Consider the following 144,179-nt stretch of genomic DNA (forward strand, 5'->3'; position numbering starts at 1 on the left):
TGGTTGGTAGTAATTTGTATGGGGCCTCGCACCTCATTGGTGGGAGAACTGAGCACTATCTGTATAATCCGGCAGGGAGAGGAGAGCCAGGAGCTCAGGCCTGCCTCTCCCGGACTCCAGCCTATGCACCTTTCTCCTTTGCTGATTTTCATCTGTATCCTGTTACTTCTAAACCATAACCACCATTAAAACAGCTTTTCTTTCATGAGTCCTTCAAGCAAATCATGGAACAACGTGTGTGTGTGTGTGTGTGTGTGTGTGTGTGTGTGTGTGTGTGTGTGTGTGTGGTCTCTGTCCCCAGTTCCTGATTAGCAGGTTGGAGCTTTCAGCCTCTGACGTCTGCGGAGTGGCGAGGCGCTGGAGATTGTGATCAGTTACCAATGGCCAATAGCTTAACCAAACATGTCTATGTAATGGAACCTCCAGAAAACACCCTAATGACAATCCTTGGGGAACTTTGTAGTTGGTGAACATACCCACATGCTGAGAGGGGGGCACACCCTCACTCCACAGGGACAGAAGCTCCTGCTTTCAGGGTGCCTCTGGACCTTACCTTATGTCTGTCTTCATCTGGCTGTTGGTTTGTATCCTCTATAATAAACCAGTAAACATAAGTAAAGTGCCTTCCTGAGTTCTGCAAGCTATTCTAACAAATTATCCTTCGCTGTCATGGCTGACCTGTTAGAACAGGGGGCCCAGGACTTGCAGACTGAAGGGAGGCAGTCTTGTGGGAATGAGGGCATTGCCCTTACTCCAGGTAGTGTCAGGATTAAACTGAATTGTTGGACACCAGCTGGTGTCAGAGAGTTGGGAGAAGTGGTGTTGGAAAAACACCACATAGGTGTCAGGAGGGGATTAAAAAAAAAAAGGCTCATTTGATGTTCAATGTGACATGTGTAAAAACAGTTCAAGCTTTTTATCCTGTTTTGAATGTGGGCTTTGGAGTCAGACTTCCTGGGTTTGAATCCCATCTCTGCCACTCACTAGCCGATCTTGAAAAAGTTGTTTTATCTGTGAGGCCTCCAGTTAGTTACCCATTCAACAGGAATGATAGCTGCTTTTATTCTGAGCCCTTGAGAGGTGAAGATACCTGTGGAGTGCTTAGACAGTGCCTCACAGGGAATTAGTGAAACCTTTTTTGCTAGTTATAATTATTGTTATGAATAAATATTATTTTTATCTTCTTGACTTCATTTTTTTCAGTCTTATTATTGATGAATTTTTATTTAACTTTGCTCTTATGTACTGGGTTTCCAGCTTGCTGACAGCAGATCATGGGGTTTCTAAGCCTCCATAACTGTGTGATTCCTTATGATAAATATCTTAATTAAGGCTTCATAATCATGTAAGCCAATTCCTTGTGTCTTTCTAATAAATAGTGCATATATATACACATAGTGTATATAGTAAATGTCTTCCTTGTAAGTATATAGGTATATACACACACTATTGGTTTATTTTTCTGGAAAACCCTAATACAGAGCCCCAATTCCATTACTTACTGTAATAAGTTCTTTGTCTCTAAGCCTCAGTTTCATCAACTCTAAAATAGGATAGGACATTTAGAACCAGGTGGTTTTAAAGATTAAGTCGGCACTATGTTAAGTGTCCAGCATAGTATTTGACATATAGCAAGGGCTGTTAAATGACAATAACAATTATTATTATTATGTAAGTGGTTGAATATTCCTCAGCCACTTGAAGCTCTGTCAGGTGAAAGTAAAATATAGAAAAAGTAAAAGTAGAGGTATTCCTCTATGGCCCCAGCATGGAATTTGAAATGTGCAACATCAGGGACTTGGATTTCTACTAAGCAGAAGGCAAACCTTTCGGACAGTCAGAGCTGAGCAAGGACATACTGAGTTCCTTTTAAGGTAGTGAGTTCCCTGCTACTTAAGCTGTTCAGGCAGACACCACTTGGTGAACGTTCCGCACACAAACCCAACCCTGGCAGCCCTGTCTATGAATTTACTTCAACATTATCTGCAGCTGTAGGATGTTCTGTGGACCTCTCCCAATGTCTTGACTCTCGCTGGTCTTTGGGGCTGCTGCAGGTTTATGACACCATTTTCCATATAAACTGGAGGAACCCATTCAAGCTTCAGGCACTGGTGGACATGTGGTCTAATTTTAACACAGTCATCATCTGGCCACAAGATCAGGTAGGAGTGACTGTTCTTTTATGAGAACCTCCTTCCCCTGTGATACACCAGAGCTGAACTGAACAAGTTTTCTGTTTGCATAGATTACCCAGTGTTCCAATTCTTTTTCTTTTTCCTAACCCATCCAAATGATAGATGACACTGGTCACTACACCAACACTTGGCAAGTCTGTTGAAGACTTAGGGCATTTACAAGAGCTCCCTGGCTGGCCAGGAATCACCAAATGGAAGCAGCATTTGCAGAGTCAATGTAAGGACATGTTTGGAGCCATTTGTGGGAAAGAGCTGGGTCCAGGGGGACCCAGCCTTTGGTAACCAAGGCAGAGGAATGAAATCCCACTAGGCTGGCTTATGAATGACCCTTCTATTAAAACAGTCTTCTATCCACTCTGTCTAAATCCTATTCATTCTTCAAGTTTTACTTGAAGCCCACTTTCTAAAAGAGGTCTCTTCTGACTCCCTACAAGAGTGTAGACTTGGCCCAACTGCAGTAGCAGGTCCCAAACGGGCAGCAGCTGGAGCTGTCAGCTCACCACAGTCCTCACGACAAATTCTTGCAGGCAGACGTGCGTTGTACCCCACCATTAATGCCACTCTAAATGTTTTGAACGTGAATCTCTTTTCTTTCTTAAATCAACTCTTTTAAATGCATGGCCAGACCTGGAAACACCGAGTTAAAGAGGGAGTTAAGAACGAGTCCCCTTTTACACATGTAGCCAGAATGCCCTTTGCAGGGACCACTGGTGAATGAGTGTATGCATTTTCCAGCTCCTCTGCACCGTCTGATAATCTCATGTATTGATCACCAGGCAGTACAGTAAATACATACATGTGGCTGGCACAGCCTGGGAGTTGAAGGGAGGCACTGATGCCCCACTTACAAATAAATGACATACCAGGTGGTGTTCAAGTCAAGGAAGAGGAGATTTGTGCCATCTGTATATTGTACAAAAGGCAAAAACAGTCATTTGGTAAAGAAAGGAAATTCTGATTTCTACAGCAGGGATGCACCTTGAAATGACTTGTTAAGCGAAATTGAGTCAGTGAAAAAGAGACAAAAACTGTATGATTCCACTCATCTATTGAGAATAGTCAAATTCATAGGAACAGAAAGCAGAAGGTGGTTTGCAAGCAGCTGGTGGGGAGGAGACAGTGGGGAGTTGCCTAATGGGTGTAGGGCTTCAGTTTTGCAAGATGAAAAAGTGCTGGAGATTGCACAACAATGTGAATATACTTCACACTACTGAACTATACTATTAGAAATTGTTAAAATGGTTATTTTTATGTGTTTTTTTTTACAACTAGTGAGATAAAAAAGCAGTTTCGCAAAACAGACTGCAGTGATGTCTCTTGCTGTCTGCACTGCCCTCTGCTGGTCAGTGTTGCCACCGCAACGAGGAACCCTGGGCTTCCAGGATCACCGCAACCCTTCCCACTAAAGGAGCCTTTATTTGATCATCATCACCTGGCCTTGTTTTGTACTGTTAGTACCTCCTGTTTTTAAATCATTTTTATTGGAATATAGTTTATACATAATATCATATTGGCTTTTAGGTGAACAGCTTAGTGATTTATCAATTATATACATTACTAAATGCTGACCATGATAGGTATAGTTGCAACATTCACCTGGTTTTTAACACAGGCATAAAGTCTGTTCATGGGGTAAAAACTTAGCCAAAAGCCTGTACCATAAACCAACAAGATTGAAAGCCACCCCCATCCTTCCCTTTTCCCCTTATACTTACCCCTGCGGTTATGCCTCCACAGCCCCCCCAACAAAAGTTATCTTAACTCTACCAGATAAACAATAACCTGGGGGATTGTAAATATTAAAAGTTATGCTTCCTCTCAGGATAGCAGCTTTATCTCTGTAGGTAGCATGGTTGATCTACTATGGTAAGTGTTGAACACAAATTCTTCTGACCCTTAATGGGTAGGAGTTGTTCCTAAATTACGGGGCTCACCCAAAATGGCGCGATGGCCATAAAAGAGCTTGAATTCCTGGCATAAGGTGACTTCTACTTTCAGCTATAGAAATGGGAAAGCAGCTGAGTGGGATATTGCAAAAAGTTCCATAAAGGAGAGGCTTGGAGGTAATTAAGCCATGAAAGTGTGTGTCTGGTTGTCTTTCACTATTTAACAAACTACCAAAAAACTTAGTGTCTTAAAACAACCTTTTTTATCCCTAGTCTGTAGTTTGACTGGGCTCAGCTGGACACTTGTGTTCCTTGCGATGCTGGCTGGGAGCTCACCTAAATATGCTACATGCAGATGGCCTGAGGGCTGGGCTAAGGCGAGATGCTGGCAGAGCAAGGCCCTCTCTCCAAAGAGTCTATGGTCTCTCCCTCTCCAATGGCCTCGCCAAGCAGAACAGCTGGATGGCTCAGGGCTCTCAGAAGCACAAGCTTCCTGGCCTTCTTAGATTTAAGCTCCAAACTGAGAACACAGCTTCATGTCTCCCACATTGAATTGGTTACAGTCAGTCACAGGGCTAAACCAGATTCACTGCGGGATAGGACCTCACAGGGGCATGAATCCTGGTGATTAATTGGAGACTGTCATTGGAGACCGGTTACAACAACTAAGGAAAAAGATGGTGAGATGCAGAAGGATGAGGAGAGAGAAAGGCCCAAATAAGAGCACAGAATTCGTAAAAATACAAGAGAATGGGCTACTTTAAAGTGAGATTTGTAAAGAGTAAATAGACAATTGGCTTGAAAGTAAAGCAACAGCCAGACTGCTGGGGCATTTGAGCATTAGGCTCAGCAATTTGGACTTAATTTTGTCCAGGAGCTCTCAAATCCAACTGTGCCACAGAACCTCCTGGCGACTGTGGAATGCCAGCCTCCCCAGTATCATCAGTGCGACCTGCTGACGAGACAGGGGAACACCATCTGAGCAGAGGTCTGGCAGGGCAGTGCCTGAGAGCAGAATAGGCAACCTTAGAATCTACTGAGAATTGGATGGTGCATTTAAGGCGGGTCCCTCAGTGGAGATGGGGAAGATCCTGATCAGGATTGGGCGGCGATGATAACACAGCAGTCAACGGTTGGTGGCAAAAGCAAAATAAAGCAAAGGACTCACACAATCGGAGGCACAAACCATCTGTTTCGCTTTCATTGAGCCCATCTTGCCAATGGGATTCAGCCCCAGGCAAGTCCACTATGGATTCAATGAGATCAAAGAATGACAATGGAACATTCTTGGGGTGAAAGGGTTTATACCCAACTTTATTCCCACAGTGGCAGGTCGATCACTAGAATCCCGTCCACTCAGAGCGAGTCTGCGTGCAGCAAGCTGGTCTCTGCCTCTGGGCCTCTGTGCCCCTCAGCTGCCTCAGTGTCTGCCCTCCGCGCTGCCACCACCCCAGTCTCTACTCTCCTGCAGCCTTGCAGCCCAGAGCACTGGGCAGAGCTCTTTATATAGAGTCAATAACAACGTATTGCCCACACGTGTGTAGTGAGCTAGCTGACCAGGGACAGCTGAGAATCCTGGCATAGAAACCTTCACTTTGACCCACAGAGCAATTTTTGGAAGTTTTCTATTTTGGTATTTGAAAAATTCCTGTTTCGAATAATCAAGCCATTTGTCTAGGCAAGAATCTCCTGGAATAGGAGTTATGCTGATGAAGACAATGGAACAGCCACGTCAAGCTCTATGGAGTGTGAGTTGTTTGGTTCTAAGAACTCTGTCAAGATATTCTCAGAACTCATCCTCAGAAGTTTTCAATGAAACCCTTGAGTCTCTATTTTCAACAGGAAATTCATTGGAAATCAGTACTGTAAACTAATGGGTGGTAGGGCATGCCACCTTAAAATCTGCTGGTTTGATCCACTGCTTATTTTGAGCTAAAGGCATCTGAAAAAACAGCAAATGGCTAAAAACAGATTGTCTTGCCAATGGGTTTCAGCCCCTAGCAAGTTCCCTATGGAGTTAGTGAGACCAAGGAATGACAATGGAACGTTCTTGGGGTGAAAGGGTTATACCCAACTTTATTCCCACACTGGGAGGTCAATCACTAGAACTCCGTCCACTCAGGAGGTTGCAGGTGGCAAGGCCATCTCTCTGCCTCTGGGCCCCTCTGCCCCCACAGCCGTCTTGGTCTCTGTTCTTGGCACTGCCATTACCCCAGCCTCTGCTGTCCCGCAGCCTTGCAGCCTTGTCCCCATGTCTCCCAGAGCACTGGGTGGAGCTCTTTTATAGAGTCAATAACAATGTATTGCCCACACGTGTGTAGTGAGCTAGCCGACCCGGGCCAGGTGAGAATCCTGGACACAGGAACCTTCACTTCACCCACACAGATCCTCCAAACAAAACTCAGTTTTCATAAATCCCTCAAGGGAGATTCACCTCCCAGGGAAGAGTGATACTTGTCACAGAAGAGGAGATTAGAAAACGACACCACACCCAGACACACTTTCTCACAAATGACCTACCTACCATCTATTTTCAAAGGGCCCATTTACCTTTCCTGGAAACCATTCACTCTCTCCACAAGGCCTCCATGGCCCCTCTCCTTTCCCTGTTAAGATGGTATTTAAGACTAAATTCTAAAGCCACCTCCTGCAGTTGCTCATTTTTCCCTGGTTATCTCCCACGTATTCATGCAGTATACATGTTTAAGCTTCTGTTTTTCTCTTATTAATCTGTTTTTTTATTACAGGGGTTCTCAGTCAAGAACTCAGAAGGGCAGAGGGGAAATTGTTTTTCTTTCTCTATAAAGCGATGAACCAACGTGCGGATTTTCTCTAGGGTCTGCCTGGATCCCAGCTGTGCTGCAGAAGTAGGGACACCTGTGCTGGGACCTAAGCTGTCATCCAAACGAGACTCAACAATGGTGTAAACTGTGAGTTCCTAGGACACCGGAGAGTTCACGATGCTGGGCAGGGCTTTTCTCGGCTCCGTCTCCCCCTGCCAGCTTTCCTCATCTCTTTGGTAATTCTGGATCTTTTCTAAGCTAAGGTGCAGAGAATGTATGGATCCATTGCCAGGTGAGGCCAACCCAGAAATCCTTGAGGAAAATCATCACAGGAAAGGTGGGAAGCAGGGACTCCCAGGTGCCTTTGGAAGGAGCGGAGAGGGACATGGGAGTTTCTTTGAGCCTACCTACAGGTTCTTGGTCAGTGACCCTTGGGTGAGCAAGGTGGGAAGGTGGGGGATACACACAGGGAACAGAGTTATTTAGAGGTTTAACCCCCATCAACTTGGATTCAGGGTGAGAGAAGGCTTAAGACTCCATCTGGCATTGAGGCCCCCTGGGTGGCTCCTGACTTGAAGTATAAACCCATCAGACTATGAGTGCCCCAGGCCTCTCAGCCTATCTTACCCTTCATTCACGTAATTGTGGTTAAATTACTGTATTCCTCTCTCCCTCTTCACATTCACAGCTGTTTACAAAAAGGAATTCAAGGAGATTAAGTCACTTGTCCAAGGTTACTGAACCATTAAGGGCAAAGCTAGATCCCAAATTCAGCTCCACCAAAAGCCCCTCCCTGCTGTTCATTATGACCTCTTCCCCTTTCACAAGAAGCATAATTTTCAAGCAGCATGATTCCTTGTCTCTTGTCCTTATTTTAAAGAGAGAGAGAGAGAGAGAAAGAGAGAGAGAGAGAGAGAATGCTTTAGTTAGGAACATGATTCTACTGAAAGAACCATCATTCTTCCTGGGTGATACTATTTAAGACCACTGTGCATCCTCATTCATTCATTCATTCATTCATGTATTCCCTCCCCAACCTTGCATTGACAGATATGAAGACCTTGAAATGAGACCCCTACATGCAGAGCCAATATTTAGCCAGTAACCCCAGGAGGGCCATTTCCAGCCGGCGTCCGTTCTGAATGGCTGTGCCTATAACTTGCAGTGTGTTAAGTATTTTGACTGTCCCCTCTGTTGTCTGCAAGGGTACGTGCAAGCATGAACCCTAATGTGCTCACCCAGAATGAGTACAGCCCCAGGCTTGAGGCAGAGTGGGGCTGGACTGAGCTGGGACCTGGAGTCAAGAGGCAGGGACCCAGAGCTGGCCCTGCTACAGTCTATCTTTGGGTGACCTTGTGCACACCTTCCTCTGGGAATCAGCTTTTCCACTGGAAAAATCCAAGAGTGTATAGCCTGCTGCCATTTCTGTAAAAGAAAACAGTATGTGTATATGCACCTGAGTGGACACATGGAAACACGCCTGAAAGGATATGCACCTATTCACAGCCATTATCTCTGGGAAGTGGACTGAGTGAAGGAGGCCTGCTTCTCTTTAACCTTTTTACTCTTAATTTTCCAAAACAAGCATGTGTTGTACATTTTTAAAGTTAATAGCTAAAAAAAGACCTATTTGTTCATGTTTTGTAGGAAGCCATCCTTCTGATCCGAGGTCACAAGGGGTGTTGGCATCTGACTCAAGGCTGTCTACCTGTACGTTCCATGTGCTGCCTCTGAACAATTGGGGGCTGTGAGTGCTGGGCTCCCTTGGACCCTCCTAATCCCAGGGCCTCAGAAAACACTGCCCAGGGCTTGTAACAAAACATCCTCACATAGTTTTCCTTGCCCCCATCCTGATGGCATCTGATGCACGTCAGCAAATGCTTAACCACCGTTCTGCCAAAGGATGTTTATCTTCTCTTATACCCACTGCTGTCAAATGCCCCCAAACCTACCCCAGGTCCTGGGAAAGAGCTATCCCCAAACAAGATGAATTCCCAGAGTCCTTTGAATTTATGACATGAGGTGTTTGTTCCTGAGTCACAAGCCCAGAGGACTGAACAGGAGGACATAGGGAAGCAACATGATTGCTTGTCCCTGTCATAGGAAGGTACACTGAGGGAGGGAAATAAATCTTTGCTGTTTCCCCAGGGAACAGTCTTCTCGCTAGCAAATAATCCATCCCCAATTACCTTATGATGTATCAATCTCGCTTGTTAATAAAAGCAGCAGAAACTGCGATTGGAAAGAACCGTGTGGTGGTAGAAAGAGCACCAGGCTTCAGATTCAGACCATCGTGGATGCAGATCCAAACCCTGAGCAAGTCGCTCAACCCGCTCTATTGAATGAACCCCCTATTTTTGCCTTAGGCATCTCCTGGACATTTCATATCCAACAGCTCAAGCCTGAAGAGGTTTGTATTGTTCTCATCCTGTAGCAGATGAGGGAAGCGGGATTCAGGGAAGAAAGCCATGTTAGTGGGAAGGCGCAACTCATGAAATGACAGAACCCAGATTCCAAAGCAGATCTTCAGAAGGCAAGGCCACCCCCTGTTCCTCTGGGTGGCGCAGCCTCTCCCATACATGATGGGAAGAAAAGATGTCCAGCTCTAAGCACCCTGCGGCAACCAGGTCTAACCAGCAGAGACTCCACCGGCTTAAGCAATCCCCAAACCAAGACCCTGGGTGGGGGTAGGGGTGAACAGATGGACCCCTAGAGGGCTCCAAACAGACGAATATTCTTGGGCCCTGGACTGTGCTAAGCCTCACTGAGAATTCTGTCCTGCTCACATACCAGGGCTACGGAACGTCAGCACAGCCACCCCTCCCTCTCAGAGCTGCCCTGAGCCTGTCCCAGTCCAGGGGGGCTCCTTTCTGCAATACCTGCTTCAGGCCCACAAGGAAATCAGCCTGGAGTGAATGTGACCTCCCCGCCACAGTGCCTCACAGGCTGCCTGGGCAGCTGCGGGGAGGCCCTGTTTTCCAGCCTGGGCCCCTGGGGGCACCTTCTTCAACCAGTCTAGGCACTCCCCTTTGGGGGTTTCTTCAGCTGCCCGGTGGGCAACCCCTTGGCTGGCCTCATGAAAGGCCAGAGCCCTGGGCTCCTGAAGGAGCTGTTCTACCAGGCCAGCTCCATGGTCCACCCTGTGAAGTGCCCAGCAGGGTACAGCAAATACCGGGCTTACCTCAGCATGGCTGCCAAATTCTCTAACGCCTCAGGGCCAGCAACAGGCAGCTGTCAACATGCCCCCATTTCTTTCCCCATCCTTCCTGCTCAACAGCAGAAGTGTCCATGGGCCGTCTGTCATGGCAGACTCCAGTGGTCAGTGGGTCTGGGTGAGGCTCTAAGATCCCCACCACTGGCAGGAGGTCAACATTAATGACCAGCTCCCACTGGCCAAGATGCTGAGCCAGATTGGCCCAGGGCCCAGCCTCCGGGCCATTGCTGGCATCTGAGTAGGCATCCCAGTGGCTGCAGTAGCTGTTGCTCTGGATATAAGCCGTGGCTTCAGATGCTATAAGAAAGGGGGCTATGGGAAGACTTCAGGGGGCATCCTGACATAGGAACAGGGGGCCTATGGGACCCACGGAAACAACCACAGAGCCCAGCTCAGTTTGAATGCGCAATGACAAGAATTCTGTCTAAAATACAACAAAACCAAAACCAAAATATATAAAAACCAAATAGGATTTTTATCATTGTTGCTGCATCATTATTAGTTAAAGCTTTGGCTCATTCTGTTTGTTCTACCACCTAGATAAAAAAATCAGACACCCAACCACAGAACTGGCCCCACTCTCTGCAGGTACCCCTGTAGAACTACACTCTGCTCCCTCAAACCCTCCTCCAAGCTCAGGCACATTGGAGAGACCCTAGGCGCTGGTAGTTGATAATTGTGGCCTCATGGGGTTAACAAGACCCTACTTCCCTGATCTGGGTAACTTTAAATGAGTCATTTTACTTCTTGGTATTTTGACTAGTCTATCTACAAATTGGGATATATCATACTACTGACGAGATACTATTGCAGAAAACTCCAAACCCTGACAGGAAGAGGCAATTTAAATCCAAATAATGAGATGTTGGAGATCATTTCTCTCACTGGTCTGATGTGTGCACATTGCATCTGACTGTGAGCTAAGGACTGACTGGCTGATGGCTCTCCTAAGCCTTCTCTGAACTTCCGTTCACTACTGTTTATAGAGACTGTTTCTATGTGAAAGGTACTTAATAGCATCTCACTTCATCGTCACAAACTCTAGGTAGGTAAGTTAATTCTCATGTTACAACTGTGAGGACTGAGGTTCAGAGGGAGTAAGTGACTGGTCCAAAGTTACACTGCACAAATACTAAGAATACTAATAGCTAATTCCTACTGTATTTAGAATTTGCCCTTTGCAAAGATTATTTCATTTTATTCCTTGACAAATGAATTTTTGTTAGGTACTGGGAATATCCCTATTTTACCAGAGAGGCAGCTGAGGCTCAGAGAGGTTATTCAGGGTTTTACAGGAAACTTCAGCTGAGCATAGCAGCAAAGCTATGGGCTTGGTCTGGGCCAGATACTGGCCTTAGTAATTCCTTGTGCCTCAGTTTGGTCCTTTATAAAATGGAGTTAGCCTGTTAAATTCCTAGGTTACTTGAGAAGATTAAATGAACTAATGGACACAAAGCACTTTGGAACACTCAAGTCTAGCATGGCTGTTCAGTAGCTCTGAGACCATGGGCAAATTGTCTCACCTCTCTGAGAATCTCATCCCTTAAAATGAGGAGAATGTGAGTCTGATGTCATAAATTCTTACAAGGATTAAATCATGTAATGCAAGGAAATCCCTTAATATAGTGCCTGGTATGTCACCATGAGCTGTCACAGTGTGGAGATAATTCTGGTGGGGATGTGTGGAGGGGAGCAGCAGAGAACTGGGTATACAAAGATGTATGATCAGGGCTCACAGTTGAGTGGATCAGATACCCACAAAATATAAATTATTGTGAAAATATCATAGAACTTCAAATGAAATATTAAGGGAAAATGAATGAGGGACAAAAATTCTAACTGGGAGAAGTCAGGCAAGGCTTCTGGGATGTGACTGGACTCTTGGTCTCAGCCAGGCACATTTTTAGATTTGTTCAGTTCTGCTAGCTTGGAAAGATCCTTTCAACAGCAACTTACTTCCCCTTTCTGATGGTCTCAATTTATTTTCTGGAATAGACCCCACAGGCTCTGAACACTGAGCTCCCCCACTGAGAGGGGTAAGGTGGAGATCAGAGCAAAATGGCAGGTTTGGCCGGGGGATAAAAAAGAAGAGTTGCAGAACTGACCACCCTGTAAGTTGGTGGCCATGTTGTTTATCATCCAGGTCTGGACTCTTCGAGACCGAAAGGAGGCACTATTAATTATTATACAGGACATGTTAATCAGAACATAATGTCACTCCATTTTTTTTGTTGTTATCATTAATCTTTTGTCACTCCATTTTTATAGGTGACTGTTTGCCTTTGAGATTACCTGCCCCCCTTGGATTCCTAAATGAATTATTATTTCATTAATAAACCAGTTTTAAGCCTCATTTTGCCCATTATAAGTGCTTGAATAAATACAAAGATGAATGAAGTTTTCACTATATCAAAATACTGTAGACAAGGAGACAAAAAATAAAAATAAAAGGAATGGGAAAAGGGAGGTGGTAGCATGGCCTAACCGTCCAGTCTCCAAGTTCCTTTTAGAACTCTGAGGAATAGGGTGGACAGGCTGCTGGAATTTCCATTGCAGCGGATGAGAGCATGGAGACTGCCGGCCTCCTGTCAGGGAGGTGTTGCTTGGACATCACCCAGTGTCTTCCTGAAACAGGCTTCTCCTGGACTGTAAGTTGCTATCTTATGGACACTGTAAGTCATGTAAAACAAAGAGGTCTTTCTCCTTATTCTGTCTTCTAGAAAACTTAAAACCAAATTCTGGCCCTTTCTACAACATTTTTGTTGCTGAACTTAATCTTAGTTCCAATTTTTATGCCCTTATATTTCCTCTTGATTAACTCATTTTTCAAATGTTTATGTGTATTTACATAGAACACCACTTTTTTTAATAGAGATGGACCTGAGTAGTCGTAGAGGGAGACTTTCAAACCTTAGAGCCCCATCCCCCAATCCCACTCCTTATCTTAGCCGCAGTCTCACACTACCCTTAGCGTTAGGTTTAGTTCAAATCCATGCTTCTCATGATTGTTCCTTTACTTCTTAGAGAGGGCCTGTTGTAAACCAGATAGTCCCCAGTTATCTCAAGGAGTTCCTGAAAATTTGGCCATGAAAACTAATTTTAAATTCAGTTTTAAAACTATCTCAGGCTTTTGGTTTTTTAAGCAGGTTAGGGGTACAAATAAAAGTGGGATGTGTGTATATTGTAAAAAGACTGATGCCAGGCATTGTTATAGCACGTTACAAATGTTAACTAATTTTAATTAAATTGTCACAACAATCCCATGAGGCAAATACTGTATCATTCTCAGTTTACAAAAGAAATACTCAAGTTAGAAAGGTGAAATAAGTCGGCCAAAGACACATGGCTTATAAACGGTCATGATGGGAGTCAAATCCAGGCAGTCTGTGATGGTATAAATGAAGACTTTATACTTCCATATCTCCCTCATCAGTTTCCCATACATTTGCAAAATACCAAAAACGTAGTTTTCAAACAAAATAGTGGTCCAAACTTGTAACATTGAAATACCATTCATTGCAATGCTGGTATGTAATACATTCATGTTTTAAAATAAAAAGAAATACAATTTTAAAAAAAAGAATGTATTGCACTATCAAAAGGCTGGGAATCACTAAATTATAGGCAAACAAATCAGCCAGATTGGGAGCTCAAAAATCAGACAGGGGTTCTAGGAATCTCTCCTGAGCTTCATGGTTTGGAGAATCCAGACTGGGGAGAACAGGGGCTAAAAATGGTAAGAAAGAAAGACAGAAAGGTCTTCTTTCTTTCCTTTAAATTATTCATTCATTCATTCTTAAGCAGCTCCTAATAAGGATGACACTTTACAAGTGCTGAAGATGAAAACACCACAGGGGAAAATATAGGAAAAAATCTTTGTGACCCTGAGTTAGGCAAAGATGTTTAGATGTGACAACAAAAGCACAAACCATCAAAGAACAAATTAATAGACTTTGAAGGAAACCAGAATATGTCATCCCAAAATATGCCCTTTGGCATAAGGATTATTTTGAGTTTAAGGGCAATTAAGAAGCAACAGATGCAGAAAAAGCTCTCCCTTTTCTGCCTAAAGGCAGGATATAAATGGTTTTACTAGAGACAGATTTACCAGCTCAGAGAAGGTACTAGAGGAGTCCGCAAACAAACCTCACTCCATTAGTTTCCCCCCATGTACCTCCCCACAATTTGCCGCCCTTGGAAGCCTAGGCTTTCCCTTGTACTGTCACTTCTCTACAAATTTATTATTCCTTGTTGAAGATGCTGTATAAACTGGAATTCTGAACTACCATTTTGTGATCCTTTGGGCTTAGATTTCTCCTGTGTGATGCGCATCCGTGTTTAATAACTTTGTTTTTCTCTCTCTTGTCATTCTTTTTAAAGAAATGTTAAAGAGTCCCAGCTGAAAATCTAAGATGGGTAAGGATAAAGCTTTGCTTCCCCTACAATTTCATTAAAATTTAAAACTGAGGAGAAAGACCGAAAGCTCTGAAGCATAATGTTCAAATAAATCTGGGGTCAGCTCAGGCTGGACACCTGTTTTTGTAAATAAAGTTTTATTGGAACATAGCCACACTCATTTGTTTACGTATTACTGCTTCCATGCTGCAGTGACAGAGTGGAATAATTAAAACAGAGACCTCATTTCATTCTGAAATATTTACTATCTGGCCCTTTAAGAAATAGTTGGCTAACCCTTCATACAAAACATAGACTGTCCAGAGGGTCCAAGAAATATTGATCCCCTCAACAGTAGAATAATGAAATGGGGACTGAGGCTGACAGACATATGGTCCCTACCACTGTCCAGTTCCCTCCAGCCTAGAGCAGCTTCCTCCTAGAATCTGGGTCCCCTCCAATTTACCCCAGTGAGTCAAACATTATCCTTTCTGTGAAAAAGGTTGGAAAACATTGGTGTAAAATAGTAATTATTCTTCCACTACATACCACCTTCTGTTCCCTTCATCACTATCTCTATCTGCCTTCTTTCCTTTCTTTCAGGTTTCATTTGGTGAGCAATCGACATTATGCCAGAGAAGACACAGCCCCTGCCTGCCTTCAAGGAGCCCACACTTCAGCAGGACAGAGGCATACACACAAATAATTAACAGGCCGTTTGGCAAGCCTGTAACAGTTCTGGGAAGAAAAAATATGGCTTGGACACCCAAATACCTCGATTTGAATCCCAGCTCTGCCAATTACCAGCTGGGCAACTTTGGGTGAGTCATTTAACCATTCTGAGCTTCAGTCCTCTCATCTCTAGAGTGAGAATGATGATAACATCACATGCCATGGTTGTTGCAAATGGGCTGCTACACGCAGAGACCTAGTTCAGTGTCAGGGAGCTCGATTTTATTCTCTGTGGCAGTAGCCGTAATAGTAATCAGTAGTAGAAGCAGTGTTGATGGTAAAACCATATAAGGTGCAAGTCACAGTAGAGGAGAGGGTGGTGGTACAGGTGTATTGATCAGGTATGTTTTCACAAAGAAAGCGACATGTGATCTGGATCTTGAAGCAAGAACAGGAGTTGGTCATGTGGAGTGGGAGGTGGGGCACAGAGAGCATAAAATAAAGAAAATGAAACCCTTTTTAGGGTATTCAAATTGGGAGACGCAATCTGCCTCTAAAATGAATCTGAATTCCTTAGCCTGGTGTTCGAAGTCTTGGCTGAGCCCTAAGCTTCCTCCTGTCTAGCTTCGCTCCGTCATTCACCTCCCCACTCCCTCCTTCGTGCTTCGTGTGCCCCACATTCAACTCAACTTATAGAAAAACCAGACTGGTGATCTTCTATGCTACTGTCAATATCATTTCCCCTTCCGTGATTCTTACCTCATTTACTCACTACCCTCCTAGATGGGAACGGGTACTCTTTCATTTCTCCCTTTTCCTTAAACTCACTGTTCTCTCCCCACCTTCACATGTTAACTCCTCTGCCATGGTTTCCAGAGCTGTTGTCTTTTCTCCTTCCTACTGTCCCTTTAAACCCACGTTCCCCTGGGTGCTGTCAGAAAGCAGGTTCCTTTTGCCTGGAGTTTATGATTCACTTTTATCTAGGAGGGACAGCTCTTTGTTACTTGTGCACACTGACTTCTGCCAGGGTTGGTTGTGTGCCCATTGTCTGTGTTCAGCCGTTAGGATAAAATCCAAATTCCTTTCCACATTGTCTTATTATTAGTGAGAGAGGAAAAAATGTAGCGCCTGGTGTCCAGAGTTGACCTGATGTTCACAGCTGGCCTGCGATATTACATAAGCTGGTCTGAGGCTCACGGCCAGTGTGTCTAACCAATCTAACCAATCTCATAGAATAATAACCTCACACAAAGGCACCCTGAGACCATGATAAGTGAAACAAAACAAGGCCACTTCATAATTTTATCATAGACAAAAGCAAGGTCACTGGGCCATCCACAAAATACACACCCAGAATTGCCCCCACAACAGACAGCAGCATATCTAGAGCAAAACTGTGCTTCCCTAGGCCTCCCCCAAGTCACCCAACCAAATCCTAAATCCTGTAATACTCCCTGAGGCGTCCCATAGTTCCCCCTGGTGTGTGCTCTTCCTCGCCGCAACAAACCAGCCCCCCTGTGTAGCTGCGGCTGTGTTTCCCCTGGTCCTGGCTGAGGTCTCTGGCTTCACGTTGCTCCCTCGCTCGCCTGGTTTCAGCCACATCGGCCTCTTCCAGATCCTGGAAGCCTGGAAGCTCATCCCGCCTCAATGCTTTTCACTCAACTGCTCCCTGTGACCAAACTACCCGACCCTCCAGTCTGTGGGCGGCGGGCGCCTCCTCATTCAGATCTCAAGGGAAAGTACCCACTAGAGAAAGGCCTTCACGGCCTCTCCTCTCAGTGACTCTCTAGTATCACTTTTGTGATTTCCTATGTAATTCTCAAAACTCTCTAAATTGTGTTAATTGTGTGTGTCTGTCTTCCCCATCAGAAAGCAACTTCTGAAAGATCAGGGGCTATGATTCTGGACTTCGTGCCTCTAACATTTCCATGAGTAACTGAAACATATCTTACCTTGAGATTAATAGCATCTTCTTAATGGGCCCCTCTGCCTCCCGCCCCTTGCATCTCTTACGTAGCTGCCTGAATTACCTTCCGAAGGCAAATGGCACCCTTGCTCTTCAGAGCCCTCCCTAGCTTCTCTCTTCAGGGCTCCACTGCCTCGCTCCTCTAGGTCACCTCCTGCTGCGGCTCTTGCGGACCCCTGACGCTTCGGTGTGGTGAACGCTCCCAGACACGCCGCAAGCCTTGCAGCAGCCACTCCTCGACAACCGCTGCTGCTTCTACCCATTTCGTTCTTGCCTGTCCCTCCCCCTTATTTTTTTCCTGAGGACAAAACTAGTCATTTTTTTCAAGCCTCCCTCCCAAAGTGTCCCTTTTGGGAGGCACTCTTCAACCCTTCCTTCCTCCGGCTCCCCAGAGCTCATTTTTGTATTCGGGGTATTACTGACCATGCCCCACTTCCATGGCGGTGGCTCGTGTACCTGTTGTCCTTCTCAGGGGCCCTGGAGTCTTTTCAAGGCAGGGAAATACCAGCAATCCAGGCCTCTGTCTCTTCAGTTGTAAAATAAGAATCTTGGTACCGTGGGGAGGAAACCTTTTCCTGTCTTCCTTTCTAGTTTGACTGGTCTCATTAATTAAATTGACATAAGACAGAGGGACATGAGAAAAACAAATTTAATTTCATAGATACAGGAGCTCATACAAATATGAGACCCAAAAAAGTGACCAAAGCAAGCACCTTTTACACCTTTCAGACAAAGAAACAATACATTTGTGAAGAATTGACGAGACAAAGAAGTCTGGACAGAGGTAGTGAATCAGTAAAGTAACAAGGTGTGGTAGGCAGCCTTCTGGGCTCTGAATGCCTGGCGCAAGCAGATCCCTTTACCTCCTGGTGCAGGGAGGGGACCTTTCACATGGGAGTTTTTCCTGCTTTCAGGAGGACAAAGGAGGGTATCTTTTTTGCACTGGCTGTTTCTTAAGGTCATTTAATTAAAAATAATATGCCACAGTGGCACATTTTGGGGTGGCCCACTCTCAACTCCATCAGTACCTTCCTTGTAGGGTTCCTGTGGAAAGCAAGTGAGGTACTCCATGTAAAGCAAGTAGAGTGAATAGTGGTATAGAGTGAACACTGTATAACTATCTGCTACTCTAATACTCATTTCTATATCCTTAGTACTAGTGCACAACAAAGTAGGTATCAGTATCTGTTGCCGTTGAGTTTGATTGGACTGGGGCAGGAAGCTTCTGAAAGACTGAAATTGGAAGCTTAGAACGAGGTTGGAAATTTTTTTAATGACCCAGTAAGTTATGTATGTAATTCCCAACCCTCCCTCCACCCCAAGCTTTGGAGATAGGAGCCAGGGATCATTAAGAGAAGGGAGTCCTAAACCTTACCCAGGGGTGTGGTGAAGGGTTGGTCTGAACTAAAGTACAGACATCTGCTTCAGAAGTTTTTTAAAAAGCTTCCCTGGGTCCCTTGTTCAAATGACACTTACCCTGAAAGGAGTAACATAGTTAACCATTCCTTCAGAATGTATCCCACTTTTCCCGTATCAGGGGAGGGACAGGACACAGGGCCATCGAATTACAGTAGAGATGGGGGGTTGGGAGGCAAGAGAGGTCTGAGTGATGAGTTGCCCTTCCCAGAGCTCGCCGAAACTTATTAGAAGAAAGGGTGCTAGAGAACAATGGGTGCAACAGATACTAGCTGCTTCTCAAGAGGCAGTTGGCCTAATGGAGAAGCAGGGAGGTGCAGTGGGGAATGCCCTGGACTAATGCTAATTCCTCTCCTGAGCTGGGACAGTAGGGCAGGTGACTGAACCTCTGTGGCTCCCCTGTGCTGTTTGATAGGACTGAACTAGTAAATTGGAGTTCCTGCATGAGGAAGAGGGTGCTGGTGTCCGGCAGAGGGACCCTCAGTCTGAATGAATGCTTTACCACAACCTGGCTGTGCCTTGGTTTGCCCATTCCCTTGGCTTCTAGATCGCCTGCCAGCCTCATCCAGAATGTGCCCACCTCCGCCTACTATGAAAGCCCTCTTCTGGGCGTAAAGAAGCCTGAATCTCAGCTCTAGAGGTGGGTGATTCCTGGAGGCTGTATGCCTGACTGGGTTGGCCTCTAGTGGACAAAGGCCCACAGGCCCACCAGGGTGAACTTTAGGCTCTGACCGAATGGATCCCAGGAAGCAACTGGCATTTCTCTGAGATACTCAATAGAGCTTTCTCCTCAGTGGAAGGCCTAACATTAATCCAAGCCATTTGAGATGGTAGATATTCTTGATGTTTGTATGTCATTTACAAATATCTTTAGATACTCAGTTTGTCTAAACCATGTATCAACCTGTGAAGTTAGTTGTCATTTCCATTTCATAAGTGAGGAAGCTCAGAAGTGGCTTGTCCCAAAGTTTGGAAGCTTAAGAGGTTTTGTCACAAAGATTTGGTACAAGTCTGCACTGGCTTTATCCTTTGTCACAAAGATTTGGTATAAGTCTGCACTGGCTTTATCCAAGGGAAGTGAATTACAGAGATGGATAATAGCCTTTAGGCAAGATGACCTCTATTGCTAGGTGTCCCGTGGCAGTGGGGTGCAGTGGAGTAAGCCTTTGAGCCAAAGCCAAAGCTCCCCTCCTGTCGTGTATGAGAGGGAATCTGGGCAAGGTTATGCTCATTCTCATTCCCCTCATTCTTGAGGTAACATCTCAGGGTATTAAATCATAAGTACAGTACCACCTAGGACATGTAGATAAAAATGCACCATCTATTACCAGTTTTCCTCTTTTCCCTACTTCGTTTCTACCTTCAAACTGACTACAAGTGAGCTAGTCAGCATTCTTCTCTGTCCTTCAAAGGCTTGATTGGGACTCATATAATTAAGCCATACAAAAGGAAACCTTCCTTACGTGCAGGCTAGCTGGTGGGGTGGGAACGGTTGACGTTTCTGGGCTGACTGGCCTTGGGAGTTCTTCCCTAGGGGCCTGGCATCATCATTCACCCAGCACGCTTGACTGAGCCTAGCCCTGGCTGGGAGGATTACATCTCACCCAACATTGAAATCACTTAAAATTCCCCTTGTTCATCCAAAATATACAAAAATAAAAGCAGCACCTCATGATCTTACTGAGGCTAGATCTTTATTGTCAGCCATTCTTGCATCTTTTATTTTCTGCCAGCGATAGATGGATCTAAGTAATGTATTTTCAGAATCACATGCACATGTATTCATGTATTTTCTTATCTCATACACCATACACATTTTATCAAAAGATCAAATTATATTTTTACTCTGTCTTTAGTTGTAGGTGTCGGAGTTCTATAGAAGCTTTTGCTCGGAGAGATGAAATATTTTCACTTTCACCGTTTGAATGTACCAACATTCAGAGTGCTCATTCTTGGGTCTGGTAGTTGAAGCAGAGGATGGGGCAGGAAGCCAAACCAATATTTTTAAATGCCCTGGCCTTCCCTTCCCCGACCCCCACCCCCACCAACTGAAGTGATATCCAAATTCTTTTTCCTATTCATGAATCCTTTCATCATCCTTGTGGAAGCCCCTCTGCTTCCTGCATTTCTCTCTTCTTAATTCAGGGAGAAGGTATTACTTACTTCACCTAAGGAGCTAAGGATTCACCAAGTCATTCTAAACACCTTTTCAGGTACATCTTCCTGAAGTATTTACTCATCCTCCCATTTGACCAGTGGGCACATCATGAGTCATCCATTGGGCTTTAATCCGGAGCAGCCTGAAATAACAGCAATGCCAGGGCTATGACCTCACTTTATTAAAACTCTCACGTCCCTCAAACCTGATTATCTTAAAGCTAATTTTATTCCGTGCTTAGTCTTCAAGTTTGTGCCAATTTACAAGTCCGCCAAACCACCCTCTTAAATCAATGCAAGAATTTATCAACTCTCATACATGCAGCTCCTTGACAGACTTAGGAAAACTGAAGCTTTCTCCCCACAGATAGAGGACTTTTCTGGAGGCAGTGAATGGAAGGAAACCTCTTACAAAATAAGAGTTAGGGACTAGGAACTAAATTTCTCCCTTTTCATATACATACACATACTTTATGTATATATAAAAATATGATTCCCCAGAAATTCTATCCATACTTAGATCTAAGAAACAAGGGAACTAAAATATAAAGATATCACTTCTAGGTTGTGGATCCTTAAAAAAGACATGCTTCCGGTATCACCATTATCCCTATTTGTATTGTATCGATACACAGGCCTATTGTCAGTCCCTTATTTCAATGTCTCATTTGTTTCATATAAGCATGATGCAGTGTCTCTACATTCAGATATACACATGTGTAAGTCTTTGTCATTATGGCTAAGTGCTCATTTCCCCCTTTATTTTTTCTAAGGAGTTTCCCCACACTTCTATTGAGGCATATTGCAAGATTTTGGAAGAAACTGATAGCCAGCTCTTAGCAGTGGGGTGCATTCAGTAGACCTGCTGCTTTTGTGGCCTAGTTGAGGCATTCTCTTCTCTTTCTGCCCATTCTACTGTTGGTACGTATACCTTTTCTGGACCCTCTGGCACTTCAAATGTTGTTTCTTACACATAATATTCCTTCATATGCAACTTAGCAGAGCTTAAGCCATGCTTTATTGATTTCTGAAACTTCTGCAGACATGTGCTCTGTCGCATTTTCTGAATATAAAAACAAAACATTTGGAGAGGTCACTTCTTTCAGATTCACCCAGTTTGTCATCAGTTATTCCCCATTAAACAAGAGCCTAAAATGCTTTAAGAGCTTCATATTTATAAGCAGATACTTTACTAATAAAAAATACTGCTTTTAAGCCAAAGAAACCATTTAAATGAGGAAAAGCTTGAATGAAATAAGCCTCTATGCATTCACTGGGGAAGTATCTACCTAAATCAAAATCATAAATAAAGTAAAACTGAACCATAAACCATAACAGCAGCTGGGTCCAAATTTTGATTATTGCTTTACTTTCTGCTAGCCAAGCAACTGTTCCGTTTTCTTCCTGATCTCTCTTTGGTACAAAGCCAACTTCTGAGACACAGCTGAACTCCCCTATACCCCGGGAAGTGATTTCTGGTCCTCACTGCACCCCTTCCCTTAAGACTATCTTGACACTCAAACTGGTGCCTTCCAATTCCAACCTAGTATTGATGCCCTGTATGCATAGTCTTGTTTCTCTACACACACACAATAGAGAGCAGGGCCTTCCTTCCCCTGTACTGCCACAGTGCCTAGCCCAGAGTCCTCTCCTAATACCGACTTCAAGGAATTTTGAATATGAACCCCTGTGGGAAGACACAAGTCACCCATCCCACCCCACGCAAACCATGGTAGCTACTGTCCAACCATTGGTTCACGTATGAATATACAGAAGCCTCAAATAATTAATTGATCTCCCCCACCCACCAATCCAGATCTTGTTTTAATTAATTGGTAAAATAAATGATACACCTGAGAGCTTTGGGATCCACACTACACCACTAGTTCACAGGTCTGACTGCAAAGACCTTTCCTATTAATGCCCACATTGACTAGCTGATGCCTTTCATACTGTGTTTCTACAAAACATTAAATGCAGAGCCCAGCTCCTTTGTTATAAACCAAGAGGGCTTTTCTGTGTATTGTTTCAGAATCGCTGGCATTCCCACTGGGAACAGAATGGGCTTCACCCTCTCCTCATGACTAAGCCCAGAGAATGTGTGGTGAAGGTCTGAGACTTTTTAACACCCATTGTCCCTGGAAGCTTGGGTTAGCACATGATTACAATGTGAGGTAACCTGGTGTAAGCTGTCTCCACCGCTATACTCAGGAACATTAGGGGGCACTTTAACACAGGCTGTGTTGTACACAGCCCCCAGCTTCCTAAATTTGTAAGTCTGGTGGGCCTCATCTTTTCCCCAAACAGAATGTTGAGATCTCCAGTGTTCCATCCTTTGCCAAGCACTGCCAGCAAGCACTGCCTTTAACACTAAACTGGCACTGTTGACCTATCACGACATGTAATGGGAAATGGGAGTTGCTTTTTCAGTGATGGGAATAGAATACATGGATACATTTTCTAACCCTGTGTGGCAAAGAAGTGCAGGGAAAGAAGTTCACAAACGGGCCTCAAAAGCGAAGGGCATATAGGCTTTGGAATGAGAAAGATGTGTTCAGACTTGGTGTTTTGAACCCAAACGCCTTGAACAAGTCATACATTTCTGTGAGCCTTTTCTCTCATCTGCCAAGTGGGAATAAGACCAGCTCCCTCAACACTGTAGTGAAAATTGTACATAAAACCCTTGGCATACTGCTTCAATGTAGTAGACACTCAATAAATGTTAGTTACTATTTTTTATTATCCAAGAGTTTCAACTGGCTAGAGTTAAAAAGATGTTTATCCTATGAGGCTGTTCAATGCCTGTAAAGGTTACTTAGTGAGTAGGAAAGGTTAAAGCACTGAAGTGGAAGGATGTTGCCCCTGCCCCCAGTCCCTTACAGCCCCAACAGACACACAGGCACCATCCCCATCCCCCATTCCCCTGAAAACCCATATGCCTATCTGTCCAGGTCTCTAACCCTGCTTGATGAAAACTCCTGTGGTCTCAATGGTTTTCAGTACTTAGGAATGGCAGCATGAGGCCTCAGAGAACAACGCACATCCCACTAGAAAAGAAGAGGGTCACGAGTAACCTCTACATCTTCTTGTCTTCGGCAATGTATGGGCTCCCATGTGCTGGGATCCCAGTCTGAGGACAAGAAATGACTCGAAGGTCATGGATGGACCTCACTGTCCAATGTGAAAGCTCTTGCAGCACCTTCAGACCCCACAACTTCTTCTCAAAGAGATCACCATCTCCAACGGTAACAGGCGTGCCACCAGACTCACTGGGAGGGATCTTGTGTTCCAGGAGCACCATTAATTCCTCTATCTGGTAAGCAAAGGCGGCAACTTGGAGTAGAAGCATATGTATTGCTTGATGGAAGTCGCCTTCAGCTGGAGTAAAGTGCACCCGCTGGTCTTCTAAAAGCCTGGCCAACATGACATGGAAGGTGCGGTAAGCTTGAAGGCTCTCTTGGAGCCGCTCTGCCTCACTCAGCTCGCCCCACCGATCTGTGCTGGCTGCTGGCACCCCATCCACGGAGTCCAGGTTTATGTTCTCGCTCAGGCCCTGATGCTTCATCTGGCCAAGGATACAGAAAAAACATCACATCTTCAGTGATTACCCAATATTCCCTAAATCTCACACAAAATCTTACTCGCCGCCCCCTCCATGACCATGGTCAAGGATCCAGACTAAATAAAATAAAATGTCTAGAATAGGAACTCTTCATTTGGGGTCCAGGACTGGACTATAGGACGATCCTCCTCGTCCTGAATCATACTACTTTTGACTACCTGCTCATTTTTCTTGAATCTGCTTCTATTCAGTTCTTAAGATTGAAAACCACTGGTTTAGAGTAACTTTCCCTTCCCGCTTCCCACTCACTCCTGGGAACTGCAGCATATCGAGCGTACTGGAGGTTTAGGCATTGTGAACATACTTGAAGACGCTGGCCACACCTAGGATGCCCTAGAATTTTCCTAACTACCCCTTCCTTCATTGTCCCCTTCAGTGGTGAGACCAATGAATGGTGATTTTTGACTGGTGGGGCTGTATGAAATAGACCATTTCTCAGAGAACCTAAGCTCAGAACTCTCCACCGGGCCTGGAGTGTTTCTCCAGCAGGCCCTAGGTAGAGGCGGATGGGGATCTCCTTGTCAGAGAACCAACCTGGAAACTCCATGGTTAGCTCCTTGATTTGACACTTCCCAAGTCCCCAGTGATTCTTCTAGGGGACCCTTTTGATAGTATAGGTGACCTACTTAGACAAAGGAACACTTTTGATGTACATAATTAAAAAGTGGGTGGCGAATCCTTTGTGAAATAGGTTGGCTTTACACTGCTCTTCTCCCAATTCCATAAACCTCACTCTGCTTTTTGTTTACATAGCTCAAAAATTCAGAACAACGTATATGAACAACTCAGACATAGAGGGACCATGGAATCTACTGGCAGAATTCACATTGTGGGCAATTAATTAGGAACAGCCTCCCAAGACATGCAGCCAGTCCCACCTAGAACTCCATGCACATTTTCTTATTCAAGGAACAACTTTCTCCTAACAGCCTAGAGAAAGAGGTAAGGGCACATGAATTTCCTTAAGGTAAGAGGCCATGCCAAATGGTACGTGTCCATATATGAATGCCTGTATGATAAGGCTGTCATGATTGGTATGGAACTGGATCAGAAGATATGAAGTAAAAACAGACAAAAGAAAAATAGGCAACTTACATAAGATTCCATAAGAGCAGTCAGGTCTGAACCAATCTTCCTCGCTAGCCAGATAGAGCGGCTACAGAGGTCCCGGTGGTGAGAGGTCAGCGGTGAATGCGTTGCGAAAGCCATTCCCTAACTCAACTGTCCCAGGAAAGTGAGCTGGGTTTGCTTCTGTCTACACCGGTCCAAATAAGAAATGTGACTCTCAGACTAAATCCACTGGGCATTCTCTACTAATGGGATTGTGCACCCCACCCCCACCCTCTGCCTGACTCAGAGGTGGCAGCAAATTCCTGGCTGTGGATTTTTGTGCCTGTGGAATCAAAGGCCCCTTTTTAATCAGCCTTTTTTCCTGCAGCGTCTGCCTCCATCTCTCCCCCCACTCAAGTGCCCAGCCTACTTGTTTTCATGTCATTGTTTTGCCTTTGCACTTAGCAACAAGGTCATTATCACACTAATTCTCATGACACCCCTGCCTAACATAATCTATGTTATATACACATGTAATCAGTCATCTTATTGTCACCTGCCTTGTTCTCCCATATCCTTTTCTTTCTTTTTGTAGCCTGGTAGTCAATAATATTAAGTTATTATTATCAATACAGCTGCCATTTACTAAGGAGCTCCCTGGGCAAGACACTGTGCTAAAGGCTTTAGAACTTTTATTTGATCTTTAGAATAATTCTATGAGATAAATATTATTTTCCCCATTCTAATAAGAAATCAAAACTTAAAAGAAATTGATGTGTACAAAAACCAATAACTAAGCACAAAATTTAAATGTAGGCCTTTGATTCTACATCTGTTTCTCACACTGACTTTCCAGTTTCATTCTTTGGGTTGTTCACATTTTGTTTGGAAGCGAAGTTTATGTGAGATAGGTCCTTTTAAAAAACAGCATTTTTTCAACTCCAATCCTTTTACTTTGTGTTTAAATGTTAGTGTAATTTACAATTGATTAAAAATCAGGTAGGGAGACATCACTGTTCTCAGTCATGGTGCCTCCCTCAGTAACAGGATGAGGAAGGTACTGTTTTGACCTGTTCTCTTCCAAAGGACAGGAAATATCCAATTCTGACTTGGTAACATTTCTGAGGCAGTGTCTCTCAAGTGACAACATGCTTTTCTTTTTGTTCCTATCCCATTCATACCACTTTGCTTCTCAACAAAATGAGAATGAGCAGGGCTTTTAAATGCGGGCAGGAGTTTGAAAGTGCTTGCAGAGTTGTGTTCTCTTACACTTGACTCAACAGGTTAGAGGATGATGCTAAACTGGGTAGAGTTGCAAGTTTCATCCCCAAATCCAAATGCACCAATTAATTTTTACTATTTCATATAGGCATTGCCTCTAAACTGAAACACATGCTTCTCAGGGGCAAATTTCCATCGGTAAACAATAAAGAGCAATACAAGGGAGAAAGACACAAAGACTGGGTAGCTGTCAAAGTGATTCTTTTTTTTTTTTGCAAAGTTAGTACTTGTCATGGACAATGAGTTTTGTGAAGCATTGATAGTAAATGCTTTCAAAATGTTGTCATTGTGGAGTGAAATTAACCCCACAGCATCCTTCTTGTTCTAACAGATTAATATGGCCACCTTTCTTACAATTAGAAGTCTGTCTAAACATGGGAGGTTGGTCTAACTTTGCCAATGACTGTAGAATAATATGACATCTCAGCATTAGAAATCAAGAACTGAATCAAAAGTTAACTACCTCTCAGCAAGAGCAAACAATAGTATCTGCCACATAAAACCTATGCTGAGGGCACCTGGTCTTCTCATTTAGCAGCGTCAGTTATTTCACCTCTAGGATAACTGTAACTCAGTACAATCAAGGAAGACAAGTTGCTTCCATGAAGACAACTTTTATTTTTCTTCTGTACATATTTATTTTGGATATGCCTTACCTAGATTAAGAGAAAACAACGATTTGAAAAGCAGAGTATCCCTTTTATTATAATTTCTTTTTACATAACCTTTTCAACCTAGATTCAGGTTAACTACCTGTCTCTCCCATCAGAGAAGGGTCCTGCACATTACAACAGGCAAAAAAGGCTTTTAGGAAATGTTTTAAATTGATCCATTACAATTTTTCAATTTTCTTGAGTACACTTGAAAGTGGGAAAAAGACAGAAGGAAAAATGGTACTTCAAACAACCAGATTATAATAATCTTAGTTAGGTTTAGTACACTCTAATTTTTCTCCAAACAGGTACAAAGGAGGTTCAAGTGCTCTATATGGGTGCTTTTCCTTATCTTATTTACTTACTTTTTTTTCAGTCCAGTAATCCTGGCCAGTGTTTATCTAAACTTCTGAAGCATATTAAGTCTCAGGCAAAATAAGCCTGGGCAACCACAAACAATGGGGAAGCACATCTCCCAGAAATAATACTTGTGTCTCATCTACATTTTCAGAATTTGGAAGTGCCAATTTGAGATGGAGAATATGCAGTGAGAAGGTTATCAAAAGGTAACACAATTTGACTAAGAGTACAAAATGCAGAATTTTAAGATTAAAAGAGCTCCTTGGAAGGACAATGAAGTAAACAGCATGAGCAGAAAGGAAAAGGGAAGAGGGCCTAGGAGAGTTTCCTTATGCCCAGTCCACTATGCTAGCATCCCTTTCTCAAAGGAGAAAGAAGTCCATGAAAAGTGCTTTAAATTTTATTGCAAACTGCTACAATCATTTATTGAAGCAAACTGTAGGTAAATGGTAGCTATGAAAGGGACCCATAAAAGGAGAAAGAACAAAGTTTCTAATTGTTAGAACTAATTTGTTGCTTCTGGCAGGGAGAGGAGGGTGATATAAGGCAGAACATATTTTCCCGCATCTCATAGTTTTTTTTAAAAAATGCAGTTTGCTTTTGTGTAGGTGGGTAAAATATCTGATGACCTACCACTGCAAATGCATGGAGACAAAGGATAAAATAAATGTGACAAAGACAGAAGGCAAGTTGTGGAGTAGAGATGCTAGCTAGTGGGACAGTACCAAAGGGACTTACACTGGAGTGGAACAACTTTGCTGTAAACCCATCCAATCCATCTCAACCTACCCAAGTCAACTCCAAGTCCTTACTGTGGGTGGGAAAGCATATTCTACATCTCTTCTATCCTTATTCCATTTTCTACCCCCACATTAGAGGGATGGCAACTCTGCTACACTCTGGAAAAAAAACAATAGTGCATTGAAGACTGTTCACTGTAGGTGTCTGACTCCCTATTCTCCAGCATCCCAACCACTGACACTAGTGGGTGTGAAGTAAGCCTCTTTCAGAAATGACATTGTTACCCTTTCTGGGAAAAAATAAATCAAAGAGAAAACTGATAAACTTTGTAGTTTTAGTGTTTGTGAAAAACAAGCTGTTCCTTATTTGGCTCTCAGCAAAACTTCATTCTTTCCAACAGTCATCATACATTTCTGACAAACAATGAATAGGGCGAGCCTTCAATTCCAGCTTCTGAGGTACACAGGATAGAAATAGCCCTTCTAATTATTCAAAGAGGAGTCAAAATAGGTTTTCAGTCCTCTGGGAGTTAGGAACTTGAACAAAAACACTAGTCTCCTCCATGGACAGTAATAAGCAATCCACCCCATGAAAATCCCTCTTTCAAGGAAATGGTAATTCCCAGAATTCCAGGTAAAAGCCACAGCCATTATTATACAGATTATTAACTTTGTCTATTGAAGCCTTTCCCTTTTCTGAAGTGTTAATAAAGGGAAACTAAACAGCACAATTTTCTTTGACCTAAAACTGTACGCACATAGCTCATAGACTATTCCTTCACTAATAGCAGTGTCCTTCACTAATCGGGAGCTGGAATGAACCAACAATAAAGCAAAAAAGACAAACTTAAAGCAAGGGGCCAGAGTTGGGCCAATAGGGAAGGTATGTAAAAGATGGGGACAAAAAATAAATTCACAAGAGAAAACCTTTTCTATGTAATTCAGACCCTAAACAATCCTTCCTCATCCCCCAAAACTCCCAAATCTCAATGCTCTAAAAACTCAGAGCACTAATAACCACAAACCTAACATCCTTCCCTAAAAGGCTTCCGAAAAAGCACTAGGCTACTGTAGTGATTTTATTAGTGCTGAGGACCAGCTTTCTTAAAAGGCCACTGGAGAGCTATGATTTTAGAGGCTGGCTATGCTTCTTCAACCTTGTATCTTGCCTTCAAAACTACCTCTTATGGAAAGGACCCCATGTCAAAATAATCTAATCTCTCCCAGCCCCACAAAATATAGCAACGAATAAAAAAAAAAAATCAGACTTTCCATTAATAAATAAGGAATCTCAGGTTCCACAACACAAAAACACACACGTTAAAAGTGCAAATTTCTGCCATTAGTCTGGGACTTTTCTCATGTCTCACTGATACAGAGCCTTGTCTTATGGTCAGAGAGACCAGGCAGAGGGCAGCCCCCTCCCTGTTGGGAGCCTGCTTCCAAGCAAGTGAGCACCATTGAGAACCATATGGATGTGTTGGGAGGGGGACTGAGGTGCTGGGGTCAAAGAGGACGGAGTGGTCCCCATGTAGCCTTCCTTTCCGAAACCCAGTGGGTAATGGAGGAAATGGGGGTGAGAGATGTACGCTGTTTTAACAGCTCACCCTGCTAAGGGGCCCTAAAGTGCCAAGTCAAGCTGCCAGCCTCCAGAGAAGAGAATGATATGATACTTTGAGAATATCTGTGCTGCAGTGAGTAGAAGCCAGAACCACAGGGCAGCAGTAAAGGAGAAGGGCTTTCGAGGACAGTAATACACTAGCAGGAGTTAAAAGCTGATCCAGAGCACATCAGTTACAGGTTGGAAAAGGGGATCTGCTGCTGAGCAGGAAGTCTGCCTGGCTGGAACAGAGTATGCGGATAATGCTTACTTTAAAAGCTTCTTCTTTTTGTCTACCTTCTGGTAAAGGCAGTTATCAATTTTGTAAAGGGGACAACAGAGGGAAAAGAGGGGATAGATTTATATGTGTGTGCTGTGATCCAAAATGGAAAGAGCAGGCCCTTCAGTTATTTTACTAGATTTTAAATGCTTTAAATTTTTTTTGTCCTTTTTATCTTTTAAATACAAAGTCTGAGCTGTCCCAGTGCCCAAAGTCTTCCTTTCCACTAAGGTCCAGTAGAGTCTGAATCTTCAATCAGAACCTCTGTGGTAGCACCGAGTATATCCGAGTTCATGACAAGCCCTTCAGTGCCCCCAGTGCTGCCACTTCCCACAAAGATCTTCCCATCAGCCATCAGGCTCACCCGTTCTGTGCCACTACAGTAAGACTTTGACATCCCTTCAGCTTCTAGCAGGAGGCACTCTCCAGAGGTGGAGTTTCCCAAGGGCTCAGGAAGAAGAGGAAGACCCTGACCATCTGTAGGTTGTGTCAGGGACTCTGGATTAGTGCCCAGGATATCTGTGCTGGTGATGAGGGCGCCTGCATTGGCAGCCAGAGCCTCGGCAATCAGCACCTCAGGGTGGCTTTTTGCTTTGTGTGCCACTACGCTGTCTTTCTTCTCAAATTTTTTGCCACAGATATTGCAAGAGAACTGGTAGAAGGAGTCTGCATCATGCTTCTTCATGTGCCAATTAAGGGATGCCTTTTGCCGACAAGTAAATCCACAGATCTCGCATCTAAGGAGAGTAGAAGAAAAAAGGCTGATCAAATAGAGAAATATAGAGACTTCTTATTCAGGGTGAGAACTCAGAGGCAACATACACAAGCAACAGCCAGTAGCATACTTCTTGTGAAAGATTAAGAAAAGTTGCTGGACAGAAAACTAATCTGATTTTTTCCTTCTGTATAGAAAATAGAGGAAACAGTAGAAAAAGGGTCACTGAGTAGGCTCCCCTGATCACCGCCCACTCTAATCTGGTAGAACAGCAGTAGCAGCTGAGATGTTTGTAAAGGGGCTAACCCTCACATGGCCATAGTTCTTACCAGACCATCGTCAGTAAATACTCACTGTAATGGCTTCTCGCCAGTGTGAATCATCCGGTGCACTGCCAGATTGTGGGAACTCTTGAAAGCCCGAGCACAATATTCACAGATATAATCCCTTTGATCTAAGAAGAAAAAAATGGTTAGGCTTTCATTTAGAATCTCTCTCAGTATTTTTTCCTAGCTTACAATGAGCAGGCATATTTTTCAGGCAGATCAATTTAGTGTAAAAGTAATACTGTTTTCAATTTATAAACACTTTGGATAAAATTCCTTAAATATTAGTTTTCATCACCCTTTGTTTTTAATCCATACATTCAGTAGCATAAGACCTTAAAAAAAAACCGCCCAGACAGATATATGAGAACTGGAATCCTGTTCTCATTTACCAGTAATCCACATCTTATATAAACTGCTTAGCAAGTAAACAACTACAATTTACACAGATTTTATTCTTTAAAACATTTTTTTTTTCAGATTGTAGAAGCTGAATGATTACATATAAAGAACTTGACACTCAAACAACAAAATATGGCATTCTCTAGAAGAGAAGCGATCCACATTTAAACTGTTAATCTTATCTTCCACTTCAGGTTTAAAATATGTTACCAAAGATAAAACAATTTAAACTTCTCTCAAAAGATTCAAGTTCCTTCTATCAAATATATGCAAACAGTACCGGTACTTCTTCACCTTATTCTCCTACCCTACATCTTCTGCACCATTAAATAACCTCCCTCTTTCACAATCCCCCCAAATTTCACAGGATTTTTGATGAATTTGGTAACATGGTGTGGAATCTGAGGCAAAAAACCTTTGTTTTTAATTATTCTTTATCACTTGGTTCAGGATATATTTTTGTTGAATGAATGACCACTACATTTTCTATGCCTTTCAGTTAAAATTATCAACCATCACAGTGAAAACACAATAAATTAAAAGGCAAACAATAGCCAATTTAATCCTATACTTCACCCCAAATAGTTTTAAAACAAGTATACAAGAAGAGCTAAAGTTTTCTCAAGTTTAAATGTAATTACAAATCACCTGGGGGTCTTATTAAATGAAGATGCTGACACAGCAGGCCTGAGGCGCTCTGTAGCACAGGTGACACCAATGCTTGCTGGTCTAGGTTCTCCATGATGAGTAGCAAAGTCTAGAAATGCACATTTCTAACCCAGGGATAACTCTTGTTATCTCCCAAGTCTTGTCCACTTTTCCAGCTCCATAGTAGCATGGCAAACCAAGGTGGGGCATCCATTTATTTAAATAAATTGCATTTTCAAAGTAAGTCTGTATGTACTAATTTAGAAGAGGAAAACTCTCTACACTAACATTATAAAGAAATGATTAGCCAAATATAAATGAGTGGGTGAATTTATTAAACAGTTTGTCAGAGCAGGCTTGTGGTACCTAATTAAAATTGTCTGAACTTGTTGTCAAGTCTGAAATACTTTTAGATAATTTAAATACTCTAAACTGCTTTTCTATGGGATAAAATAGTGTAACAGGGAGAAGGAGCAGAGAAATGGTAGCACCAAGCAAGATTAGAGTAGAAATAGCATTCTCTCTGAAGAAACATAATATAATGCAAATACTGCAGACTTTGTGAAGTATTTAAGACCTACATTTAAATCCTGTCTATTGAAAGTCCACCATGCCCCAGGCCCTGTGCAGCTGAGCAGCATCTCGTCTCACCCTTACAATTCCCATGATATTGGTGTCATTATTACCCTTGTTTTACATATGAAGAAATTAGGTGACTTGCCTAAGTTACACATATAGTAAATGATGGAAAGGGTGTATACTTAGCATGACCTTGGGTAGGAGACACGCTATCTCTGCAACTGGAACACCAAGTCATATCCTCCCTCTATGGTTGTTGAGAAGGTAACACTTGCATGCGCTCAAGCAGCTGTAAAACCCAGCCCAATTTGTCCAATTAGCTGCACTGCATTGAGATTCACTGGCTAAAAATAATGTGAATTTATTCTATAGTGTTATGAAGACATACAATTTCTCTCTGTGAGTCAATAGTGCCTCCAGGAGGTTCCATGTGAAATCAATAGCCAGCCGTTATGATTTCAATAGCAGAGGTCCCAGGAGCCATTCAGCAGTAACCACAAGCTATAGGCAAGCCCCTTTACCACTTGGAGTTTCTCTTCATACTCCTCCTCCTCACTTTCAGTCCATTAAGAGCTACTACAAGTATCTATCTAAAACAATTAGAAAATCCTGGCTCTGTTAAGAAATAGCTGTGTGACCACAGGCAAGTGACCACAGCCTCTGGCTTCTTAGCTGTAAAACAAGGCTAATACAGGCAAACTGGTGATGCGGAATGGATAGACAAGCAGTAACATATGTAATGTATTTAGTCCATAGCTGACATAGAATATGTGCTGATACAAAATATAGACAAAGGTCCTTATATAGGTCTTAAAAGTTCTTAAAGGATAAAAATTAAAAAGCCTTGGTTTGTTCATCCCTTGTGAAATGTATATTCCATTATATTTTATTTTCACACCTTTCTCCCACACTTGACTGTACTTTTAATATTTACATTAGAAAAAATACCACTACCAATCCACACCCTTAAAAGTACAGGGCATTTCACTACTCAACATTTTATTTTAGAAAGTACCTGTATGATGTTTGGCATGTCGCAGAAGTTGTTTCTGGAGCCTGAAGAGCCGCCCACAGGAGGGATGGGGACATACATATTTCTTCTTCAGCAAATGTTGATATTTAATGTGGTGCTAAAACAGTAAAAGAAAGTGAAGAGGGATAAAAATAAAACTTAAAAACTTCCTGAAAACTTGCTTCTTTGTACTAAGTACTAAGTCAAAACTGCTAAAAGAAAACCAAATACTTCACATATGGAAAGGGAGGGCAGTATAATAAAATGGTTAAGAACGTAGGCTATAAAAACAGAAGCCTGGATTCCAATCCAAGTCTGCCATTCACTAGCAGCGTGATCTTAGGAAATGTACTTAAATACTGTAAGCTCCAGTTCTCATTTGTAAAGTAGAGATAATAACTCATAGTGTTGCTGTAGGGATAGACATCTCATACTGTATAGTGCTTAGCGCAGCAAACGGCACACAGCAAATAGTAGTAGTTATTTTTTTTAGTACAGTGACTGAAGTAATTTTATCTTTAAAGAAAGATTTTCTTGACATTATGTCAATGATAAAGCCTACACAAGTTCACAGATAATAAAGTCTGGTTAAGTGTGAGAACTAGCAACAGGACATAACCTAAAAGGCTGCCTATATAACAGCTTCACTGACCTGCAAATAGCGAGGGTGAGCAAGAACAGTTCCACATCCTTCCATCTCACAACGGACATACTGGATTGGAGGCTTTTTTCTATTATCAATATGCAGAGAAAAGTTAGCAACAGAAAAGAGGCAGTATGCACAGTGAGTGGCCTCTGACTTAAACTGCACTACAGAGAACAGCTATTTTTACAGTATTAAGAAGTAAAATCTCTTCACTAGTATATAGTTTGCACAGAATTTATGTTAGAAATAATCAAAAATTGCCAAATGTTTAATAAAGAGTTTTTAAAAACAGCACAAACTAGTAACCCCCCAAAAGGTAAAGGAGTAATAAGAATTCTGGAAACTTTAAGATCCTGCAATGGAAATAAATAACCAGTAACTTAGCATCAAGGACATTAATGACGTTGCTTCTGTGAAATTTTTAAAAAGCCACTCCTGCAGGATAATTATGAAGGTTAAGTATGTGAGTAAAGTGCCTAAACACAGTAAACATTAGAAAACACAGGAGTAACAATTACCTCCTTTTGGGTAATCGTGGACTTTTGTCATCTTTTCGCCTTCTTCCTCTCCTATATAATTAAAGAACATTGTAACTGTTCACAGATTCTGGACTGAAGCTTCTAGAGTAAATGATGGCTAAAGAAATATACTCAAGACCAAAGAGCAGGTGACAGAAACAAAAGATAACCAGGATACATAAAGTTGAAGACGTATCTGGCAAACCAGATTTTACTTCCAAAAAAGTCTGTACCACAAGTTAAATACATACCTTTCATAAACTATGAGTTCATGAAGTTGTTTGTGAAAAGTCTATTACTTGTTTAACCAATTAAAAAAAAAAGTAGAGTCATTATCTAAAATCCTGAAAATAAACTATACTCTACTTATAATAGAACCAACAAAACCATTAAACAATTTTTACAAATCTTTTTTCTTTAATGAGAAATGACTATTAGAAAGTTTTTAATAAAGGTTACTCTATCATCTCCTTTACTTGCCTTTCTTTTTAAGATCCACATTTGTCATACTTTTTCTTGATATCTCTACTCCCTCGGCATCCCTGGAGATACTGTCTTACCCACTCGTTTGGGGGTCTTAAGAGTACTACTTTGAATTACTTTTCAAGCTTCTGAGAAGTCCTCCCCAATGAAATTGCCAGCTGCATGAGGCAGTAATATATATATATGTCAACATCCCTTCTTATACTCCCACCCTTTTCCCACTAGGGGCTTAGAAATCTGTTAAGTTTCCATGTTTAGTAGTGAATTGCCTACTCACTTCCTAGGAGGTTCCTCATCCTCCCTAATTTCATTCTCTTCTTCTTTCACCTCTACCTCTACTTCCACTTTAATTTCTTTCTTCTCTTTCTCTTCTTTCACCTTCCCTGATTTTCTCCGTGGTTTTGGGGTTTCCCTGAAAATACAAATACTTGATTTCAACATTGATATCTAGCAAAACATCTTTCTAAGGAAAACTGTGACAACAGGGTAAAGCCTCAGGTCATCATTGATTTATTGTAAAACTATGATCTTCAGCTCATGAAATGTGATCTCCAGCCAACTGTTCCTGATATGAATAGGAATGATATATATTTAAGGCCTAGGAGATGATCCCTGAGGCTTTTAATGTACTAACACCAAATCTGACTACAATTGTAAAGGAAAACAAGACAAAAGTATTCAGTCAATTCATGGTCTCTTGTGAAGATAAAACATGCAGACATAAAAATTTGGATATGATCAAAAAAAGTAATATAAATGGAGGAGGGGGCTGTGAAGGAGTAATGAGGTAAAATGTTATTAAACATGCAAAACACTTCATCATTAATTATGCATTTAAGTGTATCCTGTTGACGGTAGCTACAAACGCAAAGCATCGAGGTTACACCTATGTGTTCAGCCTACTGGTTCTGGCAGCGGAAACAGGCATAGCAGCTGGGAAGCAGGAAACACCTCTTTTCCTCCCCCCCAGGCACCAGCACTGCTCCCCTGTGATCCCCAACATTGCTCCAGGGGCTGAGCAGCTCCAGAGAGTAGAGCTTCTGAGCACTAGAGGGTGCCACATACAAATATGGCACCCTCTAGTCAAAGGAAGCTGGTTCAAACCAAAATCCCACAAACGCTGGAAAAAGGGTCAAGTGAAACAGAACTCATCAATCTTCCTGAAAGAGATTACAAAATAAAAATCATAAACATGCTCACAGAGGTACAGAAATATATTCAAGAACTCAGGAACAAATTCAGGCCAGAGATCCAATCATTACAGAATACAATGGAGGGATTTAAAAGCAGATTAGACATGGTGGAGGAGATGATAACTGAAATAGAAATTAGAGAAGAGGAATACAAAGAAGCTGAGGCACAGAGAGAAAAAAGAATCTCTAGGAATGAAAGAATATTGTGAGAACCGTGTGAGAATCTAAATGGAACAATATTTGTTTATTAGGGGTATCAGAAGAAGAAGAAAGAGAAAAAGGGATAGAAAATGTCTTTGAGGAGGTAATTGTTGAAAACTTCCCCAATCTGGGAAAGGAAATAGTGTCTCAAGCCATGTAGGTGGCACAGATCTCCCAACACAAGGGACCCACAGAAGACAACATCAAGACATATAATAATTAAAATGCAAAGATCAAGGATAAGGACAGACTATTAAAAGCAGCCAGAGAGAGAAAAAAGATCACATACACAAAGGAAAACCAATCTGGCTATCATCAGACTTCTCAGCATAAACCTTACAGGCCAGAAGAGAGTGGCATGATATATTTAATACCATGAAGCAGAAGGGCCTCAAACCAAGAACACCCTACCTGGTAAGATTATCACTTAAATTTAAAGGAGGGATTAAACAATTTCCAGATAAGGAAAAGTTAAGAAAGAAAATTTACCTCCAACAAACCGTCTCTACAACGTATTCTGGAGGGACTGCTATAGATGGAAGCATTCCTAAGGCTAAATAGCTGTCACCAGAGGTAATAAAACCACAGTAAAGAAAGTAGAACAATTAATTACTAAGCAAATGTAAAATTAAATCAAGTACCCCCGAAGTCAGTGAACGGATAGATAAAGAACACAGAATATGATACTTTATATACAAAGAATGGAGAGAGGAGGAAGAAAAAGGAGGAGAAAAAAAGAACCTTTAGATTGTATTTATAATAGCATACAAAGTGAGTTAAGTTAGAGTCTTAGATAGTAAGGAAGTTAACCTTGAACCTTTTGTAACCATGAATCTAAAGCCTGCAATGGCAATAAGTACATACCTATCGATAATCACATTAAATGTAAATGGTCTGGATGCACCAATCAAGACACAGAGTCACTGAATGGATAAAAAAAAACAAGACCCAACGATATGCTGCCTACAAGAGACCCACTTCAAACCCAAAGACATACACAGACTAAAAGTGAAGGGATGGAAAAAGATATTTCATGCAACTAAGAGGGAGAAAAAAGCAGGAGTTGCAGTACTTGTATCAGACAAAATAGACTTCAAATCAAAGAAAGTCACTAGAGACAAAGAAGGACATTATATGATGATAAAGAGATCAATCCAACAAGAGGATATAACCATTATAAATATTTATGCACCAAACACAGGAGCACCTACATGTGAAACAAATACTAAGAAAATTAAAAGTGGAAATACAATGCAATGCATTCATTCTAGGAGACTTCAACACTCCACTCACTCCAAAGGACAGATCAACCAGACAGAAAATAAGTAAGGAGACAGAGGCACTGAACAACACATTAGAACAGATGGAACTAACAGACATCTACAGAATTCTAGACCCAAAAGCAGCAGAATACATTCTCCTCAAATGCACATGAACATTTTTAAGAATAGATCATATACGAGGCCACAAAAACAGCCTCAGTAAATTTAAAAAGATTGAAATTGTACAACCAGTTTCTCAGACCACAAAGGTATGAAACTAAAAATAAATTACATAAAGAAAATGAAAAAGCCCACGAACACAAGGACGCTTAAAAACATGCTCCTAAATAACCAATGGATCAATAACCAAATAAAAACAGAGATTAAGCAATACATGGAGACAAATGACAACAATAATTCAGCACCGTAAAATCTTTGGGATACAGTGAGGTTGTGCTAAGAGGGATGTATATTGCAATACAAGCCTACTTCAGGAAGAAGAACAATCCCATATGAACAGTCTAAACTCACAATTAACGAAATTAGAAAAATAAGAACAAAAGAGACCCAAAGTCAGTAGGAGGGACACGTAATAAAGATTAAAGCAGAAATAAATAAAATCGAGAACAAACAATAGGAAGAATCAGGGAAAGCAGGAGCTGGCTCTTTGTGAGAAAATAAACAAAACAGATAAAACCCTAGCCAGACTTATCAAGAAAAAAAGTCTACACACATAAACAGAATCAGAATGAGAATGGAAAAATCACTACAGACACCACAGAAATACAAGGAATTATCAGAGTACTATGAAAAATCATATGCTAACAAACTGGATAACCTAGAAGAAGTGAACAACTTTCTAGAAAAATACCATCTTCCAAGGTTGACCCAGAAAGAAACAGAAAATCTGAACAGGCCAATTACCAGCAATGAAATTGAATTGGTAATCAAAAAACTACCTAAGAACAAAACCTGTACCAGATGGTTTCACCACTGAATTTTATCAAACATTTAGTGAAGACCTAATACCCATCCTCCTTAAAGTTTTCCAAAAAGTATGAGAAGCAAATACTTTCAAACTCATTGTAGGAGAACAGCATTACTCTAATACCAAAACCAGGCAAAGACACCATAAAAAAAAAATTACCGACCAATATCCCTAATGAACATAGATGCAAAAATACTCAACAAAATATTAGCAAACCGAATTCAAAAATACATCAAAAGGATCATCCATCATGATCAAGTGGGATTTATTACAGGGATGTGAGGATGTTACAATATTTGAAAATCCATCAAATGTATCATCCACCACATCAACAAAAAGGAGGACAAAAACCACATGATCATCTCCATAGATGCCGAAAAAGCATACGACAAAATTCAATATCTATTCATGATAAAATCTTTCAACAAAATGGGTATAATGTGCAAGTACCTAAACATAATAATGGTCATATATGACAAACCCACAGCCAACATATTTAACAGCGAGAAGCTGAAAGCCTTTCCTGTAATATCAGGAACAAGACAAGAATGCCCACTCTCCCCACGTTTATTCAACATATTTCTGGAGGGCCTTGCTATAGTAGACAGACAATATAAAGAAATAAAAAGCATCCAGACTGGTAAAGAAAAAGTTAAACTGTCCCTGTTTGCAGGTATTGTACATAAAAAACCCTAAAGAATCCATCCAAAATTACTAGATCTAACACTGGATTCAGCAAAGTTGTGAGATACAAAATCAGTATCCAGAAATCTATTGCATTCCTATACACTAATGATGAACTAGCAGAAAGAGAAATCAGGATAACAATTCTACTCACAACTACACCAAAAAGAATGAAATACTTAGAAATAAACCTAACCAAAAAAGTGAAAGACCTATATGCTGAAACCTAGAAGACACTTATGAGAGAAATTAAAGATACCAATAAATGGAAACACATCCCATGCTGATGGTATTGTCAAAATGGCCATCCTGCCTAAATCAATCTACAGATTCAGGCAATCCCTATCAAAATACCAACACTTTCTTCAACGAACTAGAGCAAATCATCCTAAAATTCATATGGAACCACAAAAGACCCTGAATAGCCAAAGCAATCCTGAGAAGGAAGAATAAAGTGGGAGGGATTACACTCCCCAACTTTAAGATCTACTACAAATCCACAGTAATCAAGACAATTTGGTACTTGCTCAAGAACAGAACCATAGACCAATGGAACAGACTAGAGAGCCCAGATATAAACTCAAGCATATGGTCAGGTAATATATGACAAAGGAGCCATGGACATACAATGGGGAAATGACAGCCTCTTCAATAGCTGGTGTTGGCCAAACTAGACAGCTACATGCAAGAAAATGAAACTGGATTATTGTCTAACCCCATCCACAAAAGTGGATGGATTAAAGACTTGAATGTAAGTCATGAAACCATAAAACTCGTAGAAGATAACATAGGCAAAAGTCTCCTGAATATAAATATGAGCAACTTTTTCCTGAATGCATCTCCTTGAACAAGGGAAACAAAAGTAAAATGAACACATGGGACTACATCAAACTAAAAAGCTTCTGTACAGCAAAGGACACCATCAACAGAATAAAAAGGCATCTTACAGTATGGGAAGATATATTTGTAAACAACATATCCAACAAGGGGTTAACACCCAAAATATATAAAGAACTCACACACCTGAACAACCAAAAAGCAAATAACCTGATTAAAAAATGGGCGGAGGATATGAACAGACACTTCTCCACAGAAATTCAGATGGCCAACAGGCACATGAAAAGATACTCCACATCACTAATTATCAGGTAAATGCAAATAAAAACCATGAGATATCACCTCACACCAGTTAGGATGGTAAGCATTGAAAAGACTAAGAACAACTAGTGCTGGCAAGAATGCGGAGAAAGGGGAACCCTCCTACACTGCTGGTAGGAATGTAAGTTAGTTCAACCATTGTGGAAAGCAATAGATAGGTTCCTTAGAAAACTGAAAATAGAAGTATCATTTGACAAGGGAATTTCACTCCTAGGAATTTACACAAAGAATACAACTTCTCAGATTTAAAAAGACACTTGCACCCCTATGTTTACTGCACTATTTAGAACAGCCAAGAGATGGAAGCAACCTTAGTGTCATCAGTAGATGAATGGATAAAGAAGATGTGATACATATACATGATGGAATACTATTCAGCTATAAGAAAGAAACAAATCCTACCATTTGCAACAACATGGATAGAGCTGGAGGATATTATGCTCAGTGAAATAAGCCAGGCAGAGAGAGAGATACCAAATGATTTCCCTCATTTATGGAGTATAACAACGAATGAAAACTGAAGGAACAAAACAGCAGCAGACTCACAAACTCCAAGAGGGGACTAGTGGTTACCAAAGGGGAGGAATGGGGGAGGGCGGGTGTGGAGAGAGGGAGAAGAGGATTGAAGGGTATTATGATTGGCATACATGGTGAGGTGGGGATCATGGGCAAGACAGTGTAGCAGAGAAGGCAAATAGTGACTCTGTGGCATCTTACTACACTGACGCACAGTGACTGCAGTGGGGTATGGGGATGGATTCAATAATATGGGTGAATGTAGTAACCACATTGATTTTATGTGAATTCTTCATAGGAGTGTATATCTATAATACCTTAATAAAAAATGTTAATTGTATCCTATTATTTTGGCAACAAGGTGAAATAAAAGCATGTACAAGTGCTTTCCTTTTTCTCACTGACACGTTTAGAGTAAAATCTGAGACATGCCTTTCTAAGTGCGGTTTGTAGGTCTCATCTCTTGGGTCATCTTTGAATGGTATTTCTTCTTCACTGATTAACATCTCTTCTTCCTCTTCTTCCTCATCACTACTAAGGAAACAAAGATTAGAAATTCTAGTTGTAAGGGTTGTATCTGACTGGATTTTACTTGGTAATTTATTTAGAGGTAGTCAAAGTTAACCATAAGGTTATCTAAAATTTTCACTCTTGTGCTCTAACTGGATTGCAATCTAGCTGCTTTATATAAATAATAATAAATGGACTTAAAAATACATAAATCCTAGATATGTTATCACTTCACTAAATAAAGGTAATGTGATGACTGCTCAATGGCACGAGATAAAACAAATTGACTTTACAATACTATGTCTATTAATCTCCTCTATCAAAAGTCCTATCAACAGACAAAACAAAAAGCCCCCCCAAAACATGATTTATCACAGAATAAACTGATAAAATTTCAAAACACTAGCTTACAACACTCCCATTTTACATTAGTGCCTAGCATGGAATAAGCAAGAACACAGAAATAACTCAAAACAGTTTCTGAACTAAATAACCAAAGATCACATGGTTAAAGCTCTAACCAAGAACAAAGTAGAACCTAAACTGAACACCAAACTGAAGTTAATTTCTCTTTAACAACTCAAAATTCTTTCAAGCAGCAAACACTTCTGATCATTTAATGTAATTGTGCTCTATGATCCCAAGGGTTTAAATATAAAATAGGAAGTTTCTTACCTAATGCCACCTGGAAATGGATGCTCCTCTGCAACATCTGGAAAATAAAAACAAAACAAAACAAAACTTTTACCTATGTAGGTATTAGTATTTCTCCCCACAGCCAAGAGACTCAAACCAAATTACCACCTGGCATAATTAACACAAGAGTATGTGCAAACTGTCAAAAGGAACCCTTTACCACCACACTTGCCCTTGAAAGTTACGCTGTTCTGGTAAATGTTCGACATTAGACTGAAAATCTACAGGTAGTTGGTTATTAAATAACCATATTCTACTTGCACTGTACCATAACCAAGCTGATCTGTATTTGGTTCTGACTTGCAGATGAGCTGCAGGGAGCCAGTCTTGGACCTAGAGCTTCGGGTGTTCTCGGTGTCACGAAGCCTAGAGATAGAAGTTCTGCTACTACTGCGCCAGCCTCGGGTAGACCTAGTTGTAGTGACAGAAACTTCCTGAGGAAGGGTAGAATCGTCTTCTTCCTCTTTCTCTTCCTTGGGATCTAGACAAGAACACATACCATTCTTCTTAAGTTTATAGTTAACCAAGGACTACCTGTGTAAATCTACTGCCGTAAATACAATCAATGAAAAGAAAATAAATGTTTTTCCCCTCCACGGAAAAAAAACCCTCAGATATTTACTGAATAGAAACAAGATGAGAGGAAAATAAGATAAAACTTATCCTTACCGTCATCACTCTGGATAAAAAATCTTCATTCTGCAAAGCAGTAATTTTTTATTGCCTTACCTACAAAAGGTGGAATGCTAAGAGAAGTATGCAAAACACCTAATTCAAGTCATGGATTTCTAACCTCTAACCTGTAATGTAGTTACAAAAGAAACTACATTAAGTGAGTAGTCCCAGAAAGATGCCCAGAACTACAGAGGCATTAAAAAGAAAGAAATCAGAGGTCTAGATGGTTTAACAACCAAACAATGCTGGAAGGAATTGCTGAAGAGGAATTTCATAATAGGAATAACTTCCACTGACTCTATTCAATAGTTCTACTTAAAACTAAGCCACGAATTTGAATTAATATATATGGGCAAATCATGACAAAGGCCAGCTTCAGTGTTGCTCTATTTCAGCTGTCCTGTGAGATGCTGTGTGAAAGAACACACAGTATCTGCTTGTTATCCTATACTTCCCCATGCTTTAAAGGGTGAAGGAAATGAGGTAGGGTAGGGCCATCACCTAAGATAATAGATAATAAAAAGCTCAGCATTAGAAATTGACTCATACCTAGAGTAGATTATTACATAGATCTACGTATGTTAGTGTATCAAATATGATCTTATTTTGACTATGGAAGATTACTGTAGTATCTCAGAATGGAAAAAGCCCAACAGCACAAAATTTCAGGTCTTAACACCGATTCATCTGACTACACACATAAATATAAAAACAATTGCCTGTAAGGCAGATTCCACTATAAGCAGAGTCTAAACAGCCTAATAGAAAAATGACAGCCCAGGTAAAACATATGGCTTTCAAACATCTGAACAATAAAAAAAAGTCAATCCCCTCATAACAAGAGAAACACAAATGAAAATGGCAACATGATACTACTGTTCCCCTATCATACTGCAATGATCCTAATGTTTGGAAATATACAGTATTGGCCAGGCTATAGGGAAAACAACCTAATACAGATGACAGTATGTGCACTGGAAAAACCCTCTCCCTGAAGAACAATTTGGCAGTATGTATCAAAATCATAAATGCATACATGTAACACATATGAAGATATGCAGCATATATATATGACAACATTACTTCCAGCAGAATATACAAGAAATTGGTTAAGTATCAGTCACTTCCAGGGAAGGTCCAAAAATATGTCCAGCAATTCCACCTTAGAGGTATCTACCCTAGGAAAAGAAACTGGCACATGGGGGTTCATTATACCATGTTTATAGTAGCTAAAGTAAGGAAACTACCTTCCATCAACTAGGAAGTGTTTAAATAAACTATGGTACATTATCAAGATGGAATAGTACATGGAGTTATCTGTAAAGAATGACATGGAATTACTGATAAAAACACTGTTAAATGGAAAAAAGATTCAAAACTATATAGACAGAATGGTATGATGTGCATTTCCTTTTTTTCCTTTCTGTTCATTACCTTTCTCATCCTTCTCCAACCTGAGCTAATTTAAATATCAAAATAATGATACCAGTAATAATAATAGGTCAGAATTAAAACTATCATAAAAACTATCTAGTCTAAGGACAATCCAATCAGTTTCGCCCATAAAACAACTGGAAGGTCAAAGAGGACAACTTATTTAAGATCACAAAGCTAGTTAAGCAGACCTAAAAATCTTATCTTCAGATAGCAATCAAGGATTTTTACATGTAGGTCATGGCTGCTTTTAAGAGTTTCTTCAAAGGGACCAATCCGATATTATCCACAAAATATTACAACATTAAATAACAGAAAATGATTTTACTAAATCCAATTATACTAATTTGGACTTTAAACCCACTCCATAACCTCTCATGCTCAATAAAGCTCTTTTCTTCTTCATGATTAAAGAACAGTATACCTAAACCTTATACTGTGGGATAAATGATGACAATTTGATGAAATATCCTTACAAATAAAGCCTCTCTTGTGGAATATAACACCTACCCCCCAAAACTCTAGTCTAAGAAGAAAAAAGGAATTTTCAGAGAGTGATGTCAGCAAAATGTTCTTTGACAGAAACTCACACACAAACCTGCCAGAATCTATTTTGTAAAAACCCTGGGAAACAAAGGTTCACAACAAACAAGTGAGTAATGGATCAAGAAAAGCATGAGTTAAACGAGACATTTAAGAAAGTATCTATCAAATCACTTGCTGGAAACGAACTAAAGGAAACAGAACCTTTAAAGACCACACAAGACAAAGTGTATGATTTTTTTAAAATATGCTGAAAGAGCTTATGGGTAAAACTGTAATATTTTCAGAATATCCCACCTGGCTTTAGTATATCTGTGTATCGACAGGTGTTCCTCAGGGGTGGACAGCAGTAGTTCACCTCTGTATCAATGGGTAATTACCTGGGCGACCAAGGGCTTATCTGAACCTGAGAGGTTAGGGGAAGGGTTTTGCTTACTTCTGCCTGAGCCAGAAAGAGAGAGCCCCGGACTGCAGTTTGTAAGCAATAAATGGGTTTTAAACTTTATTTCTCCTTTTGACTGATTTTGGTTTTAGAGTTATTATGACCTGGAATTTCCTCTCCCCAGAGTTACATCTGGAGGTAGTTGGCAGGATCTCTGAACCCGGTATCTGTCAAAATGGGTGCAACCTATGAGAAGATTGCCCCTAGAGATGGTGGGGAGATCCCGGAACCACCCATCAATGGTGGGGAGGCCCCAGTGGATGCAGCGGCACAGGGTGCAGCTTCACTTGTTATCCCCCTAGCTGTGGGGCTTTCAATTTGAGAGCCCCTAGTGGGGAATTGGGTCTAGGGTAAAGGTGGGGCCTTCTCCAGAACTGCGAAAGGGTGGAAACACCAGAAGCTGCAGAATTAGTCCTCCATGAGTTGGAAGACTGCTTGGAGACCTTAGGAGGCCGTGTAGCAGCTAGCACTGCAGGGTCTCTTTTCATCAAGATAGTGGAAAATATACAGGAAAGAGAGACAATTATTGAGAGGGTCAGTGAGAGAGAGGGACTTAGGTGGGAGAAAAGACACACTTCAGCATTACTTGGAGGACCTGGGTGATAACCTATAGGATACTGTTCAGGAAGAGAGACAGTTACTGAAAAGGCAGGTCACACTCCTAGAAGATTCCTTAGCAGCCAAGAGGGGGGAGGCGGCAGGAAAAGCAGCATTGCAGGAGGCCATGGGGGACAGGGAGGAAAGAGTAGTGCATTCAGTCCCAGAGATGGAGGAGGTGGCAGGGCCATGGGCCGATCTGCTACAGAGGCTACTGCTGGAGGTATCATCCTCTCCTGTTTTAAAGGCTGGCCCAGCTGTAATTAAGAAAATAAAACCAAAACAACCATAGGCTCCTCAGGGGGAGGAGCCACCCCCTCCCCAGGTTGTGGAGCACGCCATGATCCGTCCCTATACCCAGGATGAGCTGGTGGGCATAAGCTTCCAGTATAGGCAGAGGCCATCAGAAGGAATCTCTGCCTACATGGCTTTTACATCTCTGGGATATGGGGGTGGAAAACAGTTATGTCAGGTACTGAGATGGGTAGAATGGCTTTCCTGATGACTCTCCCTTTCCTGTGGCAGTGGCTGCAAAATGCCCATCACGCCTCAGGGAATCAGACACCCCTGGAATGGCTGACAGCTGCCGTCAGGGTAGTCTGGCCTAATCAGGATGATTTACCATATTTATCCAGTAGTTGGAAAACTGTATGCAGAGCTCCAACAGGAAATTGGGTATGAAAAATATCATCTATAGTATGGACCCCCAGGGCCCTGATGAGGTATTCACTGTAGGAATAAGAAATCTGGTGCTCCATACAGCTCCCCCATCTCTTTTTGGGTCCCTAGTCACTACTCTTGCCCTCCACATAGGGCAACCCCTAAGTGAGGCTACTCATACTTTAGCAGACCTGGAGGAGGTTGAAACAATAAGGAGATGGAAGGAAGTACCGGCTACGACTGAAAGCAGAGGTGCAAATGGCACCATGAAGGTCTCAAGGACCCAGATGTGGGTTGATTTGATAAAGGCTGGGGTAGTGAAAGAAAAACTTAATGGGCAGCCCAATAGAATCTTGTTAGAACTGTGGCACCAATTAAAGCCAGAGCAGCAGTTCCAGCCGCTGAGGTCCAGGACACGGAAACTAGAGTCAAGGCCTCATGCCCAACCTGTGTCCCTGCAAAACTTCCTGGGAGACAGTACTCAGGATTCGCCTGAGCCCTCACCCCAACAGGATGATTGGGCACTGTGGTTCGACTCGGGGCGGGGGGAGGGAGAGTCAAGGTCCCCACCTTGGGAAACACGGTGGAGACTGGAGGCCACATGTAGAATTAGCAATTCATTGGTTCCCCTGTGAATGTACATGGTGGACACAGGAGCTGAGTGTTCTCTGATTCATGGCAACCCTGAGCATTTTCCTGGGACCCCTGCTGTCATAGATGGCTATGGGAGTAAGGCAATTAGAGTGAAGAAAGCCCAAATCCCACTGGGGGTAATGCGTTTACTCACAAAGCAGTATAACTAAGTACATTCCTCCCATCCCTGAATATATTTTGGAGGTAGATATCATGCAGGGCCTGTGGTTACAAACCACTACAGATGGGTTCAATTTGAGGGTACATGTGGTAAAGGCAGTTCTAAGGGGACATGCTAAGCACCCACCTGTAACTCTGCCTTTACCTCAGCAGGTGACAAATACTAATAAGCAATATAAATTGCCTGGGGGGCACAAAGAAATTGGAAAAACTCTACAGGAGTTGGAGAAGGTGGGCATCATAAAGCCCACTCATAGTCTTTTTAGTTCCCCAGTGTGGCCAGTGAAAAAGCCAGATGGATCCTGGCATGACTGTGGACTACAGAGAACTGGATAAAGTCACATCCCCTTTGCATGCTGCTGTCCCCTCTATAGCAGACATTCTGGACACCCTCGCCATGACCTGGGAACATATCATTATGTAGTACACCTTGCTAATGCTTTCTTCTCTATTGACATAGCACAGGAAAGTCAGGAACAGTTTGCCTTCACATAGGAAAGCCAGCAGTGGACATTCACTGTCCTTCCACAGGGATACCTCCAGTCCCACCATCTGTCACAGACTTGTAGCCCAGGACTTGGCCACATGGAAAAAACCGTGAATGGTGCGGTTTTATCACTACATTGATGATGTTATGTTCACATCTGATTCTCTTGCAGATTTAGAAGGGGCAGTTCCTAGACTGTTGCAACATGTATAGGAAAAAGGATGGGCTGTGAACAGCACCAAGGTTCAGGGACCTGGTTTGTCTGTAAAATTCTTGGGAGTTGTCTGGTCAGGTAAAACTAAAGTTATTCCTGAAGCAGTCATAGACAAGGTCCTGGATTTCCCACCCCTACCACTATGGCAGTATTACAAGAGTTTTTGGGTCTTTTGGGCTATTGGAGAGTGTTTATCCCGCACTGGGCACAAATTCTGAAGCCGTTATACTGGTTGGTATGAAACGGTATCAGGTAGCACCAGGATGAGACATGTGTAGTTGCTTTTACTGCTGCCAAGCGGGCAGTCAAGGCTGTGCAGGCCTTGAATGTAATGGATTCATCAAGGCCCTGTGAGCTAGATGTTCATGTAACCGAAGGTGGTTATGGATGGGGTCTTTGGCAGCGGCTTGAACAGACACAGCAACCTATTGGATTCTGGTCACAACTATGAAAAGGAGCAGAGGTCTGGTACACCTTGACAGAGAAGCAACTGGCTGCTGTGTACCACACGTTGCTGGCTATGGAGCCCAATGCCAGAAAAGCTCTGACCAAGGTAATGACTACCTATATCCCATTGCAGGGTGGACCCAAAGGCCACGGAGTGGCATGGCACAGACACCCATATGGCCAAATGGGGTATTTACAGCAGTGCAGTGCCCTCTCTACTAGCCCCTTAAGTGGAGAACTCCAACACTTACTGGGGCCAGTGACCTATACCAGTGGAAAGCAGGAAGAGCTTGCTTTTAAGCCACTGGTAGCTGAGAGTCCTTATTAGGAAGGAAAAGCCCCTATACCTGAAAATGCTTGGTATACAGACAGCTCCAGTCATGGGCAGCCCCCAAAGTGGAGGGCTGTGGCTTTCCATCCTAAGACCGAGACAATATGGATGGAGGACGGAGAGGGGAAGAGCAGTCCATGGGCTCAGTCGCAGGTAGTATGGCGCGTGATCACCAGGAGCTCCCCCATATTTGTCTGCACTGACAGGTGGGCCGTCTATCGGGGCTTGACCCTGTAGCTAGCAACATGGTACCATGCCAAATGGATGGTTGGTCACTAGCTCCTTTGGAGGCAAGAGCTGTGGCAAGATCTATGTGCCTCTGGTCAGACTAAGACTGTTACCGTGTATCATGTGACTGCCCATTTGCTTTGGCATCCCCAGGGAATGATGAAGCAGACACACTGGCCCAGGTGCGCTGGCTAGACAGAAAGCCTGCCTCTGATGTGGCCCAATGGTTACATTAACATTTGTTGCACACAGAGCAAAAGACAATGTGGACTGTAGCCTGTCGTGGGGGGGTGGGGGTGGGTGGCTTGCCGTTGACCTTTCGGATGTACTGAAGCCAGCCGAGATATTCTGGAAATGTTACATTTTACCCACAACACCAATGGACTTTTGTTTATAACAGCCCTTCTTAAGACCCCCTCCTTTACAATAAAAAAGCATTCTTTTCCTTTGGTTATTGGGACTTGTCTATGGCTCTTGCCATTGCTTGCCTGTCCTGACCTCTATTCCTGAAAACACACATTTCACTGTAAAATAAATGGCTGTTTTACTTTAAAATCAACAAGTAAAAGAAATCCACACTAAGACACATTAGAATCAGACTCTCAAAAGCCAAAAGTCAAAGAGAGAACCTTGAAAACAGCAAGAAAAGCAACTCACTAGGTTTAATGAATGCTAATTAGCCTATTTTTCATCAGAAACTATGGAATCCAGACGGCAGAGGGATGCCATATATAAAGTAATGAAAGAAAAAGTGGCAAGAATTCTGTATCTGCCAAACTAGCCTTTAAAAATGAATGAGAAATGAAGATTCTCAGATAAACAAAAGCAGAAAGTCTGTTCTGGTAGTAGACCTGCTCTCCAAGGACTGCTGTAGGGATCCATCAGGCTGAAATGGAAAGATGCTAGACAGTAATTCAAAGCCACATGAGGAAATAAAAACACTTGTAAAAGGTAATTACGTAAGTAAATATAAAATAGCATTATTGTATTTTTGGCTCATAAGTCTTTTTTCCCCCATATATGACTTAAGAAGAAAATGTATAAAATAGTTAAAATCTATGTTAATGAGCACACAATGTAGAAAGACACTAAGCGCTGATTCATTTTTGCTAACAGTTCGTACCTCAATTTAGCTCTTTTACATTTTAGTATAACCAACAAGTAGAAACCACTCTGCACTTTCCACACATGGCTTGGAAATAGTTCCAGCTACATAGACAAGCTCACTGCTTGTAAGTTCTACTTTCCACTCAAAAGAACATAATTCAGCTGAGCTCTCTGCCGCTTTATAACAGGGATCACCTTTCCTCCACTGTCCAGTTAACATGTTCATTATTTCCTTCTAAGGCCTCTTCAGACTGCCTTTAACGTCCGTGTTTCTGCCAATCAACAACCTCCTTAAGGCAATCTAGTCTTTTTTTTGATTAAGTGCCTCAGAATTCTCTCAAAACCATTACCACATTTTTCAGTGTTTTGTTAAATAACACCCTACTCTGTTACCAAATCTGTACATACCAAAATACTAGAGTTGCCATAACAAATTACCACAGAAACCTATTTATCTGCAAAGACCCTACTTCTAAATAATTTACAAGTACTCAGCATCTTTTGGGGGGTAACAATTCAATTCATAGCATTTGGTTCTATTAATATGAGACAAAACAAACTTCAGGTCAAATACTGTATATGTTGATAAAACGGTCAATTAACCAAGAAGATATAAGGATTACAAGTCTAGCATATGTAATATACAGAGCAGAACATGACAGAACTGAATAAAGAAACAATATTAAAGCAAATTGGAGACTTCAGTATCTTATTTTCAATAACAGAATAACTGGTCAGAAGGTTCAATTAGGAAATACAGGACTTGAGCAACACTATAGACCTAAAGTCAGACATAACACATAACAAACACTTTACACAAAAACAGCAGAATACATGATCTTCTCAAGTACACACAGAAGATTCTCCAGGGTAGGCCATATACTAGGCCACCAACAAGTCTCAGGAAATCTAAAAAGATTGAGATAATATAAAGAATGTTCTCTCATCACAAGGGAGTAAAACTAGAAACCAGTGTAAGAAAACTAGAAATCCACAAATAAGTGGAAATTAAACACAGTCTTAAACAGGTAAGTTAAAGAAATAACAAGGGAAATTAAAAAATACTTAAAGATGAATGAAAATGAAAACACAATATACCATAACTTATGAGCTTCAGAGAAAAGAGTGCTCAGAGGGAAATTTAGACATAAATGTTCACATTAAAACAGAAATAAATATGTCTGATCCATAACCCAACTTTGAGTTTTAAAGGAAAAAAAAAAAAAGAAAACTGAACCTAAAGCTAGCAGAAAGAAAGATTAGAATAGAGATAAATGATGTAAGAAAATATAAAAACTAAAGAAAAGTCAGTGGAGCCAGAAGTTCTTTGAAGAAATAAACGAAATCAACAAATCTTTCACTGAACTAAAAAAAACAACAAAGAAAGAGAAGACTCAAATTTCTACAACTGCAAATGAAAGTTAGGGGCATTATCACTGATCTTACAGAAATAAGGAGGATTATAAAACACAATGACCAAGTGTATGCCAACAAATTAGACAGCCTATCTGAAATAAGCAGATTCTTAGAAACACAAATACTAAAAACTAACTCAAAAAGAAATGGGAAATCTGAACACACAAGTGAAGACACTGAATTAGTAGTCAAAAACCTCCCAATGAAAAAATCCCAGACACAGATGGTTTCACTGAATTCTACTAAACATTTAAAGAACAGTAATCCTTTTCAGACTCTTCCAAAAAATAGGAGGTAACACTTTACAACTTACAAACAGGCCAGAAATACTTTGACACCAAAGCCAGACAAAGACACAAGAAAACAACAGATCAATATCCTTTGCAAACCAAATACAACAGGATACTAAGACTAAGATCAAGTGGGAGGCATCGGATTATGAGCATGTTTCAACATACACAATCAATTGATGTAATATACCATATTAATAGAATGAAGGGAAAACCCACATAACCATCTCAATTGATGTAGAAAAAGCATATGACAAAATTCAACAAACTTTCATAATAAGAATAAACAAAAAAGGAATAGAATGGAACTTCCTCAACCTGTGAAGGGCACTTATCAAAACCCCAGTGCTACCATACTAAGTGGCAAAAGACTGAAAGCTCTCTCCCTAAGATCAGAAACAAGACAGGTGTGCCCCCCTCTTTCTCCCCCTCAATTCAACACTGTACTGGCAGTACTAGCCAGAGCAATTAGGCAATGGGGTGAAAAAAGGCACCTAAATTGGAAAAGAAGTAAAACTACCTCTATTTGCAGATAAAATAACCTAATTTCTAGAGAAAATTCTAAAGTAACTTATCTGCAAAAAAACTGTTAAAGATAACACAAAATTTGTAAAGTTGCAGAATACAAGTATCAACACAAAACATTAGTTGTTTTAAATATACCAGCAATGGCAAATACAAAAAGGGAATTAAGAAAACGACTTCATTTTCAGTTCAATTAAAAAGGGTAAAATATTTAAAGATTGCCAAGATGGCAATACTTCCCAAATAGATCTACGGACTGACTATAGTTTCCCTACAACTTCCTTTTTTGCAGAAAGGTGACAACCCAATACTAAAATTCTTATGAAACTGTAAGGGACCTAGATTAGACAAAACAATCTTGAAAAAGAAGAACAAAGGTGGGTGACTCATTTTGTTCTTCCCAATCTCAAAACTTACTGCAAAGCCAGAGTAATCTATCATTACTGCAGTGGGGTACTGGCATGAAGACAGACAGAGCAATGGAAGAAACAGGGCCAGATATAAACCCGTATAAATCTATGGGCAAGGTTGCCAAGCCCATAAATGGAGAAAGAATGCTCTTTTTGACAGACGGTGTTGGGACAACTGGATATCCACTTACAAATGATGAAGTTGGACCCTTACCTTATACCAGTAACAAAAATATACTCAAAATGAATCAAAGCCCTAAATGTAACAGCTAAAACTAAAAAACTCTTAAAAGTGAAGAAAACCTACAGAATGGGAGAAAATATTTACAGGTATTATATTTGATCAGAGTCTAATATCCAGAATATACAAACTCCCTCAATTTAACAAAAAGACAAAACACCTAATTAAAAAATGGGCAAAGGACTTGAACAGACATTTCTCCAAGGATACACACAAATGGCAAAAAAGCATATGAAAAGATGCTCAGTAAGTCGTTAGTGAAATGCAAATCAAAATCACAATGGTATTACCATTTCACACCTACTAGAATGGATATAATAATAATTTAAAAAAAACAAGAAGGGGCATGTGTTGGAGAGGATGGGAGAAACTGAACTCTTGTACATTGCTGATAGAAATGTAAAATGGGGCAACCAGAAGAAACCAGCTCAAAAGCAAACATAAAATTATCATATGATCCAGCAATTCCACTCCTGGGTATATACTCCCAAAATTGAAAATAGGAGTCCAAACAAATACCTGTATATGAATGTTATCAGCCATATAATTCACAATAGGCAAATGGGGAAACAACAAAATGTCTATCAAACCCGAATGGATAAACAAAATGTAGTATATCCATACAATGGGATAGTACTCACAAAAAGGAATCAAGTACTGATACATACTAATACATGCTACAACATGGATGAACTTTGAAAATATGCTATAGATCAGGAGCCAAACACAATAGCCACCTATTACATGATTCCACTTATACAAAATCATCAGAATAAAGTAAATTCAGGTTAATGTTTTATGGTAATTAAGGTAAAAGATTAACATTTGTTAGAGGCTGGGGAGAGGTGAGAATGGGGAGTGACTTTTTCATTAGTATGGGGTCATCTCTTGTAGGGATGAAAATGTTTGGAACTAGACAGAGGTGATGGTTGCACAATACTGTAAATGTACTGAATGTCACTGAATTGTATGCTTTCAAATGGTTAATTTTGTTATGTGAATTATTTTTTAAAAAATAGAGGAAAAATAGCACAGTCGGGTTTCCAGAGTAGAAACTGACAACAGAGGATAACCCATACAGAAGAAAAAAAAAACATTACCATATAGGAAAGAACAAAGTTTTCTGTGTGGTACCTCAAATACATTTTCTGTTTCTTGTAACAGCAGTTGACTTTGAGGAACTCCCTGATACATAACTAATAAGAAAGAAGAGAAAACCACAGTTGCCTAGGCGAAGGGAAACAGCAGGCAACCCATGGCCTGAGCAACATGCAGGAAAAGTGAATATAACCATACCATTCCTGAAACAGGAAGGGACAAAGTAAAAATGGCTGATACTATGAATTCAGACAAAAAGATATTGACACTACTAGCAGCAATGTTCCCACTAATTCTTCTAGGTAGCAAAAGATGAAATTTAAGAGTGATTTATCTCACTTTTAATTATTTCAAAATTAATCCATCAAATTCCAAAAGGTGATAGCTACTTCATCATGATAAAATACTTCAAGTTGTAAGGGTCATCCTAATATAATCAAGTTCTCTTTCAAGCTGCCCTACTTTCCTAACTGAAGTTTAAGAGAAATGAAATGGCTTCTTCAAGATTACCAAGATAAAGATGATTGTTGAGTGAAACGGGATGATTGGTTGATAGGCCATAAAGGAATAAAGGTTTTCTCATCTGTATGTATTTAAATGTTCACATTTTTTCGAGTAAAAATAACAAACTTTAAATACTAGTTAATGCTTCACAGTATAACTTTTTTTTTCATTTTTCTTAATTTAATCCTCATAACTCTGTCAAGAAATTCTTCCTCTTTACAGATTAGGAAAGCAAGTATCAACTTTCCCAGGTTTGTGTATTAAATTGCGGCCCTGGGATTTGAACCCAGGTATATATCTAAGTCCAAAATCTATATTCTTTCTACTGTACTATACCTAATCACATAAAAGAAGTATGGTAAAGTGCAGGTCTGAGGGCTTAATTTAGATCTGGCTCATTTTCACTTAGCCTAGATTCAAGTGCCAAGCAAGGGTCCCATTTATGTAATATACTGATCTAAAAGCCCAGAACAAGAATTGTATGAAAGTGGACTATTAACCTAAAGGTTTTGTTTTTTATATTTCAAAAGAAAGAACTGGAGGAATATTTTTTATAATTAAAAATCAGAAAAAAAGGTGACTTTCAAACTTAAGAAATTAAAGTGACTTGTACATTTCAATCTGGTTTACTCATTTTTAAAACAAGACTATTTATGTTTAATACTTAAATTTGATTCTTCTTTCTTGTTCTAATCATCTCCTTCACTGTTTATTTCACCTGTGTTTTAATTTTCTTACCAATTTCAGAGCAGACATCCACCACTACAGCATTGAGAGGAAGGATGTAAAGGATGAACACACTAATGAACATTTACAAAATTTCTGCATACATTAAAAGTTTAGGGCAAAAAAAATTAGAATCACAAACTAGTGCCATTTATTCTCAAACTACAGGCAGGCATTGGGTGAATTAATTCTCTCTTAAGAACATTAAGAAGTTTTGCTTATTATTAAGTTTGAGAAGAATGAAAGGATGCTTTCTCTTTGAAATTGCAGCCCTGAAAACCAGTGTTTATTAACTGTCTCTACAGCTAACACTTAGCTCAAAATTTAAGTATGAATATACATGGCTGGACAATGAAGAATGAGCAACTGCTAGCTTAGGTGATGGAGGAGGGAAAGTAGGAAGGAAGAGCACATGTAAACATGAGATGGAAATGAAAGACCAATATGACTGGAGCAGAACGAACATAACAGAAACTGTCATCATTTATAGTGTTGCTAAGTAGGCAGGAATAAGTCTAATCAAGAAGGTCCTCGCAGGATTTGGGTTTTATCCTAACAGCCACAAAAAGACAGAGAAGAGCTGAAGTAGGAAGGTGGTATGAAAAGATTTAGTTTTAACGTTTACTCCAGTTGCAGGCTAAAAGAATGACTTACATGAGGGAGTAAAGACTGGATTCAAGGGGACCAGCTACAAGTCTACTGAAACGACTATACAACAAATAACAGCTTGAAAAGGAATAGCACTGGAGATGGAAAGAATCAGAGAAAAATGTGAAAACTTAGGAGACAGGCAAGACTAAGGGATGATTTAATGAAGAGACAAAGAAGAGAGAGAGGTGTTATGGATTCAGTTTCTAGATTTATGATTTGAACAAGTGGGTGGATGGTGGGGGGAATCCACACAAAAAAGATCAGGTGTTTTCAGTCTTTTTAAGAGACCAGTAGAGAGAATACATGTTCCATTTTGGATACATTGTTTTTTGAGAGATATGTTGAGTGAAAAACAGCAGTGGACCTGAAGTTCAGAGGAAGAGGTCTGTATATACAATTGTAAATTGTGAGTATTATGATCTGTTACACTGTTATGGTCTAGATTTAGCAAGGTCTACATGAAATGATTACTGCAATATTTATTTAATGCATTATTTTTTGTTATTCCCAACATTTGGCTTACTGATTTCTCTCTTCCAGAAGTAGTTTTGTATTGTAAAATCTATTTCAAATTAACCATAGTATAGTTTAGCTTTGTTCATGTCATTCTTTCAATCCATTCTCTCTTAAATGTACTTTGAAGATAAAATGTAGTGTGGCAAAGTATCTGTAGCATGGACAGAAACTTGAACCAAAGTATGGGTGTAATGCTGACACCGAGGATATGTTTAGGAAGAAGAGAAGGCAGAACAGTGCTGCCAAAACAGAAAAGCTCAGGGATGTGCAGGCTAGGAAAGCATAATTCATATACACTGTAGAGGCTCTGAATCCAAGCCTAAGAAACCTAACTGAAGTTAGTAAACAGTAGAAGATAGGTAGTAGACAATCTCTGAAAGTTAGAGAGTAAAAGTTACTTGACTCAAATGGAGATGGAGAAAGATCTATCTGGAGAGGAATGGATTGACAGAAAAGGAGGTGGTTGGAGAGATGTAAATTAAGTAAACCAGCTGGGATACAACTGTTAATACAGGTATGTTAATGAGAGCCTCACTGTAATGGACAAAAGTTTATAGACTGGGGTGGGGGTTAGAGGAAAGCTGACAAAACAGGCTGACCTTGACCATGTAAAACGTAGAGGTAAGGAAGAGACATCACAGATTAAATCCAACAGCTGCAAGGTTACCAATGTCTTTCATGTAGTTAAATGTAATAGACATTTTTCAGATCCTTTGGCATCAAGTTTTAGGTGAGGGCAGAGGTGAAGTATTATCAGAAAACAGGAGTAATTAAATGGAAGCAAAAATAATAAACACTGAGGACCTTCCTCACTGACCTCCCACCCACCCCATGTAACAGGAGATACTAGAATTCTCTCTGAAGAAACTGAAATGGTGCAAAGAAGACTATTCCCACATCATCCTTTACAGAGAACAGGGAAGTCTACCACACACATGTAAGTTCCAATCACCATTTTAGTACTTAACTCTAAAAATCAAAAGAAAGTTAGGAAACACCCAAAACTTAAGGAAAATCTCTAACAAGAGATGCTTAAAAAAACATGGGAAAAACAACTTGAAAATAATAGGCAATTCAGGGAACCAAAGAAACATAAATACTGTTAAAAATAAAGACACAGGCCCAACACGGAGTCACTTCTCCTGTGCCAAGTCACCCACCAGGATTCGTATCTAACCTAATTGCAGTTTCAACCTCCCCAAGAAATGTAGTCCGTCAGGAATTTTCTGGTCAGCGTTGATAAGATGATGTCACATGTGTCCTCTCCATTCCCCAAAGGAATCCACCTAATAAGACCCTTCTGCCCCCAGATGAAGGTGACCTCTCCCAAGAGACAAACCTTTTTTCTTTTTATGACTTCCTTGTTCTACCTTTAAAACCTCTGCCTTTCTGTAGATCTTTGGAGCATTTCTCTACTTGCTAGAGGGGATGCTTCCCAATTCACAAATTGCTTAATAAAGCCAATGAGACCTTCAAATTAACTTGGATCAATTTAATGTAACTATAAATATATTGTAGGATGGGATGCGAGCACATCCTTAGATAAAGAACAATATGCTATTTAACAAAGTACCCTCAAATAAAGCTCTTGGAAATTAAAAACATGATAGCAAAGAAATTAAAACCTTGAAAAGGTCTTAAGCTAAGAAATCTCTGAGAAAGCAGAAAACAGAAATGGGATAAAAGATAAAATTAAAGAATAGAGAGAGCATCAAGTGGAGAAGTTAAAGAACTTGAGTAAATTAAAAAACTGCTGTAAATTAAAGACATGAGTTGTAATGGTTAATTTTTTGTGTCAATTTGGCAAGTGTGATATTGTAATTTATTTTTTAAAATACATGATTTGGTCATTCGGATGACCAAAGCACATTTCTCATATATATTTGGTCTTCATCCATCTGTTCCTGACTCACGAGTTCCCAAAACCTGGTAATTTCCCAAGGACTGAGAATGACAAAGGTGCTTCTTGTTATATTAATTATGTGACTTTCAGACCTCACCTAAGGAAGGGGCTAACTGCTAAGAGAACAAGCCCTGTGATTAGAGGGCTGGAACTTTTGGTCCCATCCACTGACTTCCAGGGATAGAAGAGGCGCCTGGAGGGCTGAATCACTCACCAAAGGCCATAAAAACCTAAGAGGACAAGGTTCACAGTGCCTCCAGGATAGTGAACGTGTGGAGATTTGGGGACAATGGTGTGTCCCGAGAGGGCACACAGAAACTCCTTGCACCATCCCAGATATCCTCTTGCCCTGTACACTCTTCCACCTGACTGTTACAGAGTTATATCCTCTTACGATAAACTGGCGATCTCAGTAAACCTACGTACAAAATATTTGAGTTCTGTGAGTGGCTATAGCAGATTGATGAAACCCAAGAAGAGGTCATGGGAACCTGTGATTTGTAGCCAGCTGATCAGAAGTACAGATGATAACATGGACTTACACTAGCAGTGAAGTGAAGGGCAGTTTTTTTTTTTTTTGGTATCATCAATCTACAATTATATGAACAACATTATGTTTACTAGACTCCCGCATAGTCAAGTCCTGCCCACATACCCCATTACAACACTGTCCATCAGCGTAGTAAGATGCTAAAGAATCACTACTCATCTTATCTGTGTTGTACAGCCCTCCCCATGCCCCCGCTATATTATGTCTGCTCATCATAATGCCCCTTTTTCCCCCTTGTCCCTCCCCCCTTCCCACCCATCATCCTCAGTCCCTTTCCCTTTGGTAACTGTTAGTCCATTCATGGGTTCTGTGACTCTGCTGCTGTTTTGTTCCTTCAGTTTTCTTCTTTGTTCTTATACTCCACATATGAATGAAATCAGTTGATACTTGTCTTTTTCCGCCTGGCTTATTTCACTGAGCATAATACCCTCTAGCTCCATCCATGTTGTTGCAAATGGTAGGATTTGTTTTCTTATGTCTGAATAATATTCCATTGTGTATATGTACCACCTCTTCTTTATCCATTCATCTACTGATGGACACTTAGGTTGCTTCCATTTCTTGGCTATTGTAAACAGTGCTGTGATAAACATAGGGATGCATATGTCTTTTTCAAACTGGGCTGCTGCATTCTTACGGTAAATTCCTAGGAGTGGAATTCCTGGGTCAAATGGTATTTCTATTTTGAGCTTTTTGAGGAACCTCCATACAGCTTTCCACAATGGTTGAACTAATTTACATTCCTTCCAGCAGTGTAGGAGGGTTCTCCTTTCTCCACATCCTCGCCAACAGTTGTTGTTGTTTATCTTTTGGATGGTGGCCATCCTCACTGGTGTAAGGTAGTATCTCATTTTGGTTTTAATTTGCATTTTTCTGATGATGAGCGATGTGGAACATCTTTCCATGTGTCTGCTGGCCATCTGAATTTCTTCTTTGGAGAAGTGTCTGTTCAGATCCTGTGCCCATTTTTTAATTGGATTATTTGCTTTTTGTTTGTTGAGGTGCTTGAGCTCTTTATATATTTTGGATGTTAACCCTTTATCGGATATGTCATTTACAAATGTATTCTCCCATACTGTAGGATGCCTTTTTGTTTACTGATGGTATCCTTTGCTGTACAGAAGCTTTTCAGCTTGATAGTCCCACTTGTTCATTTTTGCTTTTGTTTCCCTTGCCTGGGTAGATACGTTCATGAAGAAGTTGTTCATGTTTATGTCCAAGAGATTTTTGCCTACGTTTTTTCCTAAGAGTTTTATGGTTTCATAACTTACATTCAGGTCTTTGATCCATTTTGAATTTACTTTTGTGTATGGGGTTAGACAGTGATCCAGTTTCATTCTCTTACATGTAGCTGTCCAGTTTTGCCAACACCAGCTGTTGAAGAGGCTGTCATTTCCCCACTGTATATCATGGCTCCTTTATCATATAGTAAGTGACCACCTTTGCTTGGGTTAATATCTGGACTCTCTATTCTGTTCCACTGGTCTGTGGGTCTGTTCTTGTGCCAGTACCAAATTGTCTTGATTACTGTGGCTTTGTAGTAGGGCTTGAAGTTGGGAAGCGAGATACTCCTTGCTTTATTCTTCCTTCTCAGGATTGCTTTGGCTATTCAGGGTCTTTTGTGGTTCCATATGAATTTTAGAACTATTTGTTCCAGTTAGCTGAAGACTGTTGTTGGTATTTTGATAGGGATTGCATTGAATCTGTAGATTGCTTTAGGTAGGATGTCCATTTTGACAATATTAATTCTTCCTAGCCAAGAGCATGGGATGAGTTTCCATTTGCTGGTGTCCTCTTTAATTTCTCTTAAGAGTGTCTTGTAGTTTTCAGGGTATAGGTCTCTCACTTCCTTGGTTAGGTTTATTCCTCGGTATTTTATTCTTTTTGATGCAACTGTGAATGGAATTGTTTTCCTGATTTCTCTTTCTGTTAATTCGTCATTAGTCTATAGGAAAGCAACAGATTTCTGTGTGTTAATTTTGTATCCTGCAACTTTGCTGAATTTAGATATTAGTTCTAGTAGCTTTGGAGTGGAGTCTTTAGGGTTTTTTATGTACAATATCAGGGACAGTTTGACTTCTTTACCAATCTGAATGCCTTGTATTTCTTTGCTTTGTCTGATTGCCATTAGCTACGACCTCCAGTACTATGTTGAATAGAAGTGAGGAGAGTGGGCATCCCTGTCTTGTTCCCGATCTTAGGTGAAACGCTTTCAGCTTCTCGCTGTTAAATATGATGTTGGCTGTGGGTTTGTCATATATGACCTTTATTAGGTTGAGGTACTTGCCCTCTATACCCACTTTGTTGAGAGTTTTTATCATGAATGGATGTTGAATTTTGTCCAATGCTTTTTCAGTGTCTATGGAGATGATCATGTGGTTTTTGTCTTTCTTTTTGTTGATGTGGTGGATGATGTTGATGGATTTTCGAATGTTGTACCATCCTTGCATCCCGGAGATGAATCATACTTGATCATGGTGTATGATCCTCTTGATGTATTTTTGAATTTGGTTTGCTAATATTTTATTGAGTATTTTTGCATCGATGTTCATCATGGATATTGGTCTGTAATTTTCTTCTTTTATGGGGTCTTTGCCTGGTTTTGGTATTACATACAGTGATGCTGGCTTCACAGAGTGAGTTTGGAAGTATTCCCTCCTCTTCTATTTTTTGGAAAACTTTAAGGAGAATAGGTATTATGACTTCTCTACATGTCTGATAAAATTCAGCAGCAAGTCCATCTGGCCCGGAGGTTTTGTTCTTGGGAAGTTTTTTGTTTACCAATTCAATTTCATTGCTTGTAATTGGTCTGTTTAGATTTTCTGTTTCTTCCTTGGTCAGTCTTGGAAGATTGTATTTTTCTAAGAAGTTGTCCATTTCTTCTTGGTTATCCAGTTTGCTAGCATATAGATTTTCATAGTATTCTCTAATAATTCTTTGTATTTCTGTGGGGTCCATTGTGATTTTTCCTTTCTCGTTTCTGATTCTTTTTATGTGTGTTAGATTCTCTTTTTCTCTTAATAAGTCTGGCTAGGGGTTTATCTGTTTTGTTTATTTTTCTCAAAGAACCAGCTCTTGGTTTCATTGATTTTTTTCTATTGTTTTATTCTTCTCAATTTTATTTATTTCTTCTCTGATCTTTATTATGTCCCTCCTTCTGCTAACTGTGGGTCTCATTTGTTCTTCTTTTTTCAGCTTCAGTAATTGTGACTTTAGACTATTCATTTGGGATTGTTCTTCCTTCTTTAAATAGGCCTGGATTGCTATATACTTTCTTCTTAAAACTGCCTTCGCTGCATCCAACAGAAGTTGGGGCTTAGTGTTGTTGTTATCATTTGTCTCCCTTTATTGCTTGATCTCTGTTTTAATTTGGTCATTGATCCATTGATTATTTAGGAGCATGTTGTTAAGGCTCCATGTGTTTGTGATCCTTTTTGGTGTTTTTTGAAGAATTTATTTCTAGTTTTATACCTTTGTGATCTGAGAAGTTGGTTGGTAAAATTTCAATCTTTTTAAATTTATTGAGGCTCTTTTTGTGGCCTAGTATATGGTCTATTTGGGAAAATGTTCCATGTGCACTTGAGAAGAATGTGTATTCTGCTGCTTTGGGTGTAGAGTTCTATAGATGTCTGTTAGGTCCATCTGTTCTAGTGTATTGTTCAGTGCCTGTGTCTTTACTTATTTTCTGTCTGGTGGATCTGTCCTTTGGAGTGAGTGGTATGTTGAAGTCTCCCAGAATGAATGAATGCATTGCATTTCATTTCCTCCTTTAATTCTGTTAGTATGTGTTTCACATATGTCAGTGCTCCTGTGTTGGGTGCATATATATTTATAATTATTATATACTTTTGTTCGACTGCCCCCTTTATCATTATGTATGTCCTTCTTTATCTCGTTACTTTCTGTTTTGAAGTCTATTTTGTCTGATACAAGTACTGCAACACCTGTTTTTTTCTCCCTATTGTTTGCATGAAATATCTTTTTCCATCACTTGGCTTTTATGTCTTTGGGTTTGAGGTGAGTTTCTTGTAAGCAGCATATAGATGGGTCTTGCTTTTTTATCGATTCTATTATTCTGTATCTTTTGATTGGTGCATTCAGTTCATTTACATTTAGGGTGATTATCGAAAGATATGTACTTATTGCCATTGCAGGCTTTGGATTCATGGGTACCAAAGAATCAAGGGTAGCTTCTTTACTATCTAGCCATCTAACTTAACTCTCTTAAGCCATTATAAACACAGTCTGATGATTCTTTATTTCTCTCCTTTCTTATTCTTCCTCCTCCATTCTTTGTGTTTAAGGTCTTTTATTATGTACTCTTTTGTGTTTCCTTTGACTGTTTTTATGAATAGCTAATTTTATTTTTTGCCTTTAATTAGTATTTGGTTGGTCTGGTTTCTTTGCTCTGATTTCATTTTCTCTGGTGACATCTATTTAGCCTTAGGAGTGCTTCCACCTAGAGCAGTCCCTTTAAAATATCCTGTAGAGGTGGTTATGGGAGGCAAATTCCCTCAACTTTTGCTTGTCTGGGAATTGTTTAATCCGTCCTTCATATTTAAATGATAATCGTGCTGGATACAGTATTCTTGGTTTAAGGCCCTTCTGTTTCATTACATTAAATATATCATGCCATTCTCTTCTGGCCTATAAGATTTCTGTTGAGAAGTCTGATGATAGCCTGATGGGGTTTTCCTTTGTAGGTGATCTTTTTTCTCTTTCTGGCTGCCTTTAATACTCTGTCCTTGTGTTTGATCTTTGCCATTTTAATTATTATATGTCTTGGTGGTGTCCTCCTTGGGTCCCTTGTGTTGGAAGTTCTATGGGCTTCCACAGTCTGATAGACTATTTCCTCCCCCAGCTTGGGGAATTTTTCAGCAATTATTTCTTCAAAGACACTTTCTATCCCTTTTTCTCTCTCTTCTTCTGGTACCCTTATAATGCGAATATTGTTCCATTTGGATTGGTCACACAGTTCTCTTAATATTCTTTCATTCCTGGAGATCCTTTTCTCTCTCTCTCTGCCTCAGCTTCTCTGTATTTCTGTTCTCTGATTTCTATTCCATTAACAGACTCTTGCACCTCATCCAGTCTGCTCTTAAGTCCTTCCAGAGATTGTTTCATTTTTGTTATTTCCCTCCAGACTTCATCCCTTAGCTCTTGCATATTCCTCTGCAGGTCCATCAGCATGGTTATGACCTTTATTTTGAATTCTTTTTCAGAAAGATTGGTTATGTCTATATCCCCAGAACCTGTCTCTGGGGTTGTCTGAGTGACTCTTGACTGAACCAGATTCTTCTGCCTTTTCATGACAATAGAGGTGGTCGTAGGCATGTGGCACATATGTCAGCTAGGCAAACAAAGTCCCTTCCTGTTTGCTGGTCACCTTGCCCTTCTCCGCTGCCTGTGTTGGCTACCTGCAGGCAGGGGGCAGTCTCTGGGTTAATCCCAAGCTGCCGTGGGCGGGGTGGTCCTCGGGCTAGCCCAGAGCCCTATGGGGTGTGGCAGACACGTAGAGTGTGTTCTCCTGCTAGAATGGTGCCCCTTCGTGCCTTCCGAACCTTGCTCCGGCCTCCTCTGTCTGTGCTGGGCAGCTCCATTCCGGCAGCAGCCTCTGGGTCTGTGCGAGTTAGCTGTGCGCTGGGAGGAGACTCTGGGTGGTTGCTGTGGGCAGGGCTGCTCTCTGGCTGCTCCGCCACTGTGTTGGGTCAGCCGGTTTGTTTGTTGCACCGGCTGGGGGAATGAATGGCAAGCTGCTTATCAGCGTGAGAGGCTTTGGGGCTGGGTTACTCCAGGGGGTTGGGGCACCTGAAGTTCCTTAGGATTCTCAGCCTGCTGGGCTGAGTGTGCTGGGACCATTTTGTCCAGTTGTTAAGCCCTTGTCCCTTTAAGACTTTTAAAACGCACTCACTTTTCCTTTGTCCCAGGGGAGCCAGCTGTGCGGACCCACTCGCAGTCTCCATCTTGGATTTTACTTTTCCGTTTCTCTAATATCCAGTACACCACGCAATGTGTGTCTGCGCTCCCAGTGCAGATTACTAGGGCTGGTTATTTAACAGCGCTGTGCTTCCTCTCCCTCCCTACTCTGACTCTTTTCCTCCCACCAGAGCTGGGGTCAGGGGAGTGCTCAGGTCCTGCCAGGTTGCGGCTTTGTATCTTACCCTTTTCGTGAGATGTTGAGTTCTTGCAGATGTAGATGTAGCCTGGCTGTTGTACTGTATCTTCTGGTCTCTCTTTTAGGCCTAGTTGTATCTGTTGTGTTTTCAAAAATATATATGGTTTTGGGAGGATATTTCCGCTGCCCTACTCACGCCACCATCTTGAGCCTCCTTGAAGGACTGAGTTGAATTCCTGTACACCATGCCGCTATCTGAGAATTGCTTGGTGTTTTTTTTTTTTTTGAGAAGCCTCACAAAAGTTCTGGTGGTCATGAATTTGATATCTTAGAATATTTCAACTATTAAGTATAATGAGATTGGCTGGGTGTTATTGATTGCACTGGACAAAGTGGAGAAAGACAAGGATGTATTCACAGATTCAAATTCCCAGTTCAAGCACTACATAAATGACCTGGAAGTTTCTATGCACGCCTGCCCGGAAAAAAACCTCTATCACATTTAGCTGCAGAGCTGAAGTTGCCAAAAACCAAACCCAGAGTCTCACCAAAGCCAACATGGCTATAGGTGTTGCTGAGGTTCTAATCTATAGCAGCAGAGACCAACACTGGAGTCCCTGACATGCCACCATTCCCCAGGGTGATCAGCCAGCAATCTGGCAGCAAGGTTCATTATAGTGCATCACTTCCACCAGGGAAGTGGCAGTTGTTGGTTTGTACTGAAACAGATTCACACTTTTGATGTGGATTTGCCTTCCCTGCATTTCTACCAAACTACTATTTCATGGACTTATAGAATGCCTTACACACAGTCATGGTATTCCACAAGGCATTTCTTCTGATCAAGAAACTCACTTTATAGCAAATTAAATGCAGCAACGGGCTCATGCTTATAGAATTTACTATCTTACAGCTGACTTGAATAGAATAGTGGAGTGGTGGTAACAAACACTGGTGAGGCTGCAGAGACATAGAAATCCTCATCTATTGCTGGAAGGCACATAAATGTCACAGCCACTAGGGACACTGTCTGTTAGCCTCTTAAACATACATTTACTATACAATCTGGCAATTTTACTCCTAGATACTACCTGAAAGTAATAAAACATTCACCCACTCAAAACACCTGCCCACGAGTATTCACAGCACCAAATATTCATGATAGCTAAAACCTGGATCAATTGATAAAGGGTTAAGTGGAGTATTTCCAAAACAAAGAAATACTATACAAAGGAATTAAAATAGCAACATGTGCTACATCATCAATTAACCTCAAAAAGATTATGGGAAGCTCAAGCCGGACACAAAAATAAAAAAACCCACATACTGTATGTATAAGACCATTTATAAATAGTCCAGAAAAGGATAACTATATAGATGATAGAACTGTACACTTGAAATGGGTGAATTTTATGTGACTAAGCTTTAGAAACTTGTAGTAGTAAAATATGCACTGCAGCACTAGTCATAAAGGCCAATAACTCAAAGTACCCAAATGCCCACCAACAGAGAAAAGGACAAATTGTGATACAGTCCCACAATGGAACACTATAAAGGGATGAAAATAAGCAATCTATAAAAAACACAACATGGAAATGTCACATAAATGAGCAGAGAAGCCCTACATGAATGAGTACATATTTCACTTTTCCATTTATATAAAATTCAAAAATGGGCAAAACTAATCTGTGCTGTTCAAAGTCAGGATTGTGGTTACACTGTGAAGTGGTTGGCGATGTTCTATTTCTTGAACAGGGTGAGGGCTACATGACTGGACTTGCCTTGTGAATATTCATGTAGCTGTACGCTTATAAGTGCACTTCTGTGTATGTGTGGTCTACCTTTATAATAGAGTTTTAAAAAAAAAATCACCTGTAACCCCAGAAATAAACTGAGAAATAGCAAATGTCCTTCAATCAGGTAACAGTTAAATAAATTGTAGAATACACATATGTAGCAACCATGGTTAGATGTCTACCAAGTACCTGTTCATTATGGGATTCCTTATCAGCATAAGCAAAATGGTTTTCAGAGTGTAGTTTATAAATTCCTAGTGTAGTTTATAAATTCCCTTTCAAGAAATTTACAAGGTGAAAACTATTAATAAAACCTGTTGGGATTTGGATTACATTGCATCTATAGATTCAATATGGGCAGAAATGACATCTTAATTACACTGAGTCTTCAACCCCATAAATAAGGTACATCTTTCCACTTATTTAGGCCTTTAATTTCACTTGGCACTGTTTTGTACTTTTCAGTGTGTAAGTATTTCTTACCATTTGTAAGAATTATCCGTAAGTAGTCCACATTTTTGATGCCATTGTAAAAATGTTTTCATCTTATAATTTCAATGTTTTTTGTTGCTGATATACAGAAATACAACTGATACTTTTATGTTAATCTTCTATCACATAGGGTGGCTTTAAGATGCCTTGCAGCTTAACTTTTGTTTTCCACCTCTGAAAACACCCACTGCTCTGAGGGTACCATGACATGAAAATGTCTGGGCTGATAGACCTATTAGGAGAAGGAACAGTTATTTCCAACTGAGAAATGACAAACTGTTGTATTTTAAGCCATCAAATTTTGGCTTATTATACAGCAATAAATAACTGATAACAGGAGTTTTAGGGAGAGTCACAGTAAAGAAAATAGGGCTTAGCAATTCTCAAAGAGATGAAATTACAAACAGAATCAGCCAGTAAGAAGCTAGGGTACTAGCTGCGAGTTCAGGATCAAAGAAGCAAGACAGATTTAATGAGGTAGGCAGGCAGAAGGCAAAACCACAGTCCCCTCTGAGAGAATTAACTGCACTGAAGCTAAGGGGGGGTCTTTGCCTGGAGGTAGTTAGATCAATCTGGCTAGTTTTAATTCAGAGGAACTTGATTTGTTTTGGATGTAAAAGGTTAGTGAGCATTAAATCAGAGCTACTTCCATTTTGTCAGGGGTTCTTGTCCACTCAGTGTGAGGATGTTAAGCCCTCATGCAGAGATGGGTGTCTCTTAGGTGTTCCAGATTCTTACTGGCTGAATACAGATTTCCCTACTCAGGACCTTAGGTTTCTTTTGCTCCAGTTTTCTTCTACCAAGGCATTCTGCTGCAGCTCTCAAGTGGTTCTAGCAGGCAAAAGGATCTCAGAATAAAGTAATTCCTATATATAACAAAATAAAGTTAAAACTGTGTCAGAGATGGTTTTTATGTAAGTTGAACAGTAATAGGCAAACTGCCATTAAGTTATATCTTTGTATCTAAGACACAGACTCATTTATCTGATTGGTAAAATTTCAGACAACTAAAATGAGCTAATAGGCTTTCTAAGCCTATGCCACAATCCACATATAACATAACTGAGGTAAGTCTGTAAGAGGGAAAGAATCACAGGAAGTCTAGATGTGTGAACTAGAAAAATGTTTGAAAGTATATGGAGCATTCTCAACACAAAACAAGATATCTGAGTGGATCACTCTCATGCAGAGAGAAAGAATATGGTTCCTTCCCGCTTGCTACCTTAAAATATAGAGCTTGGAAGGAAATAGGATAGATAAAATGCCTATCTAATGTACTGTCAGCCATGTGAGACATGAGCATTATTACAACTGCTGGAAACCTGGGTTTCTGAAACCTGATCAGAGTAGCCTGTATAGTTCTGTAATTAGCTCTTCTTTGTTTTCCATAAATAATTAGTGAAGTCCATTTGAAATACTACCCAATCTCAGCAGATCAAGAGAAGTCACAGGAAGTGCACGGTCAACTTTAAAACAGTATCATTTTATTTGTGAAGGAATGTTTCAGCTAAAACTGATGGCATATCTGAGGGTTAAGACTGGAATTATAGTATATGCCTTTTGTTATCTAGTGATTTTCCCTTAAGAGCTCTTTTCTAACCAAAATCTATAGGATTTTAGCTAGGGAAACCAGGTTATCAGCAAGGAGACTCAAAATATTTCAAGGAAGAATTGTTAAGACAATGTCCTGAATAATTCCCTAGATCATCCTTTGTACAGAAACTCAAATGTTAAAAATTAAAAAGTTGGACCTTTCTCATTGGAGTGGGAAAAACAGGTGGAAATGCCTGTTCTACATTTAAGAACATAAATATTATTTAAGGGTAAGAAATAATCAAAGATACTCCAACACAGGAAAAATGAAATACTCAGATGAAATTAAAGTATGAAATTAAACTATAAACAATTTTGAAAATTGTTAAAGATAAAAAATTCTAACTTTTTAAAGAAAGCAGAGCCATATTTATAAATTAAATTTTTTAAAAAGACTGAGGATGTGATCATGGAGTAAAATATCAAAACAGTATTTCAGTAATAATTCCAGATACTATGCTGACTATAAACTCGATAAGGCAAATAAAGCAAAACCCTAAACAATCCAAGTAAACTCCCAGATCTGTTTATGAACTCATTTGGTAATTGTCTAGGCAATCTTTTCTAAACATTAATAAGAAAAGTAACTGAAAAGAGAAAATGATTTTGAACAAAAGGTGAGACCCAAAGTTTAATACCATAAAATTTCAAGCACCCAGTATTCTGAGGTATGTTTTCCATAAACTCTAATTTTAATGTATTTCTTAAAAAAAAAAAAAAACAATAAGTGTGTGTGTGTGTGTGTGTGTGTCTGTCTGTCTGTCTTGGAGTCAGTTACATTAGGTAACTGCTACATATTTTGGTATTTGCATACTACCCACAAAGTCTCTTCAGAGGTCCTGCAATAAATAACCTACACTGATGACCCAAGTACCTCCCACATTTATTTGACTATTAATATTTGTCATTACTCCATGAAACACTTAAACTAGATTAGCAAAATAAGATATTTTACAGTCTCTTATTTTTAGGCTTTGTCCTGGGCAGTTTTAGTTGATGTTTGAAAGTGAAAGAAATTAAAATTAGTACATGAAGTAACATGCAGATTATTTATACATTACACTTTGGCAAACCATCCCTGTACTTTATTACCATAAATATAACATTGGTTCAAAACAAAACAAAATGAAAACATAAAGCCAAGTTAAAAATAAGAAGGATGGAGCCAAATACCCCTAGAAGCTCAACAATGATAGTGATTGTGGATTGGTAAACTAAGCTTTTGTGTTTCAAGCCTTTTCCTTTTTGCTTCTTCTGTGTGGAATGCTTTACATCCAGATATCCATCTGCACATTCAGATCTGAGCTCAAAGGTCACCTTCTCAAGCCTTTCCCTTGCCACCTTATCTAAACTAAGCCTCCTCACTCCAACATTATCAAACACTGTATATGTATAAAATTTCTTCGTTGCACTTATTTAGTTACTAGCATGACTCAGTGCCTAGAGTGGTGTTGGACACATAGTAGATGCTCGACAATTACTTACTGAATGAATGAATAAACATTATTTTTGCAAAGCAACCTTCCACTTCTTTTATATGTACCCATCAGGGTTAAATAAATGTAGCAGGAAGAGGGACCAATACTAATGTTTCTTTACTATTATTTCAGTACGAAAAATGAACACAGCATCTTGCAATTCAATTATTTAACACAGTAAGTTGCTTTTTTGTGTGTGGTACTATTTATTGTTCAAACATGTCAAAAGTTCTCTTTAGCTCAAAGAAAGCATAAAATTTCAAGTTGCATGGTGTAAATAAGAGTAAAAGCAATCCTGAATACATTGTTTCAATATTAATAAAACAGGATAAGTTATTATTCCTCTAGAACATAACAAAACCTATTAAAATTTTTGAAAAAACCTCAACCTCCAGAATGAGTATGAGTTACTTCAATTAAATGCAGCAAACTGACTATGAACTATTTCAGAGTAACAGTAACTTTTGAGAAGTTAAATGACAACAAAAAAGGAAAGAATCAAGGTGAATTCTAAGCATTAAACAGTACAGAAAAAAAACTGACTACAGCCCTGCATTTCTGGTTGTTTAAATGTAGGTAAGACATGGTTCTTGTATAGCGATACACCATTGAGAGTTGAAACAGCTACCAGGACAGGCAAACTAGATGAAGAGATGGAGATGGGCGTACAATAATATCTATTTCTTTGAAACTTTACAAACTTAACGGCTAGCTTTTACTGAGTGCTTACTGGATTCCAGGTGTTAAGTCATGTGCAGTGAAAGGCAGAACTTGAATTCAAACCCTGACCTCTAACTCTAGATCCAAAGCACTTATCTAGTGGATTGCAGGACGGATTTTGACACTGAATTACCCATAATGCAGTTTTAAATCTCTCCACAGCTGCATGACTACATAACATGCCAACTTCTGGTTTAAGACATCTACACAAAGAGCAATCAATTCATCTTCAACAGGAGTTCAAAATTTCTATATTCTCCCAAGTTCTCCTCAAGAAAACCCAAAATAATTTATTCAGACATACTCTAGACTGATGAGGTAATTTCAGCTCTGATAAAGGCATTCTTGCTTTTGTCTGCCACCTGTCTGTATATTTTCTCCAGATTATAAAATTTCCAAAATGATCTCTGAATAAGGAACTTAAGACCTCTCATCCCTGGCAAACATACCCTATTTCCCAAGTAGCAAAAGCAACAGAACCAAAAACTTGCTAAACAAAATAGTCACACAAAGCTTTCTACACAAAAAATTTGCGTAGCATAAACACTTCCGCCTGGTATACTATGAAATACTTGCCTCAGATTCTAAAATTCAGAAACAAACCTGATCACTGACATCTAACTACTTACAAAGCAGTCAGAAATTCAAGTTACTGGTTCCTAATCACACTGTCCTTTTTTTAAGTGGCATAAAATCCAGGTTTTAAATCTGACTTATATTCTCAAATCATTCCTTATGAAGAGAAAAATCTTCATTAAAAATTACATACATATGTAATATATATATATATATATATTATATATGCATATAGTATACACAGACACACTCCTGTATAATAAATTAACTGGTCAACCTTCAGTTATTAAGTAGATTCTTCTCAGGGCAGGGCCAAGATGTAATAAATGAAATATGCTTAAAAGTGTATTTGTTCCAGATTTAAGAAGGACCTGTGTATTTGAATTTATAATCAAGGAACCACAACAAATTACTAAAAAAAAAAAGTGTAATGAATAAGCAACTGCCCCAGCATGATAGGGACAATTTCAATAATCCAATCTGCAAGGCCAGAATAAGGTCTTTTTTTAGAAAAGAGTTTGAAAAAAAAAAGAGAAAAGAACATTAGCGTTCCTTCATAATCCAGTTAAGAAGCCCACACTCAAGAAACATATTTGGTTTACTAAAACTCATTAAAAAGAAACAACCTAATGATCCTACTTTATTATTCACCAATCTGAAATCTTAGACCTTTTCTTTCTTGATTCTTCAAACTGCCTTTAATATTTGAGTCTCCACAAGCATCAAGACTGTCTATATTTTACCCTGCATATTGTGTATTTTTCTATTACTTTACTAAAAAACCAAACAGCTTAAAAAACTGCAATAAATTGACATCAAATAATCTCATTTCCTACTATCAGTTCTCAAAATGATGCTAGAATGCTCTACCTGTCCAAACCTATTGTTACTTAAATATGTACTATCTACTCCAATAATTTTTACTAAACAGAAGTCATTTTAAATGGGAACTATTTGAATTATGCAACTGAAGCTTTTTCTATTTTCTATCAAATCATAAGATAATCAGTGTAATACATGAGGTAAGAATGACCAAGTCTTACCTTTGTCAGTTGTTACTTTTTCTACACATCTGAAAGAAATGAGAATCAAATATTAAACAATCTTACACACTTTCTTAAAACACAAATATTTATGTGTTTAACTTTCAGGTTAATTGCCAGAGTGATGCAGAAAGCATCTAGAATAGTGCTGTCCAACAGAATTTTTCAGTGATGAAAATATTCTATATCTGCACTGTCCAACATGGTAGTCATACGTGACTACTGAGTGCTCGAAATAGATAGCATAACTGAGGAACTGAATTGTTAATTCCAACCAATGTAAATTAAAATAGCCACATATAGATACCATATCTGACAACACATAGCCAGAGTATCAATCAAAGCCTATGGTTTTCTAACTGTAAATATATATTAATATGAAAAAAATATTGCTCATTTAGTGGTTATAACAGAAAATGTCCTTATTTTACACAAATGCAGTAACTAGGAGTAAAATGAAATCAAGTTTGGGATTTCCTCTAAAATACTTCTACCAAAAGAAAAAGAGAAGGATAGGAGTCAGAAGGGGCAAGCATGGCAAAAATCTAAATATTATTGTTAAATCTAGGTGATAAATACTGGGGTTTCACAATACTATTTTCTCTACTTTGTGCATATTTGACAATTTGCATAATAAAAATTTAATGAACCTAAAAGAAAACCCCAAAAGCATTTATTTGTTAAACCCAAGTCAAAATCTATTTCTAAAACGGCAATAGATTGGACCTAAGAAATAAATGTACTTTACAGATTAGATAGCAACAGTAATAAGTTCAATGTGTTACAAACTACTGATTTTAAAAATGCTACCCCAAATTTTTTATTTGGGAAAATTTCTATCATACTGCTGAGCACAGTACAATGAACCTCCCTAGAACAATTCACAAGTGGACATGCTTTGGATCTTTACCTAAAAATACCACACATTTTCCTTTTTTCTTTTTGAAAGTAACCCAAAAATAAATGAAGACTCTTACAAAAGAATATCCAAATACAGAAGCCACAGTATAATATAAACTTCATTCTCTTTAGAAAGAATAGCTATCATTTTCTAATTCTGTATTTCTTTTAAAAAGCCTGTAATATAATTTTATTCAATTTATATTATTAATGTCCCAATTAACACAAGAACTGCTATCATCCTAACTCTAAATGACAAATATAGAAATAACTGCTAAATTTTGAAGTATTATGCAATAAACTTTCTGAAAATCTTTTGACATGGTTCAATGTTTCTATTACCATACTGATCACCACAGGAAGAAAACGCGGGATTTTAGTCTTATACAACTGAAGCCTTCTCCAAAGAGCCACAGAAATCATTTCAATTCAGAATATTATTGCCTATTCACTCTCAGTGCTCAGGACCCTCACACCTTTTCCTTAAAAACGGAAATAGCATGAAAGTGTCACCCAAAGGTTTACTACCATATTCCTTTTAACAAGAAAGTAAACCAAAAATAGAATTCCATACACCAGAAAAACAGAAATATTCATTTCCTTCATCTGTAATCCATCTAAACTTTCAGGAATACCTCTAAGAATACTGTTTTAACCAACAGGATTATTCAACAACTAAATTAGAAGCTTAAGAAATCATTCAAGTTTTAAATTCTGAAATGTGTTACATAAACTGAGAACTTACTATCATGTGATAGAATGAAAAGAAGCCTTTCTGTATTTTAAGCTAGTCTTAACAGTTACACTTTCATATTTGTTGTTTTCACTTGTGAACCAGAAAAAAATTGGTGCAATATATTTTTAAAAATTAGACAAGTATATAAACACCTGCATTTGAAATACAAAAATCTTAACTCTGGATTTTATTTAAAATACTACTAATGATGAGCCTAATTCTTAGACAGTACTGATATATAGCCTTTATTCAAATCTGGTTCATCTTTCCTATTAGCTTTCAAATTTTAATTTATAGTGATTCGAGTATTTAACTTTACGCCTTTCTCTTGAGCACATTCACTGGAAACTTTCTGCCCTTCACAAAGATTTCCTACTCTTTTCACTAACTTCTGGACATTTCAGTGCAAGTAGAAAAGTTGTTATAAGCTTAGAAAGTTTATAAAAACTGTAACCAAATATCAACAATAAAGCTGATTTCACAAATCATATATCATGAGTCACAGATGAAGAAGTAGATTTAAAAGTAGAGGTTATGTGACTTGTCCAAGGTCATGTAGTAAGTTGTAGAAAGCTGGGACCTGAAACTCCTTAAGTCCAGTACTTTTTCCACTGTGCCTTCTAATAGGGAAAGAGGTTTCAATTAATCCAAATCTCATTTACTGGCCTTTTGAGCTATCTCCTCAAACAAGACAAACAAATGTAGGTTAAACTGCGGATTCCTGGGAATTTATATGGGAAAATGCTGGGACATGGAAAAAAGACTTGAACAAACAATATAGATTAAACCTCTTATTTTGTTGTTAAAAAATGTCATGTTACTTGGAAAACAGAGATGAGTCAAGGTCAGAAGGCACTTGACCAGGGTTCAGTAAACTGATACTCAAAACCTCTTGAAATATCTTAAAGGCTTAAATTCAAATTTCCTATTTAGTTTTAAATTTGATCATTCTGAAAATATATAAACCATGCACACATTTGACAAACCTCCATCCACTATTCAATGCATCTTCCCCTTAAACTGCAAGGTCCTTGAAGACTAGGTCTATGTGTCACTTTTCTTTATAAAGCCTCACTTAGCACAGTACCAGGCCCGGTTACTGATGAATCGAGGTTAACTGAGCTGAAAGGCTTTAGGACTTCTCTGATTTTCAGGGTATGCATTAAACTGAAAATGTGTAACCAAAAACAATTATGAAAAACTTACTTTAATGATCAGATCACAACTGCGTAATTTTAAATGCCTAACAAAGAAATAGTTCTGAAGTAAAAGAAGGTAAAACAACACTACTTTTATAATACCGGATGAGAGAGGGAGGGAGTCTAAGACGTAAGACTATTCCTTTTTTCCCTATTTACAAGGAATACTGTGGAGAAAAAACCTGGAAGGGATTTACATTAGCTTCATCCAAGTTCGACTGTTTTAACATTTATATTGTGAAAGTCAGAAGACTTTACTTTTTACAATGTTTTTCACTACTTTTTTGCCAAGAATCGAGGGGAAAAGAACAACTACCACTCTAGGTATAACTATCTTAAGAGATCATTTCTTCATGTAAAACTGGTGAAACAGTGGGAGGGAAATGTGGCTAGGAGATATAGGTACATTTAACTCACAAATGGGTAGGTGAGAATAGAGAGGAATTTTAAAAACACATTAACCTTCCTATGTATGGCAATAAAAAAATGGAAAAACACCAATTTTGCAGAACTCACAAGAAAACCACCACTTTTATCTCCATTATGCCACAATACAAAACAGTAACTTTCAACAAATATTTCCTATGTACCAGGCTTTGAGTTAAATGCTGCACACCCTGTACTTAATCCTCACAAACTGGGCTCATAGATTACCATTATCTCCTTTAGATAAGGAACCCGAGGCACAGTGTTAAGAAATCTGTCCAAGAAATTTATGGCCAAATAAATCTAATAATATCTTTTCAAATTTATGACAGTAAATACAGCAGGTTTAACTTATTTTGACCAATAAATTCATTTACAGCAATTACAACAATTACAATGCTAACTGAAGCCGTATGATAAATTGTAAGTACAGGTTTTTGTTGTACACAGAACTGGTTTACATAGTAAGTTTTCTAAATTATGTCAACTTAAACATTCAAAAATTCAAAGCACATCTAACACCACAGTAAGATACCTAAGAACTGTATTTCTCTTTTTGAGAGGCTTCTAACGCAAGCATGCTAAGACAGGGTTAATTTTGGAACAGGTGGGTTTCAAGTTTTAAATCTACTGTATCAGGCATAAGCCAAATCCTGCCACAGTCTCTACTGGCGGGTGGTTTGTGAATGGAAGAGGCACTTAAAACTGATTCCCCCACCTTGAATTTTCCCTGCTTTTACTAATTTTTTTCACTTTAAAGTCCAAAGACACAACGGATGTTTTCACTTATGAAGTCAATGGCTAATGTGACTAATTTCTAGAATTTACAAACACGTGTGCTTCACGATTTGAACAAAGAACATTTTAATAAACAATTTAAAATATTTATGCCCCCGGTCCCTCTATTACCTCTAGGTAATAAAAATTAAGCTAATCTGAAAGGTGTTTCTTTAAGTATGAAGTTCCTACATTACTACATATGCAAAATCAAACAAACAAAACATACACTATTTTGCAGAATCCAGGAGATTAAAAATACTAGTACAACTGGCTCTAGCTAATTAACGGGAAGGGGCGGGGAGAGGGGGGGCACGCTTTTTAAGGCTAAAATCGTGCAGTTGATTTCCTAATGGGGATGTGATGTAATACTGGAGAGCCACCCTAGAGGGAAAGGAAAGGGATTGGTTGACAAAGGGCATGCAGATGCCAGAGTGCGGGAGAAGGCTGCAGCGGCAGGAAGACACGCGTCACTAAAGAGAGAAGTGTATCCTACAAGGACGACTTCACCGAGGGGGGAAGTGGGCGGACAGAGGGCACGCGGGAAGGACGGCAAGGAGCGCTAAGACGGCTACCAGGGAAGCGGGGTGACATCTGGCGTGCGAGCCGGCAGGGGGCAGAGCAGGCAGGATGTCACGTGGAGTGGGCACTACGGGAGCCGAGAGGGTTGCGTGCGGGCAGAGGGGGGTCTTCCCCACCGCCTGAACGGCTGCGTTACTCACAGGAGTCGTGGACTCTTCTTGCCCTGGGCTGGAGACGGGGGCTTCGCGGCCTGGTACTGTTGCCCTGGGGCATCCGGAGGCCTGGCGCTGGGGCTGCTCCTCCGCCGGCGGGGATACTCGGCCTTTCTCCGGCGAGACACAGCGGCAGCGGCGGCGGCCGCAGCGGCCCGGCCCCGGTCCCGACCTCCCCTCAGCACGCGGCTGCTAGTGGTCCCCGCAGGCGTCGTCGCCGCCGCCGCCGCCGCCGCAGGGCGCTGTTGTTGGGGCTCCTCCGGAGCTGCTTTGGCAACCGCCGCCTCTCCCCCTTCCTGGTTCTGCTGCTCCGGGGGTCTCGGCTCTTCCGTCTCCCCCGGCATCGGGGCTTGTCCGTCCCCCACCCCCTAGTCCCAGGCGGCGGAGGCGGAGGCCGCGGCGGTGCTCCCCCCGCCCCCCTCGCCTCCCGGAGCGTCCGGCTCACTCACTCCGCGCTCCTCTTTTCCCCCCTCCCCTCCACCCGGCTCCGAGGGCGCCCCCCCCCCGCCCCCTGCCACTCAAGGCTCGCTACCGCTGGCGGCGCGCGCGCGCGCGCCCGCTAAAGACACTCAACGGACCAATCGGGAAGGACAAACGGCTTTGCTCCGCCCCCCGCGGTCTCACGCAGCGACGCCCTGGTTCCCTCCCCCACCTCTTCCTTAACCAATCAGGAAACGGCTCTAAGGGAGCGCGCGAGGTTTCCTTCCCCGCGCACCCGTTCTCACCGTTAAACGGCTGTGTCTCGCGACAATCCCAAAGTGACCTTTTCTCCCCACGCTGGAGCTCAACGCGCGCTAGGGGCAGTGGGAGGGGCAGGTCCTGCGAGGAGGTTGGTGGGAGGGGAACGCACCTCTTTTCCCGCCTCGCGCGCACCCTGAGCAGGCTGCGCGCGCACCTGCCTCCCTAAGGAGTAGCTAATGCCACAAGGGTTCTTTCCATCCTTCCTTAAGCCGCGGAAGTAGCCTCCGTGTTCTGCTTCCACTCCGATCCCACTTTCCTGTCTGTGGCCTTTCTGTCTTCAGGGCCGCCAGGTCTTGCGGCGAGACGGGGGAAATTTTTGAGCTGTCGCTTCTCCTTTAAGAAAAAAGTCCAGTCGGCTGCCGGATGAAAGTCCCCGAAAAAATGGCGGCGGTAGAACAGAGGCGGGGTCGTGAGGGCAAGGAGGAGCCGCCCCTTGGCACATGCGCACCGTTAACTTACGAAAGGCATCCTGGGAAAAGAAGTCCTACTTAGCCTATGTTTTAGGGAAAAAGATAAGAAACCGAAGGCGAGAAGAATTCTGGGGTTTTTAGAACTGTTGCACAATGGGAAGGGTAGTTTGCTCTTTCGGCAGTTGTAATTTCCTTTTCAAGGAGGAAGTGTTTCCGGGTTAGTCCGTGACGTATGCGTAGGTTGGAGCAGAAATGTTGGGCTAGTTGCTGGTTGGGATTACTTTCGGCAGCTTTCCCGACTGTTTTAGTTGACGTTGGTAAAGCATTTCTGTGGTGGCCACGTAATAGCCCTTATCTTGTTTTGCACCTCCTTGGGACCAGCTGGCGTTAACGTCTGCGTTATTCGTGTCGTCATTCGGTGTCTGACCCACTAACCTGTGAGTCCTTGGAGGTCAGGGACTGAAGTTGGTACCATCGGGTCTTGGGGTGCCTAGTACGATTCCGATCAACTCATTTCGTTTCTAATAAAAGTCTATAGAGTTGCTTTTCCACTAGACGTCTGAGCCAAGGAGCTGGTGTTTGTGGTTTGTGGCTTAACTTACCTGTGGTCTCTGGCCTGCAAGCTAAAAGGGTTGATAGCGTGACTCCGTGACCTACCCAGAAAAACAAGTCCCCCCTTCTTGCTCTCCGCCCCAAAGCCACCTGCATCTGCGGTTTTTAAATGTTTCTGCTGCACAGGAAGCATGGTCAAAAGAGCAGATCTGACAAAAATTACTGCTTACTAGCGTGTCAGCTAAATTACCTAATAAGTCAAGTGGGAGTTTCATTTGCTCATCCCCAAGTTGCATTTGGTGATGGCAGTGGGTCTTTAATTCCTTCCTTCCTTTTCATCCATTATAATCAAGGAGCTGTTTGAAAGGGCAGTTCTTACGTCTGGAAAATAAGGTATTCTGGGTGAAAAACCCCAAAAGAAAGACGATGGAAACAAGATCTGGGGATCCAGTTATGAATTTCACTTGAATCATTCAGTTAAACTGCAGATGGAGTGCAATATTTGCAAGCCAAGTGCCAAAGTGCGTTTTTCCTTCTAGCATTTTGGCTCAATTACCACTGAAGATTAGACAAATGTTTTATACTCTGTTGAGTCTTTTGCACTTTCATAGGGTTATGGCATTTCAGTCGTGAATAAGGCATTGTATAGATAAGCATTTTCAAATCTGTTCGCAGTGAGCAGACTTTTGGAGCAGCACTGACATCCAACGGCTGCTCAAAGTAATGCAGAGTGAGAATCTCCATTAAAAAAAAACAAAACAAAACAACAAAAAAACTTGAGTCCTCAGGGGAATGGAGAATGAATGATTCCTTCAGATGAAACTAAAAAGCCACAAGAGTTGCATGTGTGTTTTGCATGCAGTGTAAAAAAAAGACCACTGTGCTGTAGAGGAAAGATCACAGATTTGAAGTTAAATCTGGACTGTAATAGATAGCAAATCTACCTACTAATTGTTATCTTTACCTAAATTACCTTTACTAATTGTTACTATTCCCTGAATTAATTTCACTGCTGGTAAAAATGGGGATATTTCACAAGGCTATGATTATAGTTCTTTACATGCTGCCTTCTCCCAGCAGGCCTTTTGTTAAATGTTCTGTTTCATCAAGGTGAATAAAATAGCGGTAACCTCAGCCTTATTTCTCAGAGAGACTGCTGTAAGGCTACTTGTAACTAGGCAGGAATTAAGCTTAATTGAGATGTCTGCAGTTTAGCTCCTGGTGTCTTAAGTCTACCAGTTTCATTCTTCATGACCCCTTAGTTTGCCTTTTAGACCACTGAAATAAAGCAGGTCGTGGAAATCCAAATGTGAATATGTCTCTGCTCTGCATTTCATGGATTTAAAATCTATTCAGGAAAGCAGATAAGCATAATTCCTGGATAATTAAGAAAAAGACAGCAAAATGAATTGGGTGCTGGTTATCTCTGATGGAAATTTATGAAGGAAACTATGCTTCCATGGTCCCTCAGCTTCACAGAAAAAAAAAAAAGCAGTTTTCCTGGTGCAGAGTCACAGCAGGATACCCATATTGGGAAAAAGATTCAAGTCCAAATCTGACATTCCCATGAATGCAGATCAATCCTGGCACTTGGTAGGTGCTCAAATTTTTCAAAATTGATTCTGCGTCTTTTTCAGTCTAGCCAATGCATTGCCAGAACTCAAATCCTACAATCTGCCTTTCAATGTCAGCCCCATTTTTAAAATTCTGACCTATAAAAAAAGAAAAAAAAACCTCACCAAAGCAAAAGAGAGGAAGTGCTAAGCAAATACAGGAACCAAAGAGGGCTATAGAGGCTGCTTCACACTGTCTCATTTAGTTCTTTTGCGGTCCTCATCCTCAGCACATGCCAAAGCTGTTCCTTACAACCTGTGGGGCCAGAGCGTCTTGGGTGTGTGACAATGGAAGAGTTGGGTGAGTGAGGAGATTCTTGGAGGAGAAATTCTGAGGGAATGAAGACTTGGCTGTCATGTCTAGTGGTGGGCTGTACTTCTAGCCAGATGGAGGGTAATGCTGGAAGATTTTATTTTCACTTCTCTCCTGCTCTCAGCCAAACCAAGAGTGAAGCTTGAGGAACTATGATTGTTTTAGGGAACTATGGGTTCAGTTTTCAGTGGCAAAATAGGCAGAGAGTTTGATGCTACCCACAGAGTAAACTCTGCACAAATACTTTTCAAATTGTGACTGCAATTGTCATTTTATTATGAGCATTTTGTCTCTTGAGGGCTATTGGAGATCATAGGGTGGTCACACAGCAACTACAGAGATGTGATATGGGGAGAAAATGAAAGAAAGGGGGTAGCAAGAAATGGAGTCATGAGGAGGAGAAGTGGAGTGGAAGTACAAGAATGAGGGATCTGCAAAAGTTGGAGAAAGACCAGGGTGGTTTCATTTGTCCCTTGGTTTAGTATTGAATCAAGAAGACTGATCAGTGTAACAACAGTGATTTTGTTGTTGAGCTTTTATCAGAGGAACTATGAAGGCACAGATTACTGTGTTGCAAATATGGTACCTCTTTCCACTCCACAGCAATCAAGGCCAGCAGTGAAACTATTTGCCGCATTTGTCAGAGAGATCCATGATTTCAAACCTTTAGAGTAGTGTAAGGTTTGTCATTCTTGGGGCTCATTCATATTTTGCCGACTTTTGTTGCAGCCATCTTTGTTAACAGTCATTAATCTTTATCCAATTTCCATTTGTACTAATTCCTCTTGTCCTGGGTTTTGTATGTTTGGAGTATGTCAAAAGTGCAAAAAACACGTCTTGCATATCTGTTTTTTTTAACTGTTTGGCATTTGACTTGAGAACTGGAGGAGTAAAGGAAAGAAGGCAAATTACAGGAGGAAAGAGATGTTAATGAAGCAGAAAAAGTGGTGTTTAATAAATATTGAACTGTTTTGGAGGTGAAGTCTATTTTGATAATTGGAGTGGAATGTACTTCGGATTTGGGGTAGAATCCAAACTCTTGCCCTGTGTAAGGGTTGGGGAAATTCACATTTCCATCTGAGTTCACTAGAGTCCAGCTCTTCTTAGTTTGGGGATACCTAATGGTTTCATGCATGTGATTCAAAAGAGAACTAATACTTATTCAGTGACTTATGCTAAAACTAGACATTTTTACATGTTAATCATTTTAGTGTTTGAAGCAAACCTCTGAAATAGATATTATCCACTTTTGTTTTTTAAATGAGAAAACTAAGGAAAACAAAGTAACTTGTTCCACATCACTCTCAGGAGCACCTGACACCAAAGCAGATTAAGCTACAAGGTGTCCTCCTATTTTGGAGGTGTGTTGGCTCAGGTGTTCCAGCCAATAGAATAACCCAGATCATTATAAAATTTAAATAACAGATCTGCACACGTTTGCATTTCTTGGAACAGGATGAATGGTAGTCTGGCCTAGAAATGTAGAATGTTCCAAGCAGCCTGGAAGGTAACATTCACGTGTATTATCCAGGTGGCTAATCCTCAACTGATTCTTCAAATTATCATCAGCTCAGTAACCACCTGTAAGACTTAGTGTGGGTCTTTCTTTCCTATTGCAAAAACATAGCGTGAAGGACAGGTTAGCACAGGCGGCTGACATTTCCTCTGCAGTACTCCCTCCAAGACTGTACCCTGAACATTTTTACCTAAATATTCATTATACAACGATGCTGGGTAAAGTGGAACCAGGAGCAGACTCTGGCTCTGAATGAAATCATTATAATCCAGGAGACCCCCAATAGACCTAACTTTACTCCTTTCATGTTAGTGTTGATACTTGATTTCCACAGATGAAGTGTGATAAAGACTACAGAGTTTTCAGTCTAATGTCACGCCTCTTCCCCAACCAGTAATCTTGGGTTTATCATACTGAAATTAGTCATCTTCAAATCACTGAATCTGGCAAAAGACAAGATAATCTTGCGGAGTTGGTGATATGTGCGCCCATAGGAAACAGGAAGAGAAAGGCCTGTTAACTCATAACCCGGCAGGGAGAGTTTCAGTAATTTTGGTTATCTGGTACTTTTAAGGGTACCCTTCTGCTTTTAGTGATACAGTTTTCTCTTTCAGCTGGTCTTCCCTCTCCCCTAATTTTAGTGTGAATGCCTTTTTGTTTTCAATCCAAGAGGATTCATAACTTCTGGTTAGAGCAAAGCTTAGAAAATAGAAAAGAAATGGGCTGTATCTTAGTACAGCAATGCAGAATGTGAATTTGTGGCTCAAGAAATTTAACTAGAAACGTTATGAGAAAAAAATTTTACTTTCTCTTTCTATCCTAGCTTTCTCTTTTCTTTTTAAAAACCTTTTATTATAAAATCAAAAAATATACAAAGTAAAGACTGTAATGAAATCCGATGTACCCATCAACCAATTTAAACAATCATCAACTATTGGCCAATCTTGTTTCATTTGGTACTCACCCATTCCTTTCACTCCTGGATTATTTTAAAGTGATACTGGATATTATTTCATCTGTAAATATTTCAGCTTTAATCTCTAAAATAAATACATACATATACAATTAATCTTAATACCATTATCAATCACAAAATCCTCAATAGTAATAATTACTTAGTAGTAATTCCTTAATATCATAAAATACCATTACCACACCTAAAATATAAACAGAGATTACTCAATATTATCAAATGTCCTTATCATACCCAAAATAAATTAATAGTACTTCTTAATATTATTGAATACCTAGTCAGTATTTCTGATTGTGTCTTTTTATCTATTTAAGGTTCATACATCGAAATTCATTTTGTCTCTTGTTTCTTCTAATCTGTTGGTTCCTCCTCCATCTCTTCTTTTCCGTTACAATTTATTTGTTGAAGGGTAAGCTTAGTCAGTTTATTTATCTCTAAAATGGTGCATGCAATGCAGTATTTTTGAGACGGATGATTGAGAAAGAGCTGTAGAAGATTTCATTTGTAAGAAAGGATTAGATCTTTTCTTACGCCATTAAGAAATACCCTGAAATAAAACATCTGAAATAAATGAAAAATCTTTTTTTTTTTTTTAACAACCTGTAAAGTTCATTTTCCTCATCTTAGGACTGCAGAGCGAGGCAGACCTTTGGAAATAACATAAGCTAGTGTTTTAAAAATTTTGGGGAACCACCACCTATGGTAAGAAATCCAGCCAAGATTCACTTCTGGGTCTCAGCTACCCACAGTTAGAAAAAATCTGTTGTAATACAATTGCTTCATTATGTAGATGAAGAAATGTCTTCAGAGAAGAACACACATTCCCAGATGACCCAGAGAATCCATAAGAGAATGGGGGCTGGACTTACTGACTTGAAGTTAGTGTAGGAGCTGGGATCAGATAGCCAAGTTCTGTATTCACTCACAGTGATCTTAAGTAACTATTTGTCTCTTTCTTGATTTACAAAATCAGGACAATAGTATCACCTGCCTCAAAGTATTAGGATAACTAAATAAAATATATAAACTCCAGTGCACAGCACAGAGCCATGTGTCAATTTTGCCTATTATGAATTTCACTATAATGGAAAGGTAATAGTGTAACACTTGTACAGTCTGTTGGTTTTCCTCAAGAAAATCAGGAGAAAAACAAATCTCAAGTTTTTGGATTGCAACATCTTACTTGCTTTTGCATTATCTGTTTTCTTGCCACACCCTAAAAGGCAGAATACTTATACTTTGTTTTGAGAATTTTGTTATGTGCCGTGTGATCATCAGGGTTAAGAATCAGTGTTTCTGAAAAACAGCAGCAGACTCACAAACTCCAAGAAGGGACTAGCAGTTACCAAAGGGGAGAGGTGGGGGAGAGCAGGCGGGGAGGGAGGAGGAAGGGGATTGAGGGGTATTATGATTAGCACACATGGTGTGGGGGGGATCATGGGAAAGACAGTGTAGCACAGAGAAGGCAAGTAGTGACTCTGGCATCTTACTACACTGATGGACAGTGAGTGCAATGGGGTGTGGAGGAGACAAGATAGTATGGATGAATGTAATAACCACATTGTTTTTCATATGAAACCTTCATAAGAGTGTATATCAATAATACTTTAATAAAAAAAATTTTTTTAAGGTTTTAACAATCAAAAGAAAAAAGAATCAGTGTTTCTATCCTAGTATATTTTCAAAACTGTGACATAATTGCTTGTATTTTTCTGGTAGAAAAATATGTAGGATTTACTTTTTTCTAATTGGGGATCTTTATGGGGAATCCACCCTGAATGAATAATAACCATTAATAACCTGCAATATAAGAAAAATTACAGAGTTAGACTATGAATCTGAAGTCAACCATGGGAAGTAAGAAACAGGCCACAGTATGTGGAGACATTAAATATCTCCTGGTAGAATAGACTACATTTTTGAAATAAGGATTTAAGGGAAGATGTTTGAAAATAGCCCCAACTCAAGAAAAGAGGGAGATGAAGGGAGGCACAGTGGAGATATTTAAGGGGAAAATTTTTCCAGAAGACTTAAGTATTCTGTATGATGATTCTCTGTGTCTTATGATCTAGATGCCTTGTTGGAGGAACTGGAACACTCCACCCTCCAGGACAGTGATGAACACTCCAGCTCAGCTCCTCTTCCCCTGGATCAACATGCCAGGAAGGAGAGTGGCCTTGCTGATACTTCGAAGAGCCTTTCTCTTCAAGATGACACAAGTCCCTTGCCGGTAACTTTTCGCTTATTGCTGTGCCTTGAATATAGATGTTTGAGTGCATTTCTGAAAATCAATCAGATATCACATAAAGTGATGTGAAAGTGGAATCATATATCTGAGAAAAAGAAAAAAAAATCCCTCAATAATACTTTAATATAATGGTTGTTTTTGGAAAGAGGAGTAGAATTGAGAAAATTATCATAGAAGAATAAGCCTTTGAGAATTAAATTTTTTCTGATGAGGACACGGTAGCAGTGTATTCCTTAATTCACTTAGGATATTCTCATATTACTGTCTGGGCATCAGAGCTGCATTTTGGCTGAATGGCTCTCAATAAGGCCATAGATCATCTGGATAAGGCCATGTGGCAGCTTCAGCAAGTCTTTTCAGGGTGACCTCTTTGGGTCATCACTTTCTAGGTCTTATTTTCCATTGAATATTTTAAGAAATTCAGTTATTAGTATATGCAGAGATAATGACATTCCAGGGACCTAGTACAAACAAACTAAACTCGTACAAGATAATGTATAAAAAACCCCAGAAATCCTCTTTATTAATTTCTATTTAAAATTAAAACCATCACATAGGACAGATGCTAGCATTTGCTGGTCTATGTATTCCTTTCCTACGACTAAGTCTACATGAATCTACTTTATAATGAGAAGTTTACTTGATGGAACTCATGTCATAGGAATTAAGTAGCTGCTCTTCGTATGTGATGATTTTGAACTATGACTTTCTAATTCACCCTTGTGCACTATATGAACTAGCCAGTAGCACAGACCTTATATCTGAGCTCATGGCTAGGTTCTCCCTTTAACCGTTCTTCCCTCCAGCTCTATCCATACAATTTTAAGGATGTACATTTGTCCCCCTGCTAGATCATAGCCAAATGCTCCCAACTGGTCTGCTACTCTTGCCCCCACCCCTGCAATTTATTCTCAAAATAGCAGCCAGGTAAAACTTAAATCAGATCACATCATTCATCTCCTCAGAACCCCATAATGAATTCCCACCTCATTTGTAGTAAAAGCCACAGTCTTTATGCTGACCTTAGAGAGGTGACCATATGTCTTGGTTCATTTGGAAGAGCGCTGGGTTCACGCCTGTTTTCTTGACATCCTATCATTGGCTTTACCTTCTGCCCCAGATTTTCTATTTTGTATAGTTTTCTTACTGGTTTTTATATTAAAGTAAACCAGACAGGTGAGCAGACCTCCACTTGGCTCTTCCAGCTTCCTCCATGGTCTCAAGTGGCTGCATGTGAAACACACATGCAGTGAACCGAGTTCCAACTTGCTTTTGGCTGAATCTAAAATAATGACTAATGATAACTCCTCTCTCTTTTCCTGATCCTATTCAGACAAAACCTAACTGGCAGTATACCCTTACAAGGATTAAATGCAGGGTGCTGGTTGATAAAGCTAAGAGCTTAAGCGACTCCTCTGGTCTGAGGTGGTGGAAGGAAAATTTGTGAGGCTTTTTTCCCTGCTGACTGCCTGGTATTCCACCATTCATGTCCTCGTATGGTCCATTGGTGGCCTGTAAGATGCATGGAGCCTTCACAGGGTGTCTTGCCAATGGGCTTCAGCCCTGGGCAAGTTCGCTATGGATTCAGTGTGACCAAAGAAATTGACAACAAAACATTATTTGGGGTGAAAGAGTTTATTACCAGGCTTGTTTTCCTGGCAGTAGGTCGAGCACTAGCACCTCCGCCTCCGCCCAGAGTACTGGGCCGAGCTCTCTATATAGCGCAATAATAGCTTATTGCCTAAAGGTGTGAAGGTGGTAGCCTAGCAGCAGGCCAGTTACATCATCAGGTGGTTTAAGTTCAGTGAGGATCCTGGCCATAGGAACCCCAACTTCACCACACAGGGTCGGAAAAAAATATGGGAAATTGTGGCTTAAAAAGCCATGCAAATTGTGTTTGAGAAATAGAGGCTAAGCATTCTTGCCATACAGTGTAGTGTAATCTAAATATTCTTGTTAAAGCAGCTTGCCATGATGTCTTGCCAATGGGTTTCAGCCCCAGGCAAGTTCACTATGGATTCAGTGTGCCAAAGAAACTGACAGTACGTTCTTGGGGTGAAAGGGTTATACCCAACTTTATTTCCAGGTGGCAGGTCAGTCACTAAAATCCCATCACAGCTGTCCTCTGGGACTCTCTGTCCACACAGCCAGCCTCTGGGCCTCTGTCCTTGGCACTTCCACCACTCCAGCCTCTGCTCTGCTCTCCCTCAGCCTTGCAGCTGTGCCACCGTATTGCACTAAGAGCACTGGGCAGAGCTCTTTATATAGAGTCAACAGCCAGGTACTGCCCACAGGTGTGCAGTGAGCTAGTTAACCAGAGCCAGGTGAGAATCCTGGCCCCAGGAACTCTCATTTTATCCACACATGAATTGTATGTGTAAAGCCACAACTATTTGTTTTATGATTTGGCAATGCATTTTAGTTTTTCAATAAACACTTTCAGCAGCACTTGGCTCAAAACAAACCAAAACCCAAACTACATGTTTAATTTTCTCAAGCAAGTTAATGACAAACAAGTTAATGTAATTTGCACAAAATATTTATCAAATGTTTCCTGTCCTCCATGGGGGCAAGTAGAGATATCGCTGTTCCCTTGAAAACCAGAAGTCACAGATACGGTAAAGGAGTGCCAGGCTCTGCTTTCAAAGTTAATAGTTAATATAAGAACAATATGCCTGAAGATGACAGTTCACCATAGGCAGCTGTGGGAGGGAGGCATGTTTACACGTCATTGTAAAGCACACCTTTCCACTGGGAGCAGATGACTCTCCTAAATTAATTATGCTCTTTTTCAGTTTCAAGTTTTCCTGTGCTTGAAAGTAAAGTGAACTGCTGATGATTCATGAGTTGATTCCCTTTGCAAACCATCAAATAATGTCAGTTTTATATTGGCCTCAATTAGAAAAACCTGTTAATTCCAAGATGGTTTAGTCCAATTCAGAGGATCAAAATAAAGCGTTTGGAAATGTATTTTGTTAAAAATGAAACATCTGACACTGTTACTGTTACAGTAAATTTAGTTGAAGAATTCAACATTGATGATAAAGGGGTTTTTTTTTTCGGTGGTAATAGGAGTACAGATTTTGGTGGAGCACAGAATTGTGGTAAACACTATTTCCTTACAAACTTAAAATCCTATAGAACAGAAAGGTACTTGGAATTGACTGTGATGTGCACAAAACTCAGGACTGCACCCAAACAAGCTGCAGGTGCTCCCAGTCAAAATAAAAACTGCAATGTAAAAATTTATAAATATTCTATATTTATGCAATCAGAATATACACACACATACACACACACATAAAACTCATCTACAAAACTTTTTCAACAAGTCGATGTTAAATACATAAACATTTCAGCATGGCTACATGTATTTTCTCTCTGTGATATTGCCTGTCACCAGTTGGATTTTTGGAAATGCTTGAGCCTTTGAAAAACCACCTTGTAAAGCAATTTAAATGGATTGCACTATGTGCAAAATCAGTTGGAAATATTTAATCAAATTATTCAATGAATGTAGCATGAAAATTCAACTTTTGAAGCTTTTAGCAAGCTGCAGTTATGTAAAATAAAGCTTGCAAAAATGAAGAAGCTCTAATTTCTCTCTACAAAAGATGGGGAGGAATTGAACAAATCCAAAGATGGGAGCTAAAAGGGTTTAATTACCTAATTTGAAAATTGTGCTTTGGAAACATCTTGACTTTGATGGAGCTTCTAATTTTAAGTGGATAAATTTATATTCACCAGGATGGGATGAAATTGTGAAGGCCTATGATTTTGCTGTATCTACATTATTGAAATGTTAAAAAGAATCACAAATTGAGACACCTTAAGAGCTCTACCTTGTAAAACTATTATTGAAGAAAGATGTTTTGAATGGAGGCAGAAATACAGCACCTGTGAAAATATTGAGGCTGAACTATTTATATTAAATTAAAGATTTTATATTTTTATTAAATTTATATTTCATTTGTATTTTATATTTATCTTAATTGAACATTTTTACTATAAAAAATAGAATTGATAATAACCTCCACTTAGCAGAAATTTCTCTGAACTTAGATTCAGCAGCATCTAAAGAGGGAGTATTTTCTCAATTAAAAATAGTATGGACTACAGAGAAGCATTAATTAAAATTATCAATGATTTTAAATATATAAACCATAAAATGCAGCTTTACAGAAGTTTGCAGTTTTTTAAAAAATATGAAAATAATATATTGAAAAAAAAAGATGTTCTTCAGAAAAAGGTCCACATCACATGTTAGAGATAACAATGGCTAAGTAACCAGTTAAGATATTTGAATCTATACCAAGAGTAGTAATTTACTCGTTTATTAAAATGCTCAAAGAACCAGTATATAAGGTTTTTAAATTTTTTCTTGCTTTTATGTTCATAGCTACGTGTCATTTAAAAATATCCTAAAAATCATATTTTGAAACTAAGTTTTCAATAGATTGTCTTGTAGGTCCACCGATATAATAAACCCAAATTTTCGATCAATTTAAAAACATGTTTTTTTAAATTATATAATATTAATTATTTTTAGTACCCTATCTTGCTCTCAAAAATATCCCAGTTTGAACAATAAATTATACGGTCACGCTACTTGCTTGATTTGACCCTGTTTACTCTTTGCTCCTGTCTCACTGGTTCACTCTGCTCAAGCCACACTGACTTCCTTTCCGTTCCACAGATGCACCAGGGTGCCCTCCTCCTGGGCCATGTTACCCCTGACATCTGCTTGCTTCTCTCACCTCGCCTCAGTCTTTGCTCAAGTGTCCCTTTTCAGTGAATCCTCCTTGCCTTACCAATATGTGTTGACAATTGCCATCTCTCGCATTTCCTCTCTCCCACCCCCCCATTAGCTTTACATATTAATTTACTTTTCCACACATTAACTTATTATCTCTTCCTCACTACCATAATGCAAGGTCCAGGGTAGACAATTTTTGTTTGTTTAGTTTTGGTTTTTGACTGCCATATCCCAGCCCTGGCACATCATAGGTACTCAATAAATGTTTGCTTGAATAAATAAATGCCTTGCTGGCCAACTGCCTTGAGAGCTCCATATTGTTCTTTTCAGCATGTTAAATTTCATTGTGTTGTAGTTTCCCATAGACACCATCCTGTCTAGTTAAAGGGGCTTTGCTCTGACTCGTTTTGTTAGTTTTATGGTTCCTATCTGAGGATGATCGACTTCTCTATTTCAGTGTTTGTAGGGCAGGCAGGGGGGCTGTTATTTGTCACATGCCAGCTACTCCGCTTGGAATTTGGCCTTTCTCTGTGGGATAGCTAGTATTCCTCTGCTTAGTGAAAGGTGCTCTCAGAGATATGCTAGTTATCAGTCTCCTTTAGAAGCTGAAATGTCCTCTGAGTCTGGGTGTAGACAAGTGCCAACATTCTACTAGCAGAAATTCATTCTTTGCTCTTCTCCGTCATTTATGTCTTAGATGCAGCTCGTGTATACAGCCAACATCCAGAAGCTCAGTGTCAACAGGTATTTTTTTATTAAATATTTTGAAAACCAAAGTTATTAGATAATTATTATTATTCTGAGTTTGGAAAATAATTTGCTTTGCGAGTGTTTGTTAGTAGAACTCCTACTACTACCCCCGTCTCCCCATGGCCTTTGAGCAGAGGTGGAATTGTGCCAAGATGACCTGGTAATTTCTCAAGGTGCCTGGCTTCTAGATGGGTTGTCAGGCTGGTGGGCTCTGCCATTTCCTTCAACACCTGAAAAAGTAAAATGTCCAAGTCACAACAGATCTTTTGGCCTGGCTATTCCAGGTATCATGCTTCAGTTCACAAAAGAGAAAACCTAAAGACATTTCAGCAAGAAGCCAGCAGAATCAGAGCTAGAATCAGCGTTGGGCAAAGACTGGGTCTTCACAGCGGACTAGCGAATATATGCTTTTCCTGTACTTGCTCCTTCCCTTATTTAGCAGGAGGGAGGGATTTCCTTGTAGCAAAAGTTATTATTGAAACAGATACATTTACTAAATCATTTCTAACTGGTCAAGGCAGAATCGATAGTCTGAAAAAATAGAAAGGCCACTTTCCTTGTTCTCTTTGAAGTTTTGGCTTGCCATGTCATCATACAGCTTTCTGGGAAACAGATTAAAGGGCTTAAAATGTGTATAGTAAAGGCTCAGGTCTTGTAAAAAATACTATGCCATACTTTGGTTTCAGAATTGCAGCCAATAGGGCATACATTCAATGCCAAAATAAGGGAGGCACTTGTGCTATCATGAAGTCTTTTTGTAACTTCTCACTTGAAGATGCTTTCTACATTGAAGGGTTGAAGGGAGTGAGGACAATTTATTCATACAATTGCCAGTTTATTCCAGTTCCAGGAAACTGCCTCATGGACATGGCCCCTGGACTTCCCTGTCCACCTCCTTTAAGAAAATCAAAACAAAGCAAAACAACAACAAAATAGTGCCCAGCACATCATAGGCTCTCAGTAATCATTTGTTTTTATTTTATTTTATTTTATTTTGTTGTCATTAATCTACAATTACATGAAGAATATTATGTTTACTAGGCTCCCCCCTTCACAAAATCCCCCCCCCCCACAAACCCCATTACAGTACTGTCCATCAGTGTAGTAAGATGCTGTAGAATCACTACTTGTCTTCTCTGTATTGCACAGCCCTCTCCATGCCCCCCCCTCATTATACATGCTAATCGTAATGCCCCCTTTCTTTTTCCCCACCCTTATCCCTCCCTTCCCACCCATCCTCCCCAGTCCCTTTCCCTTTGGTAACTGTTACTCCATTCTTAGGTTCTATGATTCTGCTGCTGTTTTGCTACTTCAGTCTTTCTTTGTTCTTATAGTCTTTGGGTTTGAGGTGAGTCTCTTGTAAGCAGCATAGACATGGGTCTTGCTTTTTTATCTATTCTATTATTCTGTGTCTTTTGATTGGTGCATTCAGTCCATTTACATTTAGGGTGATTATTGAAAGATATGTACTTATTGCCATTGCAGGCTTTAGATTCATGGTTGCCAAAGGTTCAAGGTTAGCTTCTTAAGTATCTTACTGTCTAACTTAACTTGCTTATTGAGCTATTTTAAACACTGTCTGGTCATTCTTTATTTTTCTCCCTTCTTATTCCTCCTCCTCCATTCTTTATATGTTGGTTGTTTTATTCTGTGCTCTTTTGTGCTTCCTTTAACTGCTTTTGTGGGTAGTTGATTTTATTTTTTGCCTTTAGTTAGTATTTGCTTGGTCTGCTTTCTTTGCTGTGATTTTATTTTCTCTGGTGACATCTATTTAGTCTTAGGAGTGCTCCCATCTAGAGCAGTCCCTCTAAAATACCCTGTAGAGGTGGTTTGTGGGAGGCAAATTCCCTCAAGTTTTGCTTGTCTGGGAATTGTTTAATCCCTCCTTCATATTTAAATGATAGTTGTGCTGGATACAGTATCCTTGGTTCAAGGCCCTTCTCTTTCATTGCATTTAATATATCATGCCATTCTCTTCTGCCCTGTAAGGTTTCTGTTGAGAAGTCTGATGATAGCCTGATGGGTTTTCCTTTGTAGGTGACCTTTTTCCTCTCTCTAGCTGCCTTTAAAACTCTGTCCTTGTCCTTGATCTTTGCCATTTTAATTATTATGTGTCTTGGTGTTGTTCTCCTTGGGTTCTTTCTGTTGGGAGTTCTGTGTATTTCTGTGGTCTGATCCATTATTTCCTCCCCCAGTTTGGGGAAGTTTTCAGCAATTATTTCTTCAAATACACTTTCTATCCCTTTCTCTCTCTGTTCTTCTTCTGGTACCCCTATAATGCAGATATTGTTCTTTTTGGATTGGTCACTCAGTTCTCTTAATATTGATTCATTCCTGGAGATCCTTTTATGTCTCTCTGTGTCAGCTTTTATGCGTTCCTGTTCTCTGGTTTCTATTCCATCAATGGCCTCTTGCATCTTATCCATCCTGCTTATAAATTCTTCCAGAGATTGTTTCATTTCTGTGATCTCCTTCTGGACATCTTCCCTTAGCTCTTGCATATTTATCTGCAGCTCCATCATCATGGTTATGAGCTTTATTTTTAATTCTTTTTCAGGAAGACTGGTTAGGTCTATCTCCTACTCAGGGTTTGCCTCTGTGATCTTGGTCTGTATCAATTTCTTCTGCCTTTTCATGGTGATAGATATATTTGTGGGGAGCTGGCACGTGTGTTGGGTAAGGGAAAGTCCCTTCTTGCCAGTTTGTAGCCTTCCTCTCCTGGGAGAGCAGTGGCCTCTAGTGGCTTACGCTGGGCAGCTGCGTGCAGACGGGGTTTCTCATCTTGCCTGGCCTCTATGGAGTTTGGCGCTGCAGTTGCTGTGGGCGTGGCCTGCCTCAGGCTGCTGCTCCAATATGGCAGAGCCACATCGGAGGGGGAACAGGCGGGAGGCTGTTTATCGCAGTGAGGGGCCTCCGCACTGCACTGCGGGGTTTCGGGTGCCCAGAGTTCCCCGTGATTCCCAGCTGCTGGGCTAAGTGTCCTTGGGCACTTCCATCCAGCTGTGGGGTCCCTGTCCCTTTAAGACTTTCAAAAAGCACTCGCTTTTCTTTGTCCCGGGTGCGCCGGCTGCGGGTACCCGCTCACAGGTCTTACTGCCCTGTTGCCCTAGTATCCAGCACCCCACGCATGCTCTGTTTGCACTCTGGTGCGGCTGGCTGGGGCTGGGTGTTTAGCAGTCATGGGCTCCCTCTCCCTCCCCGCTCTGACTCCTGTCCTCCCACCGGGAGCTGGGGTGAGGGGCCTCAGGTCCCGCTGGGCTGGGGCTTGTATCTTACCCCCTTTGCGAGGCGCTGGGTTCTCATGGGTGTGAATGTGGTCTGGCTGTTGTCCTGTATCTTCTGGTCTCTCTTTTAGGATTAGTTGTATTTGTTGTATTTTCAAAAATATATGTGGTTTTGGGGGGAGATTTCCACTGCTGTACTCACTCCGCCATCTTGGTTCTCTCCAATTATTTGGTTTTTTAAATCTAGTAAACCAAGACTTTAATAGAAATATTAATGAATGCAGGAACATATAACATGAAAACCAGCTCAACCAATAGCTGTTTTCCTGTACATCTGGCATTGTGATCAATTGATGGCATGCCAAAATACAAACTTATTATCACCCCTTCCCCTTAGCATAAGTTTTTGATCCAGTTCCTGTCAGACTCATCTCTCCCTCTTTCTCTGTTCTGTATTCCTGGGCAGCTGACCTCTGTAGGCTGGGTTTTCCAGGCTGAAGGATCAGTTGGCTTTCATTGGCTTCAACCATTGGGGGCCATGGTGCAGGCATGTGGAGGATGAATGGCAGGGAAACTTAGAGCGTTCTGTCCTCCATTCTCTGTCCCACCACAGTGTCTGTCAGCAGCTGTACTTACAGCTTCAGCTGCAGCAAGATAGGTCTATTGTGGCTCCAGCTTATGCCTCTTGACCTTGGCCCCTGGGCTTTGGTAACTTTGCCTGGTTTCTTTGTCCTTCTGGCCTAATGCCTTCCTGCTATGGGTAATCTCTGGGTTCCCCCAATGTCTTCTGTTTGCTTCTTAGCTCTCCCTTCACCTGTGTAATCAAATTTCTGGATTAAATTCCTTCTCAGTGTATTTTCCTGAGTGGACGTCAGCTGATACACTTTCCATTAGTGAATGATCCTAGCTGTGTAGATCTGTGTGCAAGAGTGATAAGAAATCCAGGTGACCTAGTAAATACATAATAGACCGATACAAATCCCCGAGGCTGGTATAAGTCAGAGCCAAGAAGGCTCACGTGTACAGATGGTGCATGAGACTCAGAAACTAGATTCCTGCATTCTGTTTCCACCATTTCCTCTGGCTGGCTAACATGAATATTGCTTTCAACCTTGAAAGTATATTTAATATTAGTTGTGCATATGGTGATGAAATAATATTTCTAGTATGGTTATATATTAAAAGTAATATGGGTGATACTTTAGAAATGTATCTTTTACATGAACAAAAATAATTTGGTAAGAACAGAGAGAAAAAAACTCGTGAAAATACTGCAGAGGAATGAATAGGGGAAAATCCAGGACAATGAAGACTTCATGTGAGAAGTCTATATTCTTTTAAACACATCTCTTAAATTTGTATTATTAAAATCTTTGAGTAGTGAAGTAAATTGTTGCTGATGGCACAAAAAGCACTTTTACCATCGTTAAGAGGTCAAGAGACAAATCAAAGGAGCTCTGATTTGAGAATCCTCTCTTTTCAGGAACATCTGTAGTAATGTAATTACCAACTCTTCAAGGTCTCTCATTTCTTATTTAGAATATTATATTGTTCAGTTACTTCTAGGGTATCACAACAATGATATGTTTCTCTTTCTACACTGCACTGGGAGTCTTGTTAAAAACCAGTGATAATTTTTTGGATATGCACATGTATGCCTCAGCTGTGAGGTGGGCAGGTTTTTAGCATTGTCAGACCCATATAAAAAGCCACATTTATTCTCCATTGGGCCTCAGGGCAGGAGAACGTGCTCACAGTCCCACTGCCTTTTGTACCTCCAAGACACCCACCTATGGCAGCAGGTGCTAAGGGATTATAAGTGAAAAGAGCTGAGTGAAAGAGCTCCTCTACATTTTCTTGGAAATGATTCTTCCACAGATGGAATCAATCACTTGCATACCAGACCATGTTTGTTCCTAGATTTAAAAAAAACAGTGAAAAAACTTATGTCTGGCAAGAGGTCATGTTGTACCCAAAAGATGAATTGTTTTAAGAGGGTTAGATGTCCACTTTGCTCTGACATTTTTTTCCTTGTAGTTAAATAACATAAGTAGGTCAGTAGTGGGACATGCACCCAAAAGACAGTCTCTTTTCTATCAAGAGAAGGAGACACCCATTTTCCTTCTATTTTTTTTTCCTGGTTGATAAATACATAAAAATAATTAGTAAGTCTGTGTTCATTTTTGGAAATATATTTAGTGGAAGACAGAATAGTTTATTTATGGCTTTTGTGTGTGTGTCTGAGAGAGAGAGAGAGAGAGTCAGAGTGATTTTGGTAGGTTTTTAGCTCTTTTGGTTGACGTTGGGTTACAAACATTGCTCCAGTTTCCATTACCTATATGATCTAGTGATTTCATTTCTCAAAATTTACTCTATGGAAATAGTCAAATACTTATTTAGCAGTATTTTTATAAGAGCAAAAGTCAGAAACAATCTTGGTGTCTAAGAATAAATTGTTAGTTTAATAAATTATGGCATATTATACATTTGGAAACTGTATAGGCCTTAAGAAACATTTCAGAAGGGTTTAGCATGGTGACAAGAGAATATAAGCTTTGCAGTCTGCAGGGCCAAACTCTGTTACTTACCAGTTACATTACATACAGCAAAGCTTTTCACTTCTCTAAGCCCCACTTTTTCATATAGAGGTGACAATACCTAGCTCTTAAGGTTCTTATGAGGATTTGAAGGTGACATGTAAAACCCTTCACAGAGGGCCTGGCATAGTGTAGACACTGAATAAATGCTAGCTATTATGGAGGCAAAGGATGGATGAAGATATGCATAAACCTATGGAAACTTATTCACTTTAAAACATGAAAGAATATTCTAATTTTCTAAAACTATACATAATCATGGAAGAGTATAAGGATATAAGCCAATATGTCCAGAGTAATAATTACCTCTTTAAAGAAGGATTATAAATGATTTAAATTTTTTTCTTTATATTTCTGTTTTTAAATTTTCTAAACCTAGCATATTCATTTTATATTTGAAAAGAATCTTTAATAGGCACCACAACATCATGCCTATATTAATGTAGCTAACTGAAGGTTGTTCATAGAATCATTATATGAATGTGTGTGTGTGTGTGTGTGTGTGTGTGTGTGTGTAACTGAGATAAACATGAGAATTGCACCTCTGATGGTCCATCTACCACCCCTACCTCATTATCTATTGGCCTTGTAAATTAGCTCTTTTTCTAATGTCGATAACCTTTATTTTGAAAATATAACTTAATATATACAATTATTTATAAACTGATGTATATAAAAAAGTCAGAGAAGTACCTTCTGCTCTCTATTGCTGTGAACCTAACATTGCTCTAAAAAATAGATTTTAAAAGCCGAAGAGTTCAGAAACATACAGGGTAAAGAGTTAGAACACCTCCTTTAGAATCTTTCCTCCTACCACTTAATTACTAGCTTCATAGGTAACTGCTGTTAGATAAGTCTCCTTAAAGACCTTTGTGTATGCAAATTCGCACTTCTGTATATGTACTTATAAGTTTACATAAATGGAAGGATATTTTTCATATTGTTGTGGGCTTTGCTTTTTAAAGGCATCAGTGTAGCTTAGAAGTCTTCCTTAGTTCATGTAAATCTGTCTGCATTCTTTTTATCAGCTGCATGGATGATCGATAATTTATTTGACTATATCTCCATTTATTGTATTTTTAATTTGCTCATAAAAACTGTACTGTTTTTATGTTTTAAGTAACATCTTGTACATATATTCTTGTGTATATATATTTTGTGTGTATATATCTATATATATCCGATTTTTTTGTGAGATAGTCTTGGAAGTGAAATTGCTGAATTCAATGCATGTATGCATTGAAATATTGATAGATGCTGCCTTGCAAAGGATTTGTATATTTACATAGCTACCTATGGTGTATGTAAATGTGTATGTGTATGTATAATCCTGATTTTTTCCAACACTGCATCCAATCTTTCAAAACTATCCAATCTTTAAACAAAATTTTGACTCATAAGTAAAAATTGGTATCTCACTGTTTAATTTGCATATTAAAGATTGAGCATCACAGTAATAAACATTCAAATTTCTTTTTCTGGAAATTATTTTTTTAAAAAAGCCTTTGGTCAGGTTTCTCTTGGGTTGTCTTTTTGTTAGTGATTTGAAGACTGTTATTGATGTTCTAAATATTGATTTATGTTTAAATGCTTTTGAGATTAGCTCTATTGATAAATTTTTCCTTTTTGACCACTTCAGAGTTTTATGCTTTTCCTAGGAAAGTCTTCGTCACCACAAATAATAAACACTAGTGCCCTTAGTTGTTAAGTACTATTTTGTTTAAAAATATTTATATCTTTAATTCCTTAAAACTTTTTGTGTGTTTAATGTGTTAAGACTCTAAATTTATTTGTTCAAAATATGTCATCATGCATTTTGAGTCTAACAGTCTCTGATTATTTGAAATGCCGCATTTGCTATATGCAAAGTTCTCAGAGCTCAGGAGTCTATTTCTGGGTTCTTTATTCCACTCCTTTGATCTGTTTGTTTCTTTACCAACATCACTCAGATTTAATTATTGTCACTTTATACGATGGCACATTTATTGGGACAAGTGTTCCCTCTTCATCTCTTTCTTCTTTTTCCAAAATTGTCTTGAGTGTTCCAGCTTGTTAATTAACTTGAATAATTCTATTAGGATTTTTACGTGAATTACATTGAATTTATGGTTTAATTGGGAGAAACTGACATCATATTATACATCTTCATGTATGCGATCTTTTATGTCTCCCAGTGGTTTTTTCCTTGTTAGATTTATTCTCTTATTTTTTATACTTTTTGTTGGTATTGTGAACATGTGGATTTTTTAAATTGGTTACTACTGATATATAGGGAAGATACTAATTATTTCATGTTATTCTGTATCTAATAACCATCCTGACATTGTCTATTCATTCTAATAGTAGTTTAATCATTTATCTTGCATTTTCTAGATAAATGATCATACCATATGTTTAAAAAGAAAATAAGAGAGTGTTTTGCCTTTGTCATTCAAATATATAAATCTCTTTTCTTTTAAATTTATATGGAAATACATTTTGGAACCACACTGAAGACCAGCAATGATAATAGGATCCTTGTCCTCACCTCTTCATTAGAAATGTGTTAAGTATTTAACCTTTTAGATTTCTTATATTTTATCAGGTTCTGGAAATTTTCTTCTTTTACTCTAACTTCAACAACAGGAATGGTGGTGGAATTTGTATTCAACCTCTTCTCAGCACCTATCAGTATGTTTAAAGCTCCCCTCTATTTGTTAGAAACAATTAATTAATCCTGTTCCTATTGTTGAACCATGTTTGAATGATTGCTATAAACACTACCTAGCCATGATATTTTAAAACACATTTCTGCTGTTTTTATTAAAGCTTCTCCCCAGCCACATACGCACTGTTCTCTCATTGTCTGGTGTTAGTATCAAGTTTCTGTGAAAATTATAATTCTATGATTTTCTATGTACTTCAAAACTTACACAATGCTCCACCCAAACTGTCAATGTTTGTTTTGTTTTATTGATTTTTGCTTTACTCCTTCTAATCATTTTGTTGTTGTTTTGTTTTTTTAGTTTTTTGCATTGGATGTTTTGTTTATTTGCTTTTGGTCTTTCTTATTTTTCAGTGTTGAACTTTGGTCCATTTATATTTTTTCCTTTCAACAACATTTCGATTTCAACTCTGAAGGGTGTGTGCGTGTGTGTGCATGCTTTCATTGCTATTTATAAATTGTTTGAAAATTCAGTTAATTTTTTTCTTCATTGCAAGAATTATTTAGGAGTGCTTTATTTTTTCTTAACTGGATAATTTTTTTATGGTTAATTATTGTACTTTCCTTCAGAGCAATCTAAGAATATGATTTACTTCTTAGAACTGAGCTGTTTTGTGCCCTCATATGTAGCTAAAAATTTTTAATAATGATTGTGCAAATATTTGAGTAGAATCATCATTCTGTTTCTTGGATCCAAAACTTTATTCATCAATAATTGATTCTCAGTTATATGGATATGAAACCAATATCATATATTTTGTCTAAATTCTATCAAGGGCCTGTAGACTATTTATATAGCAGATAGTAAATATTTCAGGCTTCATGGACTATAAGGTGTCTGTTTGAACTTTCCAACTCTGTAGGAAAGTATCTGTAGATAGTATGTAAATGAAGCCAGGCTTGGTCCATGGACTTCATTTGCTGATGTCTGCTCTATATTCTTATTTAGCATTTGTCTTTCACCTGACAGTAACTGAGAGAACATGTAATACTTTTAAAAAAGAATGCTATTAAAATTAAAAATACGTATTTGGCCAAGGTCTTAAATCTCTTTGCTTTGCACCTGGTTGTTGGGAGAAAATGGCCTTTCAGCACTTTTCTTCATGTACTGAGAATGATTTGAAAACAGTCCGTTTTTGAGATGACCAGAAGGTGATCGGAGGCAAAAGGCAGGGAGACCTTGTGGAGATTCCTAGTCTAGTATTTTTTTTTAATTTAAAAACTTTTATCTTTTATGATGTCTGTTGCTTTATTTTTCCTTGTATAACCATTAAAAATATTGACTTATTGCAGGGTCATAGGCAATCAGCATAACTTGTAGAGGGCATGGATTTTTTGAATTTCACCACTAACTAAATGTTCAAAAGAAACAGGCACTGCTGGGATTTTGAAAAGAAAATGGAGAACAAAAATCCTCAGAGCATGGAGGTCTGTATAGCTCAGTCCTGTAAACCACATCAAAGAGTGTCACTGGCTGTGGTATGGTCAGAGGGTCACTCTGGGGGCTCACAGTCCAGTGTGGAGAAAGAAATAGAATAATGACGGTGTGTATAAATGCTGTAGTGGAAGGTGAATGGGAGTGTCATGTCAGCATAGAGGAATGAGGAATTAGGCATTTCTGTGGATTGCTCTAGCAGCTGGCCAGGTGGATGGTGATAATCCTCATTGGCTGATGAGCTGAATGACTCCAATGCCTGCAGCAGTAAGATTATGAAGGGGAGCTCTTTTCTCCGTTCATGCCGTCCTCTTCCCAGACATTCCAGGGGCCCTGAGCTACCACAGAGTGTTCCCTCGTTCATAAGCCAGTTCTACTCTTCCTTATAATCCCAGGAGAACATTGAGTCTTTACAGAGCCACCAAAGGGAGCTTCATTCTTCATAATGCTCTAATAAGGTCTAAATATTCTACATTACAAAGACATTCCTTTAAACTAAAAAGAATCCGCAGGGTCACGCATGCTTCTGACCTTCTCCTCAAACCTCTTCCACGTTCTAGAAGCTACCTTCCTCTGTCCTCAAAGCCAGCCACAGGAAGTTTAGTCCTTCTCACTCCGCCATCCATTTCTCCGACTCGTCTAGTACCTATTTTTAAAATACTCTGTGTCTCTAGTTTTACCTCCATCTAAGAGGCTAATAGTTAAAACTGCTTTTTCTGGTATTTTATGTGTGGCTAAACATTTATTTGAGTTTTGATGTGTTCAGAAGATTTTTTTTGTTTTCTTCCCACAGTGAGGTCCAGGAGCCAAAAGAATCACCACTGCCTCCTAAAACCTCAGCAGCTGCTCAGTTGGATGAGCTCATGGCCCACCTGTGTGAAATGCAGACCAAGGTAAGCACAGTCCCTGGGCTTATCTCTGTGGAGCTCAGCTCTGCATTCCCCCTTTAGGAAGTCTTCTAAGTGGTCATTCATTTTCTCAGACTAAATATAATTAATTCAGTGGATGAACTCAACGCTGCACCATGTATTATCTAGACACAGAAGATAGCATGAGCCAGGAGTGTGCTTGGTAAAATGAAGCATGAGCCTCTGTAACATCTACAGAATTAAAGACAAGTGGTTTATCAAAATAGGAGCAGCAAACATTAGAAAGGTCAAGGAGATTTTATTAGAGGTGGGGATGGGATGTTAGATGGACTCTGAAGAATGTTTGGTTGCAGAGAGATAAGAGAGGAGGTCTTTTTAGTTGGAGTGAGCCCCGAGGGTTTGGGCATCTAAGGCTGGGTGGAGTGTTGTAGGAGTTTTAGAGACCTACCTGAGTAGGAGAGAGATCTGCGGGCAAGCTGGGGCACAGAAAGGGAGACTGAGGTGTGGCTTTGAAAGTAGGGAGAATGAGGAGTCCTGAACTCCACAGTGAGATAAAATCTGCCTCTTTGTTCGGGCCTCCCAAGCTTGAGTGGAGAGCTCAGGTAGCCTGGCAGGGAATAGAAACCGGAGAAGCTGGCTTAAGAATTTATTAAGGGAAAGATCTAGAATTAAGGTAGAGTATCCAACCAGTCCAATTTGGTTGGAGGATTCGGTATGTACACATGAAGTGACTGTGAAATTACTTCAAGGCAGTATATAAAAATGTGTGTGATCAGGAGGGCAGGAACCTAATCTTTGTGCCTTGCCTCTGGACTTCCAATGCCCAGCACAGTTCCTGACACACTGTGAATAATGCATGGTGATTAGAGGGACACATAAATAAACATCAGAAACAAATTTTCTTTAATGTCTACCATAAAGCTGGGTTCATTCCTCATTTTACTATCTGAAATTAATACTAGAAAAAAAAAACTACATTAGGAGTTTTAACTGTGCTGTGCTTTCTAATTAAATTAGTATGCATCTTGGCTTATTTGCATTTAAAAATGCCTGTTTAGTTTTGATAGGCCATATATTCACAGTGTAGAGAAATCTAAAGTGTGAAGTTTGCAGTGAACTTTCCCTTTCAGCTCTGTCCCCAGCCGTAGAGCTCTGCCCCCTGGAGGAAGTCAGTATCTCCTGTTTCTTACCTATCCATCCATAAGTATTCTGGAATATATAAGTGAAGAGATATAGACATAAATGTAAACGTAGATATGGACATAGATTTTTATAAATATATAATGTGTTTTTACTTAATTTTTACTTTACAGGCCCATTAGATGTCAACCTTTTGAGCACTCATCTCTGCAATACTAGCTAACATTATATAATAGAGGAGGAAGGAAATCTGTCAGATGATAAAAGGTTCTTGAAGGGAAACAAGCATTTTGGATTAGTGAGATAAAATGAGGTTATTCTCGGCAGTAAAAATAGGATATGCAGAGGCCTAAAGGCAGATAGTAACAAATCACATTCAGGAGGCTGTGGGGAGCCTGGCAGCCTTAAACAATGGGGGCTTTTTACTGGATAATAAAAGATGAGATTGGGAAGGTAAAGCGAGGGCAGCGGATGCCAGACTTTGGCCATCTGTCTAATGTGTGCAAATTTGATGCAGGAGGCCACAGAGGACTATTGTAGTTTTCTGTTTAGGAAGTGTTAGGTGGATGGAAGCAGCGGCCCAGTTGGAGTTGAGGGAGACGGAATCAGGACCTGAAGTGATGAAGGACAAGCTGGCTCCTTTGTTTTAATTTGAGGCTTTTCTTCTGAATGGTTTATAATGATGATTTTGGCAGTTTGCTTAAATGAATCCAATCCACCAGCAAGTCTAATCTGATAGCTTCTTACCACCTTCTCCCCTAACCCTCGTCCAATTCATTATTTCTGCTTTGAACTGGTACAATAATCTCCCTCCTAACCAGTACCTCTAATTCTGTTCTTGCTTGTCTCTACTTCCTTACTCTGATACCACAGGGATCCTGTAAATCAGATTTTCACTCTCAGGCTTGAAATCCAGCAATGGTTCCTTCACGCTTGGATGAAGCGGGGGTTTAGCAGAGAGGCCTGTGTGACCTTCGCCTCTCCCCCACCTGCCATGCTCAGGCTCACTCCTTGTGCACCAGCTCCACTGACTAGTTTTACTTTTCTTCTAATGTATCTGACGGGTTCCTTCCCCTGGGTCTTCCTTCCCTTTGGAATGCTTTTCCCCCAAATATCAATATTTCTGGGTCCCTAAGTACATGACTCAAATATCTGCACAAATATCACTTCCTTAGAGGGCCTTCTCTGGTCACCCTCATCTAAATCAGTTCCTTCTCACTGTCCCTTCTATCCTGACATGTAACATGTATCTTATCTCTACCTGATGTTACATCATATAGTTATCTGTTTATTGTCTATCACCCAGAGAATGTAAACTCCATGAGGTGAGACACTCAGTGGGTCTTGTTCATTGCTCTATACCAAGAGCCAAGAAGCAGGGATTGGCACAAACGATGTGCTCTATAAACACTGCAGACTAAATGAAGAAAAAGACATGATTACTTTGGCCTGCAGTCATCCTAAGAGTGAGAAAAGGTATTGCCTTCATACACACTCTATTTCCTATGGTCAGGAATGATTCACAAATGGAGGAAAATTAGATTTCATCCAACCTGAGGAATTTAAGATGAAAGGGGAGATGACATCATTTTTATAAGAATTTCGATGTGGAATTCTTGACAGGCCTCGGAGGAAGGCTAGAGGGAGTCTAAAGGGTCAGTCAGCAGAGGTGGGCTTACAGGTCACACAGAAGATGTCAATGAAGGTAAATGTACATGAGACTCATTCTCTTCGTGGTTCTTTCCTTGGTACTAGGTTGCAGTGAAGGCAGATTCCAGCAAGAAACACTTTCCAGTCAAGCAGGATCACAAGGCTTCCCTGGACTCGATGCTGGGAGGGTTGGAGCAGGATTTGCAGGACCTTGGCATTGCCACCGTGCCCAAGGGCCATTGTGCTTCTTGTCGGAAGCCGATTGCTGGAAAGGTGGGATGGGCCAGGGTATTGGTCCTATAGCCATTTGTCTGTGGATATGTCTGTCTCTCTCCCACCAAGGATTGATCTGTCTCCTTATATTCTAAGACATTTTACTAATAGCTAATAACGCCTGATCCCTTACTGTGCTCCAGGCTCTGAGCTAAGCACTTTACAAGAATTTCCTTATTTGATGGATGCATTAGCCCTTCGCGGGAGACTCTATTACTGTTCTCTTTGTAAAGATGAGGAACCTGAGGGCTCAGGGACATGCTAACTGACATGTCCAAGTTCTAGTATGAGGTAGAGGTAGGATTTGAACCCTGGAGAGTCTGACTCCTGCGTTTGAGCTCTCAAATCATTTTTCTATACTGCCTTGAGTGAGAGGAACTTCCTCCCTGCCGCCTCTTCCAACATTCCCAGTTTAAATGGATCCAATTACAATGTACAGCTGTCTTCAGCTCCAGATCACAGCTACAAACTCCTGCGCTGCATCGTCCTCCACCAAAACCCTAAACAAGGGCCTTGAGACCTGGCTCTGCATGGGGTGTGCCACGAGACAGTCAGGCCAGAGTAATAAAAACTGTCATTGACCTTGCCCCTCTCCAGGGATCCCTTCCATGCCAGGGCTGTAGTTACCCCCTTGTTCATCACTACTGTGCTCAGTTGAGTTTCTCCCACCCTCTGGGACAGCACAGCAGTAACAAACATTTACAGCTTAATCGGCATGATCAGTCAGGAAACTGGGTGCTTTTTTACAATCCATAAAGCATGGACTGCAGGCCCCATAGGTTGAACCTGAGTCTAGGTCTCAGTGTGGTGTAACTGTGGGGGTGTCATTTGCAATAATAATTACTGTGTGAAAAGCACCCTCCAGAGCTGTGCAACCTGCAGGCCATAGAACATCTGACTGGGGGGCTCACACCAGGCTTTATTTCATCGTCCAGGTGATCCACGCCCTAGGGCAAGCGTGGCACCCAGAGCACTTCATCTGCACACACTGCAAAGAAGAGATTGGCCCCAGTCCCTTCTTTGAGCGGAGTGGCTTGGCCTACTGCCCCAAGGACTACCACCAGCTTTTCTCCCCGCGCTGCGCTTACTGTGCTGCGCCCATTCTGGATGTAAGTAGATCCCCCGCTCCCTGTCCTCATGCAGCTTTCGATCGCTCTTTTAGAACCACATCATGTTTTATGCTCGGCCACATTCTCGTGTCTCCCTGTGTTTCTTTTCCAGAAAGTGCTGACGGCAATGAACCAAACCTGGCACCCAGAGCATTTCTTCTGCTTTCACTGTGGAGAGGTGTTTGGCGCAGAAGGTACGGCCCGGGGCAGTTACAGAAAGGCCAGCAAGAGCTTTTCCTTGATCTGCTGTGGTTGTCCTGGTTTCTGCCGCTACCATCCAAATGTCCATTTCATTACTGAATACCATCCCTCCCTACCTTTTCATGACATTTATGAATTTTGTTTAAAATGATTTTTGAAATCAATGAAAATACAAATGCGTAGTTAAAAAACTCAAGTATTATTTCAAGGGTAATATTGAAAAAGATTAGTCCTTTGCTTTTCCTTTCTCCACCCCCAAAACTAGTTCTCCTTTCTAAATTAAAAAAAGTATTTTTCTTCATTTACTAGTGCTTTAAATAATACACTTAAATTACTACAGATTGATTCACCCTCACCTTGATTTTGATCACTATGTATGAACTTTCTAGCAGAAAAGAGGAGGATTGAGAAATGTTATTGCTACTCCACCTTACCGCCAACATATTCCCCCTCCCTCATTCTCTAAATATACAGTTAGGGTATAATTACAGGTAGGATCAGTATTCAGTGTGTACCTATTACAACTATAGAAATATCACTCATAGTTGAGACATGTAGCAAGCTATGATTATAGTAGAGCACAGATTTTAGAGTTGGATTGCCTGGTTCAAATCTGGGCTGTGGTATTTATTAGCTATATGATGCCTTTTGAGTCATCTAACCTATCTGTACTTCACTTTCCTCGTCAGCAAAATGGACCTCAAAATAATACTTACCTTACAGGGTCAGTATGAGGATTTTAAGGTACAATCCCAGTATAATGTTGAGAACAGTGCCTGGCATGTGGAGACATAATAATTAATATTATTACCATGGTATCTCTTTTGTATAAACTGATTTTTTTCCTGAAGGTAATATTTGGATCCCTTTTTCATTAGCTTAATGTTCATGGCACTTACCTTTAATTTATCTGACAGAGCCGTGAAATCCTTCTCAAAGCGGCCACCCGCATGTGGTAATAGGTCAGTTCCATTTGTGTTGTTCTTGGAGACATCCACGCAGGAGACTTCGGGCCTCCTGCTCCAGCCTGGAAGGCTTTCTCCTCAGGCCTGCTGTGAAGTAGTTATTCTGGGCATTATCTTGGATTCCTTTTGTAGCTTTCCTCTTTGGAGTCTCTGCTTCTTGGATCCTGTGTCTTTTAATACATGTCACTGCCTTTATTTTGGTGGAGGATGTTTTCTAGGAGCTCCTGAGAAAGAATGAAGAGGAAAAATTTTTGAGATCTTGAATATCTGAAAATAATTTTATTCTGTTGCCTACCTTAAATTGCCTGGACATAGAATTCTAGATGGAAACCATTATTCCATCATAATTCTGAAGACATTCCTTCACTGTCTTGTAGCTTCCATGGTTGAGAAGTTTTTTATTAAGATTTTATTCTTATTCTTGATCCTTTCTAGTGATCTGTTTTTCCTTTTCTGAAGGCTTTTTCTTATTTTCTGAATTGTCTTGATTTTTTTTCTGACTTTTTATGTTTGCTTTGAGCAAATATGACTCATGCATGGAATAAAAAAGCTTCTTTATTCTGTTTTTTTTTCCTGTCCTTTTACAATTAACTATTACCCCCTCTCTTAAATAAAAACCTGAGCAGCCCCATGTCTTTTCTCATTATTCTTAAACAGTTCTAAATAGAAAATAAATTTAAGACACAAAACACAAAACTAAGTCCTTAGATAATTCAGTCTATATCATAGTTAAAGCTTCCAACTTAATTTAAAGTGAGAGTTACTCTGTCCCCTGGTGGAGACTTTAAGCTGCTGGAAGGAAGGGGGTTATAGCCTTTCATCCCTGTTTTCCTGCCTTTGGCATCCACCACCCTCACCCCTATTGTTAATCTTGATATCTGACCCCTCCAGGGTTGAAACAGGGTGGAGGAAGATGAGACTGGAGGGCAGGAAAGTTCTAACTTGCCTAGTCCTGTCATAAATTTTCTGCATGTTCTCTGGACCTGGCAAATGCTTAATGCTCTTTTTTTTTTTTTCTTGGATGCTTTTTGTAGATTCTTTACAGGTCCAATTGCAAACTCTTGTTTGCCTTTCACCTGTCTTGGCTGGCTGATCTCCCCTTGGCACATTTTTTGGAAGATCTGTTCCACACAGATTATTTTTGCAGGGTTTTCATTGTTTCCTCCTTGTGATCTCTTAGAAAAGCTTATAATTGTCCCAGATCGTCTCCCTCACTTACATTTTCATATACAGACCATGGGAAATGTGCAGTCTTTTCTTGCGGTCAGTGGGATTGCAGTTAATTTTCAGCCGCATCTCTCCATTTAGCTGCCATAGGCCCTTCAGATGGAGTCTCACCTACAGACTTTTTGAAGGCTGTGTGAAATATCATCAACTGTATCCCACTAATGGCAGAGGACACATACCCAGCTCGGAGTGGTCCTGTTAAGTCTCTCTCTTGACTTGAGGTTAACTGGAACCATACTTCATCCTTCTTGTGGGGTGAGGGGTGGAGCGCTCATAGCACAGTTTTCCTTCCTCTTTACATGTTTTATACCCTCAGTGTGAGTGAGGACTTCAAGAATTGTGCAGACAGTCCTTAGCTGTCTACTTCGAGGGAAGCCTTACATCCTGTTACCTCCTTTGCCATCTGTTGCTGATCTTCGCTTGCCTGTTGGCTATTTACCAACGAGAAACTAAAATGCTCATTGGAAGCTCTGTGTATTTAGGCAGAACTTGTTGACTGGTGGACTCAATGGTATGGTACCCAGGTAGTATGTTCTGGCCATTTTCCTGGGGAACCTCTGAATATTTATATTCTAGGTCTTTTATCTTGAATCAGTTTTACCAGAGATGTGTTCTCTGTGAGCATTCTGAGAACAAAAAAAAAAAAGGGAGGGGGTGGGGAAAGCCTGACTTCTTTCCTCATGATGCCCAGTATCCCTGGATCATTGAGACTCTCTGGTTGGGTATTTCCAGAATTAGTCACTGCATCTTATGATAGGACGGGGGATCTGATCTGCTAACTGCTCTTCACACTTTCAACCAATCCTGTTACCAGCATTGAAAACTGCTTTATGCCTTCAGTTTCTGGGCCTGCCTGATGTGATGGTGCCCCAGATTGAATTTCATTGGCGCCTCCCCTCTGCAGAGATGTGTTTCACTTGTGTTGTTTCCACCAAGCTAGGTGCCAGTCTTATAACTAATTTAAATACAGGGAAATTTTATTGATACCTCATTTATGGCATCTACATGCCTTTTCTCTTTTTCTTTCTGTTTTAAATAAATTATCATGTGAAGAGCGAGAGAAGATTATCCCATATGTCATACCCTTCACCACAATGGAGACTCTCTTAGATGTCAGGCCTGCTATTATGTAAATCCCTAACTCTTGTTTGTTTAATCCCCACCACAATCTTGTGAGAGTAATTTTGTTCCAAATTTTATCTAGTTATTGATGGAAACACTGAGCCTCAGAGAAGTAAAGTGATTGTCTTAAGGTCGTAGAACTAGAAAGTCAAAGAACTGGAATTGAAACGCGTGTCTCATTTTCTGCACACTCTATGTTTTTTTCTAAGTCAGCATTACCTCCCCTTGACAGAGATGCAGTTCTGCTGCCATTGGATCTTTTAACTTTTTGGCACCAACATGATATACTTTATTTGAAGACAGACCCAGATACATTAGCACTGACAGAATCACTAACAAAGTCCTTTGTAGTAATTTGCTTGTTCACTGAAGCTTATTCAGTGCTTTTCGCAAATGGGTAGGTATTTCATTTCTAGGTTGCACTTTAGTTAAGTAGCATTTTTCATTGCAGCTTAATCTAAATCATATTAAAATATGTCATGGTATATTTATATTGCACTGGTAGCCATAGAAGTCAGAATTAGTTAAGCAGAACAGTCTGCAAATGAATACTGCCCATGGATGATTAGGATGTGGGAGTTACCCGCGAGCAGAACAACAGGATGGAGACATATTTCAAGAAGAGACATAAGTTAAATACAAAAGAAAAATAACTTGTCCATAGGAAGACCAGAAAGCACCATAAAGGAAGCTACTACTCAGTGTTCTTGACCGGGCCCCTTTCTAGACAGACAAGGTTGGTGGGGTCATTTATAACTACAAAAACATGCAGCCACACTCAAAACATGTTTATTGAGACACCTAACCAAAAAGTCCATTTATTAATCAGAAACTCCTCTTGGATTGTATCTTTGTACCTTCCCTGTCTGTAAACGGGTCTCCTGCCACATGGTTAGTCTGTTAATTAGGTGACATCTTGCCTTACTCAAGCCACATAGTCACACACAGTTTCTATAATGACAGCTTAACCACTGAGCCTCTGGGAAATTTAATTCATCTGCATTTTTGTTTCAGTTCAGAGAATTCCTCTTTAAGGCTCAGGTTTCTAAGCACATCAGGCCTGAGCATCCTCCCACAGGGACCAGGTCCTTGGTGCCTTGTCTTCCCTTTTAATTGTTCATTATCCAGGCCAAGCAGTTGCTCCCTACTTTCCCCTGCGGCTCAGTCTCACGGGAGTATAAACACCTTCCCTCTCTGCGGCACTTTTAATTGTTAGTGTTTCTCCTTCATCCTCCAGAGGTAATTGGACCCAGAGAGAGCCTCCAGGAAAGTAAATGCTGAAACTTTCTCAATTTATTGGATTACTAAATGCAGGGGTATTACAGCAAGTTGGGCTGATTGCTTTTGATTCCTCTCCTGAGACTCACCTGAGTTGAAACAGAGGCTGTTACTTTCCTGCTGTCTAATTCTTTAGACAAACTACCCTGCAGATACCTAGGTGAGGGTCATTCCTAGGTCCGTTGGCATGTCTAAGAATTTTTTCAAGTAACCCCTACTTCTAGGCAAGCCCAGTTTTCTGTCATTTGCTTTATGAAGCATCTGTATTGCCTGAGGACTTGTCAGAAATGCAAATTCTTGGGCTCCATCCCAGACCTACTGAATCAAAACCTCTGGGGGCGGGGCCCCACAATCTGCATATTGACAAGTTCTCCAGGTGATGGTATTTTGACAGCATTTTGAGCAATACTGTGCCATCCAAAAGGAAGAAAGATGGCTGTGGGTGTTGGTTTGTTTTTCTTAAAAAGTAGGACTTCCTGCATTCGGTTGCACAGGATCAGACTCTAGACATTCTTGGGCAAAGTGAAAAAAGTAAAGTGAGCTCTTCTGTGTCTCAGGGGTTTAGAAGTAGAACACAGGACAGCTTATAAAATTATTAGTTTAGGTTCTTAGATCTGTCGACCTCAGAAGTCTGGTAAATTGCTTTTCAAAGACAGCATGGTTGAACAAGACAAAGCATATCAAAAAGTGCCTGGGGACAGTGGAAAACCTGCAGTCACATAATTTGTGTCCCAACTCAGTCTGCTCCTATTGCCATTTTTTATCTGGCTGCTACTATCAAAGAGGTTTTCTAGAAATAATGGTTCTTGGGTGGGCTGCTTTCCAATCTGCTGTGCATGCTTTTCTTACCTGCTATTTTAGTGGGGTCGGTAGAGCTCTCATATTACAAAACTACTGAGTTAGGCTGTTTGGGCGCAGCTGATACTATCAGCATTCACAGAGAGGTCAAGGATAGGATGCATTTAAATTAGGGATGTGACATCAAAGTGAGGCTTTGAAGTTAGGCCTAGATTTGAATCTCAGGGTTGGTTATATGTAATTCCTTGTCTTGTAAAATGGGAGAGAGTTGCTGTGAAGAATCTAATTTATATTATATATATATACTATATATATATATATATATAGTATATATATATTCTATAGGTTATGGTGTACCTAAAATTCCTTTTTATTCATGTAAGCATTTCTCCATGTTATTTCATAATTTTATAATAATAATTTTAATAATATCAATTCTGCCATTGGGCTTTATGTAAACAAATTACAAAAGATTATGTGCTTAAAGATGTTCATTGAAGCATTATTTATAGTTCTAAATATTGGAAACAGTGAAACATGTTCATTCCTAATAGTATATTTCGACTGCTTCTGGTGTTTTAGTAATGCTGCAAAGCATATCTTTAAACATAACCCTTTCTTCTTTTGAATGATTTGTATGGGTTAATTCACAGGAATAAGATATCTATGTTTTTTTTTTACTTCTTGATACACATTATTAAATGATTTTTCAAAGCATTTATAATAACATTTAACTTTTTCACCAGCAATATATCAACCTGTGAATCACTCCATATATTTTCCAGCACTGGATATATTTATTATTTAACACTCTTTTTACCACTTTACTAAAACTAGAAGTTAAACCAGTAAGTAGCAAAAATTAGAACTTTATTGTTTTCTTTTGGGTTGCATGGCTTACTCATGTTGAACATATTACTACAGAAAGTATTTCTTCTTGGGCTATTTGTCTATTATGAGGTGGACTTATTTACAGTCTTTAAAAAAATAACCACCATAGGTTCCTCATCCTCTCTTTGCTGGACGTAGGATCTATAAGACCCAGGATAAGGGGTTTTCTAACATGTGCATAACAGTGAAACTTTGAAGTATTAAAGAAAAAGCACTTACGTCTTAACAAATTGATTAAAAAAATATTTTTATTAAGAAAAATTTTAAACACTAAAGTGCTTCCTTACCTAGCTTCAATAAGTATCAGTGTTATGTCTAACTCATTTCATTTAACTCCCATCCACCCATCTACCCTTTTTTATTGCTGGAATATTTAAAAGCAAATCCTAGAAATAATGTCTTCTCATCATTCTATATTTCAGTATGCATCATGTTTAACTGATAGGAACTTTAAAAAACACCTACCTTTACACTTAATGACATTAAAAATTCCTCATTCATGTTTAAAACTCATCTCCAAATTTTTCAAATTTCTAAGAAATGTCATTTACTTGGTTTGTTTGAATCAGGGTCAAAGCAAGTTCTATGCATTGCATTTGGCACTTTGCTTTTCAGAATTTTTAAATTCCATAATATCCTTTCTTCTCCAGTTTTTTATACTTTTAATTTGTTAAGAAACCAGAACCCACTGTCTTATCAAATGTTCCTTATTCTTGATTTGGTTGGCTGCTTCCTCATGACGATGTTTAACTTGTTTGTCTTATTCCCAGCTTCCTCCACCTTTTCCTGTATTTTCTGGAAACTATTAGTTTAGACCTAGAGAATAATTGAAATCATACATTTCTGTAAACTATTAGTTTAGACCTAGGTTCAGTATGTTGGGGGATGAGGGGCACAAATAGATTTCCGATGGTGGATGCTGTGTACTTCTTACTGCATCATATAAAATGACAGATTGACCCCCTTTTATTGACGCTATGATTGACCACTGATTTCAAGCAGTGCCAGTCTGATATCTCCATTTTAAAGTTTCCTATTAATTATCATTGTCTAGGTCCAGTGACCATAGTTTGAAAAATGGTGAATTTTCTATCATTCCTCCTATGTTTACTAGCTGGGAATTAAAAAAAATGTAACACTATTTTATTATATTGAAATACATTTCATAAAGAAAAGGTGTGATAACTCTTTGACCCTTTCCCCTTATAAGAGTAATTATAAGAGTAAAGAGTGGGTTCATTAACAATACCCAGTGGACACTAATGAGTTTTTGTTTTTACATATCACTATGAACTCATGGAATTATATGTATTTGATAAGGTTTGATCAGTTGCTGTAGTTTTTTTAATGCTGAAATTATTTTATCTGAGGCCATTAGTGGCCCCCTCAGATTGGTTCCGATATCCTTTTAACATGGCCCCAATAATCTGTGGTATCTTCCTGTCTGCTTGGAATATCAAGATATATCAGGCTCATCATGTCATCCCTGTCTCATCCTTGGAATCGTCTGTTTCTCCAAGGAGACCAGTAGGAAATGGTACTTAGAGACCGTATCTTGGGTACTCAGAGTGTTCATTGTTTGGGGATGTCATTGCTTCTAGGTTCTTCAGTGGACAGAGCTTAGAATCTATTTTCTTAAAACAGAAAAATAAATCATGTCTATTTTTTATGTTAACTAGACTTATAAAATTAAATAAAATCATGATTTCATACTGATATTTCTAATTTAAGTGTAAGTTTACAGGTTTTTGCATTTTTCTTGTTTTATTTTATACTTATTTTTTTACACTGAAATTCTTGCTTACCAAAGGAATTAGTACATTACTATAATTATTTCCTTTATTATAAATCTACCTATAATTTCAAAAAAGGAATATAAACCATGCAAATAAGATTACTGTGTCTGTGCTTTCTGCCTGAAAACAGTTTAAGATTTCTTTGTAACTCTTTTGACATCAGAATACACCCAGTAGGACTATACAGTCAAATACTGTGTTTTAAAGCCACTTGAATGAATTACTGCTTTTTCTTTGGTCATATCACCAATTTTATGTACACATACACACAAGTTATTTCAACTCGATACAACATTTTAGGGATTGAATTTTTTCTGTTTTAGTTTTCTTTGTTTTTTAATTTTATAAACTAATAATTGAAATCATATATACACTTAGTAGCTCTTTGTCTTAGCTATATTAGCTATATTTTTCTGAGATATATTTAGCAAATATTTTCCTCGTTTGTCCTTGTCTTAGCTTTGCTTCTGGTGGTTTTTGGTCATGCACAAATCATTCACCTATATTTTTAATGTAGTTAATTTTTAACTTGCTTTTGAAATTTGAGCCATTTTTATGACAGTTTTCTCACCCCCAGATTAAAGAATCCATCCATTTATTTTTTATTTTGGTATCATTAATATAAAGTCACATGAGCAACATTGTGGTTACTAGATTCCCCCCATTATCAAGTCCACACCACATACCCCATTACAGTCACTGCCCATCAATGTAGTAAGATGCTGTAGAGTCACTACTTGTCTTCTCTATGCTATACCGTCTTTCCTTGCTCCAGTGCTGCACTTTGTGTGCTAATCATAATGCCCTTTATTCCCCTTCGCCCTCCTTCCCACCCACCCTCCCCAATCCTTTTCCCTTTGTCAACTTTTAGTCCATTCTAGGGTTCTGTGAGTCTGCTGGTGTTTTGTTCCTTCAGTTTCTGCTTTGTTCTTATGCTCCACAGATGAGGGAAATCATTTGGTACTTGTCTTTCTCTGCCTGCCGTATTTCACTGAGCATAATACCCTCTAGCTCCATCCATGTTGTTGCAAATGGTAGGAAGAAAACCATCCATTTTTAATTCAGGTAGTTGTATGGGTTGAATTGTAACATTTAGATTGTACATCATTTGGAAATTATTATTTAACCATACATTATGTTTAAATATTAGGCTTTTTTCCCCCCAGGTGTTGATTTAGATACTGGAGATATAATGTGGCAAGTTCTACAATATGTACTTTCTCTCAGAGATAATGTTCCCATGAGGGAAACTGACCATTATGATTTCAGATAATGGTAAATGCTATAAAGACAGTAAAAAAGGATGAAGTAATTGATACTAGCTCAAGAGATGGCTCTCTGATAAGAGGACATTTGAGCTACTTTCTGAATCACAAGATGAGACTAACCATATCAAGGCCTGGGGCAGAACTGGGCAGGCCAATGGAATACTTAGTATAAAGGCATCAAGGAAGAATAGCTTACTAAATGTTTACTAATACTAAATGCCCTAACACTTACTAAATGCTTACTTGAGCCAGGTCCAATGCTAAAACACTTTACCTGCATTATTTAATGTATTTCCTCTAACAACCCTTTAAGATAGGAATCTATTATTAGCCTCATTTTGAATATACGGAAACTGAGTCTGGGAGAGTTTAAATCACAGTCCTCTTCTCCAACTTGGCTTAAGGTCTCAAACTCAACCGTGAATCCTTGATTTTGTCTCTCCAGGCTTCCATGAGAAGGACAAGAAGCCATATTGCCAAAAGGATTTCTTAGCCATGTTCTCACCCAAGTGTGGGGGCTGCAACCGCCCAGTGTTGGAAAACTACCTTACAGCCATGGACACTGTCTGGCACCCAGAATGCTTTGTTTGTGGGGTCTGTATACTCACTTATCTTTCAGATTTAGGGTAAGTCAAGGGTTCTCCTCTCTGAGAGGCAGAACTGTATCTGGTAACAGGGTTCACAGCTTGGAATGAGGAATTAAGGTGGGCTTCCTAACGGGGACAAAAAACACAGCATCCATTGTGGGCATTTGCTTGTCTGTGTTGCAAGTGGGCAAGTAGCCTCCATTTATCAAGGAGCTGAGGAATTCCTACACCTGGCAGGTAACCGGCAGGACTTCCAAGGCTGGAAGGTCTCCTTCGATGATGCTTCACTTCCTCACACCTGTATTCCTTTTCTCTCTCTCACCCCCAGGACTGCTTCAGCAGCTTTCCTACTGGCTCCTTCTTTGAACTGGATGGACGTCCATTCTGTGAGCTCCATTACCACTGCCGCCGAGGAACCCTCTGCCATGGCTGTGGGCAGCCCATTACTGGCCGCTGCATCAGCGCCGTGGGCCACAAGTTCCATCCTGAGCACTTCGTGTGTGCTTTCTGCCTGACGCAGTTGTCAAAGGGCGTCTTCAGGGAGCAGAATGACAAGACCTATTGTCAGTCCTGCTTCAATAAGCTCTTCCCACTGTAATCTCAGCTGAGCCCACAGTGTGTGCAGAGCCCCTGTACAACTTAAACCAGGAGAAGAAAGGATGTATTTGTTGTTCCTGACCTTCTGCTCAGTAGGCTTATAGAGAAAGTAAAGGTGATGAACAAATAAGGAAACTTCTAGATGTTACACGACTAAGCTTGTAGACTTAAGCTTTACATTTCTTATTTGAGGTCTTATTTTCTTTTTAAATCGGGTACTTGGATTTAGACCTGGATTTCGCTCTGTAGTGCCTCTGCAGATGTATGTTCCACAGGCACACGTCTCGTTTCCTCAGATTTCTCCCTTTTCACCCCTATGAGGACTCGGCTCACATCTTCCCTCCTTTGGCCCTCATACCTGGGCCTTTTCAAGCTTTTCACACTTCCCTGTGACTCCCGTTCCCATAATCACTGCTGTAGACTTTCTCTCTGCTGTCGGGAATCATGATGCCACACTTAAGTTATTTGTATCTCCTTTCAGTGCATTTCTCTTTTTCAAGAGGAAGTAGATTTTAACTGGACAACTTTGAGTACTGACATCATTGATAAATAAAATGGCTTTCAGTTTTAATGGCTTACTGGCATGTTTGGAGAAAAACTTCCTGTTTCTCATGCTATACACTAGGTACTATGTACAATTCAATTTGTATCATACGTCTTGTTTACTTCTATGGAGTAGGCACCTTTCTTTTTTAAATCAAAATAAATTAGAAGGAGGGGCTCCTGTTCACTAACTTTTAATTTGGGCCCATAACATTTGTTTCATTTTATTTTTTCTACTTAGATGAGTGGGTTCTCTTAAAAGATGGAAAAGCTTCTTAAAATTGTTTTCATCACTTGTTTTACCTAAAGAGAAAAACTGGATCGCACTAGGCACTTGCAAATTCATATTTGCATATGTATGAATATCTCCAAAGTCATAAAATTATATATATTAAACATGTCCAGTTTTCTTATATAGCAATTTTATCTCAATGAAGCTGTTTTAAAAAATGAAGCATGCATCTTCCCCAGCTTCACCATTGTCTCAGAAAGACAAACAAGATTGCAGCGGGGATCTCAGGAAAGATGCTACAAAAGAGCATTGGGTCATTTTGCATTTTGGCTTAGGAAATCCAAGCCCCAAAGAAAATCTCTGTTTAATTATTTGTTCCTCTGCAAAGTAGTATAAGTAAATTTGTAGAAAAGCTTGGAAGGCTATTTAAGAATCTGACATTCTCATGTCCTATCTCAAGTAAGCTTCAGAGGGAGTCATGCTTCCTTAAGAAAGATATTGATAAGATCCACACTGTATCTTTCTTATCATGGTCTTGAAAATAATTGTAAGATTGTTATAAAAAGTAAAATAGAGGTGAAGTTTCTGAGGAAAATTTCCTCACTGGAGGTATTTTTTAAAAATAGGACCAAGCTTAGTATCTTTAGATTGACGTGGGAACAGAATTTCTTGGGAAACTGCAATCAATCAAATGATTCTTGCTAAGCTCTACCAACACTGTCTCCTTTGTGGGAATGTGTGATAATGGGGCTTGGAGAGTTCAAAGGAAGTGGTAACAATTAATTCCATAAAATAACTCCAAATGCATCCAAGCTCTGTGGGAGGCCACACAGGGAGCCACCTGGCCTTCTGTCCTCTTTGGCTGGCTTAGAGTACCAGACTGAGCACAACAGGCCTCCTTCTAAACAGTGTGTCTGCACTCGGCGATATCATATGCAGGTGTTACATGACAGGGTTCACGGTCACTGTGGCAATCGGACAAGATCAGCTTGGGGTTTTAGCCCTTAAGAAATAACATTAAGGTGCTAATACCTTTTTAAAAAAGGATTAGCTATTTTGAGATTTCAGTAGAATCTATGTATTTTAAACTGTCAGAGTTCACTAAGTACAATTAAGAAGTAAAGACTTCTTCTCACAATGAACATCGGTGGTTATATTTGTTCAGAAGGGGATGCTGCCTCAGGACCAGTGTCTTAGCAACAAGGAAACGGCTCACAAATAAAAAAGTTCTCCCTTAAAAAAACAAAACAAAACAAATGCAATTACTCAAACTGATTGGCAGGTAGATACCTACTGACTCTTGGCTCAGAGTAACTTCTAGCTTTTTTTTTTTTATACGTAATGGAATACTATTCAGCCATAAGAAACAAACAAATCCTACCATTTGCAACAACATGGATGGAGCTGGAGGACATTATGCTCAGGGAACTTCTAACTTTTTTAAAAACAAAAACAAGCTACCTCAGAGAACAGGGCTTGTCACCAGCAAGCATATCCATTTACACGTGACTTTGCTGTAGACTGGGAACTCTGTCCTCAAAGAGGAATCGCTCAATTAGTTTAGCGAATTATTCTTTGGAATAACTATATATAGAGTCCTTGGAGGTGATCCTTTGATAGAGACAACACTTTTACCTTTTGATGCGAGTTCTAGCATGTATACTTCTCTTAAAATTCTAGGATGGCTGCCAGCCACATCCTGCCTTTTTCATGACCAGTGGAGGGTCATGAAAGACCCTTTTTCTCCAGCTTCACAAGCAGAAATCCTGAGATTCATCCTAACAGGACTAGCTTAGTTCACACACCCACCAGTGATTTTTGCAGGGATACTGGATTGTGCAGCTTGTCTTAAATCAAACGGAACCATTCCTAGAATTAGGGACAGGACTAAGTTCCTGAAAGCATGGGGCTGTGTGGCAGAAATGTGAATACTTTAAAAATCTGGGAACTGGTAAGAAAGGAGATAATAAATCTCAAATTCATATGATCATTATGTTCAAAAGCAAAAATATGAAAGTGTTTTTGAGTTTTAAGGTAACAGAGCAAATAAGCCAAGTAGGTATTTCCAATGCCCTGAGGGAACATGTCTGAGAACTTTGTAGAATTCAAAAGCAGAGGAAAGCCAGGAAATGGGGTCGTGAGGGATGGGTGGCAGAGGTACTGGTCTGCCCTGGGCCCTAGGGGCATAGCATTAAGAAACATCAAAATCAGTCTGGGGATATGAAAAGGGAGATCTTCCAGCTGAAATAAAGATGAAGAGTGAAGGCTTTCTTTAGGGGCAGGTCTCTTCAGCATAAGCAGGTCCTTAATAAGGGCAGAGGTGGCAGCCACTGAAATATGGGACTAAAAAAGTGACTACCTACCTCCAAAATACTGTGGAGGCTGTGTTACTAGATAAATCTCACCATTGGGGGAACACGTAAGTGCTGAGAACACAGAACTCAAAGTAGAAATGGAAATCTACTGGGATCCACTGGATGAAAAGAAAGAAATCTCACCTAGCAGCTACTGCCTGAATTATGCTTGTTGCAAATTTGTAACTGTGCCAGGAAGCAGCAATGTCTGAAATTTATTCTGTAAGAAAGAAGGCAGTTTATGTAGGAGGCTTCTCCTTCCCAGATATGGTAAATGCAAACTGCTTAAATTAGTTTATTGTGGGAAGATGGGTCCTAACTGAGTTTAGGTTCACAGACCATGGATTCTGGACAACTGGTTAGACTTCCTGGCATCCTGGTAGGAGCAATCTAATCTTCCTTCCTAGTCTGGATATCACCACATATCAACAAATACTGTATGCTAGGAATAACATTTTCCTGGGATAACTACCCCAATTCTACTGAGATGGTATCTCAGATCACAGATGGTGATGGAACTACTCCCATAGCTGAGAATAAGTGGACCAATAAATCAAACAGGACTTCACTTCCTTGAAACTTAAATTATGTTAACTTGAATTAATTAAAGTTAAACCTTAAATATGTTCTCTGGGCATAATTGGGGATGTGAAACAATAGGAGACATTTCTCAGCAGTATTTATTTATTTATTTCAGTCTAGTTTTGAGACAGGAACCATGGGCTTAGACAGAGTAGGGTGAGGGCCTCCAGAAAGAGCAAAGCAAGATAATCCATTGTGGGATTTGCTTTGACCTGCTGGAGGGCCCAGCTTGTTTTTCTGACTTTACCTAGGTGCTGCTTTTCTTCCTCCAGCCCTAAAGAAATGATTTGCAACCTGGGCAATGTAGCAAGCAAGCCCAAAACAACATAGTAAAAACAAGAAGGATTCCATCTTGAAAATAAGACTGCATCTTAAAACCCAATTAGTTAAAAAGTAAGTTTCTTAACATATTCTTTAACAGACAATAACTCAGCCCACCTTGGAAGCAAAGCAGGCAGCCTTGAGTGATATGCTCCCAGACCAGGAAGCTGCTATCCTGGGAGGAAATCAGAGCAGTACATTTCTTGTAACTCAGAAGACTAATAAGAAACTTAATGTTTCTTCAAAGATGAACATTTTGGAACCACTTAGCAAGTGTACATCCCTAGCCCTTTGTCTCTCAACTGCCTGTAAAACCCCTAGACACCACACGGCCCCAGAGCTGTCTTGTCCCCTCCCAGTGTGAGCCAGGGGCTCTGTCCTCTCACTTTATCTCTAAGTAAAAGCCTCTCACTTGCTCTCCTACCTTGAGTGTTTGCAAAGTTCATTCTTCACTCCATGAACAAGAACTCTGGCATCAGTTTCTTCACAAGGAGCTGCGCTGCTCCCATCTTTGGTCCAGGTGGCTTAGGGGGGCTGACTTTACTGTCAGCCTCTGGGACAGATACAAGTCTCGGTCCGAGCAGTAAGCATACTTTGTCCTTCTGGACTAACGTGATTGGATCGGGGGTAGACATGTGACCTTAGCAAAGCCAATCAGATTGGTCCCCAGGACCTTTGTGGAATTAACTGGGAAAGAGGTATTATCATTTTGTTGGAATTCCAGCCACTGCTGCTGAAAAATATCATTATCATCACTGATAAGTAGCCTACCTGAGGAGGAAGCCAACACAGAGGAAAGCAGGGCTGGGTCATGAAGGTTTTTGAGCCACTCAGTCTTACCATGTCAGCATCTTAATCCCAGACTTGAAAGTTATGTGAAGAAATAAATTCTCTTTTTTGCTTAAGAAGATTTGTGTTGAAAACTGTCACTGATTAACTGGGTAAGCAGAACAGACATATTCTCTCTTTTATAAACTTGAAGTATTATGAAAGAATGAATAAATGAATGAACAAATAAACTCAATAGTGGCCCGGTATGTACATTGCATGTCACTGTGATAGGCAAAAAGTATATATAATCATTTGCCAATGCTTTTTAAAAGAGCACAGCAAAACACTGTGTTTTAGTCTGAGGCATACTGTGGAGGGCTCATACACTTAGAATACAAACTTCTTGTTCCTGCCCAATTTGTTAGTAAAATCGAGCAATGTCTATCAGTATCACCAAGGGGGAGAAAGAGGGAAGGATACTGTCATCCTCTGAGATGTAAAAATGTGTTCGAAATCATGTTATAGATGCTTTGTCTAGTGCTTATCCATAGACAACTATTAAATCTTTAAAAATGTTGCTGTAATGCTGTCTATTTGTAGTGAGAAATAGTTCCTAAAAATCTTGACATCCTACTTGCAAACAAAAACGACAGAAAATTTAGAGCATGATGATAGAATTAGACTTACATTTACCCTGAAAGTCGGTAACTTGAAGAAAACTGGGTTTACAAGAGGTGGAGGAAGAAAACGAAGACTGGTGCTGTGGTTCTGAGCAGAGAGCGTAGGGACACTTTGTGGTGCTTTGAGGTGGAGGGTGATGTGTTCATTACGTCCAACAAAACTTGGAGATTATGACTTCACCTCTCCAGGTGCGCTCGCATTTTCAGACCTGTGTAAGAACTAGTGGAGGCTCAAAAATAAAGTGAGGAGTTTATAGGGAGAGAGATTTTCCTAAAATAACTTGAAGGTTTTGAAAGAGATGGAAAATAGGAGGGGAGAAAACTGTAGAATACATAAGAGAACTTGGGAGTTAGGCGATGTAAGATCCCCAGGGCTTTCAGCAAAGGAGGAAATCCGGAAACAAGAGGGTGACATGGAATGCGCTCTGTGTCAGGAAAAGAAAGGCAGTGGGTGTGTTGTGGGGGATCTGTTACTCAGTTAATCCCCTCATACAAACTGCCTGGGGAAGTTACCATTGTCAGAGTCTCTTAGTTTAGGTTTTTCTAGAAGTGGATCCTGACATTAGGATTTCTCTGCAGCTGCTAATTAGAAATTGATTTCTGGATGTACAGATATGACAGTGTTGAGATAGCAGAGGAAAGCAGGCAGTTTGGTGTGCATTAACAGGCTACTTCTGTGCAAAGCTGGAGCTCAATATTCTTGAGAACCTCTGGGGTTTATTTTAGGACTCATGGGATGCCAACCAGTGCCCCTACCTCACCTCTGCCTCCTCTCCTTGCCCTGTATGCAAGCTGGACATGCTTCTGTGGCCCAAGAAAGCCCGTAGTCTAGATTACAGGTGACAGAAAGCATGACTGTATTTCAGGAAGCCTCAGTGTGCACCTAACAGTGAGGGACAACAGATATGTGTGGGGTACTGACAGCATCTGTTGGGGAAAGTTATGAAAGGGTAAGCATATAAAAGAAATTCACTGGAAATATCTTTGAATCACAATACTTTTGAGTGCAAGGTAAGCAATTTGTTCACAAAGCTTTACAATATTCCCAGCTTTCGCAAGCTTACTGCGTTTCCTCTAGGGCAGTAATGATGGTGGAGATTGAGGAAGGAAGACAATGGGCAAGAATGTTTTTTAACCTTTCTTTTTATGGAAGTGTAGTTGGCATACAATATTATACTGGCTTCAGGTGTACAGCAAAGTGACTGGACAATTATATACCTTGTGAAATGCTCACCCCGGTGAGCGTACTGCCATGTGTCACCACACTACGATGTTTCCATACTCTTGGGTCTTTTCCCTATGCTGTACTTTAGCCAAGGATTATCATTTCCATTTGACCTATGGAAAAAGTGATCGGTTACGTGAATAGGCCATGATCACCGAAGTTCAGTGATAGCACTAGAACCGGACCAAAGCTTGCTTAGTCCTTGCCTGGGACACTTTCTCTTAGGCTCTACATCAACAGTGTAAGGCACATCTCAGAAATAAGCCCGGGTAGTGAATTTCCAAGGGACCAGGGGAGGGTGCTAGGGTAGGAAATTGAGCCACTGCTGTGGCCTATGTGGTTTTTTTCCAAGAACTGTACCCTTGGCACCAGGCAAATCAAAATTCAAATACTGATTCTGCCATTTATGAAGTGTGTAAACCTTGGTTAAGCCACTTAATTTCTGCAAACTACAGTTTCATACTATGCTAAGTGGGGGTAATAATACCTCCCACATGGTTTTGCTGTGAGGATTCACCAAGATACTAAGTAGGAAAGGGCTTTGCAAGAGCCATACATAAGAGGCATTAATAAAATAGTCCAGGAGGCATGTGAAGAAGTCAGCATAGCTTCTATATGTACATTTCCATGGAGACTGAAACATAGCAGGCTTTTAGTTGTTTTTGTATGATTTTAGACATCTTTTTTAAGGCACAGGATGAAAGCTGATGGAATTGAAAATGCTGGGGATTAAAAGAAGAGCTTGAGTTTGAGCTCATAATCTTCCTTTGCAGCCACATATTGACAAAATAATGCTCAAGAGTGAGTGATTTCTATGGTGCAGGAAATCCATCCAGTTAGTTGTTTGCTATAGACAGAAAATAGCTAACCAAAGTTAAGGAAGCAGAGCCACAGAAGAAAAGTTCCGGAACCTTCCAATGTCATGATTTTCACTGCCTGTCAATGGCCAAAGCATAATTCCAGGGAAATTCCCAGGAAAACCCTTAGCCTCATTCTTACTTGCGTTAGTTTGCTAGGGATGCTGTAACAAAATCCTAGGCTGGGGGCTTAAACAACAGAGACTTATTTTCTCATGGTTCTAGAGACTGGAAGTCCAAGGTCAAGGTGCTGGCATGTTTGGTTTCTCTGAAAAGCTCTCTCTCTTTGGCTGCTTCTCAGTATCTTCGTGCAGCCTTTTCTCTGCGTGCCTCCCTAGTATGTGTTCCTCTTCTTATAAAGACACCAGTCCTATTGGATGAGGGCCCCACCCTATGTCCTAATTTAGCCTTAACTATCTCTTCAAAGGCCCTGTCTCCAAACAGACACACTGGGCATTAGAACTGCGAAATGCGAATTTTACGGGAACATAATTTCAGTCCAAAACATTACTTAAATGAACACAGTAGCAAAGATAAAATTCTACCTGCTTTTTTTTTTCTTTACCAGCTAGATGGTGCCACTCTGTTAGCTAATCCCAAACTCACCAAAGGGCACATTTTGATGTTTTTTTTTTTTTAGATACTTTATTACCTCCACAGGTGATAAAATCCCAGAGCCACTGTTAGGCACATAAATACAGACCCTGCTCAACATTTAGTATCATTAAGCTTGTGTGACTCGTGCATGGTTTTGAAACCAGCAACTTCTGTGTCTAGCTTCTCGTCTGTTGGGATGAGGGCTCCATTCTGCAGGTCATGCAGCACCACCATTTCTGTCCTCAATTCCAGCAGCTTTCTTTCATTCAATGAATATAACTCTCTTACTCTGTTCTTTTCTAGATAGAAGTCTAATTTGGTATCTGTTTGGACTCGATCGCTTCATCCATTACCTGTTATTCTAACTGATGCAGTTCAAGTTTTATTTTCACACTTTCTGCTCTGAGGGATGAACATTTATTATTCTCCAAAATAATCATTTTCTTATTCACATTAGCAGTCTGAGAATGATTTGCTGAAAAACGGTCTCCAGCTGCATCTCAATCACCACATATTTGTAGATGGTATTCCTGGTGGTCTCCATGCTCTTGACCAAGGCAGATTTCATGATTTCAGCTTACCGGGGAGTAAACCCATTTGCTTTGAGTCCATATATTTAGTCATGGTTCCTGCTTAGTATGGTTCATTTGGAACTGATATACTTGAGCTGTAGATGAAAGGTGGAGAAGACTTCATGATGTGGGTCTGACTTCACGTGTGGGTTTCCATCCCAGTTCCATTGCTAACTTGTTCTGTTCCACAGGCAGCATCATTTGATGTTTGATCAATTGTTCACTGACTCAGTGAACATGAGCATCTCTTTTGAGATGCTTCGTGGTACTGAAAGTTGCCTTAGGAGGGTAGCTGTACAAGTGAGAAGTATTTTTTGGATGTTTGTGTGCTGAGAGGATGAAGGTCACAGAGATGCAGTGACTGGAGACTTAAGATGAAGGCTAAGATGAATTAGAAGATTTGAGACCATAATTTGATTAAAGTAGCTTCTGAAGGAGAAGGGTGAGATGGAGGTAAGAGCCCAGATGACAGTGTTATCCTTGGAAATAAGGGAGGTCCATCTTCTTTGTGTTTATGCATGCAAACGTGTTGAGCTACAGCTGATAGATGCTGGCTGCCTTTTCAAAAGCAGGAGTGAGATGTATTTCAAGGCACCAAATTCAACTGTTCCTTTTCATTTTTCACTAACAAATAAGCCCTCAGGGTTTAGAAACTTACAAATAGATAATTTTCCATATTTGTCCCTAATGAGAAGCATATTGTGCTTTTTTAAAACTACCGTGTCTGGAGATCTGAATACTAGTTTGGTGAGTTAAGGACAAACAAATTCCTCTTACATAAGCTGCTCAAGTGACATCTCTGTGCAGTTTACTAAATAGAGAACTGGATAGTATTTACATAATTCAGTAGCTATGCCGACGACAGGTTCTGTCCTAAGTTTCAGGAGAAAGCCTAAGATGAGTAAGACAGTCTCTGTCCTCAAGAAGCTTAGAGTCTGAGAAGGGTCACATCTTTAGTCCTAATATGGGCTTGTCCATATAGGATGATTTCTTCCCTGCCAGGGTAGTGAAAGACTCTGGAATATGGGCTGGGAGAAGCAAAGGTATTAGGTTCTGGGAAAGGAAACAAAAGGAGACAGAAAACATATAGAACTAAATATTACAAGGCTCTTTGGAAAAGCATTATAATAGAAGGACACACATATGATTTTTATAACCTTGGAGAAACCTGCATGCTGGAGAGGGCTTTAGTTTGAATCTACAGGAGAACTAGATAAAACTGGGGTATTCCAATCTGTGGAGAAAGCATGAAGTAAGGCAAATGAGAAAAATGTGCATGGTGTGGTAGGTGGAGAAAGGGGCTTCTTTATTGGGGGTCTACTATGTGCCAGACACTATGTGAGGATAGAAGGTAGAATTCTTGGTGCTTATAAAGAGACATAAAGCTGGGAAGATTGGTTGGGGCTTGTTTACATTAAATGTCAGGCTGGGGAGGCGGCACGTTGTCTGAGAGGCAACAAGCAAGTCATAGGGTTTTGAAGAGAGTAAACTGAGGAGAGAGTGGGGGGTAGTGGGGGGCGTGAGCATGCATCAGCTGAGCTCCCAGGCTTCCCTGTGCAGGCTCCGTTGTCCCGTGGGATTGTACTTACAAAACACAGATCCGAGATAAAATTATTAATAATGGGTTGGGAGCCAAGATGGCGGCGTGAGTAGAGCAGCAGAAATCTCCTCCCAAAACCACATTTATCTATGAAAATATAACAAAGACAACTCTTCCTAAAATAGAGACCAGAGGACACAGGACAACATCCAGACCACATCCACACCTGCGAGAACCCAGCGCCTCGCAAAGGGGGTAAGATATAAGCCCCAGCCCGGCAGGACCCGAGCGCCCCTCCCCCTGGCTCCCGGTGGGTGGAAAGGAGTCAGCAAGGAGGGCTAGGGAGCCCAGGACTGCTGAACACCCAGTCCTAGGATTCCAGACCAGAGCGCAGACACAGTGCATGTGTGGGGTCCTGGGTACTAGGGAAACAGGGCGGCAGGACCAGTGAGCGGGTGCCTGAGGCCAACACCAGAGAACAAAGTAACGGGAGCGGCCTTTTTTTTTTTTTTTTCTCGGCTAGTGCTTTTTGGAAGTCTTAAAGGGACAGGGACCCTAATACTAGAGAAACGGGGAAGCAAGACAGGTGAGTGGGTGCCTGAGGACAAAGAAAATCGTGCATTTTTCTTTTTTTAAAATTATTTATTTAAATTTTTTTTTCTTTTGTTGTTGCTGTTGTTGTTTTGGTTTGGAGAGTGCTTTTTGGAAGTCTTAAAGGGGCAGGACAGGACACTTAGTCCAGAGGCAGGGAATCTGGGGATCTCTGGGCACTCTAACCCCCTGGGCAGCAGGGAGCACAGAGGCCCCTTATGGAGATAAATAGCCTCCATGCCGCTCCCCCTCCAACGGGGCTCCACCATTTTGGAGCAGCAGCCCGAGCCAGGTCACGCCCACAGCAACAGCGGATATTAACTCCATAGCAGCTGGGGAGGAAGCAGAAGCCCAGTCTGTGCACAGCTGCCCAGCACAAGCCACTAGAGGTCGCTATTCTCCCAGGAGAGGAAGGCCACAAACCAACAAGAAGAGAAGTTCTTCCAGCCGTCACTATTCCCAGCTCTGCAAACTATCTCTATCACCATGAAAAGACAAAATTACAGGCAAACCAAGATCACAGAGACAACACCTGAGAAGGAGACAGACCTAACCAGTCTTCCTGAAAAAGAATTCAAAATAAAAATCATGAACATGCTGACAGAGATGCAGAGAAAAATGCAAGAGCAGTGGGATGAAGTCCGGAGGGAGATCACAGATGTCAGGAAGGAGATCAAAGAAGTGAAACAAACCCTGGAAGGATTTATAAGCAGAATGGATAAGATGCAAGAGGCCATTGAAGGACTAGAAACCAGAGAACAGAAACGTATAGAAGCTGACATAGAGAGAGATAAAAGGATCTCCAGGAAAGAAACAATACTAAGAGAACTATGTGAACAATCCAAAAGGAACAATATCCATATTATAGGGGCACCAGAAGAAGAAGAAAGAGGAAAAGGGATAGAAAGTCTCTTTGAAGAAATAATTGCTGAAAACTTCCCCAAACTGGGGGAGGAAATAATCGAACAGACCACGGAAATACACAGAACCCCCAACAGAAAGGATACAAGGAGGACAACACCAAGACACATAATAATTAAAATGGCAAGGATCAAGGACAAGGAAAGAGTTTTAAAGGCAGCTAGAGAGAAAAAGGTCACCTATAAAGGAAAACCCATCAGGCTAACATCAGACTTCTCAACAGAAACCCTACAGGCCAGAAGAGAATGGCATGATATATTTAATGCAATGAAACAGAAGGGCCTTGAATCAAGGATACTGTATCCAGCACGACTATCATTTAAATATGAAGGAGGGATTAAACAATTCCCAGACAAGCAAAAGTTGAGGGAATTTGCCTCCCACAAACCACCTCTACAGGGCATCTTACAGGGACTGCTCTAGATGGGAACACTCCTAAAAAGAGCACAGAACAAAACACACAATATATGAAGAATGGAGGAGGAGGAATAAGAAGGGAGAGAAGAAAAGAATCTCCACACAGTGTATATAACAGCTCAATAAGCGAGCTGAGTTAGGCAGTAAGATACTAAAGAGGCTAACCTTGAACCTTTGGTAACCACGAATCTAAAGCCTGCAATGGCAATAAGAACATATCTCTCAATAGTTGCCCTAAATGTAAATGGACTGAATGCACCAATCAAAAGACCCAGAGTAGTAGAATGGATAAAAAAGCAAGACCCATCTATATGCTGCTTACAAGAAACTTACCTCAAACCCAAAGACATGTACAGACTAAAAGTCAAGGGATGGAAAAACATATTTCAGGCAAAAAAGAGTGAGAAGAAAGCAGGGGTTGCAATACTAATATCAGACAAAATAGCCTTCAAAACAAAGAAAGTAACAAGAGATAAAGAAGGACACTACATAATGATAAAGGGCTCAGTCCAACAAGAGGATATAACCATTCTAAATATATATGCACCCAACACAGGAGCACCAGCATATGTGAAACAAATGCTAGCAGAACTAAAGAGGGAAATAGACTGCAATGCATTCATTTTAGTAGACTTCAACACACCACTCACCCCAAAGGATAGATCCACTGGGCAGAAAATAAGTAAGGACACACAGGCACTGAACAACACACTAGAACAGATGGACCTAATAGACATCTACAGAACTCTACATCCAAAAGCAACAGGATACACATTCTTCTCCAGTGCACATGGAACATTCTCCAGAATAGACCACATACTAGGCCACAAAAGAGCCTCAGTAAATTCAAAAAGATGGAAATCCTACCAACCAACTTTTCAGACCACAAAGGCATAAAACTAGAAATAAATAGTACAAAGAAAGCAAAAAGGCTCACAAACACATGGAGGCTTAACAACACGCTCCTAAATAATCAATGGATCAATGACCAAATCAAAATGGAGATCCAGCAATATATGGAAACAAATGACAACAACAACACTAAGCCCCAACTACTGTGGGACACAGCAAAAGCAGTCTTAAGAGGAAAGAATATAGCAATCCAGGCATATTTAAAAAAGGAAGAAAATCCCAAATAAATGGTCTAACATCACAATTATCAAAATTGGAAAAAGAAGAACAAATGAGGCCTAAGCTCAGCAGAAGGAGGGACATAATAAAGATCAGACAAGAAATAAATAAAATTGAGAAGAATAAAACAATAGCAAAGATCAATGAAACCAAGAGTTGGTTCTTCGAGAAAATAAACAAAATAGATAAGCCTCTAGCCAGACTTATTAAGAGGAAAAGAGAGTCAACACAAATCAACAGTGTCAGAAACGAGAAAGGAAAAATCATGACGGACCCCACAGAAATACAAAGAATTATTAGTGAGTACTATGAAAACCTATATGCTAACAGGCTTGGAAACCTAGGAGAAATGGACAACTTCCTAGAAAAATACAACCTTCCAAGACTGACCCAGAAAGAAACAGAAAATCTAAACAGACCAATTACCAGCAATGAAACTGAAGCAGTAATCAAAAAACTACCAAAGAACAAAACCCCCGGGCCAGATGGATTCACCTCAGAATTTTATCAGACATACAGGGAAGACATAATACCCATTCTCCTTAAAGTTTTCCAAAAAATAGAAGAGGAGGGGATACTCCCAAACTCATTCTATGAAGCTAACATCACCATAATACCAAAACCAGGCAAAGACCCCACCAAAAAAGAACTACAGACCAATATCCCTGATGAACGTAGATGCAAAAATACTCAACAAAATATTAGCAAACCGAATTCAAAAATACATCAAAAGGATCATACACCATGATCAAGTGGGATTCATCCCAGGGATGCAAGGATGGTACAACATTGGAAAGTCTATCAACATCATCCACCACATCAACAAAAAGAAAGACAAAAATCACATGATCATCTCCATAGATGCTGAAAAAGCATTTGACAAAGTTCAACATCCATTCATGATAAAAACTCTCAGCAAAATGGGAATAGAGGGCAAGTACCTCAACATAATAAAGGCCATCTATGATAAACCCACAGCCAACATTATATTGAACAGCGAGAAGCTGAAAGCTTTTCCTCTGAGATCGGGAACTAGACAGGGATGCCCACTCTCCCCACTGTTATTTAACATAGTACTGGAGGTCCTAGCCACGGCAATTAGACAAAACAAAGAAATACAAGGAATCCAGATTGGTGAAGAAGAAGTTAAACTGTCACTATTTGCAGATGACATGATACTATACATAAAAAACCCTAAAGACTCCACCCCAAAACTACTAGAACTGATATTGGAATACAGCAAAGTTGCAGGATACAAAATCAACACACAGAAATCTGTGGCTTTCCTATACACTAACAATGAACCAACAGAAAGAGAAATCAGGAAAACAACTCCATTCACAATTGCATCAAAAAAAATAAAATACTTAGGAATAAACCTAACCAAGGAAGTGAAAGACTTATACTCTGAAAACTACAAGTCACTCTTAAGAGAAATTAAAGGGGACACTAACAGATGGAAACTCATCCCATGCTCGTGGCTAGGAAGAATTAATATCGTCAAAATGGCCATCCTGTCCAAAGCAATATACAGATTTGATGCAATCCCTATGAAACTACCAGCAACATTCTTCAATGAACTGGAACAAATAATTCAAAAATTCATATGGAAACACCAAAGACGCCGAATAGCCAAAGCAATCCTGAGAAAGAAGAATAAAATAGGGGCGATCTCACTCCCCAAGTTCAAGCTCTACTATAAAGCCATAGTAATCAAGACAATTTGGTACTGGCACAAGAACAGAGCTACAGACCAATGGAACAGACTAGAGAATCCAGACATTAACCCAGACATATATGGTCAATTAATATTTGATAAAAGAGCCATGGACACACAATGGTGAAATGACAGTCTCTTCAACAGTTGGTGCTGGCAAAACTGGACAGCTACATGTAGGAGAATGAAACTGGACCATTGCCTAACACCATATACAAACATAAACTCAAAATGGATCAAAGACCTGAATGTAAATCATGAAACCATTAAATTCTTGGAAAAAACATAGGCAAAAACCTCTTAGACATAAACATGAGTGACCTCTTCTTGAACATATCTCCCCGGGCAAGGAAAACAACAGCAAAAATGAACAAGTGGGACTATATTAAGCTGAAAAGCTTCTGTACAGCAAAAGACACCATCAATAGAACAAAAAGGAACCCTACAGTATGGGAGAATATATTTGAAAATGACAGATCTGATAAAGGCTTGATGTCCAAAATATATAAAGACATCAACAAACAAAAACAAATAACCCAATTAAAAAATGGGCAGAGGAACTGAACAGACAGTTCTCTAAAGAAGAAATACAGATGGCCAACAGACACATGAAAAGATGCTCCACATCGCTAATTATCAGAGAAACACAAATTAAAATTACAATGAGATATCATCTCACACCAGTAAGGATGTCTGCCATCCAAAAGACAAACAACAACAAATGTTGGCGAGGCTGTGGAGAAACGGGAACCCTCCTACACTGCTGGTGGGAATGTAAATTAGTTCAACCATTGTGGAAAGCAGTATGGAGGTACATCAAAATGCTCAAAACAGACTTACCATTTGACCCAGGAATTCCACTCCTCGGAATTTACCCTAAGAATGTAGCAATCAAGTTTGAGAAAGACAGATGCACCCCTATGTTTATCACAGCACTATTTACAATAGCCAAGAATTGGAAGCAACCTAAATGTCCATCGGTAGATGAATGGATAAAGAAGATGTGGTACATATACACAATGGAATACCACTCAGCCATAAGAAGAGAGCAAATCCTACCATTTGCAGCAACATGGATGGAGCTGGAGGGTATTATGCTCAGTGAAATAAGCCAAGTGGAGAAAGAGAAATACCAAATGATTTCACTCATCTGTGGAGTATAAGAACAAAGGAAAAACTGAAGGAACAAAACAGCATCAGAATCACAGAACTCAAGAATGGACTAACAGATACCAAAGGGAAAGGGCCTGGGGAGGATGGGTGGGGTAGGGAGGGATAAAGGGGGGGAGAAGAAGGGGGTATTAAGGTTAGCATGCATGGGGAGTGGGAGAAAGGGGAAGGCTGTACAACACAGAGAAGACAAGTAGTGACTCTACAACATTTTGCTATGCTGATTGACAGTGACTGTAAAGGGGTTTAAAGGGGGGACCTGGTATAGGGGAGAGCCTAGTAAACATAATATTCATCATGTAAGTGTAGATTAATGATAACAACAAAAAAAAATCAGTTCCTGTGTGGTGACCTCCAATGAGTTCTACACAATGGTATAAAGGGCATATAAAAGTGTAGGCAAAGGGTTTGTTTGTGCTTATACAGAGGATCAAAGCCTAATTTGGCTACCCCGAAAATGAGCTAAGATACAATATGAAAAAGAACTTCCAACATCAGCACTCTTTGGAAGACTCATGCCAGAAGATGATCATCAAAAAACCTCCACAAAGATCCAGGCGATGCTACAGGTGTAGATGCACTCATCCCACCCGTTCCTGGACTTGCCATGGGAATGAAGAAGGAGATATCTAAGCTGGCCTGTGCATACAGTAAAGCAACAAATTTGACTGGATCTACACTGTTGGAACTCAACCAAGAATTAGGAGAAGTGCAAATTGTAGCACTCCAAAATCTTACAACTACATACTATTTACTGTTAAAAGAACATATGGGATGTGAACAGTCCACAGGAATGGGTTGTTTTAATTTGTCTGATTTCTCTCAGACTGTTCAAGTTCAGTTGGACAATATCCACCATATCATAGATAAGTTTTCACAAATGCCTAAGGCGCCTAACTGGTTATGTTGGTTTCACTGGAGATGGCTGGTAATTATAAGTATGCTTTGGTTATGTAACTGTATTCCTATTATGTTAATGTGTGCACGCAATTTAATTAGTAGTTTAAAACCTATACATGCTGAAGTTACTATACAAGAAGATATGTCAAAGAAATAATCAATCTTCCCATGTTTTCTTCCGCCTGCTACTTCTATAGCTTTTCTTCTTCCTTCCTAATTACAACCCTTAAATAGAATTCGTGCCTCATATCGAATTTACCGTGTATCACAATTCTTCCAAGTGGTAAAGATACCTCAAGACAAATGCTGGGCATAGAAGCCACAGGTCATAAATATGCATAGAAGTAAAAAACTAACCTTTTCAAACAATAAAGCTTCTCTCTCACTTACCAACTTTACATTTCCCTGTATGGCTCCGGAAGATGACTGGTTAGCCAGAGACAGGTAAGATTCCTCAAGGGAGGAACAACATAAGACAGGCACAGTCGCCAGGGGGCCATCAGGTGAGGAATTGGGGATCAATAGAGGTGATGCTTAGAACCTCCCCCAACCTGTTCTGAGAGAAATCTGCTGCGTCTGTGGATGTTTTATTGCCCTTGTCTAGCTTGGATTAACACATAGTCTACAGGCACATACCCGATCATCTACATTTGCTCACTTACAACACTAAACTATGTTTTCTACCTTTATCTTGCATCTACCTACCACTTCAGCATTTTATTAAAAATAATAATAAAGAGAGAAATGTGGTATCCACATATAAATCAAGTATAAAAATCAAACGAATATTCATATTTGAACTGACTGTTTATAGTTCATAATGCATGATCAAAACCGAAAGTTTCTGTGATGAATGCCCTTGTACTGTTCACCATGTAACTTATTCACTATGTAAGAATTTGTTCTCCATGTAAGAACTTGTTCGTTATGCTTCAGAAGATTGGAGACTGATGAAAATTAAGCGTGGGGTGGATTAATGATTATACATTGAACATTGAGTCCCCTATACAGAATTTTATTGTTGTTAACAAACATTTGATAAAAAAAAAATAGGAGAGATGCCCTCACAAAAATAAATAAATAAATAAAATTAAAAAATAAATAAATAAATAAAATAAAGTACACACTTCCAATTGTAAAATAAGTAAGTAACCGGGATGTAATGTATAGCATAAGGAATATAGTCAAAATATTGTGACAACTTGGTATGGTGATAGCTGGTACCTAGAATTATCGTGCATATAAATGTTCAATCACTGTGTTGTACACCTGAAACTAATGTAATACTGTATGTCAACTACCCTTCAATAAAAAACAATTATTTAAAAAAAATTATTAATAATTTGCAGGTGGCCACTGCAGAGCATTAAACCCCAAGTCTGTGCCCTTCTGAATGTGGGGCACTGTGTGACATGCCCGTCTGCCAAGCTGGCCCTGGAGTGACCTTTAAGAATATTGTTCCATAGAATGGGGGTGGAAAGAGGGGTGGCCCAAGTGCAGTGGATTGAGGACAGGAAAGGAGGTGATGTAGAGACCATCCTTGATATTTTGATGGTAGAAGGAAGGATGGTGTCACAGCAAAAGGGAATGTTAGTGTGGGAGGAGAGTTTTTGGGGAAGGGATTGGACAAATGGGGATGAGCAATTAAGGGAGGGTGTAAAGAATGGGGAGTAAGTGCTATAGTAAGAACCCACAAAGGAAGTACAGATGGAACGGTGGTAAAAGAAGAGGGAGTTTCTGAGATAGGCGGGCAGAAGACAAGACAGATTTAAATGGAGAGGCTGGGTGAGGCTAGCATTAGATAAGCCCAGTCGTAGAGGAGATGAAGATGTCATCTGCAGAGAGTGCAGATACCTGAGTGGGGCTAAGGAGTCACGGAAGCTGGGGAAAATCTGGGGGCATGGATGGATAGAAGTAAGCCAGGAGTCTTATTAGAGCCATGGGTTTCAATTATGCTGCTAATCACCAAGGATTTAGACCACTTCACCTCTGCAAATCTGTTTATTCCTTCAGAAAACTGGATATTTACAAAATCACTCATATTTATACAGTGCTTAGCATCCTAAGTACATTACATCCATTAACTTAATTGATTATTACCCTGTAATGGAAAAGAGAGGAGCAGAGAGGCTCAGGGACTTGTGTGAGCCTTCCAGGCACTAGTGGGGAGGTGGGGTTTGAACCCATGCCAGTGACGCTGGGCACTTGGCCCCTCAGCTCCGCGTCCTGCGAACCTTAACATCTAGGTGATCAATTAGGTCATAAAAGGCGCTGACATCCGATGTGTCCATGAAATCAGCGTTTTAAACAGACTAGTAGGTTCCTGATCCTTCTGTGAGTCCAAAGCGTTTTTCCTCTATGAACTTACTGCACATGCGCTGCAGAGGAAGACAAGCTCTCCTTTCTCTCCGGCCGGAACCACCTGGAACGGCTCATCACCTGGAAGCTTGAAACGGCCACAAGGTGGCAGCATTGACTCAAAGATGGATGGACGGAACCCGATGGCTGGCCTTGAACTAACCCAAGTCGCAAATGGCCCTTTTATCTTTCTGAAGCCCTTTTGATTGGGTGAGGAGACCAACAGGGAAGGCGCCAGAGAAGTCAAAGAGGACGTCTAACCCCGGGAATTAGGAGATTTGGGGAGGGGAAAGAAAGAAGCTATATGCAGTGCCGCGAGGAACTCAGGCGCTCCAAGAGATGAACGATTCATCCCAGTTACCCCCCCAGTAGGCCGCAGAGTCTAGGTCTCTCACTTGCCAAAACCCAAGGACCACTCCACTTCGCCCTGTTAATAGTCTTCATTTCAAGCTGTTTCATTTTTTTACGCTATTAAACACTGTCAGAGACACTGAATCATTTTATAGAGCCAGACGTCTGGACCTCTGGATTGTCCCTGTTAGGGTGCTCAAGTTACACGGAAGATTTTTCTCTTCTCACTTCCTCGTCTTCCGTTTCTTCTTCTCTTCTTTTTTCGTCTCTCTCCCTCTTTCTCTCTCTATTTTTATCTTGTTTGTTGCATTTGATCAAATATAATAATAAGAAGGAACTCTCGTCTTCTGAGGTAGATGTGTAGGTCAGGAGATGAGCTGCTACAAAATTCTAAGCATGGTGCACAAACATCCTTGGACGCCTAGGATCTGGCTTGCCACCTACTTGGCCACTTCTTATTTCCTTTTTAATAAAAAAAATATTTAATTTGTTCTAACAGGGAACTTTTCCATGAAAATGTTTTCATAACAGAAAAAAACATGTAAACAAGCCTTGTGTTTGCGGCTAATTGTATTGGAACACCCATTTGTGAAATTTTATGAGAAACAGGGCCTTTCTTTAGGTTCTCAGAGCGTTCTTGCTCTTCTATGTTGATTCCCACAGCAGCAGCATAGCTCAGGGTGCACGTGTAGAGACTTTTGTAATGTTGGAGGCACCCGAGGGAGGGGTGAGCATGTTGGACACTGATGACGTGCCCAAGTCCCTGCTGTTGCCCCCTCCCAACCTGAAAAATGTGCCTTAGGCTAGCCAATCCTCACGCTGCTGTAAATCTAAGCTCTGCCTCCCCCTACCTTCTTTAAAAACTCCCCGCCTGTCGCACGACTTCCCCGGCCTGTAACTAGCCAGACTGGGGAACATTGCCTGGGATTGTGCTCAAATAAACTGCCTGACCCTTTGTTGTCTCTCGTTGCCTGTTTATTTCGGTTAGAATTTATCTTACAACTTTGATTCAGACAGATTTGAGCATTTGCTCACATTCTGGAACTACGAGAAGTCCCAGGTTTGTTTGGTGTATTTCTTGCTCTAGTCCTAGAATCAGTCATTTCTCCAAGGAGTCCTGGTTCCTTTTCATGGAAAACGACTAGAAACCAAGATCTGGGCACTAGGTAATACTGAAGTTTTCACATGTGTGAAATTGGAAAGAGAACACCTTTTCTGTAGATTTGTGTGAACATTAAATGAAATAGCACACATATAGTACGTAACAAAGTTTTGAAACATAGGAAGCATTCAATATGTGATAATTCAGTAGGAGTTGAAATAGAATCCTTTGCTTTCTGGAAGTTCCAGGTTAAAGCTCATTCGAAACCAAGTTGTTTGGAAAAAAATTTCCTAGAAGTGTTTTGTCCCACAAAGCTCCTTGGAACTTGGGGTTCTGTACTCAGAACTGGGTTTAGGTGAAATGGAGATTTTCATGTTTAGCATGTGTATTTGGCATTTTAAACTTTCTACCTGTTTAGTCTTAGAGAAAGAGCCAAATCCCAAAACTCACAGGAGGTCTTCTGTGAGCTGAGTGGGGATGGCTGGACTCTCCCGCTCCTGGGAAGGCTTTTCCATAGACCTTGATCATGGATAATTTTAGCCTGTGCTTGAAGAACATCACACTCACACACCCCCCACACACCTTCCCGGGCCTGCAAGTCTTTCCCATGTCATGAAAATGTTGTATTCCCGCAGAAAGTAGTGTTCTGATAGCTTGTTTGCGTGTCACTGAGCCCTGGATTAGGTTTGAGACCTTAGGGACCTTCCCTCCAAAGGATCCCAGATCTACATGGATGCCAGTTTCTGGTGGATCCCAGCCCTGACACCCTGTGGTATGACTCCCTCAAGGCTCTGAAGCAAACTGCAACAGCAGATGAACTGTCTTTACACTTTTACTATGTAGCCTCCAGGAATCTTTTACTATTTGAAATCTGAGGTCCTCAGAGACAAAACAGCTTTTCTTCTCATTTTCAGACTTCAAAAAGTCTGCTAGGTAGTTGAAGGCAATTCTGAATGGAGATCCCATAACTCCCAAGGAGCCAGGTATGTTTTTTTCCCTGACCTTTTGAAAAGCAGCTTTCTTCACACTGTGGGTAGGAATAATGGGTTTATCTAACGGAAAGGGGCTCAGAAGTAGGTATAAAAAAATGACTCTTAATTCCATGTTTTTCACACTCCTCTGTCACATCTCATAAAAAATTAAGACCAAGCCAGCCTCCCATGGGTAATTTTTTTTTTTTTTGGAGAACAGTGTGAGATTTATTTATGTATTTATTTATTTTTTTGAGAGGGCATCTCTCATATTTATTGATCAAATGGTTGTTAACAACAATAAAATTCTGTATAGGGGGGTCAATGCTCGATGCACAATCATTAATCCATCTCAAGCCTAATTCTCGTCAGTCTCCAATCTTCTGAAGCATAACGAACAAGTTCTTACATGGTGAACAGTACAAGGGCATTCATCACAGAAACTTTCGATTTTGATCACACATTATGAACTATAAACAATCAGGTCAAATATGAATATTCGTTTGATTTTTATACTTGATTTATATGTGGATCCCACATTTCTCCCTTTATTATTATTATTATTTTTATTTTTAATAAAATGCTGAAGTGGTAGGTAGATGCAAGATAAAGGTAGAAAACATAGTTTAGTGTTGTAAGAGAGCAATTGTAGATGATCAGGTGTGTGCCTGTAGACTACGTGTTAATCCAAGCTAGACAAGGGCATTAAAACATCCACGGATGCAGAAGATTTCTCTCAAAACAGGGGGGGTGAGGTTCTAAGCTTCACCACTTTTGTTCCCCAATTTCTCACCTGATAACCCCCCTGCAACTGTGCCTGTCTTAGGTTGTTCCTCCCTTGAGGAATCTTACACGTCTCTGGCTAACCAGTCATCTTCCAGGGCCATACAGGGAGATGTAAAGTTGGTAAGTGAAAGAGAAGCCATATTGTTTGAAAAGGTTAGCTTTTTACTTCTTTGCAGATTTATGCCCTGTGGCTTCTATGCCCAGCATTTGTCTTGAGGTATCTTTACCACTTGGAGGAATTATGATACTCGGTAAATTCGATATGAGGCATGAATTCTATTTAAGGGTTGTAATTAGGAAGGAAGAAGAAAAGCTATAGAGGTAGCAGATGGAAGAAAACATGGGAGGATTGATTATTTCTTTGACATATCTTCTTGTAGAGTAACTTAAGCATGTATAGGTTTTAAACTACTAATTAAATTGCACACACACATTAATATAATAGGAATACAGTTACATAACCAAAGCAGATCTATAATTACCAGCCTTCTCCAGTGAAGCCAAGAAAACCAGTTAGGCACCCTAGGCATTTGTGAAAATTTGTCTATGATATGATGGATATTGTCCAACTGTACTTGAACAGTCTGAGAGAAATCAGACAAATTAAAACAACCCATTCCTGGGAACTGTTCACATCCCATATGTTCTTTTAACTGTAGATAGTCTGTAGTCATAAGATTTTGGAGCGTTACAACTTGCACTTCTCCTAATTCTTGGTTGAGTTCCAACAGTATAGATCCAGTCAAATTTGTTGTTTTACTGTATGCACAGGCCAGCTTAGATATTTCCTTCTTCATTCCAATGGCAAGTCCAGGAACCGGTGGGATGAATGCATCTACACCTGTAGCAGCGCATGGATCTTTGTTGGGGTTTTTTGATGATCATCTTCTGGCATGAGTCTTCCAGAGAGTGCTGATGTTGGAAGTTCTTCTTCATATCGTATCTTAGTTCATTTTCTGGGTAGCCAAATTAGGCTTTGATCTTCTGTATAAACACAAACAGACCCTTTGCCCACACTTTGATATGCCCTTTATACCATTGTGTAGAACTCATTGGAGGTCACCACACAGGAACTGCTTCTTTTTTTTTAAGAGAAAGGAATATTATCAGAAAAGTGTACCTCCATAGCCGATCACCTGACACCCTTTAAGTGATCAAAATTAAGGATATTTAAAGCATGCATTAATCATTGATTTACCATTAGTTTTATCCTATCAAGAAGTAATCTCCCTTTTCTTTCTTTCTTTCTTTCTTTCTTTCTTTCTTTCTTTCTTTTTTTTTTTAATCTTTAATCTACACTTACATGAAGAATATTATGTTTACTAGGCTCTCCCCTATACCAGGTCCCCCCTATAAACCCCTTTACAGTCACTGTCCATCAGCATAGTAAAATGTTGTAGAATCACTACTTGTCTTCTCTGTGTTGTACAGCCCTCCCCTTTCTCCCTCCCCCTATGCATGCTAATGTTAATACCCCCTTATCCCTCCCTACCCACCCATCCTCCCCAGTCCCTTTCCCTTTGGTACCTGTTAGTACATTTTTGGGTCCTGTAATTCCACTGCTGTTTTGTTCCTTCAGTTTTTTCTTTGTTCTTATACTCCACAGATGAGTGAAATCATTTGGTATTTCTCTTTCTCTGCTTGGCTTATTTTGCTGAGCATAATACCCTCCAGCTCCATCCATGTTGCTGCAAATGGTAGGATTTGCCCTCTTCTTATGGCTGAGTAGTATCCAATTGTGTATATGTACCACATCTTCTTTATCCATTCATCTACCGATGGACATTTAGGTTGCTTCCAATTCTTGGCTATTGTAAATAGTGCTGCAATAAACATAGGGGTGCATCTGTCTTTCTCAAACTTGATTGCTGCGTTCTTAGGGTAAATTCCTAGGAGTGGAATTCCTGGGTCAAATGGTAAGTCTGTTTCGAGTATTTTGATGAACCTCCATACTGCTTTCCACAATGGTTGAACTAATTTACATTTCCACCAGCAGTGTAGGAGGGTTCCCGTTTCTCCACAGCCTCGCCAACATTTGTTGTTGTTTGTCTTTTGGATGGCAGCCATCCCTACTGGTGTGAGGTGATATCTCATTGTAGTTTTAATTTGCATTTCTCTGATAATTAGCAATGTGGAGCATCTTTTCATGTGTCTTTTGGCCATCCGTATTTCTTTTTTGGAGAACTGTCTGTTCAGTTCCTCTGCCCATTTTTTAATTGGGTTATTTGTTTTTTGTTTGTTGAGGCATGTGAGCTCTTTATATATTCTGGACGTCAAGCCTTTATCGGATCTGTCATTTACAAATATATTCTCCCATACTATAGGGTTCCTTTTTGTTCTATTGATGGTGTCTTTTGCTGTACAAAAGCTTTTCAGCTTAATATAGTCCCACTTGTTCATTTTTGCTGTTGTTTTCCTTGCCCGGGGAGATATGTTCAAGAAGAGGTCACTCATGTTTATGTCTAAAAGGTTTTTGCCTATGTTTTTTTCTAAGAGTTTTATGGTTTTATGACTTACATTCAGGTCTTTGATCCATTTTGAATTTACTTTTGTGTATGGGGTTAGACAATGGTCCAGTTTCATTCTCCTACATGTAGCTGTCCAGTTTTGCCAGCACCATTTGTTGAAGAGACTGTCATTTCACCATTGTATGTCCATGGCTCCTTTATCAAATATTAATTGACCATATATGTTTGGATTAATTTCTGGAGTCTCTAATCTGTTCCACTGGTCTGTGGCTCTGTTCTTGTGCCAGTACCAAATTGTCTTGATTACTATGGCTTTGTAGTAGAGCTTGAGGTTGGGGAGTGAGATCCCCCCTACTTTATTCTTCTCTTTCAGGATTGCTTTGGCTATTCGGGGTCTTTGGTGTTTCCATATGAATTTTTGAATTATTTGCTCCAGTTCATTGAAGAATGTTGCTGGTAATTTGAGAGGGATTGCATCAAATCTGTATATTGCTTTCTCCCATGGCTAATTTTGAGTCATCTCTTCTTACACAGAAACTGACATATTCCAGGATAGACTTTTGCTACCAATTGGCATTTATAAAATCCAGGAACCAACTTCATGTGACTAACAAACAATTTAATAAAAAGTTGAATAAATTTTTAATGAATTTATAAACAGATAAACAAATAGGTTGTATTGAGCACCCACCATAGACCACACAGTGGCTGGATTTTCCCATGTTTTATCTCACTTAATCCTCCACTGATAGAGGGAAATTGACTTGCCTACAGTCCCACAGTCAGTAAGCATTAAAACTATTATTCTAACTCAATTGTTGAGCTTCCCCTTCATTCATTCACTTAACAAATATTTAGGAGTCTGCTATGTATCTGGCACTAGTCTAGGCTGTGAAAAATGATGCACAAAATAGTGTCAAACCTTGTTTCTGTCTTCATGGAATTTAATCTATAGTTTTCCATTGAGAGTCTCCTTTGGAACTCCCCCAGATGGGATATCATGGCTGGGGGTGATTCTTCAAACCCCTTTATAAACAATTTACTTCCAGACTATCTATCTTGGTGGTTTAGACCAAGTCCAGTAAATTTTAGGGATTATAATTCTATAGTCCCCCAAGTTTTAATGTTTTTTGGCTTTCAACACATTTAATCATTTATTATTTATTGAATAAAGCAGTGTGTCACATACTATTATCAACTCTTTAAAAAAAAAGTCTTT

General features: G+C 40.0%; 3 protein-coding genes and 1 pseudogene across 9 annotated transcripts; 1 reads left to right on the forward strand and 3 right to left on the reverse strand.

Moving 5' to 3' along the window:
* Positions 1-20,204: 20,204 nt before the first annotated feature.
* Positions 20,205-30,773, reverse strand: CNTF (ciliary neurotrophic factor). The gene is made up of 3 exons (XM_017661846.3): positions 30,635-30,773; positions 25,402-25,561; positions 20,205-24,249 (listed from the first exon to the last, which is right to left on the reverse strand). Exons 2-3 carry the CDS (start codon positions 25,513-25,515, stop codon positions 23,761-23,763), a joined length of 603 nt encoding a protein of 200 aa, XP_017517335.3. The 5' UTR covers positions 25,516-25,561; positions 30,635-30,773; the 3' UTR covers positions 20,205-23,760.
* ZFP91 (ZFP91 zinc finger protein, atypical E3 ubiquitin ligase) lies at positions 27,236-78,672 on the reverse strand. The gene is made up of 11 exons (XM_017661838.3): positions 78,189-78,672; positions 73,429-73,457; positions 43,076-43,288; positions 42,787-42,823; positions 42,034-42,135; positions 35,877-36,011; positions 35,117-35,167; positions 34,605-34,683; positions 33,956-34,070; positions 31,340-31,439; positions 27,236-31,007 (listed from the first exon to the last, which is right to left on the reverse strand). Exons 1-11 carry the CDS (start codon positions 78,542-78,544, stop codon positions 30,497-30,499), a joined length of 1,728 nt encoding a protein of 575 aa, XP_017517327.3. The 5' UTR covers positions 78,545-78,672; the 3' UTR covers positions 27,236-30,496.
* Positions 77,461-118,378, forward strand: LPXN (leupaxin). 7 transcript variants are annotated; one of them, XM_017661839.3, is made up of 9 exons: positions 79,825-81,817; positions 86,391-86,548; positions 92,020-92,066; positions 102,826-102,925; positions 105,797-105,964; positions 106,900-107,073; positions 107,186-107,267; positions 117,065-117,213; positions 117,535-118,378. In XM_017661839.3, exons 1-9 carry the CDS (start codon positions 81,805-81,807, stop codon positions 117,802-117,804), a joined length of 1,161 nt encoding a protein of 386 aa, XP_017517328.2. In that variant the 5' UTR covers positions 79,825-81,804; the 3' UTR covers positions 117,805-118,378. The 7 variants fall into 7 exon arrangements, with proteins under 7 accessions (XP_073071899.1, XP_017517330.2, XP_017517331.2 ...); XM_073215798.1 differs by lacking the exons at positions 79,825-81,817; positions 92,020-92,066 and adding an exon at positions 77,461-78,042 and having other exon boundaries at positions 86,389-86,548; XM_017661841.3 differs by lacking the exons at positions 79,825-81,817; positions 92,020-92,066 and adding an exon at positions 78,092-78,241.
* A 7,380-nt stretch (positions 118,379-125,758) lies between these two features.
* Positions 125,759-126,578, reverse strand: LOC108398070 (mitochondrial calcium uniporter regulator 1 pseudogene; annotated as a pseudogene).
* Between the last annotated feature and the right edge of the window lie 17,601 nt (positions 126,579-144,179).

Source organism: Manis javanica, chromosome 11 (assembly GCF_040802235.1).
Source record: "Manis javanica isolate MJ-LG chromosome 11, MJ_LKY, whole genome shotgun sequence".
NCBI lineage: Eukaryota > Metazoa > Chordata > Mammalia > Pholidota > Manidae > Manis > Manis javanica.

Excerpts from the sequence above, each read along its gene's own strand:
- CNTF (XM_017661846.3), bottom strand. The coding sequence starts at position 25,515 with ATGGCTTTCGCAACGCATTCACCGCTGACCTCTCACCACCGGGACCTC. Across the intron at positions 24,250-25,401 it reads CTGCTCTTATGGAATCTTAT|ATGAAGCATCAGGGCCTGAG; the intron begins GTAAGTTGCCTA and ends ATCCTTGGCCAG.
- ZFP91 (XM_017661838.3), bottom strand. The coding sequence starts at position 78,544 with ATGCCGGGGGAGACGGAAGAGCCGAGACCCCCGGAGCAGCAGAACCAG. Across the intron at positions 42,824-43,075 it reads TACAGATCAGCTTGGTTATG|ATGTTGCAGAGGAGCATCCA; the intron begins GTACAGTGCAAG and ends TTTATTTTCCAG. Across the intron at positions 42,136-42,786 it reads CCATTTCCAGGTGGCATTAG|TAGTGATGAGGAAGAAGAGG; the intron begins GTAAGAAACTTC and ends TTGTTTCCTTAG.
- LPXN (XM_017661839.3), top strand. Across the intron at positions 102,926-105,796 it reads TGTGTGAAATGCAGACCAAG|GTTGCAGTGAAGGCAGATTC; the intron begins GTAAGCACAGTC and ends CCTTGGTACTAG. Across the intron at positions 117,214-117,534 it reads CAGAATGCTTTGTTTGTGGG|GACTGCTTCAGCAGCTTTCC; the intron begins GTCTGTATACTC and ends TCTCACCCCCAG.